The following is a 125,970-nucleotide window of genomic DNA, read 5'->3' on the forward strand; positions in this document are numbered from 1 at the left end:
TGCGCCATGGTTCCGGAATGTTCGGAATTCCGGAATGCGCCATGATTCCGGAATGTTGCAAGGTTCCGGAATGTTCGGAATTCCGGAATGTTGCAAGGTTCCGGAATGCGCCATGGTTCCGGAATGTTGGAAGGTTCCAGAATGTTCGGAATTCCGGAATGCGCCATGGTTCCGGAATGTTGCAAGGTTCCGGAATGTTCAAAATTCCGGATTGCGCCAACGTTCCGGAATGTTGCAAGGTTCCGGAATGTTCAAAATTCCGGAATGCGCCATGGTTCCGGAATGTTCCGGAATGTTGCAAGGTTCCGGAATGTTCAAAATTCCGGAATGCGCCATGGTTCCGGAATGTTCGGAATTCCGGAATGCGCCATGGTTCCGGAATGTTGCAATGTTCCGGAATGTTGCAAGTTTCCGGAATGTTCGGAATTCCGGAATGTTCAAAATTCCGGAATGCGCCATGGTTCCGGAATGTTCGGAATTCCGGAATGCGCCATGGTTCCGGAATGTTGCAAGGTTCCGGAATGTTGCAAGGTTCCGGAATGTTCGGAATTCCGGAATGTTCAAAATTCCGGAATGCGCCATGGTTCCGGAATGTTTAAAATTCCGGAATGCGCCATGGTTCCGGAATGTTCAGAATTCCGGAATGCGCCATGGTTCCGGAATGTTCGGAATTCCGGAATGCGCCAACGTTCCGAAATGTTGCAAGGTTCCGGAATGTTAGGAATTCCGGAATGCGCCATGGTTCCGGAATGTTCAGAATTCCGGAATGCGCCATGGTTCCGGAATGTTCGGAATTCCGGAATGCGCCAACGTTCCGAAATGTTGCAAGGTTCCGGAATGTTAGGAATTCCGGAATACGCCATGGTTCCGGAATGTTCGGATTTCCGGAATGCGCCATGGTTCCGGAATGTTGCAAGGTTCCGGAATGTTCAAAATTCCGGAATGCGCCAACGTTCCGGAATGTTGCAAGGTTCCGGAATGTTCAAAATTCCGGATTGCGCCATGGTTCCGGAACGTTGCAAGGTTCCGGAACCTTGCAACATTCCGGAACCATGGCGCATTCCGGAATTCCGAACATTCCGGAACCATGGCGCATTCCGGAATTTTGAACATTCCGGAATTCCGAACATTCCGGAAACTTGCAACATTCCGGAACCATGGCGCATTCCGGAATTCCGAACATTCCGGAACCATGGCGCATTCCGGAATTTTGAACATTCCGGAACCTTGCAACATTCCGGAACATTCCGGAACCATGGCGCATTCCGGAATTTTGAACATTCCGGAACCTTGCAACATTCCGGAACGTTGGCGCAATCCGGAATTTTGAACATTCCGGAACCTTGCAACATTCCGGAACCATGGCGCATTCCGGAATTCCGAACATTCTGGAACCTTCCAATGTTGCAAGGTTCCGGAATGTTCAAAATTCCGGAATGCGCCATGGTTCCGGAATGTTGCAAGGTTCCGGAATGCGCCATGGTTCCGGAATGTTCGGAATTCCGGAATGCGCCATGGTTCCGGAATGTTGCAAGGTTCCGGAATGTTGCAAGGTTCCGGAATGTTCGGAATTCCGGAATGTTCAAAATTCCGGAATGCGCCATGGTTCCGGAATGTTTAAAATTCCGGAATGCGCCATGGTTCCGGAATGTTCAGAATTCCGGAATGCGCCATGGTTCCGGAATGTTGCAAGGTTCCGGAATGTTCAAAATTCCGGAATGCGCCATGGTTCCGGAACGTTGCAAGGTTCCGGAATGTTGCAAGGTTCCGGAATGTTCGGAATTCCGGAATGCGCCATTGTTCCGGAATGTTCGGAATTCCGGAATGCGCCAACGTTCCGAAATGTTGCAAGGTTCCGGAATGTTAGGAATTCCGGAATACGCCATGGTTCCGGAATGTTCGGATTTCTGGAATGCGCCATGGTTCCGGAATGCGCCATGGTTCCGGAATGTTGCAAGGTTCCGGAATGTTCAAAATTCCGGAATGCGCCATGGTTCCGGAACGTTGCAAGGTTCCGGAATGTTGCAAGGTTCCGGAATGTTCAAAATTCCGGAATGCGCCATGGTTCCGGAATGTTCGGAATTCCGGAATGCGCCATGGTTCCGGAATGTTGCAATGTTCCGGAATGTTGCAAGTTTCCGGAATGTTCGGAATTCCGGAATGTTCAAAATTCCGGAATGCCTCATGGTTCCGGAATGTTCGGAATTCCGGAATGCGCCATGGTTCCGGAATGTTGCAATGTTCCGGAATGTTGCAAGTTTCCGGAATGTTCGGAATTCCGGAATGTTCAAAATTCCGGAATGCGCCATGGTTCCGGAATGTTCGGAATTCCGGAATGCGCCATGGTTCCGGAATGTTGCAAGGTTCCGGAATGTTAGGAATTCCGGAATACGCCATGGTTCCGGAATGTTCGGATTTCTGGAATGCGCCATGGTTCCGGAATGTTGCAAGGTTCCGGAATGTTCAAAATTCCGGAATGCGCCAACGTTCCGGAATGTTGCAAGGTTCCGGAATGTTCAGAATTCCGGAATGCGCCATGGTTCCGGAATGTTCGGAATTCCGGAATTTTGAACATTCCGGAACCTTGCAACATTCCGGAACCATGGCGCATTCCGGAATGTTGGAAGGTTCCAGAATGTTCGGAATTCCGGAATGCGCCATGGTTCCGGAATGTTGCAAGGTTCCGGAATGTTCAAAATTCCGGAATGCGCCATGGTTCCGGAATGTTCCGGAATGTTGCAAGGTTCCGGAATGTTCAAAATTCCGGAATGCGCCATGGTTCCGGAATGTTCAGAATTCCGGAATGCGCCATGGTTCCGGAATGTTCGGAATTCCGGAATGCGCCAACGTTCCGAAATGTTGCAAGGTTCCGGAATGTTAGGAATTCCGGAATACGCCATGGTTCCGGAATGTTCGGATTTCTGGAATGCGCCATGGTTCCGGAATGTTGCAAGGTTCCGGAATGTTCAAAATTCCGGAATGCGCCAACGTTCCGGAATGTTGCAAGGTTCCGGAATGTTCAGAATTCCGGAAAGCGCCATGGTTCCGGAATTTTGAACATTCCGGAATGTTGCAAGGTTCCGGAATGCGCCATGGTTCCGGAATGTTGCAAGGTTCCGGAATGTTCAAAATTCCGGAATGCGCCATGGTTCCGGAATGTTCGGAATTCCGGAATGCGCCATGATTCCGGAATGTTGCAAGGTTCCGGAATGTTCGGAATTCCGGAATGTTGCAAGGTTCCGGAATGTTCGGAATTCCGGAATGTGCCATGGTTCCGGAATGTTGCAAGGTTCCGGAATGTTCAAAATTCCGGAATGCGCCATGGTTCCGGAATGTTCGGAATTCCGGAATGCGCCATGATTCCGGAATGTTGCAAGGTTCCGGAATGTTCGGAATTCCGGAATGTTGCAAGGTTCCGGAATGTTCGGAATTCCGGAATGCGCCATGGTTCCGGAATGTTGCAAGGTTCCGGAATGCGCCATGGTTCCGGAATGTTGGAAGGTTCCAGAATGTTCGGAATTCCGGAATGCGCCATGGTTCCGGAATGTTCGGAATTCCGGAATGCGCCATGATTCCGGAATGTTGCAAGGTTCCGGAACGTTGCAAGGTTCCGGAATGTTGCAAGGTTCCGGAATGTTCGGAATTCCGGAATGTTCAAAATTCCGGAACGCGCCATGGTTCCGGAATGTTCAAAATTCCGGAATGCGCCAACGTTCCGGAATGTTGCAAGGTTCCGGAATGTTCAAAATTCCGGAATGCGAAGAGCTGCACTCACAGGTCAGTAACACTGTGTATAGCTGTCTTTGTTTAAAAAATATATCAGTAAAAGTTTCACCTGTCTGCCTCCCTGTACTACTGCTTGGAGGGTAAGGTGTGAGACAGAGGTCTGGGGGAGTCCAAAATTCCAACTTCTCTCAACCTGCAACTAAGTAAGGCATCATGGCTAATTAATTGGACAAATGATTCTCTGTGCTTCTGGACCCCCTGACTCTCCTCTCCTTCTGTTACAGTGCCCTTGACCTGCCACAGTTTCCCCCATCAAGTTCCCACACCCAGCCTTCACAGTGTCCCCTCACAGTTCATGTTATTTGCCACTTCCCTCTTAGCTCTGAGTCTCCTAGTTCATAGTTCCTGCTCTGTTTTCAGCCTCTCATAGTTCATGCTCTTAGCTCCTGCTCAGCTTTTATTGATAATGACTCTCTTACAGTCCCTCTTCCCCTCCTTCTCCTTTGGTACCACCAGCTGGACCTTTTGGAGGAGGACAAGTGAATCTTCAATTCAGAAGCATCCAGAGGAGGAAGCAGGGGCAGTCATTTCTGGCACATGTATCACTCTTTAGAGAGAAAAAAAAAGCTATCCATGACGCGAAATTTAGAGTAATTTTTTTTGGCTTAGCTCTGCCAATCAGGTGAATGACGTAATTTCCTTGTTACCTGGAAGGAGATGGTGCCAATGCATGCGCACTCAAAATTGGACTGTGAGCTAGCAAACGTGAACAAATTTGCGCCAGGTTATTCAGCTTTCAATGCCTTCTAGCAAATGATGAATGCATAAAAGGTATACAATAACTGTGGTTATGTCGAGTTTCTAGAGACAACCTGTGACACACACATGTAATGGAGCTGTCAATAAATTATGACAGCTATCCTGACTTCAGGTCTTAGATGAACAGTGTGTTGGAATCCAATATGTGGGTCATGGACATTACCTAATGCTGTGATTCATAGACAGTGGCTAAGGAGCCACAAGTGTCTCACAACACATTATATCTGAGTCAAAGGTTTCAGGTGTTTACAGTTTTTCTCAGTCGCTTTGGTGCGTTTCTCAGATCAGAATTGAAATTCTCATAACTATTAGTTCAACCTCCACAACACTCAGTCATTTGTGCACATCATAGTAGCAATTTCTCCCCTCTCTGAACAAACTGCAAATGATCTTGGACATGAATCAGTTGCTTCCATACATTTCCCTGCTGCTTCCTGACATTTCCATTTGCTTATGTCATGTCAGTCAAAAGTAATCATACCTATGGATGCTGAATAGTCGTTCCCAATAAAACTAATAGTCATACATCCATTGCTTGAGTCATCACACACAAAATTGTTGAACTAGTTATCACATGCCAAATATTGGCCATCTGTCAAGCAAATCCTATACCTTTCTGTATCATTTTTCCTGGAAATGGCTCCGAAATTGAACAATTGATCTCAGGTGAATTACAGCTGTCACTCATGAGGAGGCGTGTGAAAGTTCAGTTGTAACCAATGACAAACAACTTGTTCACTGTCAATTATGGATGAATCCTGTGAATCCCCAATTGGCAAGCATATATAAACTGCGCAGGAGCTAGTGTGTACCATTTCTACACTTCTGTGACACAAAATGGAAGGTCAGCACCGTGGAAGAGGGGTGAGGATGCGGGGAGGAAGGGGAAGGGGAAGAGGGAGAAGAGGCAGATATAGGCGGATTCCTAATGAAATAAGGGCTACAATTGTGGACCATGTTGTCAATCACGGCCTCACCATGGAGGAGGCTGGTCGAAGGGTGCAACCCAATATTGGAAGAACTACTGTCAGTTCAATCATTCAAACATTCCGTAGGGAAAACAGGTATGCAAACAGTAATTCACTGTACTGTACTGTGCCATCTCAGACACATCACATGTTACTGTACTGTATTTGCAAATTCACAAAAAGTCCACTCTGCACCACATAGGATTGTCAGACAACCTCGCGGAGGCGGAAGAGGGCCCCTTTTTACCCCACAGCAAGAAGAAGCCATTTGTGCAATGGTCATTGCAAACAATGCAATAAAGCTGAGAGAAATACAAAGCGCTGTCATAGAGAACTACACGGTATTTGGCAATATTGAATCTGTTTCAATTTCAACAATTAACAGAGTACTCAAGAAGAATGAAATCCACATGAAGCAATTGTATAAAGTGCCATTTGAACGAAACAGTGACTGGGTGAAGGAGATCCGTCACCAGTATGTGCAGGTAAAGCTGGTCTTCTATGTTCTGCACTGCAAACTGTTTTACAGTACTTCGTAGTTTCATGCAGTACACTTGCAATTCCACAGCACATACTCTACAATGTGTTTTACCAAATGCATGCATTACTGTTTGTTACTGTACACAGGCATATTGTGACATTGCATTTCTGTCTCTCTCTAAAGCGTGTACTGGAGCTGGAAGCCAGGGAAACACTGCACACATTCATATATGTTGATGAGGCAGGTTTCAATCTGGCCAAAGGCAGAAGGCGTGGAAGAAATCGCATTGGACAGAGGGCAACCACTGAAGTCCCTGGTCAGCGCGGAGGGAATACTACCATGTGTGCAGCCATCTCTGACAACGGCGTCCTCACCCATATCCCCCTTCTTGGTCCATACAATACCCAACATCTGACATTTTTAGACACTCTTTACAGGGACCTAGTCCCTGAGAATGAGAGAGGTGGAGGCCAACTCAGCAAGTATGTTGTTGTCTGGGATAATGTCCGTTTTCACCACTCCCATCAGGTCAGAGAGTGGTTTGCAGCACATGACAGAATTCTGGTTGAATATCTCCCTCCATATTCCCCATTCCTTAATCCAATAGAGGAGTTTTTCTCTGCCTGGAGGTGGAAAGTTTATGACCGGCATCCACATGAGCAAATGGCCCTGCTAGCAGCCATGGATGCAGCATGTGACGACATCACAGCAGGGTCCTGCAGAGGATGGATTCGCCACTCCAGGAGATACTTTCCTCGCTGCATTGCGAGGGATAACATCTGTTGTGATGTAGATGAAAATATGTGGCCAGACAGACAGGAACGTCTGGATGTGCCAGAATGATTTACTGTACTGTTACATGTGCTGTTTATTGTTCACATTAGTGCACAGCTCTACCAAATGGGTGATTTTATGTTTACATGTATTCTACAGTGAACAAGTGACTGTAGCATATTTTTCTTTTGCACAATTCTGTAGGATTACAAACACTTCAACACAATGGAAATGTGAAACGTACGTATTCAGTGTCTCAGTTACTCCCAAGACTCCCATAACATCTACAGTGACTTCACTGCACATTTCAGATGGCTGTACAGGTAGGCCATAGTGCTGTCGTCAGCATTTTCAGGTGTCACCAATTGTTTTTGCAATGGGAAACACTGAAATTATAAACTGTCATAGTGGAAACATGACAATGCCATTTGACTATCTTGTTCATACAGATGGTGTCAAGACTTTTCATTTTGATGGCACTGGCAGTTTCATTGACATGGCTTTTGCGGTATGGATAATCAATTCTGTGCATGTGACGTGCTTTTGCAGGCTATCCACTAGGTTTTGCAGTTTGCACTAATTGTTTTGGGAAATGCACTAACTGCTGTGCAAATGTTGATGGTGTCCTGAGAAACGCACCAAAGCGACTGAGAAAAACTGTAAATAAGTGACTCTAAGGTATTTTTCTTTTGCACAATGTTGTAGAATTACAAACATCCTACACAGTAAAAATGTGAAACATACGTATTCAGTGTCTTGTACTCACTTACTTCCATAACTACAGGAATGTCTAACTTTACTGTAGATTTTACTGTACATGGCTGTGCAAAAAGTGTATAGTGCTGTGTTGAGCATTTTCAGGTAGTGTCACCGAGTTCTGACCTTTTTTTGCATTGGAAGACACTGAGAGAATACTGTACACTGTCATAATGAAAACATGACAAAGCCATTTGATTATCTTGTTCATCAAGATGGTGTCAAGACTTCTCATTTTGATGACACTGGAAATTTCATTGACATGAATACTTGCTTTTGAGGAATGGATTATCGATTTTGAGCAAGTGACCTGCTTTTGCAGGTTATCCACTAGGCTTTGCAGTTTGCACCAATTGTTTTGGGAAATACACTAACTGCTGTGCAAATGTTAATAGTGATGTGAGAAAAGCACCAAAGCGACTGACAAAAACTGTAAAAACTGGGTCCCAAGAAAAAGATATTGGTGAAATATGACTTTAATCCAATTTGGGGTACTTCTTTGTCTTCGTGTGTTTTCTTATTTACAACTAATATTAATATTAGGGGGCCAGGAGTGACAAAATGAATTAAATACACCATTAAATAATTAAATGTGTCAGTTATTTAAAATTGGAATTAGTGAACTAAATAAAGATTTAAATAATTAATTAAATGCCCATTCATTTCAGTTCAAACATTTAATAAATTATTTATTTAAAATTTTATTTGATTAATGACATTAAACCCAGGGGGTTAACACTGTTCCAGTCAAAACCATTGCTTTGGCCTGGTGTACACCAATTTCATTTACTGAGGTTATATCTATTGTGTCTTTATTTCCTGATGTTTTTATGTGTCATACTTGTTTCAGTCACCAATTCTGAATTATAACTAACATTAAAAACATGTTTAAGGAGGAGAGAGAGCAAATAAATCTGATTAACATCTGATCTTTGTGTTTTTTGTTCAATAATCAGCATGACCTGTGTATACATACACAACCTTTATTAAAAGAGATAACATGACGTGTTTCCATCATGTAGTAACTGTTAGGTTTAAATGTACCAGGACAGTTAGACACTATGAAACACATACAGACTTCAAAATGTTCAATTAATATTGTTATTGTGAATATTAATCAAGATTAAAGTTACAGTGTGCAAAATCTCAACACTAGATGTCAGTACATAGCAGACTGCATTCAACAGAGTTCTGTTTTCGTACCCCTCCCAGTTCAAATACACAATCCCAACTAAGGTGGCTTCCATTCATCTGTAGTGAGTGTGTGCTGTCAGTCCGCTGTTTAGCTCAGCAGTAGCAATATGTATCGACATCTATGGAGGAAAATGCAAAACTTTGTGGCTGAGTCCAATATGAGTCGATGAGTCACTGAAGCTCATTTCTGTCTGACAATGATATTGCGGTGTTGTTCAAGATATCCTGAACTTTTCTGTCAATAAGCGCTGCCCTTGTTAGTGACACTTTGAAGTGGAGCTAACTTTGTTAAATTCAGACTCTTAGCGAATAAACTCTCATACAATGTGAGAATGTAATCAAATTGTTTATCAGAGGGAAAATGTGATTTTTAGGACACTTGAGTCTAACATTAGCTAATATAGTATTAGCTTATTGCTGCTGTGTTTTAGCCAGCTCATTGTTAGCTGTCTGTAGGTAGTAGGGTCGCATGTTTAATCTGCTAACAATAAGTAATTGTGATGAAATCAGGAAAAAATGAACATGTTTCTGCACATTTTCGTGTGTTAGAGCTCTGACTTCAGTTCAGTAGATTCAGCTGAGGAGAAAGAGGATGACATTTTATCCAGTTATCGCCTTCCCTCGCATTTTCGCTTCTTTAGTGAAGTCAACCAGATGATAAAACATGGGTATGAACCTTCCTATCTTTTTTTTTTTTTTTTTTACCTTTAATTGTTTATTTTATTTTTACTTGTTGTATGCGGGACAGACTTTACTGGAGGAAAGAAAGGGGAGAAAGAAAGAGGGAAAGAAAAACAGCTGGGAAGAAGGACGGGGAAAAAGGGCAAAAAAACAAAAACCAACAGAATAAGCAGACAAAAAAAAATACATATTGACCACCTGGATCACCTGTTGAGAAAGAAAAAAGAAAACAAGCAGAAGAAAACAAGAGTAATAGAATAAACAGCATCACAATGATATATGGGAATATGGCAGTAAATATTAAATGTTAAACATTGTTGTGTAAGATTGACAGCGCACAGTGTGCTTTGAGGTAGGAGCCAAAAAGGGTGTAGTTTGTGTGTGTGATCACCCGTGTGTACACCTGTGGACATGGACGCGCTTGATTTTTTTTAAAAGGTTCCTTCATGTAATGATCTGCTAGAGGGTGTGGGGGGCCACTGCCCCGTCCTCCAGGGCATGAAGCAGGTGCGGAGGAGATCAAAACTCCAGACATCCAGAGGCCCCCAGAACACAAGAGACCAAGGAAGACCAACAGAGGGGCAGCCGCGCCACTGTCCCAGAAAGAGCTGAGGAGAGTCCCAGATGAGGGGTCACTCAGCAGCCGCGGAGCAGAGGCCAGGGGGGGTTGCAGTGACGTGCCTGTGGGCTCCGCCGGCAGCCGGCTGCGCCAGAGTGACCGAGCCCCGGGCCGAGAGGCCGAGGGCACCCCACCTCCGAAGTGGCCCGAGCGAGCCCCAGGCTCCAGGCCCCGATAAGCAGCCGCCAAGGAGTGAGCCGGTGTGTACCTGGACGCCCACCCCCGGACACAAAGAACCACCAACGCACCGATGTCTGGGGGCGTCCGCCACCGGCAGGGGAAGTGGTGGGGGGGAGATAGGCCTCCAAACCTTGGAGGACCTGAGATGTCCCCAGAGAGGTGGCGTCTGATACCCAACCTGACATATAGACACAGACATACAGGCACACACAGATACAAACATCCACTCCCACCCTCATGCTCTCAATTGCAATTACTCCACACTCAACCAACGTGGAGACAGACATAAAGAGACACTGTACACACAATCACACTCCCCAAGCGTACTCTAAGAACCGGGTCTAGGTACCCTTGCCCCTGGAGGGGGAAACTGCACCCAGACCCAGGTGGTGTTACCCTTTTCCCTGCGGTGGAGAGAAGCAGACCGCCCCGACTCCGCAGCAGCAGGGAGGCCCCACATTTCAGACCCCAGTCGGACGGCCAACTCCTCCTCCTAGCCCCCCCGCTCCAGCAGGCCGCAGAGACCGGGGGTGTGAGAAGACTCCAAACCTCCCTCCGCCCGCTCATATGTAGTGTTGATGTATGTGTGTTCTAAGGTGCATTTAAAGCCCAGGAGGGCATGGAGCTACCTGCCAGAGCAGCAGGTAGGCGCATAGCCCCTCCTGCTAGCCCTCAATGTCTACGTGTATTTAAAATTGAGAGGTGGGCAACGACGCCAGGGGTGAGGTTGTACACCCTGATGGTAATTTGGATTCCGTGTAGCGTGCCCACCCCCAAGATCCTATATGTATGTGTAATGAGAGTGTGAGTAATGTGAATGTCTAAGTCATGGGATAAAATTGAGGCACAGGCAGCCAGAAGGGGACAGAGGAGGGGGATGCCTCCTCTGCACCCTGGTGACACACCCCTACCCCAAGGCCCTGCATGTGTGGGTGATTGTGGTGGAGCGGGAAGAGGGAGGCAGCTGGAGATGGGGAGGGAAGGAAGGGAGGGGCAAGTGACCCCTCATTTGTTCTGACACAAGCTGTTGGGGAATTATATAATATTTTTAACCAGTTGATGAAAGAAGATCCAAAACCAAATTTGTGTAAAGTTGCAAATAGAAATTTTCAGTTAACTCTGTCAAACGCTTTTTCTGCATCTAAAGAAAATATAGTAGTTTCAAGGTTTTTACTGTATGAGTAGTCTATCAAATTAAGTAATCTACGTGTATTTGTTGATGAGTGCCTACCTTTTATGAAACCAGTTTGGTCAGGATGAATTAAGAGGGGGATTATTTTCTCTAGTCTCTTCGAGAGAGCTTTGCAGATTATTTTGAGGTCTACATTTATAAGGGATATTGGACGATAGCTTGAGGGATATACAGGGTCTTTGCCTGGTTTTAGCAGGAGATTAATGTTTGCAGAATTCATATTTGATGGAAGTCTGCCTTCCTATCTTGAGTCTGTAGGTGCAGACACAAATTAAAATTTCGCTAGGCTAAATTATTACTATTTTATTATTTTAAATTTCACTAACTTTCAGGGATTTCTCACTTGAACAAACATGTTTTATAGCTCATAAGATATTTTTTTCAATCTAATTTGCAGGGAATTATTTCTATGTTGTTGGAAACGGCATACAAATACTGAACTGATACAGTTTTTAACCAAACACGTACATTTGGACAGTTGTGGATCCAATGTACCAAGCAAACTACCCACTAGCCAGTAAGCATTCATCTAGCTGCTCTAATCTGTCTCTCTTAATTCCAACCTGAGCCAACAGAATTATTTAGAGAATGAATTGGTGGGTTTAAATACTTGGATAACACGCGGACCAAATAGACCTTTTATTTTTAATTCTTGTACTGAAAATCTTGGAGATCTGGTTTTTAATGGCATTTAACTTTAGTCAGAGACGTACAGCATAATATTACTCAGTGATATACGATTTAAGACAGAACACACATAATACCTTAAAGGAGTGGGAGGTGAGGCCATTCAAGTTCTCTTGGTGAATGACTGTAAAAATCTGTACAGCATATTTTACATTGATATTTCTCTTCCTGCATTGTAAAGCATGGTAATTTTAGTGTTCAATAAACTTTCAGTCCAATGACCGGCTACGTGAGTTTTATTAATAAACTGAGTGACAGATAGCAGTTGGGTTCATCAGAGTTCAAATCTGTCACATTTTACAGTAGAATATCCAGGCGATAGATGGGTCATTTCATATGAAAACCAACCAGCTGCACCAGTTTAATGTTTCTGATGGAGAGGAACAGAAACAACCATTAGTTTGATCTGTTCTCTGATTATTCTGTGGAAAAAAAAACCTTTTGGGTGCAACTTTTAAAGGATTTCATCACCATGTGAGATCAGCCAGAACAAGTTATACCAAATAAGAGGTTTGTTTTTTTAAACTTAGTGTTTGATATTCCCACTATAGCCTTAATTCCTTCTCTGTCAAAAATAATTTTCCAGTAATCTACAATCCTGTTTAATTCTGTGGCCAGGTGGAGACACTGGTTGATTTTACATATCAGTTTCAGTTCCAAACTTTTAGGAGCATTAAACTTTCTGTTGTTTGATTTAATATAATGAATAAATGTAATTTTATTAAGCATGACAGACACAGACGTCTTCAGGGATACAGACAATTTTTATTCTGAGAAGACAAAAGTCTTGATTTGTCTTACAAAGCAGCCCTTTTCCTAAAAAATAAAATAAATATAACAAAGATCATTTTAGTAACGCAAAGTGTCTCACTGAAAGGATCGGCTGTTTTCTCAACAGCCTCATCACTGCATAAAATTAACTGGAAACACAGAAGCATCACATTTCTGCGTGTTTCACCAACACTGACGCGGGATCTGATTTTTTTCTTCCCCCCTCAACTTAGTGCAAGTTCAGTCATCACATTGAACAGTAATTACAAAAAAGCAAAAGCAAAGCACAAACTCTTACAGTTCAGTCAGTTTTAGCTGAAATTCACTTTTAACATGATCAAAGTGAACTGAGGTCAGGTCTGCACAGGACTAACACCAACGACACAGACTCTACAGTGCATGACTCGAAACACTTACATCATATAAATCATGTTCCCGGACACATTACTGTCAAAGTTATCAATTAAAACATTTCTTACACAACACAGACACACATGCATGACCGACCTGGTGGCAAACGTCATTTGTGGGCTTCAGATAATAATAAAACCTCTCCTGGCATCAGCTTTCAAACAGAGACACCCCCTCACATTAAGGCCAGTTCGTTTAGTGCAAACACAGAAATGCAAAGTCAGTCTTAAAATGAATGTAATGAGCTCCATTAGTCGGGGAAATGAGCCAGATTATTAACATCAATCACTAAACCAAGTTGTTTAATGTTAGATTATATTTTCTTTAAGTGGTGAATTTTTTCTTTTTTATTTTGTACCCACGCTACTAACTTAAATTTATGTGCAAGTCACACAGTTTCTTTGCAATTTTAATTTTGCATCTCATTTCAAAACATTTTCAGGGCTTTCATGGTCACTTTGCCACTATTGGAGACATTTAGCATGCTCATGTGCTTATTTTGCATCTCTGTGTGGTGATTTTATATGTTTTTGTTTTCTATGGAAGGTCATTTTTGTGCGTCTTTATTGTTCTTGTCTCCTCACTGAACTGGTAGAATTGTGTCTCAACATCCTTTTTAAGGTAATCGAAAATTTGCTAATAATAAGTTTGTTGATAATTTTATGTCTTTGTTTGCTTTTGCATAAATAAGAGCAAAACATTGCAGATTCATTGGAAAAAAAGGAGCGTATCATTATTTCAGACATTCATTCACTCTCCACCACAAAAAACAAACAAACAGAAACTCGCACTTTTATCCTAAAGCATTGCCATTGTGGCTTCAGAGGCTGTTCTCAATTGGCTCATGCAAAAGAGTTTAAATGAACCACAAATGTAGGAGCCCTTCTCACTCTGGGCCATAAACTGAAAACAATCGCTAATCCAACAAATGTATGAACTGCTGAGAGAAAGAGTGCCCGTCATTACAGAAACAAAGAGCCAAACATTATAATCTGTATTTAAACAGTAAAAGTGTTTCCATAACAGGCTTTATGATATTAAGCACCACTGGATTCCTGCCAGTTCCATCTTAGTTTAGCTCATTGCATCACCACCTAAGCCGGGAACTGTAAACAGGCCATTTGGCTTGTAATTTTTGGCCAATAATTAACAGAAATAAGCAGTCACGTAATTTTAAGACCAATGGAACGAGGACAAATCCAGTCTTGGTTTTGAACTCAGAAGGAAATTTGAGAGCTTTGTGCTTTTGAAATGTCAGTGGACTCATTTGCGGAAACGTTGCTGGGTTTTGGCCCTGCTGAGGACACACAATGAAATGAAACCTGTGGGAAACATTTTTTTTAGATATTACTTCTCAGTAAAGACCTTCCACCATTTAATCTCCAACCTCTCTATTAGCTCTAAATGGCTGCAGCAGCAGCAGGCTTGACAATCTGAGTTAAGATGTTAATCTGAGTTGACTGACTATCAAAAACAAACAAAAAAAAAAAACAGATAATTCATTTGCCTTTTACAACAAATAAATTCCTATACATTTGTGAGTTTGGAAAATAATTCTAGTAAAGTGAATGTATAGCATCGTCATCAGCAAAACTTCTACTTGCAAAAAGCAAAGGCCTTGACTGCAAACGCTTGAGCTCGTCATGTAGAGAGCAACAATCATCAACATTATCAATCTGTACTCCAACAAAGATCCATACCTACATCTGAACAGCTACATATCTTAAATAAGGATAAAATGACTCTTAGAAGAAAATGAGGTAATGAATTTAAGCTCAAGTGACCTGTCAGGAGGTGGCAGGGGAAGTCCTTCCACCATATTCCTGTCCGGTCTCATATTTATATTTACAGAAAGAGTTTTCAGCATAAAAGATCCTGTAAGCTTAAAAAAAACTTTGAACAGTTACCTTCTGCTGCCACCAGAGGTCAGCAAACTGCACAGAGCCTCATGTTGTTTCAGTTAAGAGGAAGAAGTTTGCAGGTAGTTTGCACCATTGTGGTATTGTCGATCGACAGTCAGTTTGTCACAATCTTGAAATTAGTTTGAAGAGATCAGCTAAAAAATACAGACGTCCCGCTTCCATCACTACACTGTAAGAAAATCTGTAAGAATCTGACGAAGTACGATGATCCCAAAGCTGAAGTAAAGTTGTGAAATTTAGGCAGAAACCAGAGTGAATCTATCAGGCTTCCACTGCTCACAGTAAAAAAGAACAAAAAATTGAAAATAAACAAGTGTCCAGAACTAAAATGTGTTTTTTAGGGAGTAATGATGCTGCAGATACTCTACATGCTGAAGTGAATTAACCATTTTCATGCACTTAAGTAACCAAATCACTGCAAGCAACCTGGTTCCAGCAGAAATCAGATAACATATTAAACATATATACAGTAACCTGGTTACTTAAACATTCAATGACGTCCTTAAAAATATCTGTGAATACAATTTAAAGTGTACACAAAACAATATACACTCTTACAACTTTGGATATGTCAGCTCACCATCTGAAAAGCTAGCTGTAGTAACAACTGGTCAATTACTATAAAAGGGCTGACAAATTTTATTTCAAATCACATAAATGATTCATTATAAAATAACTTACTAACTAATCCTTAATCCTAAAATAATCTTAAATCACTGTTCATTAATCAATTAGTATATAAAACATACTGATCAAATGTCTCGTTTTGCACTAAACCCTGTGTGTGACAACATGACAAATAAGCAGATCTTTGAATACAAGATGCTAAAATCTGCAAATATTTGGCATTTTATTCACTATTTTTACATACAAAAACTTATTTCTATCATGCTAGACTTTTGTTTTGAAGAGTTTGTTGTTGTTAATAATAATAATAATAATAATAATAATAATAACAACAATAACAATAGGTGCATTGTAAGTACATATATGTATCATGGTCTTGATAATAAAAAAAAGTGGTATTAGTGCATTCTGAGTATATGTAATGTGAGTAATCCCTGCCCCACTGAAAAGGAAAAATTACACTGCTTATTTTTCATGTTCCATTGCTCTGCCATAAAAATGGTCCCTGTCGATCCAACTTGTTCTTTTTGCCAATAAGTCGTCCACAAATAACAGTATTAGCTGCCACATAGCTGCTTTCCATGTTGATAACTGACAGAGTTTTGGCTGTGTGTGTCAGTCAGATAAATCTTGTTCAAATGAAAGCTGGCTATAACCTGATTACTTAAGTGCATGTAAACCCGGTGACGGACAACTGAATGGACCTTCAGCAAAAGGATACCTGACTGTGCTGAGAGATGCGTGAGGATGCAGTCACAGAACAAAAGGAGAAAATAGGCTGAGGAATGGCAAAGAAAGGAACGGAAGTGGGGAGGAAAGGAAGGAGGAGGTAATGAATAAAACAAAGAGGAAAAACATCTGCAGTCCAAGTCCTCAAGTGACTATGGTATAGAGGACTGCTCAGCTACCTTGGTGTGTTAGGTGTGTGTGTGTGTGTTTTATCAGCTGCAGTGGCAGAGCAGCAGTCCAGCCACTAGAGGAAGCAGGTTGAGCAGCAGGAGCCACAGAGTGGTGGCCAAACCTGGAGAACTGGAGCATGGATCTAAAATAAAGACAGAAAATAACATCTATCAAATCATGTTTGTTTTACATAACAGTATTATATTCTACACACATTGAGTATTTAATTATACACACATCTTAAGTTTTATCTTTCCCTTTCAGTGCTTTCCTCACCAATTTCTTTACTTTGTTCTCATTTATATCTTTTCCCATTTCTTTACTTGTTAAACAACTTCATTCAACCATCAGTTGAAATCAAAAAGGCAGACAGCTTCACCATGGGACGGGAAGAGAAGCATTTAAATCAGCTGGTCCACTGACTGACCAATTGGGTTGCTCCTGGAGGTGTTGATGGGTGGGAGATGGTAGGGTAGGGGGCAGTCATCACAGAAGTCTGTGCAGGCGGGGCAGATGAGGACACCGTTGTAAACCCACTCGTTAACGCGTACGCTGATGCTCAGCAGCTGACCTTTACGGACACAGAGGAAGGAACGATCCTGAACGAACACCGTGAGGCCCTGAGCTGAGCACGACACCTGCAGCACAGAGAGTGTGAGACAGACCCAAAACACACAGCGACATGCACTTTCCTCTCATTTCTCTAAGTTTATTAGGGATTTTTTTCCCCTTTGTATAAAACCTTTTGAGTGCCCACCAAAGCAGTTTGGGACAAAAATATGTGGGATTTAATTTATTTAACCCGAACTATTAATCTGTTTGTCATACATAAATAAAGGTGAAATCTACAGATTTCTATAAGGTAGCAGTCTCAACCTATAGATGTCACCTTCTCCACTGAGGACAGCTATGGAAAAAGCTGTAAAGGGGATCTTAAAAATTCACAGAAACATAAATAAGTATATGTACATGTCAGCACCTTGTAGCATCCGGAGCCCCAGTCAGGGTACGTCATCTTCCGAGTGCACTGCTCCATCACAAAGGCTGATTTCTGGTACAGACACACAGAGTCTGGTCCATACTGCTCTGCTCCATAATTCCTCCACCAGTCTGAACAAACAGACAACACCACAGATAGAAAGCTCACATATTTCATAGAAACAGCATCAACAACAGCAGATAAAAACAGATTTTATACAAGAATTCCTCCAAATGTCTTTACTCAGCGGTCCCCAACCCCCGGGCCGGTCCTGGTCTGTAAGTCGTTTAGTACTGGAGCACGAGACTTGAGGCTCAGGTGTGAAATTTATGGTTTTCAGGGTTTTTATCGTTAATTCGGTTTCCCTGGGTCATTTTCCATGTTATAGTTGTGCATCTTATTTTGAAAGAAATATTTACGCATTACCATAGCGACCAGAGAGCATTAAGTGGCAGAGAGGAGGATGTTACTCTCCATGTTGTTGGCGCATTTCAGGAGGACGCTGCTAACAAAGTAACACAATTACACAGTGAATTTGCGTTTATTATTATATTTACAAAATACCAGAGTTTTTGTGTTGGTCGTATCATTTTATTTTGTTGTAATTATCCGCAACACCTTAAAGGCCGGTCTGTGAAAATATTTTCTGACATTAAACCGGTCCGTGAAGCAAAAAAGGGTGGGGATCGCTGTCTTTACTGATGAGCTCTCAGTCACACCTGTGACAGAATAAGTTCCACGTTCCTGACAATGAAACTGAACAGACATGTGTTCTTATGGATTTATGCTAAACGGTGATGAGCTACTTCTCTGTCAAGCTCTTTTTTGTTTTAACAAATTATTAAAAAATTATTAAAAATTATAATAAAAATAAAATTACTTAAAAATGAGCACCATGCAGAGTCTGTCTAATCTGGCCACTGAAAACAGTGGTCAAAGTTCAAAGTTGAACTTCGGTTTTATGCTTTGTGTAAATTCTATGTCTTTATTATTTGAATTTTAAAAACTCAAAATCTAAATAAATGAGGTCTTTCTCTTTTTTGGGGCCTGATTTGCAGCAGGTGTTATTTTGTCATTTAAATGAAGACTTGTGATGTGTTTTTGTTTTATTTTTTAATCATCATTAGGAAACTATTCTCACCTCCCTCCCTGTACTACAGCTGTTCACAGAGTTTGATTTAAAACAGCACTAGACTAAAGGCAGCAGTAGAAACAGCAGTATAAGCAGTACCTGGCTGGTTCTCAGACACTCTGCAGTAGGAGTTTCTCTGGTATTCTCCACTGAGGTGCCAGCTGAACTCCTGACTAAAGGGACAGTAGTCAGCGATCTCCACAGCACCCCCAAAGAACGACAGCTGATCAGCAGCCACGTCAGGGATCCGCTCGAAATACTGACACAGCACATATAGTTACCCACAGCACACTCACTGACCACAGCAGATCTTACTCTAACATGCACATACAGCACTGTGCGGTAGCTATAAATAACCTTGTCAGGCATTTTCTATAAAAAAATAACACATCCACTAGTTTCAGCAGAACACTCACAAACATATAAATATTGGTAGTGGTGGGGGGCTTGCATACCTGGTACTTAAGTGGCAGTTCTTGTGGGTATTTTTGCAAGTTGCACACAGCCACAGCCAACTGATCCTGTCTGCAGGTGAGCTGCAGAGGAGAGGCACGCACTGTGTCACAGTACGGAGTCACAGCATGTCTTCTGCAACAACAAGTACATGATAAATGCTGCTGGTTAGATATGGCATTACTGTGGGTACCTGGTACAGTACAGAATTTATCTGTAACATATAAATATGCCACTCTTTCAGTGTGTTAAAATTGGTCATTTTTTCAACCACTGGTGCCAGCTTCAAACTAAAAGCATGATCTTTGTGATCATGAGGGAAAAAAAACAGCAAAAAAAAAAAAAAACTTCAACTTTGTTTGACACTGTGTTTCTGTGACCTCTGTCTCTGCTTGTCCATCCAGAATTTGCAACTCTTCATGACAAAGTCACAGCCGAGACCCCGGCCCCAGTCCAGCCTCTGAGCCAGGCTGTAGTTGGCGCGGTACCAGCCGCTGTCCTCCATGATGGCCAGCGTCAGCCGAGAAAACACTCGGTTCTGAGTGTGGGAGCCCGTCATTGCCTCATTCTGGGATGAATGAAAAAAAAAATGGATGAACACAATTGAGAAGCCCAAACTGCTTTCTACCAAAAAGCCACAAGAAAACGTGTGCTGACCTCTAAGAGTCTCTTTTCCCAATGGTTTAGTTCGGTTCCTATCCCTCCTTGGTTCTCCAGCTCCATCCCCTCCAGGATGGGGCAATTAAAATGTCTCCTCGCCTCCTCCTGGAAACAGAAAGGAAGACGCATACTAATTAGTTATTACTTGACATCAACTATAACACCTAAACTGGCCTCCAATAACAATCTCATAGGTTCAATTTTGTCCACTCTTTCTAATCAGACCTTTATATTAAATTCCTTCAACACCTCCCGGTGCTGAATCGTATACAAATCTTTGTAAAACAATCGTTTTTATAAGCACAGTCAAAACTACAGCTAAGAGGTGCAAAATGACAGCATATCATCCTTTTCTAGACTCACATAAACAGAAGAAGAGTTACGAAACTAACCAGTTTTCTTAATATTGAAGCTTCTTACCACAACACGAGGAGTGACAAGGACATGTACTTGGTGTCGGACCATCACGCCTCCTCTGATGTCCCACAGTCTGGTGACTCTTCTGATAACGGCATCGCTCCACTGGTACAGACCCAGACTGATGCACAGGTTTAGGATTAGAAGTTAGAGCTTGAACACTAGAAATCATAGATGACCATTACATAAAGTGTAATCACCTCTCGTTGAATGCGGGCAGGCCGCTTGCGAAGCGAGGAGTTAGAGGTTTGCCCTCATCATCGTGGTAGAAGGCAAACAGACCGGCTGAAAACCCCTAGAGGACGTAAGGAGAAACTCCAGTCAGTGACAGATTTCACACATGCACAAATTACTCAACAAAGAGTCTATTTAGCACCCAATTACAGTATTAGTATTTATAGCAGCACATCTTCTAGGCAAAATCTTGCATTTTTTATTAATATGCTCACGTGAGGTAAAAATAAACCCACATCAATTTTCAGCTTTCAGTTCAGCTTTGGCAAACTGTTGTTGGTCAACAGTAAAGCATCTCCAAATGTATTCAAATGTTAAAAAATCTGCCTACGAAAATATGGTTCAAAAATGTCTTTTGAGCAATCTGTGTGAACCTAATGCTTCACGGGAAGCTCAACAGCAGTGACAAGTGGTACTGACCAGAGCGTGGATGATTTCATGTTTGACTGTGGAGAGCATCCCTTCAAACTCCTGAGGCTGAGAGGAGATCATAGCAGGGCACAGGTTGGCGTAGCCTGCTATAGGTCTAAAAGGAAAAACACCCCGACTAACATTAGTTTATACTGTGATATTCTGACAGTTTGATTTATTTCTGGAACCGAGATGACAGTTCATTGCTTATAAAGCAAAAAAATGAGACTTTATTTAAAGGCTGGATTGTATTTTTAGTTTCTTTATTTTTTTAAATTAACACTAAGTAAGGTTTTTATCCTCCCACCTATCCAGCTCCGCCTCCAGCTGGCAGTAAGCAGCATAGGCCACTATGTTCTCCTGCCCACAGCGTTCTGTGGTGACGCCGCTGACGTACAGCACAAAATCGGACCCTTCGACTCCAGGCCCATCTGGGGACCCTGTAGGGCCACATGACTTTCCAGACTCACTGCACACCTTGCATTGCTAGAAGAGAAACACGACATTGGAGTGAGCAGAGAGCACACTGGACCAGTGAGGACAGACAACAGTGTTCACATAACATAAAAACACTGTGGGTTAAAAGTTGGTCAGAATTTTTTAATATCATGGGGAAAATGGTCAACAGCACTGGCTGGTTATGTGTTACCTGTAGAATTCAACTACAGCAGTAATATTATATACATTTTGGGCAATGCATGCTTGGTCAATACTTTAATGTTAATTAGCAATGAATTAACACTTCATATGTTCCAAATGAAAACAGAAAACAGCTGCTAGCAAGGCTAGAGTCCTTGTCATGTGTGTGATCAGTAATCTATCTATGCACGCTCTGACCTGCAGGTGGTGCTGTGGTACAATGACGGGCCCACATCGTGTGACGTTTGCACAGGCGTCCTGGCAGTAGCGATGAGGGTCATCTCTTTTCCTCATGTACTGGTTGGTTGCACATTGTCTGAGATAACAGAAACAGTTAATGAAATATAACCACAGATGTGGTTCCCTGAAATCCAAGAGAAACAAACATTTAAACAACTTTCTGGCAATTAAATAGTATAACATAACATAAACACACAGCACTTGATTAATTTACTCATCTGGATTTTACTAAGGGGGTGCTTTGATTTATAGGAGTGCTTACACTGGAGCTGGAGCTAATTGACACCTGCTAGGCCTCAGTCAACTGGTCTTGGTGTGTTTGGTGACTCTTCTTCAAATCATCAGACAAATAACACGACTTAATCCATGAAACAGCCCAATTAAAGAGGTTTGTGCTACAGTTTTTGGTGAGTGACCCTGTAGTATTTATTGATCTGTCACTTACCACCAGTTGTCAGCTATCCGTGTTTGCCCATTGCACCCGCACAACTTGTGGATGCAGGTTTCTGACCAAGTGTTTGTTAGCTGACTGCTTAGCACTTTGCACTCTGATCCAAATTTGATCACAGAGCCAAAGAATCAACATGGCAAGCAACAAAATGCTAACGTTATGTCTTCAAACGGCAGAATCCCAAAACCACTAGGTGATGTCATTGTAGTTTCATTCTTTTTAAAAAAAAATAAAAATAAAAATACATATGCACACATACTTTGATATTAATGCTTTTACTTAAATAAAAGACCTTAAAACCTCTTATAGCAGTATGTGGAACATATTTAAAAATCTAAATTACTCTAGACTCTATTGTTTTAGACTTTCTTTTAGATTACTGAACTGAAAATTAGTGCACAGGTGTAGTTCAAATAGCGATGGCAGGGACTACATACCTGCTGAGCAGTACGGGCCCCACTCTGCGCCTGACACTGAAAGCCCTCTGCAGGTAAGCGATGGCCTGAGGAAAGAGCTTATCCTAGAGAGGGACACATGGAGTAACACACTTTCAATCTGTTACACCTCTGATCACAGCCAACAATACTGACAAAGCCCAATCCGACATCACCTCAACTACTGCTAATGTTTTTCACGAGTGCTGCACTTGAGCCTCACAGCTGAGAACCAAAACCAACAGCAGAAGCCACAGCTGAATGTTAAAACCACTGATGATGTCCTCACGTTGCAGTTCTTGTGGATACTGGACTTTGAATGTAAGATTTAACAGAAAACCGTATTTACTGCTTAAAATTAAAAATCGGGAAAACCACAACAAGTTGACTCTTAAGTTCCACTTTTATTTATACCAATTTCTCTGTGGTTGAGATGTGTTATTTTACAAGGTTATAGTTAGACTTTAACTATTACAAAACATTTATTGTATAAAGTGCTCAGGTGTGTCCTCACCTTCACAAGTCTCCTTTTGTCTGCAGTAAGTCTGTGGATGGAGAGCATACTTGTTACACACACAAACCTGGCATATGGATGCTAGAAAAATGGTGACAGTTGTTCTGTTTGGCTTTTTGTTTTGTTTTTTAATCCTTTGAGTTGCTGTAGCACTTACTGGTCAACGCTGCTGTCATAGATGATCTTTATTTTCAGCTGAAGGTCTTCTGGAGAGCTTCTCTTAGTCAAACGCTCAGGCTTCAAGTAAACATGGTGGACAATCTGAAACAGGATAGCAGAAAACGAGAATGAGAATTGCAATTTATAAGAGGAGAACTAAATCAACCAATACTACTAATAATATTTGATGTGTTGAGTTTTTTACAAAACTATTATTGGTATAGTATTGGAACATATGCCAACTATCAAGAGTAGAAATTGCAGTACAAAAATGTGTTTGTGATTACTGAGAAACTGAAATGCTCAAAACAGAGTTCAACTTCCTCTCAATCAGAAGCAAGTATTATATTTGATACTGGTGATCAGAGTCTTTAAGGATTCTGGAAATACCTTCAGAATAGGTAAAGTGCTCCACCTTACAAACGACGTCCAATAAGCTTTTCTGTTTATTTATTTAATGGCTAAAAACTGAAAGTCACAAACTCGCCTTTTAGTTAGTTATTAAAAAAGTAATCTGTCCATTTTACTGTGAATGAGTTTTGTGTACATTTAGTTAAAAATACCTGTCTTCTGTGAATACAATGTTTGGGATACAGAGTGCAGCTGTATTTTGAATTAATAAATTAAGAAATAATTAATCTAGCCAGATGTTATTTTGGCTGTTTAAAGGGGAACAGGCTGAAGCTGAACAGCTGAAACTGATTTATAGGCAGTGGCATGTGATCTGAAAGCTGCTTTCATAGTCTGAATGTGCATGACAGAAGCTGTACAGTGAACACAGTAAAAGCTTTGTATACCACAGTGGCATCACTGTTAGCCTGTAAGCTTGCTATCAAACTGCACATCAAGTCTTAGTGAGGAACCAACTGAACAACATGCTTGCGTTGTATTTATCACAAAAACACGTCCTTCACATCGTGCTGGGGATTGTCAACTATTCATTTTCCACGTGACGAGGCAATAAAGTCTTATTACACTATATAATATTTAATACCATCTTAAATAGCCGACGCAGCTAACGTGCTAGCTTAGCCTCTGCTGTTACAGCTCTAGCTTAGCTAAGCTGTGGCAGAGACAGCCGAGGCTCACCTCGTTGGGAGAAGGGACTCGGTGTTTGCAGGATCCGTGACAGCTCACTAGCACGGCCAGAAAGGAGAAGAAAAGGGCAGGGCTGAGGAGGAACCAGGACACGGACGGCTTGCCATCCCGGCTTAACCTCAGCTCCATCCTCCAACCTGCCCGACAAAAGGGGCTTGGCAGCCCGAAGTCAACAGAACCTTCGCCGGTGTCGGTCCGGTCCCTTCTACTTTCGTTTCGTTCATCGCTTGCACGGTGAATCAAAACATGTTAACATCCCGCAAAAAATAAATGAAAAACAAGCGAACAAATTCAAATAAGTTATATCCGAAGTGAAAAGAGCAGTAAAAGCAGTAACGCCGGCCGGTGAGGGGATAAATATACGCCTGACAGCTGCGGCGGTCCTGGTTTGTAGCTTATGTCAGCTGAGGGTGCACTCCGAAGATCGTCTGTTGTCAAGATGATTCACTCCCCCCAAATGAAGGAAGACAGCGCTCCAAAGATCATATTTTAGTAGGATGAGGTATATTCAACAGATATGGTACATCTTTTTCCTCTCTCAAAGGGGCAAAGGAAATAAATAACAACATTTTATCTTTTTTTAGTGCGGAGTTTAGAAAGCCATTTGCTTTAAAAGCTTGTATAATATTTTTTTATTATATACAATATTTTTCATAAGTTTAATTGTTTACAGCAGCGATACAGATTCACAAATCCATAAAAAGTTAGAATCCGTCTAAAAAATGTACTTGAGACATAAATTTACGGAGCCCCGCAAGGGACATGAAAGAAAAGAAATTAAGAAAAACTTTTGCCACGGTATTATTCTTGTGAATTGTGAAGACATCATGCTTAACCAAAATTTGCAGAAAATGGGTTAGGTTCATTATGGTTCCCTTCACTTCACAGTTAATGCCTGCCTCTTTTCTTAAGGCAGGTCTGTAAAGCTTTTCACTTTTTCCACCATGTGATGCTGTGTTCCCACGCTCTGTGGCACCAAAACATCAGACACATGAGGTAAATGTGATTACATCTGAATGCCCATCATGGCTTACAGTTAGACCATCTCTGATCGCTGTAGCTAATGAGAATCCACCCTGTGTCTGTTTGATTGTATTAGCTCTTGTTTCACTCTGTTAGGAAGGTGGAAAACTCCAGTGTTACATGGTAATGACTTAAAATTTTCATTTTAACGGAACATTTTAAGTCAAACTGTAGCACCAAAAACATGCATATTTGGTACGTTTTTTATGTTCAGTGATCGTTTCTTTCATTGTAATAGGTGTTTATTTCTCATGTGTTATGGTTATTGTATTTTTCAGGCTTTAATGGAAAAATTCTGTTTTGTTTAGCCGGCTTCAAAACCATCTCAGTGCCCAGCCCAACCCATAAAATGCTGCTGTAAAGTTTTTGTGGTTTTCAGCTTCCCTTTCATTTGTTTCTTCTGTGATGTTGGAGATTTGCATTTTCATTATGGTTAAAAAAGAAAAAATAAGAAAACATAAATCTACAGAAGCAACCACTACAAAAGGATTGCTTGGTAAGGATATGATGATTTACACACTGTATATTTTCAATATTTTCTGACAGTTTGTTGATCAATGTCTGTGTTATACCTTTAGTTTATCCCTAACAATGCTGTAACACTTACTCTCCCTTTCCTTTGTGAAAGCAATCTAACCTATTCAATCTTTGTCTCTTGTCTCCCACAACAAACAGAATCAACAGATTTTTATTCTTTTATAAACAAACTAGGATGAAATAGTGTATGAAGCGTTCATTCCTAAATTTGAACAAACATTTATTTAAAAAAAAAAAGGTTCAGAAATGATCAGAAAGTGGAAGAACTTACTTCTGAATCATCACATTTAATTTTTGTTTTTTAGCCAGTAGTAAAATGGATTTTGTCTTTACATTCACAGGTACACAACAACTTCTGCTGGCTAATGGGCATAATTTGTTCAGTGTAAACAAATGTAGGCTAAAACAGAAAATAGATAATCAATAATTATTTTTATTATATATGGTGCATTTCTTGTTGTGGAATATCTTTTGTCAGATAGAAACAAGCTAGAAACATTGTTACTTAGCTTTGTATCCACTATAAAAACTGGTTTTAAAAGTTTTAAAACTTTATTTTTTATAATGAACAACACTATATTGCTTTTTTAACATATAGGTTTTTAGACACTAGATTGTCAGTCAGGAGCTCAGCTGCCATCCATCTCTCCTGAGGAGCCAGTGCACAGCTGGCTACTAAAGAGCAGCTCAGTCAGTGTGTGGACCCGTCTTAGGTAGTGAGCATTAGTGGTGTATTCAGCTTGTCTTAATGAAACTTTGTTTTCTTTGAGCTTCTAATGAGTAGCTAGTATCCACTGGTAGCAGAAGTGAACCTTTAATTTGGTTAACCATCTCCTTTGTCTTTCCTCGGTGTGTTTTAGTTTGTGGATGTCGTTTGTTTAGTTGAAATAGCGGTGTTGCCGACTTTTTGAGTTGACTCTTTATTAATTTAAACTTAGTTTTTCACAATTTGCTCTGTTTGGCTTTTTCTTTTCCCTGTTATATCATTGTTATTCCACGTCCCTTAGCCCTTACTCTCGGGTATATAACATGCTCATTAAGGCAAATATCTAATCTAATCTAAATCTAATCAGCCAATCACACGGCAGGAACTCAATGCCTTCAAGTATGTAGACAAGCATCAGAATGTGATTTTAGGTGACTTTGAATGTGGCATGCTTGGTGGTGCCAGACAGGCTGGTCTGAGTAATTCATAAACTGGTGATCTACTGGGATATTCCCACAGAGCCTCTCCAGGGCTCACAGAGAATGGTCTGAAAAATAAAAAATATCCAGTGTGAGGCAGTTCTTTAAGCCAGCGGTCCCCAACCCCCGGGCCTCGGACCGGTACCGGTCCGTGAGTCGTTTGGTATCGGGCCGCGAGAGTTGAGGCTCAGGTGTGAAATGTATGGTTTTCAGGGTTTTTATCGGTTTTTAGCGTTATTTTGTTATCGTTTTTATCGTTAACTCGGTTTTCCTGGGTCTTTTCACGTGTGTTATGAGTAAATCTTCTTTTTTTCGGTACCGGTACTAGTTTTATTTTGTTGTATTTATCCGCGACACCTTAAAGGCCGGTCCGTGAAAATATTGTCAGGCATAAACTGGTCTGTGGCGCAAAAAAGGTTGGGGACTGCTGCTTTAAGCCAAAAAGCCTTTTAGATGCCCAAGGTCAGAGGAGAATGGCAGACCACTTCAAACTGATAGAAAGTTAACAGTAACTCAAGCAACCGCTTGTTACATCCAAGGTATGCAGAAGAGCATCTCTGAAAGCACAAGGCACCTTGAAGCAGATGGATTCTAACAGCAAAAGACCACACCTCCTGTGGCACCTGGTGTGGAAACTGAGACTGCAATTTGCACAGGCTCACCAAAGTCGAGCACCAGATTAGAAAGAAGTTCCCTGGTCTGACTCTCAATTTCTGCTGGTGTAATTAATGCAAATGCATGGCTCCATCCTCCCTTGTATCAACGGTTTAGGCTTCTGCTGGTGGTGTAATGGTGTGTAGGTTATTTTTAAGCTGTCATGTCAACATGGACCAAAATCTCAGAGAAATGTTTCCAGCACCTCGGAGAATCTTATTTTAAATCCATATGAGGCCACTCAAACAGCAAAAAAGGGGTTCCAACCAGTGATTGCAAGATGTATAGAATTGAGTGGCAGATAAGTTTATATTATTAGCATTTATAGTAATGTCTTTCAGAGAAGTAATTGAAAAGAAGAAAATACACCAAGGGATGAAACTGTGTAGGTGAAAAAAGTCAAATTTATTTTTTAAGATTTTTTTATCAAACAAACATAAAACCAGAAAAAAGATTTTTCTCTCCTGTTTATTCATAAATGTAGGTTATAGTCACATGACCTACAGTAGTAGGTTATAGTATAGCAATCATAAGTCACATGTCACAGCCAGTATAAAAGAATAATACCGTGACAAAATGGAGACCAGCTCCAACAAATCAAATCTTTTTCAAACTGTTCAGCATCTGCATCTCTGCCAGCAGATCTATGACTGATTCAGGTGTCACATTCTCAGCAAAAGTTTGCGAAGAAGTGGGTCTGTCGTTTAAGGCACAGTCAGTCTTTAGTTCATTTCTGTCTCCTCTGGTCTTTTGCTGGAAACATCCAGGAAGCAACAAATAGAAAACACACAGATTCGTAATAAACAAAGTCTCTCTGTTGGGTGACAACGGCTGTGTTCGGACTGCCAGATCAAAGCAAAGGGGTAAAAATGGCACCAAAAGTGGGTGTGCTTGAAATATCTCAGAAAATGTACAGTCTAAAAGACATGAAATTTGGGGCCATTCTTTTCTTTATGATTGTCCCTCTAGAAGTCAATATAAAATGGCACCAGTGCAGTCATGGGGTTGCTGGTATAGATTTTTTGTTTTTCACAAGTTCAAGCCAAATTGCACAACAATGAATTATTCTTTGGTTCATATAAAGGTTTGTCATACTATATGTTGGACCATTTTGTTCTATTTATTTCTATATTCTTGTGGGAAAACTCATTTTCTTCACATTTTATTTGAGAAAGGTAACACTACCTAAAGATTCTCCAGACTATACGACTGTGAGTTTAAAAGTTTGTGTAAAATCACTCTCTATGTTGAGATGTTCCAGTCTGCACCAGTGTGGTCCATTCCCATCTGTTGAGACTGAGCTAAACTTCCATCTGGGCAAACTGGGGCAATGTCTATGAAGTGGTCCACTCTTGCTAATATTGACTTTTTGAATATCCTTATTGTGGCAAATTAGATAATCCTAACTATCAGTCAAAAACTGCTTTAACTGTAACTGTAGTTTAGATTCTTGCCAGTTTTAGTGACTTAACAATTCCTTCTCTATCAGTAAGTGTCTCATTGAAGATTAGCAGAAAAAAACACGGGTTTCTCCGACAATGCAAACACAGCGAACCATGAAGACTCGTTAGGGGGAAAACCAGTGTGAAGCAGTGAACCATCAGGCATGTCCTCCCTTTCAATCTGGAAGAAAAGAGATCTCCTCTCCTCGAGGAGACGGAGCATGAGGCGTCTCCAAGTCCATTTTTCTCTCTGCTTCATTCTCTTGCCAGAGTTTCACCTCGTCTTCTTACTCCTGACTTACTTCTTCCTCGTCTTCCTCTTCCTCTCCCACCCTGTCATCATCTTCCGCCTGCTCCAGGGCGCTGAAGCGCTCGACCACGCAGTGAGCCGTGAGCCTGGCCTCAGGGTCGTGATCCCAGCACTCAGTGATGGTGGAACAGAAGATGTTCATCCCCTAAAGAAAATCAGAGTTAGATCCAAAGGCTTCATTTGAAGACAGTGATGACTATAAGCTTGTAACAAGCAACTCTTACAATCTGATTTGGTCATGATTAGGCACATTTTGAATATCTTTGTAATTGATTTGTGAGTTTTTACACCCTGAAATAAACCACGTAAAAAATGAATTGCCTGGTATATGATCGGCTGAATTGTGAGTGGGCAGTTGACACTGGCCAGAAGCCTAAACTTTCAGTTTGTCTGCGTTTCTACAGAATCATGCTACATGATTTTTACTGCACTTTTACGTTTTTTACTGACCTGGTGCTGCGTCCATGCTAGTGGGATGTCCGGACGTCCTCGGTCTCTCAACACCAGATCTCTCATGCTGTCCACACAGGGCTGCTCACAAACCTTGGAGCCAAATGCTGGCTCATAGCTCTTCACCTCTGCAGCAATACACACACACGCATGCGCGTACACACACACACACACACACACACACACACACATTTATCGTAAACGTTTTTTCTGCAATGGGAGTTGTCTGACCTGTAACTGAACTTGCAGCTGTTGTCACAGGGACTACCTTTAGTTCAGCTGCACCCCTCCCCCCACACTTTGGAGCAAACTTCCAAGATCGAAATTTCAGTCTTCAACAGGAGGTCATGCTTAAATCAAGTTCCGGGGACAGTAGCCATCATTTCACTTTTATGCACACGTCAACACGCCGTGTTTGTGCTAAGCTCTAAAGAACAGTGAAGAGTGCAAAGAGATTTTGGACACATGCAAAAAACTGAGAACATCTGTCCCACGTCACCTCTTTTTTTCTTTTTTTCCCTTTTTTTTGATAAGACAGAGATCTAGTCATTTCCCGTTTGAAAAAAACAGTGGAAAGGAAAGCAGAATTAAGCACTTTTACCCTACAGATTTAGAAAGATTACATGTCATTATATTTGTGTATCACATTACATATGCTAACTATATCAACCACACAAGCTGTAGGCAAGGAAAGCACTTTGAGCCACGCAAGATCAGTTTTAAACAAAGAAAGTGCAGGAAGCAGGCTGAGCATTACAGCCAGGGGGTGCTATGCCGTGAAGCAACTGGAGAAAGTCAGAGACTTTGGTTTTGGTTCACTTCCAGTCAAAGCAAACATACAAACGGGCTCCAAAAAACTAAACTAACTCCACCTCTTCATTCATAAAGGAAGTCTCCATGTGTTGGATATCAGTGAGTCAAAGGTTGCATACTGAATCTGTTTTGTTTTCTTTTACTTTTTTCCCTCCTTTAGTGTGGTAAGCACAGCAGAACACATTTAGTTTACTTCTGTGGTCATAGCCTCCTTTTGGACTCTGATTGATCACCTCCTTCTTTTTTTAACATAGGACTGCACAATGACTGGCATCACATCTTTGTATGGTCTTGGGCCTTAACCTAAACTGTGAAAAACATGGGGTGGCAGGTCCTCTCTATGAAGGATTTGTTCTCTTGATCTACAGAAACACAGAAAAGAACACATACCTCCAATTGCATTGCATCGAGAGGCCATCTCCCACAAGACTAGAGCCATGGAATAAACATCCATCTGTTTAAAGGCCTCGAGATCCTCCAGGTTCACCCTGGACTCAAGGACCTCAGGAGCCATGTAGCGAGCTGTCCCCACCTAGACAGAATGATAAACTCTTTTTTTGGTGGCATGCAAACAGCACATCAGACAGGTAGGCATAATAGTTTGGGCCATGAGTGTATTTAATAAAAATATTCAAACACAAACTGCACAGATGTGCACAGATTACCTGTCCACTGTTGGCATAGTCATCAACTGTAAGGGACAGGTCCAGTCTTAAAGCCAGACCAAAGTCACACAGTGAGCACTCTTTCCTGCTCTTTACCAGGATGTTACTGCTCTTGAGGTCCCGATGGGCCACTGGCACCTACAAAAACAAGCAATGCTCAAAACAACAACTTCAGCAAGGAGCCAAAAACTGTGCCCAAAATCTATCCTACAGATTCATATATATTTATATCAGATAGAGATAAATCTGTTTTGTGAAAATATTGCTGCTGTGCTATCTGTATCGTGGTCCACATCCATACAATGAATCATGAGGCTTTGAGGTTTCAAACAATGCATGATTTCATTCACAATAGCATTGATTTCAAATATACTGGTAGAGTTTTCTTGGCCAGCATTTGTCAATTTAAATGGCTTTGTCCAAATCTATGTGAACCTGGAGAAAACAGTAATTAAATTGCATTATATGCTTAGGCCTTGGTCTGACAAGGGCACCTTTTCATCCTCTGTGAGTTCAGTGAATTATGTGTTGTTAATTTACTGACATAGATACAGCAGTCTACTACCTGGCAATGCAAGAATATACACTTGTGTCCTTAAGTTTGGATATTAGGAAGAAGCTGTAGAGCAAAGATTGAAAAAAAAGAGAAGAAGAAGCTAAAGAGCATAGGCCTTGTGTTTGGCTAACTAAGACAAAGTATACTTTTTACCGTTGTTTATCTGAGTTGTAAACAAATTATTTTAGCCACACTTCCCTTTGGCATAATAACCACTATAATCACCCTGAGTCATATATGTATCCAGTGTGGGTTAAGTGTACTGTGTGGTGGTCAGGACTAAGTTATAAATCTAATCTGGCATTTCATGAATGACTGTAGGTGTGCGTATAGAGCCAAAGATAAAATGCTTCACTTAAGCAAGTCTAGTTTTAACCAGCTTCTTTGTAAATGCAATCTCTCAGCCAGCATTTGTTTCATTAAATCTGCTTTAGAAGTTAGTAAAGGGCATTGAAACCTTTGTAATGTAAAAAGGGGGTAATTCATAAACATGCAAAGCATACAAACATTTCATTGCTGGCGTTCAAATCCTTGAATAACTGCAACTTATTTAATCAAAGCCATGCAACTCAAAATTCATCCATGCAATGTACTAAAATCAAAGTTAATACTTGATGACTAATAATTATTTTGATTATTTTCAGGAGTTATATTTCTTTCTAGAACAATCATGCTCAATAATATCTTAAAGACCTCATAGCAACATATTATCCCAGACTGTGGGCTTACTTGTGGTTCCTATGGGAGATAGGGCCTTCAGCTTCAGTGTTTGATATCACTATTGTAGTTTAATTGTTAGTAATTCATTTAAAATTCTGGCTCATTCCCTTTCCCTTTGAAGCATCTTGAGACTACTGTTGTTATTATTTGGTGCTATACAAATGGAATTGAACTGAATCTAAACTTCATGGTGGATTCCCTTCAGCTCTTCGTTGGGACCATCAATAATAATAAATCTTAGAAGATGATAGGTTAAATTTACCTTTGGTAGCCCACTGGGTGTTGTGTCACTATGAAGGTGAGCTAATCCTTTAGCAATGCTGCCTGCCATGGCAACAAGTTCTTCCCAGCTCAATATGTTAGCTGTGAGGAAGTCCTGCAGATTTCCTAGGCTGTGATAGGCTAAAACCAGCCAGTAGGTGTGTGGGGTGTGGCCCGACAGGCCCCTTTCCTCAGCTGCTAGGAACTGAATCACGTTATCGTGCTGTAGCTCAGGGTCAGCAAAGATGGAGCATTCATTTCTCCATGAGGCGTACTCCACATCTGGAAACACCTTCACCGCCACAGTTTCATAGCTATTAACTCCACCTTTCTCGCCCTGGAGCAGCCATCCCCTCCACACTTCGGCAAAGCGCCCCTTCCCCACCAGCACATCCAGTTTGATAGGCAGCAGTTCAGCTGGCTGGCCCTGCCAATTGGTCATACCGCTGACAGTGTCACTGTTAAGAGGTTGAACCTTGGTGTTCGACTCATCCTGTTCAGCATCAGTCACACCTCCTCCTCCACCTTCTCCCTGAGCACCCAGGCCCCCACATGGTAGATCCAAGGCCTGGTAAAGCTCAGGGGTGCGTTTAGTGGGCCAGTCAGGGCATACCGATGGAGCTGGTTTGTCAGGACGACGTATGCGGTAGAAATAGAAGGCAGCAATGGCAACTATGGCCACCAGAATAGGGGGCACCAAACTAACCACTACCACAGGGATCACATCCTTACTTTGGAGCGGTAAGAATCCTGCAGGAACAGAGGATTTTATCAGTTAACCACTGATTTAGCTACCTGTTCATTGTTTTATCTATTCATCCACCTAGCTGGATTTCATTATATTCACATATTTATCTTTTCATGCATTTATTCTTTCCCACACCTCCCTCCCACACTCCCTCGTTCCTCCTTCTCTTCACCATTTGCTCCCTTGTCGAAGACAAGTTTGTCGTTACATTCATGTTCACCCTGGCATCCACAGACCATCATGGAGTCATTTGCAGCCTGTGGGACCATACGACACTCCCTGGAAGTGAAGGTCTGCAGCAGGTCAGGACTGATACCATCCAGTGGCAGATTTGGGTGGTGACACATTGTGTACACTGTCATTGTGTTGTTTGCCTTCCTCCTGGAAGAGCAGACAAAAAAATAGCAACATTAGAAAGTAACGCATGTGACTGGCTTTACTTAAAGAGGAGTTTACATCCTGCTGATGTGAGAGAGATGAGACATCATCTCTCCAGCCTGACGCTCAGCAGATTTAGACTTCATGCCCACTTGGCTTGTGAACAGCCACCGATTGCGTCACAAAGCTGAAGGTCAACACTGCTCTGTGCTCTGTCATTTATTACATTCATACATTTATCTTTGAATCCATTTATACAGTCATCGAGACAGCACTGACTGAGGACAGTCACGAGACTAGCAAGGAGACTTGCAGACCAGCAACCTGTTGAGGATGTACCCAGTCCCTCTCACTATGGACTAGACAAGCAGAAGAAAGTGGATGGAAGTTCAGCCCTTTATACCACTCCTATTACCCCTGCTGTTAAATATGGTAATGTGTAACTGGCCAAAAAGAAAATGCATCCCATCTTCCTCCACTTATCCAGTTCAGCCAGGCTGGAGCGTTTTCCAGCTGGCAAAAGGTATAGTACACCCAGGATGAGTTGAGAGTTTGTTGCTGGGCTAATTCAGAGAGACAGACAATATTCAAACTAACATCGATGTACAACTTACAATCACCAGTTAACCTAATATACATGTCTTTGGACTGTGAGATTAAGCTGGGAAACTACATGGGCACAGGGAGAACATACAGACTAACTCCTGGAGTATACATTCGAATGCAGGACCCTCTTATTGGGAGGCAACAGTGCTAAACACCAAACCAAAATAAAAGTTAATTGTAGAATCTTAATTTACATCTAAGCTAATTTTATTAAAGCTATTATACTATAACAATTTTTCCTTTTGAAAAACAATCATTTCAGAGAATCGCTGATTTGTTTATTACACCCGATTTGGGCTTGTACAAGACCACAGCTACATGGTGATGTTCTTATGTCTTGTAGTTTTCTATAAACTAACACTTGAAGAGGCCTGAGTCCGGGGTCTTTTTTACAATACAAGAGAATAATAGAATACTGGCTACTGGCTACTGCATTATTAATAATGTTAATAAAAGCAATCTCTAAGCTCATCCCAAAGTCTGCTCACAAACCAGCTGTTCAACAATCTGTAGGGTTGTTTGTTTGTTGTTGCTTTTGACCATTTTTGGTAGTATTTTTTCATCTTCATCCAATAAACACATCAAAGAGTAAAGCAGAAAATAAAAGTACCTCAAACCTTCACTGAGCTACAGTACGTGAGTAAACAGAGTTTTGAATCTTTGCACCACTGATGCAAAGATGACACCAGTGAAGTGGAGCTCACACAAACACCGTGTTCCTGACAGAGAGTCTACAGACTGTGGATATTTGCCGTGAATAAACCAATTTTCTTCTCCTCTTTTCTTCTGTCAGTTCTCTATTGCTGGTTTCCTTCAGAGAGCTGGGAGGGTCAGGCTGGCTCACGTGCACAGGAAATGAGAGGGGGGGGGGGGGGGGGGTGCAGCGAGGGGATCACAGTGTAGGACTGCTATCCAAACAAAACTACCAATCAGCAAAAACTTTCCAGTCATGAAGAAAGCAGCGGCAGTGAGCTGGCGTGAAGTTTTGAAGCTACAGAGATTCTCCCTAATAGAAAAATTAACCAACAGCTATGAAAAAGGCCAAACTGTGGTCACATGTTTTGTTTGCGTTCGTGCGTGTGAGACTGTGTGTGTTTTCATTTAAGTCCAACAGTAGCACGCTGAGAGAAATCACTTCAGGATGTTTCATAATACTGATCGACACCATATTGAACCAGCTTGGCTGTACTGTTCTCTTATCTGCAGACTCATGGGACAGTGCTGAAGAATAACAATGTGGGCATGGTCATTTTATAGCATTTCTGTGGATGTTAGAGGCTTCAGGATGTGCTGTATTAAACAAATAACAAAACAGTCAGCTAGAAAACATCAAACTGAGGAGAAGTAAAAACTACCATGTGTCTATTTTCTCATTGTAGTTACCTATATACAGGTTAAGTCATAGGCTCTATAAGTTTCCCCACAGAAGACAGACAAAACAAATCATAGGAATATAAGTTACTCAAAAAGGGTCTCACCATATGGCCATGCAGATCTCTTCAGTTGTGTTACAGAAAGAGCTCAAGTTGCAGTTGCTGGAGCATATGTTGCCTTCGCACACCGGCGTGGATACCTCACACCACCTGCATAAATTGAAGCTCAGGTGGCTTAAAGACTGGACATCAACTGGAAGACCTTCAGGGTAAGAAACGGATGAATCAGAAATCAACAGGAAAAATAACAACATGAGTCATTTCTCTCTTTCTTGCGCCACGGACCGGTTTAACGTCAGACAATGTTTTCACGGACCGGCCTTTAAGGTGTCGCGGATAAATACAACAAAATAAAATGATATGACCAAGACGAAAACTGTGGTATTTTGTAAATATAATAATAAACGCAAATTCACTGTGTAATTGTGTTACTTTATTAGCAGCGTCCTCCTGAAATGCGCCAACAACACTGAGAGTAACGTCCTCCTCTCTGTCCCTTAATGCTCTCTGGTCGCTATGGCAACGCGTAAACATTTATTTCAAAATAAGACACAACTACAACACGGGAAAAGACCCAGGGAGACCGAGTTAACGAGGAAAAACCTGAAAACTACAAATTTCACACCTGACCCTCAACTCTCGCGGCCCGGTACCAAACGATTGAGGACCGCTGGTATGAAACGTTTTAGGCAGTAGTTAGTGATCTCATCCGGTTTTCACAATTTGAAAAAGGCACAAAAATGCTACTTAGTCACTAAAGTATATCTTAGGATAAAAATTAATACGAGTCTAATCAGGCAGACCATTTTCAAACTGTTTATATGCTGGTGCTCCATGGATCACAAGGTGGATGGTGTCACTCATCTCTGGCCCCATGGATGTGATATTCAAATCAGTCCACGGGCCACAAATGTCATTTGTATGCAATGCATGGCAGAGCTTTAACTTACATTTGTGCGTACACGTTTTGTTTTCACAAGTGTTCCTGAGCGTGTGTCTGATTTTAATGCCGTGCTGAAGCGTCCAGAGATAACAGCCTTTCAGTACTGGTTTCCAGCCTCGTACCCTTCTCACAAGGGGATTTCATTGGATTATCCTTTAACGAGCTTTCCTTTAATCCTTCTAGATTTTATGTATCATACATACAACTATTTGGCTGCACAGTTCCTCACACATTGCTTAACCTCCTCCCACCCTTACTTCTGAAACACTCTTTGATGCTAATGTTACTCACCTGTTGGCAACAATTCCAATTATTTCTGGGATGTACCATCTGTTTTCAAATCAAATCAAATCAAATCAAATCAACATTTCTGCATTTAACATGTTCAGTTAACAATCTGCATCAAATGACTAAGAGATCATTGCATTGTGCTTTTAATTCCTTTTTGCACAGTGTTATGACTTTTATGGAAATGGATCAGTGTGGCGCAGGGTAAAAAGGGTTTTACATGAAACATAAAAAACATCTGTGACTTCTGTGTCAACCCCTGCCTGACTGGTAACCCAAAAATCCTACTTCATTAATAACATTGCGTACATATAGCATGACATTGCTTAGGTCACAGAGGAGATTAGCTTTGAGGCTTGTGATATGTGATAATATAATGACAGCTGAAAGTGTTGAGGGCAACAGGCAGCTGTGTTCTCGGTTTTAGCTGGAGGTTCCAACATAATAAAGTTCAAAACATCCTACTGCATCAGCTCTGCCACGTACAGAATTACATAAAGTGAATGTGACTTAGAGCAGGATATGGGTGTGTCCCTTTGGAGCTGAAAACTGTTAGCAAGCAGCCTCTCAAAGAAATAAGCAGACTTTATTTCTTTGTGTGTGCGGTTTTAGGCTTTGGTATTTGTACTATGTGGTTGTTGTGTATTTGTAGAGTAAGTGAATATCTTTACACTATGCTTGAGCTTGCATATGCGTGTGTTGCTCTGCGACATTGCCATCCCACCCAGATGACACAGATATAATGGCCCAAGCAACAAACATGCTGTACTTATGATATCATGCATTCCCAGAATAGTCAAAGTTTTAATGATGCTTCTGTGTAAAAATGTTCTGCTGAAGGTAAAAGTCATGTAAATGCAAAGTAGCCATTCTGCAGCGCAGTATAATTAACGTTTATTGAGGTTCTGTCTTTATACCATCTACAAAGTAACTAAAGTAACAAAAGCAGTAAAAAATTATTAAGTAAAAAGTAGAGTGGAGTACAGGGTATGATATTTATAATTCAAATGTGTAGTAACAACATAAAGTGGCATAAAATGGAAAGCTAAAATGGGTCCTCTCAATGACACAGGCATACACAAACAGAAATCCCAGTGTTGCATGGATATCTATGTAAACATGTACTCAATTACACACACAAACCCAACCACAATGCATTATAATTAGATATGCTCTACACACACATACAGAGTAGTACACATAAACACACAGCAGTTCATTAACTCTGTAACACACAAATACACATACAAATACACGCACACACACACACACACACAAAGCCGAAGCAGTTCCAGATGTTTCTTCCAAACTGGGCTGAAGACAAAGGAAGAAAGAGTTGGGATGTAAAAAGCTTGAATCAGCATCACAGGCTCTGCGTGTACTCAAATGTTTATCTTTGTAAGGGTCAGTATGAGTTTTAGAGATTGGGTATGTGGACATTTGTGGAAAGTTAGTAACTTTCAACTGGTCCCAATTTAGGGACCCACCTTCAAAGGCTGTCTGCAGTTAATTTACTTTATCAGATACAAAGTCTAACATCATACAAAAACTAAACCTATTACATGATTTTAACTTTAATAACATGTTAATAATACTATCATTGTAATGTAAAATAAAAAACAAACTAATGTTACTAAGTAGGCTAGAGTATAGTTTGCTTTCAGGTCGAGTACTACTACCATTTACTTGCACCATCATTTATTTATACTCATGCAGCTGTGACAGCGTGGATACTTAAAAAGGCCATTTAAAATATCAGTAACCCTACAAAAACAAAGTAGAATAAGCACAACAAATATCAGGCAATATTAAACACACTCCCAAATATTTGAGAGGTAAATATCATGTTATTTAATGGTTAATTACAGTTTGGAGTAAAAATACATCAAAATGTAAATGATGATGTATTATCATGTCATAATGTTACCCAGCAGTATCCAGCAGTTATAGGCAGCATCTGTTATAGCCGCAGTACATAAATATATTAATGCATTTATAGCCATAATGCAAATACCTAATCATGCATGGTAAGTTCTTTTATTTTTTGGTATTTAATTATGTAAAGCTTCGCATGCGTGATTTCACTTGTAACAGGACATTTAAATGATTGAATTACTAAAGCAAAAGTTAAAAAACTTGTCCCACCCTCTGAAGCTATAATATGGTTGAGGTTGAGGTTAGGGTAGGTGGCCTGGACTGCATTAAGACCCTCAAGAGTTAGAAGTACACACATGTGAGTGTGTTTGTGTGTGTGTGTGTGTGTGTGTGTGTGTGTGTGTGTGTGTGTGTGTGTGTGTGTGTGTGTGTGTGTGTGTGTGTGTGTGTGTGTGTGTGCCTCCAGGAATAAATTGAAGCCAGAAGTGAGCTGCATCAAGAGCCAAGTTAGCATCCAACACTCCTCCCTCAAAGGCTCATGGGAAATGTGAGCGCTCCATGCTACTCGGAGGAGGAGGAGGCCCTCCCTATCACAACTCCAAGTTTACTTAAGACACACACACAGATAGACACACACACACAAACAAACAGGAGATTTAAGCTTATACACATATACATGTTGCACTCATGTGCAACACGTGCAAAACAAACTGATTTTTATTTACATTATGTTGACAGAAAGGTCTGACATTTTGGAAAATACCTTCATTTGCATCCATGGTTAAATGTTCCAATTACTGATGCATTCAGCCGGCAGCTTGCTGGCTTATCTTAGTCCTAAGACTATAAATATAGAGACTTCAAGTCTGGCTCTGAGAAACTAGCCAGATAACAGACTGTTGCATTATTATGAAATTTAAAACTATCATTGTTTACAGATTTGCAAAGTATTTATGCTACATAACTTACCATCTAATTTTTCTCTTAATTAATGTGAGTAAACACACAAGCAGGAGTCCCACAGGATTGTGTTGAAGCCAGTAGCCATTAATGTTTGTTTTGAATTTAATGATGAATTTGAGTGAGGCGACATTAAATACTTAGTAGAATATTAGTAGACGAGTAGTTTCCAGAGTTGGGAGTTTCCGGTGTTCTCATCTTCAAAACATTATTTAAGAGAAAAATTACAATGAACGACTACAACAGAGACTCCAATAAACTAATTAAATCATGCACATCAGCTTGTAAGTCAGTATTGTTTTATGCTTGCTTCCAACTGAATTAAAGATCTTCTTTAAGTTGCTCCAACCTGCCTCATATGCCTGGATTTTTTTTTATCGCTATTGTTTGGTCATAATCTTTACCTTTTCCTTTTTGTTATTAATCCCTTCCATGATTGGGGACTAGTACTGCTCATGTTCTTTATTCCTATCATTGAATTAAAATTTAAAGAAACATGCCAACGGGTTCAATACTACATTTCAGCACTTTTCACTTTTCACACAGGCAGTAAATGTGGATGCAAACAAAAGCTCCTCAAATGTGAGTAAAATCATAAAACTTTTTTTTTAAAAAAACAACCTCATGCTGTATGAGAGACTGGAACAATGAAAAGTTGATATTTATGCATGGATGGTGCTCTGAGACGTCTTTGAGATGCTGTATCTGTCACTATGTGCAGTAAATCAGACTGAAGTGACAGGATATTTGTATTTGACACAACAGCCTTTTTTGTTTTTACTCTGATGACTTAGACAACTTTTTGTGGAGCATGTTGTCAGATGCAGTTTAACATTCTGTCTGTATGTGATTTGGATTATTTTGTGCACAAAAGAAACAAAAGTCTGTAAATCCCCACATAAGTGGGTTCTTTTCAGCACTCCCTTTGTACTGTTGTTCATTTGGGAATTTATCTTTTTGAAATATGTATTCTGTTCAATTTCTTCTGTAATTACAAGAAAAGTGTCCAAAAGCATTAACACACTCTTTCTTTTAGTGCCAGTCTGTGTCTTCTCCAATGTCTTAAACAGCGCCAAGATGTGACTGTGTGTGTAGCCATTCATGAGGACTTTCAGATACACTCACTCTTTGTTAGATATGAGATAATAAGCTGCCCTTTAACGGGAACTGCATGCATAATGACCATGGTGGAAAGCACATTTACTCAAGAAGAGAATCCATTTCTGCATTTTGAAGGCAGTTACTGTCTGTTTTGCTGCATGTTCTGCTATAGATTGAACCATGTCTAACAAGAAATACAATATATACAAGACTAAAGCTGAAATGGAATTTGACTGTTGATAGAAAAGATATCTTTTTTGATAACTGCCAAAACAAATGAAATTTAAAAATGCTGACCATTTCATGCTTTTATTTTGAAATATTTTAACAACTTTGTTTTCGCCTTTTTTGAAGTTTGAATTATTGATAATATGACTTTAAAAACCAGGAAGTCAAGCGAACTGATTTGTTGAGAAACTTATTTGAATATGAAATGGTGCAGAGATTATTTAGAATCTCACATGAAATAAATCAAATCCACTCCAACCAGCAAGAGTAAAATAGTGTAAAACACAATGTTCAGGAGTACATAACATCTGTAATATTCACATGGGTCATATCTTTGTATTGAGTACATTTAAATAAATATGTTTAAATTAAGACTATGTTTTAGACTACGCTTTACTTAGGTAACATTTTTCATTCAGGACTTTTAGAGTATCAGAGAGAGATTAAAAGAGCTCAAACAGGAAAATGCTGCTGAGACTTTAATGGCTCAGGATCCATCGTCTGAATCAGAAGACAGTCACATTTAGCATCTTATCTGCTGATGGAGCTGATAATATTTGTGGACTCCTGACACTACACAAAGCTGATAAACTAAACTACATGAATGATATTTGTGTACTTTTCTGTTGACACTGCAACTAAGCTACATGAATCTGATACCTTTGTTGCAACTTTTATTGCTACATGAATCTTCCACTCTCACTTGATAACACATGAGTATTTCTTCATGTGCTGTATAGTCATTTCAACCAAGATAACGGATCTGAGTAGCTTTTCCAAAACAAAACGTCCCTCCTCTCTGTCATGCCCTCCGCTCGGCCCTCCAGCTCCGAGGAAAAGAGAGAAATCAAGCAGCACTCACAGGCAGTCAGGAGGACGAGGATCCCGGTCCAAATCGTCCAGCACTGAGCCATCATCTTCCGGCAAAGTAAGTCGATGAAACTCAGGGGCGCCCGGTCAGTCGGTGTGTTGGTGCTTCGGTCTTCAGCCCCCGGTGTCAGCGGAGAGCCTCTCATGTACGCAGAGAAAGAGAGAGGGAGCCCAGATGTTTTTCATCCAGATGTGGGCTGGCCCCGCCCCCTTCTACTGCCTCTGTTTCTGTGTCTCATTTCTCCACATGTGACACACAGCGGTGGAAACAGTATTCACTGTGTAAAAGTACTCCATTACAGCAGAGTCCTGCTTTCAAAAAAGTCCGCAAACAAAAATCATCGTAAATACTTTTTAAAAACGTATTTTAAGTTATTATAAGTTTTTCTTATTCTGTATTTACCGGGAAAAAACCAAACAATTAAAACAGGTGCCCTTTTTATGACTTTACTTTACTTTGAGAATTTCTTTTCATGTAATTTAAAAAAAAAAAAAACTTTACAAAAAAACATAGTGTCATCGTGTGTTTATTGTCTGTACTCATTTACAGTTATGTCCATGAGCATTTAAACAATGGTAAATGTTTGGTAATTATTTTTAACAATTTAATTTTGAAAACAGGAAATGTTGTTTTTATTGCTCTTTTATTTTATTATTACTACTGTTTTGTTATTACTGCATTAATTATAATTAATTATAATTTAATTTAATATTTCGCATTTATCTTATTGTTACAGAAAGAAAATAAATGGACATATGTTTTTAGGGCATGATAATGATTTGATGTTGTTCATGATATAATTTTACACTTTACATATTTAAAAGCAGGAAAAATCCAAATGTATCAGTCCTGTTTTGACAGCCTCTTAAATGCAGTGATATTACTTACTTAATTCAAATTTTTGGCCAAACAGCACCAAGAATGTTTATGAAACTATTTTTCAGTTCTTTTTTTATAGAGCAAAATCAAACTTTCATTGTAATGCATTTATTATGTTGCATGACTTTTCTTAGTCTCAGAAAATATATTCTAGGTAAGTTCTATATATTATAATGATTTTTATTTATTTACTTTTTATCATTGTTCATCCTTGTCCATTTTTTCCATTTTTTATTATCTCAGTTTAGAGTTTTAAAAGTTTCTTCACAGAATTTTGCATTTCTATTAAACCAATCTGAAGAAGAAACGGTGGGTGAGACTGTGAGCACTAACAGGTTTATTCCAGCTCATTATTCAGGTTATGCTCAAACCACAGTGATGTGAGGGCTCAGTGAGCAAATACATATAAATGCTGACACAACTTTGTATCACTTACTTTCACAAGATTTTTTTTTCTTTTTTCCCCCACCATGTTAGTGTGTTCCTGTTGGCTGGGTCACTGAACAAAGAAAACTTCTGAGCTTGAGATAATGAATTTTGTATGAAAGTACAAATGACCTTTTTTCTGTATTTATATCTAGAAATCACTTTGTACACATGTTTTCAGGAAACAAGATGGAGAGGAAAAAGCAAGGCTAAGGGAACACCTGTTATTCTAAATGGACCCATGGAAGACCAACAAAGTAGTAGTGGAAGAAAAAGTACAGAATACTTATATTCTGATAAACTTGGGGAAATCCAGAAAGGAAATACAAGGCTTTAATTTGACATAACTCAAGAGAAAGGAGAAAAAGAGAATTCTACCCTGAAAGGATTTTACTGGACTGTGAGCAGCCCATGAAGAAGGACTTTTGTTTTGTTAGAACTGAAAGATAGACTTGCAAGAAAAAAGACGCTTTTATTTTGGCAGAATTGAGGAGGAACGAAATGGAGGTACTTTTATTGTGAAAGTACTTGGCTAGAAGCGCTAGTGTTGTTTCCGCTAGTGGTAAAATTGATCAAATATAACTACTCCTTATAAAAAGTATTAGCTGGATCCAGCGTAAGTTTAAAGTAGAAAGGACAGAGCGGCTCTGACAGTAACACGGTGTGCTGCACCGTGAATGCTGCTGTGAGCTTTAAACGGCTCCCAGGTGAACTCTCCTTCCGTGGCGGGATCAGAGTTGATGAGAGCCGGTTTACGGGCTGTCAAAAAACCGCTATCAGCCTAATCACAGCTGAACTGTGACCCCGGACCTCTGGACTCCGCCGCACTGAAACTTGTGTGGGTTTTCTTCTGTTTTTCTATTCGAGCCAAGATGAAGACGAGACTCCTGCTCGTGTCCAACTCCACTTTGCACGGCAGTGGTTACCTGGAGCACTGTCAGCAGCACATCTCCAGCTTCTTTGGAAAGTAAGTTAGCGGCGCGGTTCATATACGTGGGCCAGAAAGTTGACAATGGGGTCAGGAAACAGGAAGTGGGGTCAAAGTCAAGTGACATGCAAAGACGTAAAAGAAAAATGAAAGTTTTTATTTTTTATTTTGTCAGTTTACTGAGCAAACGTGGATTATATATGCATTTGTATTCGATTCTTTGTAAATCCCTCTACGAGCAGGGGCGTTTGCAGAATTTTTCAGGGTGGTGGCAGAGTGGGGTGGGGGGTTGGGATGAGGGGGTTGGAAGGAAAAGGAAATCAGAATAGCTGATCAGAAATAAATATGTTGTAGAAAACCAGAACAGCAAAGAATGGGCACAGTTTTCTGGTTCATATATAAGTCTGCCTACTTATATGTATGAAATTTAAATTATGCTGCACTTTTAATCTGTTCATGAGGTTGTATTTAATGGTAAACACAACTTGTGTTTGAAAACCCATGAAATTAATAAAATGTAATTATATAGAGTACCTAATAAATATTCTTAGCTCTGCTACTCAGCATCAATGTAATACTGTAAAGTTATGGACAGAGGGCAGCGAAAATCCTTAGAATGAAATCTTTTTAAGTTTAGTGTACAGACATTCACGACTGGCCTTGAGGTAGGACTCCTATGATGGCCTGTCTGGTGTTTATCATGAATCTGTTTGTATGTATTTCAGAGACGTGAAGAGGGTGCTGTTTGTTCCTTATGCTCTCCATGACAGAGACGCCTACACTAAGTTAGCCAGGGACAAGTTTAAGACTCTCGGTAGGTTCATGTAACAGATTATTTTTGAGTCTCATACTGTACACCTGCTTGTTAGTTTCATACTTATAAAGCCTTAAGTAATTATATGCCTTTGTGTTCATGTTTAAAAAAATATACCTACATTTATTTAGGAGTTGTGTTCTACATTTTTCTCTTACTTTAATATTTGAGGGTGTGTATATATTCTATATTTTGTTTTGGAAAGCACAGTATTCAGTGTTTCTAGGAATTTTTCTGTATATCCATCTATACATTTTTTGCCACTTATCTGGGGCCGGGTCATTGACAGTAGCAGCAAAAGGACAGAAGTCCAGCAACTGCTTGTAGCTGATGTTGGGGAGCAGCATGGCATTCCTAGGCCAGGCAAGAGATGTAATTAATCCAGTGTATCTGGGTCTAGGACATGCCTGGAACACTTGCCCAGGAGACATTCAGGAGACATCCTAATCAGATGCCCAAATCCGCTTAACTGGCTCCTTTTGGTGTGGAGGAGTGGTTCAGTCATTCTAAATTCTACCTGAATGACTGAACTCGCCACACTATCACTTAGCGAAAGCCCAACCTTTCGAAGGAAACTCATTTCCACTGCTTGTAGCTCCAGTCTCATTCTTTTGGTCACTGCTCAGAGCTTGTGACCACAGGTGAGGGTGTGGATGTGAATCGGTTGGTAAACTGATGGCTCAGAGCAATCTACCAGTACAAAGTCCTCATCACTGGAGATACAGCCCTGTCTGTCAATCTTCCACTTCCCTATCTTGTGAACAAGTCACAGTCATACTTAAACTCGTCCACTTGGGATAGCAACTCGTCTCTAACTCGGAGTGGGAACTCAATCCTTTTCCTTCTCAGAACCCTGGCTTCAGACTTGGACCCACCAATGAAGCCAGCAGGATCACATCAACCGCGGAAAGCAGAGAGCACCAAAGTGGAAGGCTTCTGTCTCTTTGAGCAAAGAAGTAGACGGGTTCAATTTGCCTTTTTGAACTGTGCCTGTCTGGACCACATGGGCTAAGGCCCAGTAATCAGGTGCTCTACCTCCCAGCATGACTTGGAAGTTCCCTTTCAGGTCATGCTGCAGGGTGTGGTCCCAGTAACCCTGTCCAACAAGAGACCCTACCAGGGGCAAGTCCATCTGACATCATAGCCGATGGGATCACTGAGACACACAGACCGCTCCTCCATAGTATAGTAATAATTTATGGGTGATTCACATGTTTAAGGTGTTATGCTATATGGTATTTTGAAACCATTTTCCCCTGTATTTTCTGTGCAGTTTCTTCTATATATTCTAGTGTATTCTGTGTATTTTCCTTATGTTTTCTGTGCATCTTGTTGATGTAAGTCAGTGTATTTGGTCTATTTATGTGCATTTTGGTGTTTTCTCCATTTTTTCTGCATTCTTTCAGTATTTGTTTTTGTTTTCGATTTCAGTGTATATGATAGTTTACAGGACATCCTTTGCTAGATGTAATTCAGTCAAATCCTACATGTCATAAGAGCATTTGTCTTCTGCAGGTTATGAGGTGGACAGCATCCACGAGGCCTCAGACCCTGTAGATGCTGTCCGGAAGGCCGAGGGCATTTTTATAGGTGAGGAACATCCGAGGAAAGCAACAGCTCTTGGAATTTCTTCAGGGATTTCACACTTTTTCTCTTACTCTTATTCTACATTACCGTCTAACCTTTACTTTACCCGATCTGCAGTATGGAGATGCTAAAAGAGGCTTTTGTTTGTAGGTGGAGGCAACACTTTCCGGCTGCTGAAGAGTCTTTATGACAACAAGGTGGTGACGGAGATCAGGAAGAGAGTGATGGAGGTATATTTAATCCAAAAATATTTACTGGAACAAAATAAGACGGCAAACAAACAAAATACTTTATAATTGCAAAATGTAACATTTTTACAAATGGTTATATATATATAGATTGATAGATGGTTTTTTTTTTATTAAAACCATTTCATTTCAATATAATTTTGTGTATGTTTTATAAAAACTTATACTATTGTCTTATGAAGGTTTTAAATAAATTTAATAGATTTGGGGGGATACATGTACACATTTTATATGAATATGTACATAAACAACAGACCAAATCGATTAGATTCTTTAAAAAATAATTGCAGAAAAATTCTGTCTTGATTATTAAAAAGAAATTAAACCACTGAAACCTGCGTGCTCTTACTTAAGTAGTATGACTACTTCTTGTCTCCCTTTTCTTTACTCCCACATTCTTTAAATCCTTGCCCAGGATGGTGTCCCCTACATGGGCTCCAGTGCAGGCACTAATGTGGCCACCATCAGCATCAGTACCACTAACGACATGCCCATTGTTTTCCCTCCGTCCTTCTCTGCCATTGGCCTCGTCCCCTTCAACATCAACCCGCACTACCTGGACGCCGACCCCACCAGCCGCCACATGGGGGTGAGTCACACAGCCTGAGGTTCTGTTTGCTGTGAGGAGGGCGTTGGGGCAGGTTTGTTTAGCCTCTGTCTCTGCAAATAATCATCTAAAGAGTTGCTGATTGTCAGAGCTGGAAATAACTATATATTTTATAACAAGTAGAGCTTTGGATGCTTGTTTTTGAGGATTTCTATTTTCTGTTGCTTTACACTGCTACTAGATGAAGCTGAAATTCTTGCTGCAGGCACTCCAGCCCAGTCCACTGCGAAGCCTTCACTAATATACAGCTAAATGAAACTGATCAGAGATACTGGGAGTATTACAACTACTCAAAATCCTGAACTGCTACGAGCCTGAGGTTAAAAATCATCAGTGAAAAACGATGTAGCAGTCTTTGTTTTGCTAGTTGGTTGACAGATATAAGAAAAATGATTACTGCACTGAGCTGTTGCTTGTATGCCGTATCAGTGTTATAAGTAACACTCTAACATTGCTTTATGGCTGCCCTCTGCTCAAAGATAAGCAGATATGTTTGGAAGCGACAAAGCAACAACATGTTTGCACTGAGTAATATGTAAAAAAAAAAAATTAAGCTGTTGAAACAGCTCCAAACGGTGAAAGTGCCATGGAGGTTTGGAATAAAGAGCTTTTTCACTTGGCTTTAAAAAGATGTCGCCTTACACTGAGTGAATTTGGACCTCAGTAAATCTGCAGTAGTAGATCAACTGCTCGTCCACTTTGAAAGGAGACAATTAAGGTGGTACAGGAATCTGATTAGGATGCCTCCAAGATGATGTATAACAAACATGTCCTACCAGGAAGAGCCAAGGGCAAACACAGGACATACTGGAGAGATTATATCTCTCGACTTACTTAGGAAGACCTCCGTGTCTCCCTGGGACGAGGTGGATGAGGTGGGTGAGTAGAGGGAGCTTTGGGCTTCTCTGCTGAGACCACAGCCCCTCTGACCTGGGCCGTAGAAGATGAATGGATAAATCTGCAGTTTATTACTTAATAACTTCATGCCACAGAATGATAGTTAGGAGAAAGACGATAACACCAGTGGGAATCTTTTTAATAAATGATTATGCACTACCTGCATTTTGTGGTCATATTAAGTATCTCTGCAGAAACGAATGGAGACACAGTAGAAAATAACCAACACTGGATTCTAGCCTAAGCTGGATGCATTCTAGACCTTAAGGGTCTATAAACAATCTGCATGAAGGGACAGATGATTTGCAGAAGGTTTGACTGACACGAGTTTCAGCTAACACGTGATAAAACAGCCTGAGGAAATTATGCAACACTCGGAGCTGTAAAACTGCAACAACTGACAAAAAAGCTGCAGTGTCAACAAAGCGATTTAGGGTAGCTCTGACCAATGTGATGACATGTAATGTTTAGTTTGAGGGTTGTGAAACACTGAATTCATAGAGCCAGGCCATGGGGTAGCAGTTGCACTACCTACAGGGCGTGGCAGCAAGCATCTGGTGTCCAGCTTAAGGGAGAACACGAACTTCTCAGATTTCTGCCAAATTATTTCTGTATATAATTATTCTTAAATGGTTTAAAAACGTTCCTGAGGTGTAAGGGGCATTCATGGAAGGGTGGTTTTCATCATTACTTGTTCAGATGGTAAAAGTGTCAGAAAACAGGAAAAGTTTGCTCATTGCAAGCTGTCAGAGGGTAAGGTGAAGTCTGGAGTATGATTTTTGTTATTGCATACATTTCATACTGAAATGATTCTGATGCTGTAATGATATAGAAGAAGAAGAAAACCAAACCAAAACATAACAAATCCAAATCCTGACACTAGAAAAGAACTGAAGAATAATTGCCTTTTGTGCTGGAAAAATGATTTACATTGAATTCAATTCAATTCAATTTTATTTATATAGCACCAAATCACAACAAAAGTCGCCTCAAGGCGCTTTATATTGACAATCAGTTGTTAGCTTTTGTTAACAAACAGCTGTGAAAGAATCACAAAGGAAAAACAATCACTTCATAAAAACTTTGTCGATAAAGCACAAATTTATTTTCTGAAAGATATACTGCTGTGTCCACCACCCCCTGGTGGTCAATCTTGGTGATTGCAACAATGACAAATCTTAATAAACCTAGATTTGTATCTTTAAATATTTTAGTTTTTATTTATGTTTATAATTTTTTTTTAATATCATCACACATTTGGGAGCAGTATTTAGCTGAACAGACATGAGCAACTGTGGTTTAGGAGGTACACCGGGTCATCTGTTTGGAAGGTCAGTGGTTCAATTCCCAGCTCCTCTAGTCTGCGTCCATGTAAGATACTAAACCCTGAGTTTCCCCTTTGGTTTGGGTTTTCTTCTGTGTCATTGTAATGTGGTATAGCAGCAGGTACTCAGCAAAACAGGAATGCTGTTATTAAAATACACTCGCTGAATTAACTGAGGACAGTTTGTCACCAATAAGCAGTTTTCCTTATCTTTTGTTAAAAAGAAGAGTGAACGACAAGGTTATTTTGAACATTTTGTCGCATCAATAATTATATTTTTAGCTGTGATTTCAGCCTCCACTGTTTCCACTGTGCTTACAATCTTGAATCTTGTTTTCATGTAGGAAACCAGAGAGCAGAGGATCACCCAGTACCACGAAGAACCTGATACTCCGTGTGTCCTGGTGAGTGAGGGGAAGCAGACCTGCATACATGTAATAGTGCTCAAATCTTTCATGCCAAGATGAAGAGGCTTCATTAGAAAATTAACGTCTCTTTTGTTTGTTTTCAGGGTCTGAGGGAGGGCTCCCTGCTGCTAGTGGAGGGAAACAAAGCGACACTGCTGGGAACCACTAAGGCCAGACTGTTCACCAGGTAACACACACTTTAGGTTTTTCATGACTTGAGAGGACATCACACTGACTTATCCAATCTCCTTTCTAATCGACTGTAGCCTTTATTAGTTTAATGTTAACATGTTCTTAACTAAATCTAAACTTACAGCATCCCGGCAATGTGACTGTGTAACCAGGGTGTGTACATCATCAGTAGGACAAACACACAATTTGAGAACACGAAACAAGTTGAGTCATTCCAGTGACCAGCAAATATCAGCAGGATTTTTTAAATGCATTCTTTTTTGTGTGTAATTATGTGTTTCAGGAAAAAGGCCACAGTGGAGTATGAGCCAGGCAGTGACCTTAGCTTCCTGCTAACTGATGCACAATGACCGGTCAAATGGAAGCAAGACGAGGAGCACAAAGTTTTTAATGTTTCTGGTTGGAAAAGAATAAAGATTTTAAGGAAACGTCTAATGTGTCTCTCCAGTAAATGCTGTTTGTTTTAGACATTAGCATTGTAGGTACCTAGCGTAAGCTAATCTAGTATTTTTTTTTTAGCAACTTATGCAAAAACCGGAATAAATGAAAACAAAAAGTGACCATTAAGTCTGTAAAGTACAAACTCCCTCCACTTTACACATGGTGATGTGATTGAAATGCAATATTCATATACACATTTGTAAAAGGTTGCCTGGTTTAAAAAGAAGAGATCACCACAAAATACTGAACAGATGTGAACAAATCAGTTTATTTTAGTTTAAAGGTAAAATCATCTCTTTATGAAATCATTGTTTTATTCTCTATGTGAAAGAATACATACATCAAAAATAGTCAATATTTTCTTAGGGCAGAAAGAAACACGGAGCAATATTAAATACAAATGACTGGCTGCAAATCACTCGTATCTGCCAGGAGGCTTTGTTTTTTTTTTTTATTCCTCCATATTTAACACAAACTCCTCTACTCACCAAAGGCTTTTGTATCATCGCTCAGGACAACAGTGCTGACAATAAGGTCATATCAAAGATGTTAGGACAGAAGTAAATGTTTTAGCGATTTGCAGCTTTTCTGAGTAATTTGAAATGACTGATACTGAAATGAACAGATTTCTGTCCAACTGACTCCTGGCAAAGAGAAACATGCTGTTTTGGTCTAATTTACACACAATCAACCTTAGAAAACCTTTATAGAAAAAATGAACAGTGCAGTGAAGCCGCTCAGTTTGGACTCCCTCGTGAGAGCACTGACCTAAGATCAATCCTCATACCAAAATCACTAATTTGTTAAGAAGTGCTGTCCCACACAAACACACGACTCTTTGCTCAAGTTGGTTCAAAGTATTGGTTAAGATGCCACTGAAAGAAAACAATGATGTATAACGTGCTTATTAAAGTCTTCCTGTTTTTTTATGATGAATGTTACCTGCATTATTATATTTGTAAACCTATAATCAGCCATAAACATTAATTTATAATGCGAACCCAATATGGGTAAATAGCAAAGTATTTTTTTCTTTTTTTCTTAAGTATTAGAGCAGTCATATACTCAAAACACAAAATAGAAACCTGCGTTTGTTTTAACTTGTTCCCAGCAAAGCTGCCAGTCTGAAATCTGAATGTAAATAAGTAGAAATCCAAAAGGCCTCAGTACAGGAAAAACTGTCACAACCAATTCAGTGAAAAGGACTACAAGTCTTTTTAAAAAAGAAGTTTGTGATTTAAAACTACAAAATAAAACTCAATGCTTGCTGCTGTGTGAGCTGAACGGGCCTCAACTAGTGATTACAATGATGTAATGAAGCATTAACCAATCACATGCTTGCAAATACACAATCCAATCCAAGTGATCATGTCAACACTCAAGTCGCAGCTCACTAACACTATAACAGCCCGTACTTTGCCAGGTTAGAATTACTAATAGTCTGTTAAGCTCCACCCCCATAGTTACTATTGCTGTTGCTCTAGCTACTGACTGCAGGTATTTACACATGTTGACAAATCTTAAACATCAAAATGTGTAATGTCTTAAATACTTTAATACTTTCATCAATTGGTCAGGTTAAAAATAAAATAAATCCTAAAAAATTTTTTTCATTCATTTATTCACTTGAAAAATAACTGAAATTGTTCATTTATCAATACTTGTTAGGATCTAGAATGCATTTACTCTATTACTGGAAACTATTTATTCACAAAGCTAGAAATGTATGGCAAATATAAACCAGTTTCCATACAGCCTGAAACATTTTCTCAGCCAGTTACAGCTCTTTTCTTGCAGAGACACGACATAACATCAGCTTCAACATAATGATGCGAGGTACGAGGCTTCTGTGGAATGACCAATCAGAAAGAACTTAAAATGATTTTCAACCATTTTCTGCACAAACAAAATTACATTTGGCCAAACATTTTCTTGATTGTGTTGAAAAAGTTGGACAAACTTCTAAAACTCTAATTAACGTTGTGTACAAAATACAAAGGAAACAACCACCAACATCCCAAAGCAAACTCATACAGGAGAAATTCAGATCAGCTACCCCACACACAAAGCAGGAAGAGAAAAAACAAGCGTACATAAGGGCAAATATATTATTGTGACCTTCCCATCATCCCATGCTACAGCAGATAAACCAGTTTTACCCAAACATCTAAAAAGACCTGAATGCAGCTAACTAGCTGCTTCAGTTACCGTATTGCTTTGTTATTGTTTGTTTTTACATTGCTGGTTGATCACAACTAATCACGTCACTAAAACAAAAAGAAAAAAACATTTACTAAATTACAAGTGGAACCCAACTGATAACAATTCAATATATCGGCCGATATTCTCACATATGAAACAAACATTTGTTTTGCGTAGTAATAATTTGAGTCCATACTAAGATAATATGGCACATCACTGTGACATATGTGTTTTATTTGTTTACGCTCTGCTTGGATCAGTTGGCTATTGTGTTTGTGGTGTTCCACATTTTCAACAGAAAAGTTGCAGAGTGCCCTCTGGTGGACAATCTATGCAACATCAACACTCATAACAAGGCTGAATGGTGTTTCTCTCATTTCTTCTTTACTTTTTACATTTTTAGTTATCAGCCTTTATACACACAGACACACATAAATCGTGGAATAGTTAAAATCGGTTGGGCTCTACACTCAATCTCCACAATCCTCTAGTTCATCACCGCATTTATAATTTTATTATTAAAGTTTTACGCTTCTTGTGTCTCAGCTGGGATAATGTGTTTTTATAGCACACCTTTGCTAATTTAAACTCCACTGATTCAGTCTGTGGTATTCTTTAATATCACTGGCTGTATTAATATTTAACTGCTCTTTAGAAACTCTAAAACAATGACTTGAGTGTAACATAACAACAAGGCCGTTTCTCTCATTGCTGGATTTGTGTTTGGATGGAAAATGTGCAAATTAAGGTGGTTTATGATTCTTATAACTTCTGGAAAACTGTAATTTTGATTTCAACTGCATGCTGGAACAAAACCATTAAGTTTCTCGATTTGTTAAAGGAATAGCTCAACGGTTTTGGACATGTTAGATGTTCAGAATGACAACAGTCTTGTATTTGAATATTAAATATGAAACTGCAGTGGATTAGCTTGGCTAGGGAACAGCTAGCCTGGTTCTGTGAAGAGATAACAAGATCTGCCCGACAGCTTTAATGTTGACTAATATGCTGTAGCTTGTTTAATTTTTAATGCTTGAATTGTAAATATGAAATTCTGCATTTTTCAAATGTTGAATACAATACAAGAGATCGACTTGCTAGCTCTCACAGCTAGTTTGTAAAAGCATTTTAACACATTTTATCAATAATGATTTTAGGGAACAAAATATTTATTAAATGTTTATATAAATACTTAGTGTTGTGATTTTTAATATCATTAATGCAAAAAGATGAGGTGAATTTTCTTTGTTTCCAGTTCCATGCTAAGGTAAGCTAATCAAGCTGTAGCTTTATATTTTTAAAGCAGGCAATCTGATCATGCGACTCTCACAAATTAAACAAATGTATGTGTGAACTCACAAAACATCTGCAGTTCGTAACATCAGCGTCGTTCAGACATCACGCACACACTGTGATGCAGCTTGTCAGGAAAAGTCGAACTGCTGCTTTAACACTAAACTTTGTGGATTTTGTTTGATCGATGTTTTCCAGATTCTCTTTTGGCACAAATACATGTTGACAAGTTTTTTTAAAAAACAAAATAAAAATTAAAAATTAAATTTTAAATCTATATCATTATCTGCCATCCAACAGTCAATACAGTGAAATGCTCTCAGAGGCCTTTTTACCCTGATTTCTTTTCCCCCCCCCCCTACTGATTTGCCATCAGTCCCTCACAGTTTGACATCTAGGCATCAGTGTTTCCGTTCTCCTCTGGCTGCAGCTGCTCCTTTTCAATGCAGTCCTCCTGTGGGGGGCGGACTCTCTTAAAGAAACCCAACTGCACAGGAGGAGAAGAAGAAGAAAAGAGGGCACAAGAGTCGGTTATATTTGGTAGTGAAAGTGCTGTTTCACCCATTAATCTGACACAGAAGAGCAACGTCTGAGCACACGTCTCAGTGTAAAACTACAGAAGCTTAGGAAAAAGGAAAAAAGCAGCACAAGAACAGTGACAATGGACATGTTTATTACCTTGTACATGATGAAGATAAGCAGCGCCAGCAGCAGCAGTCCTGCCAGCACAGCCAGAGCCACCACCCAGCCTGGCACTGGTGGAGGAGGCTCAGCCACCCAAACCACTGATACACTCACCTGAAACGAGACAAAACCAAAAACATACTCACTTCGTCCTGATCAGATTAAAGTCATTAAGGTGTTATAAAAGGACCAATCTAACTCTTTAAAATATGCACTGTCCTTCCATCTGTGTTCCTTTAAGGTTGTTAAAATAAATTCCTCAAGACTGGTATCAACTTGTTCCAACCCTTCATTAAGTCTACAGTCCAGAAGAGTCGGGAGTCTAAATGCCAGCGAGTGCTTCCAAACACGCTGTGGACCTGCACTAACATGTGTTATCAGTGATTTACAGACTGCTGTATGATAGCAAAACACTGAAGAATGTGTTTTCTCTGACTGATTTAAAATCTAATATTAAGGGACTACTACTGTTTATATGATTACATTTTATGTAGTTTATGTGAAAATATGAGCTCATTCAGAAATCAAGATTTTTTCTTGTTCTTCTTGTTTTTTGTTTTTCTGCAGACAGGAACTGGTTTGTGTAACAGCAAGGTGAGAGAGTTTATTTTCCATCTCCCTGCTGATAACGAGTCTACTGTCGTGCGTCTGACTTCCTGCACTGAGAGGTTTTGTATGCTTGTTTAGCTTTCTGTGAAATTCTTTGCACTTCAGAAGAAAACCATAACTTTAAAGTCACTAGTTTGCTACGTATTTCATTCATGAAACCTCCGTATATGTGCACACACATTTTGTGTTGACTTTGTGTCTGTAGATAATTCTGTGTCTTCCATGCATGCTGATCATGTGTGTTTGTGTGTCTTACTGTGGTGCTATTGGATGGTAGCTCCATCTCCAGGTTCTTGTAGGGCATCTCGATCACACTGAAGCTAGCTGTTGATTGTATCACGTAGGAACGATTCTGATTCTCAGGCTGAAAGGAGGGAAAAAAGTCACATGTCTGACAAATGAAGTCCAAAATGCTGAGGATAAATCACGACCTGGAGAATGGATATTACCTAACAACAGACATGTGTTCTTCAGCTATTAGAGAAATTAGGACAGAGGTTTAAAAATGTGACAGTATGGGCAACACTGTGTTCTGGTTATTTGTTTACATTTTGGCAAAAAGTCCAGATTATGAATGTTGGATTAGCTATTAGCAACCACTGCATGTAATGCACCCATAGATGCACAGGCAGCCATCACTGGGTTAGTGCAACAGTGAAACTTTATAAAGACCAGCTTTTGTTTCGAAGACTTTGCACACATGTTCTGTTGTGTGATTAGATTCCATTTATTTGCATAGCACCAAATTGCAACAACAGTTGCCTCGAGGTGCTTTATATTGTAAGGTAAAGACACTACAATAATATGATGGAGACACACAGCAAACCCAAACCAGTGCATGTTGTGTTGTGTTAATCAGGAAAGGAAACAGAAAGAAAAGAGCATGCATATATAATTTAAGAGAACACAGACACAGAGCTGGTTGCTGTGTTCAGTAACATTGCTCTGCCCTAACATAGGTGCTTTTATTTGATTACCCTGAGGAAGTTGTTGACATCCAGTCTGGAGTAGATGAAGAGGATGGCGTTCTTCCTCCTTTCTAGACGACCGACCTGACATTTCAGTGTCAGACACTTAGCTGTGTGGCAGTCCTACACACACACACACACACACACACACACACACACACACACACACACACAGTCACTTTGGTCAGAAAATAATTACAGACAGAAAAAATACACAAATGCTTTTCTTTAGGAACACAATTTGATTCTGAATATTTTAAACAGGAAGATGTCATCTAAAGCTGCTGGGATGCATCAGCTGTTCTTAGCACGATCAGGCATGAGTCAAGGTGTAATTTCATGTCATACAAATGGGTTATTCAAAGCATATGTGCTTGTGTAGATTTACCAGTGTCTGCAGGTCATTCTCTGCATTTCTGGACTCCAGATCTCTCCTCCGGCGGACGCTGTTTTGATTCCGTCCCTCCGACTCTCGTCCTCCAGGCGTAACAGTGCTGGTGTTCTTTGAGGTGCTCAGTGGGTTCTGACAGACACAGACACACACAGAAAGGCTTATTTGTTGGAAACATGTAAGAGAAGGAGCACTGCCACAGTATCACATTATTAATTGGAACAGCAGAAATACTTCTTATAGGTGTTTAAAGCTACTTTGTCTAATTACAAACTGAAGAATTTAACAAAAACTTTCACCACTAGAGGGCAGCTTTTTATCAGCTGGTGCTGACATGTTTTTTGGTCTGCGCTGCTGTTTGACTTTGAACATTTGATTTAGCTACCCCATTTCCTCAAGAGGCTTTGCCTTTTTCTCTCACCACCACTGTAAGCAGGTGTGTCCTGTGATGATGTGGCCGCTTAACTGAAGGTTAAACTGACTCAGCATGTTTTGGTACAAAGTGGTATAAAGTACAGCCTAGCACTAGTTTAATGTCAGCTGATCTCTTTAAGAAAATCCATGGTTGTCATAGTCATATTTTAAGCACAAATTTAGAAGAAGTACCTTTAAGATAACAGGTGACAAAACTGTGGAAAGAAGCTGTATGTTGTGAACTGTTTGGGTATTGGTGTGCATTTGTGTTGTTTCTGTATTTGTGTGCCTTACAGAGACATTGAGTGGGTTTATCTGTATATCAGTGGTACAGTTGATAGGTCCCTCTGTGTCGTAGCTGGTGATGTAGAGCAGAGAGCCGTTTCTAAACTGGTACGGCCACTTGACCTCCAGCGCTGCCTTACTGAACGTACTGGGACCGTTGTTCAGGAGCTGTGAAAGGGGAACGCAAGTTTTAATCTCAGTCCAAAGAAATAAAAATATAGAAGAAATATTTTCAATAACCACTGGCATTAAATCTGTAACTGCGAAGCTCTAATAAATTATTTCAAAAAACAAAAAGCAGTTGAACTATACAATAATACCAAAAGGGGGGGAGACAAGAAATACAGTCTCATATAGCATAATTCATTGTGAAATCATGAGGTCAGCTTGACCTACATTACATTATGCTTGCTGGTAATGATAATAATAATAATAATAATAATAATAATAATAATATCTTGTGCAGTCTTAGTTAAATCAGTGAGATAAAAAAACAGAATCACCCGTCTCTCCCGCATGTTCGTGCATGTGTGTCTGTACCTCGTAGACGTGTACTATTTGTGGTCCGATGTCGTCACCGAATACAGGAGGCTCTCTCGGTTTCCAGTTGGCGATAGGAATAAACACCTGACCAGGAGATGAAGACCTGGAAAAACATTTTAAGGAACAATGTGAAGCTGGAATCATAAAAACTTGTTTTTAAAGCAAGTTTCAAAGTCAGAGATATACCAGTTAAACGAGGGTGTAGTCAACAGTTTTATTTTTATACTTGTACAAATTCTGTAATTTTTAAAGCCTCATCCCTTTTTAAAGATGAGGCAACAAGCTTATCAATTATTATTATTATTTAAATATACTATTGGGAAAATCATATAAATTACAGCCTCTTCTTTTGAAGCTTCTTAAGCAAAAAGTGAAACACCCTCAGGAGCAGCAGTGTGTGTTTCTGTGTGTTTTACCCTCTAATGGAGACTTTAGCGAGTACAGCCAGTTTGATGACGCTGGTGACTTTGGGACTGGTGTTGTCAAACTGGTTAGAGCTGAAAAATCAACAAACAGTCACATTCACATGACCAAAAACAAAAAAATAAATAAATCCCTAACCCCTAAATGTGTTAAAATAAACAACATCACAATACAATGATCTAACCTTATTAAGATAACCTAACCACGCGCACATCTCTGGACTGTGGATGGAAGCCAGAGCCACCTGAGAGAAACCACACACACGGGGAGAACACGCAGAGGCTGGATTCGAACCCAGGACCTTTTTGCTGTGAGGCCATCGTACTAACCACTGTGCCAGGTTTAGTTACATCAGTAATTCTAACTGCGCACAGGTCTGAATGCAGTGAATGGTTGTCTGTCTTTATGATTCAGCCCTGCGACAGACTGACAACTTGTCCAGGGGGAACCGTGCCTCTCGTCCTAGGACAGCTATGATAGGCTCTGCCTGAACCATATCTGATGCGCAGCAACTCAGTCCTGGAGTCTGTTACATTTCTAATGTAAGGATCCTAAATTGGATAAGCTGAAGAAAATGAATGAATGAAATATTACAACTTATTGATTACTCTATTCTTATCTGTAAAGCATCTAAAAGACATTTTAAAGAAGATATACGTCATAAAAAAGGCAAATAAAGATAAAGATAAATAAATAAAAATGAAAGACACTATTGAATAATAAGTCCAGTGAATGATGGTAATAAATAGTAAAAAAAAAAAAGTAAAATCCTGATTAAAAGTTTGAACCTGATGCTAAAGTGCTAAATTCTACATTTGTGCTTATCGTGAAGAAAATGCTGTCAGTGCCAAACTGCAAATCAAAGACATCACAACACTCAACTGCAACTAACTGACTGAAAATCTGTTGCTCCAACCTGACAAATAAATACAGAAATCACCAACAATGTTGCTAATATGTAGAGCTCATGAAAGAAATCAAAAATAAATCAGGAATAAGTCAAATGTAACAGATAATAATAAAGATAACTACCTTAAAAGGTTTAAGAATATGAGAAAAGGTTAAAACATAGTTAATCTGTACATGTCAAAGGTGATGACAAAAAGAGAGAAACGGCCTGCAGAAATCTCCTGACACACATTTAAGGAGCAGTGAAACTGCTGTGCAGTACGAGTGTGTCGATGAGCTGAAGAGGAGGCGAACCAAAGACTGCTGAAAACCCTTCATTAACATACTTCTCTCTCTCTCTCTGCCACAGAAGTACAAAAACACTAACACAGAAGAATGTGAAGACGGAGCTGCTTCCTTCACAGTTTCAGGGCTTTTGTCATTCAGATGAGCAAGACGAGGAAAACAGCTCTGCTTTAATGAATTAAGTGGGCTTAACACTCTGATTGCAGTTAGCTTCTATCACGCTAAACCTTCTGAGGTGTGTTGATGCTACTGTACCTTGCTTTTCTTTTGTGTCCGTGGAATAACAGCAGAGTCCTTATCATTTCACACTGGATACAGGATGTACTGAAATCCTTCATTTTAAACACTTCTTGAGAGTACCATTAATTCCCCATAATGACAAAGTGAAAACTTATTTTTATTTTAGCCTTGATTTTAGTCTTTGTGTAACTTTTGCCTCTCTATACACCAGTGTTTGTGTGCTAATATGAAAAAGAAAACAAAAACTGAAGTGCTGTCAGTAGGTGGCACTATGCGGCACTCATTACAATTACCAAGAATTACCTACTGTTGATATTTCAGGCCTTCAAAGTAGAGCAGGGCGATATGGCCAAAAATATTTATCACGATATATATTTGAAAATTTGCGATAACGATATAACTGACGATATAATTGATGCGAGACAAAATACAACTCCACAACATTACTAGCGCAAAAAGACAACCTTCCATTTATTTTCACTTAAACAAGAAGCTGGTTTTTATGTGCATTAAAGCTATATAAAAATTTAACAGTGTAAATGCAAATTCCTTGCTGAAAGTTTAACCAAAAGGCATTTCCAGTAGAAATGGGCTGACATATCCTGAGCATAACCATGTATAATATCCACTGCAGTTAAAAAGAGCTGCTTTGCAACATTAAACTGCAGTGTGCAGTACGTATTTTTCGGACCATAAGGTGCACGGGATTATAAGGCACATTAAGCGAAACAAAGCAGTCAGATAAATCAAACTTTATTCAACTCATTCTTCTTGCTTCCTCCACTTCTGTACCATTGATTCATTAATGCTGTATTCTATCACAGCTGCTCTATTCCCATGTTGTTGCAGTATATTAATGACTAACCTCATATTGTGGATGGATTATCTCAGTTGTTCTCCTGACTGAAGTTTGGTCCGTTTACAGCATCCTGCCATGCGATTGCATTTGTCTCTAACTATCAGGAACCTTAACGTTAACTTTTATAAGTGGAAAAGTGTTAGTGTTCATCCTCCAGCTTCACTGTTTATGTTAAGCTAACATAGCTGTGTCGCTAGCGATCACGTAGCACATCATAATATACCAGCTAGCCCAACTTCAGTAACCCTACAAACGTCACTGCTGTTTAGTTTCCTGTCTTCATTTATGTTGGACGTGATAGCAGAGCTGTACGTTTGAATTTTTTCAGAAATCTCTCAGTCAGAACATGCTATTTCATGCTTAGGTAACTAGCGAAACTAGCGAGCTAACTTCCGCTAGCTTCCTGCTAACTTCTAACTCGGTTAAATGTAATAAATTCTGTTTTCATGTATGCCTGGAAGTTAAACTTCATAGTTACACCTGGTAAAGCAGCAACGCAGATCGTTTTATTAAAGATGAAAGAATTTAGACAGTTTTTAACTCTCAGTGATGCTGCAGTGTTCGTTTGACCTGAAGCATACGGAGTTTAGGACCCAGATTACTCCCAGATTTAAGAGCATCTTAGTCCGACAAATACGGCAATAACGACGGCCCGCTTGCATGTTCTGCAAAAAAATGTGCTTTGTCGTGTATCTGACGGACAAACTCCAAACCAGTTCCACATCACTGAAGTTGCACCATTTTTACAAACCAATTCTGGTTCATCTGTTTCACTCAACAATCGGCCATGTGCGTATGAAAACAAAGGCACTGCGCATGCGCGTTTTACTCATATTCTATCGCGATATTTCATTTTCCTATCGTTGCCTAACATTATACCGGTATTACCGTGAACGGTATAATATGGCCCAGCCCTACTTCAAAGTAAGTTCGACTCAATTTTGACCCAGGCCAGAGAGTCCCTCATAGTGATTGTGTACAACAATTTTTAAACAACAGATCTGTTTAGAATGTATAAACAGCCCATTTGACTAATAACCAATGTTCCCTCTAAGCTGCGCGCGTGCGCATTTGTGCACTGCTGGCACGGTCTCTGCGCACAGAAAATCTGTGCTGCGCACAGAAAAAAAATCTAACCTGAATTGAAATTACGGTATAATAAATACATTAACAATTCTGTTTTGCAGTGTTAGTCAGTAAGTGACTGACTGCTCCCGTATGGGATTAGAACGATGCCACCTTATCCCATAGTCCAGCCAATAATGCGATTCACATTCGTATATACGCAGCTAATCAACGTCGTTGACAGGCTATGACAGCGTCCTTATGTGCCGACACCGGTGTTTTAGCAAAGCGGCGTGGCTGATGTGGAGTGAAGCCACGTTAATGACAACGTGTACAACCTTTGGAGATGTGAGCAGGACAGACGGAACAATTGACGGAAAAAGTGTGGACTTTATACCAGTTTTTAAATTGTGTTGATAGGCCATGTAAAACCAGAGTTATGATAAAAATATCTGCAATGTTTGGTTTTCTTCCTGAATACTATCTTTGTTTATATTTACTGCGGGAAGAAACGGTAAAAACGGCATTTTATAAGGAAAACGCTCGAAAGCACTCTCCGCCTGTGAGCAAAAACAGCCCCCCTCCCAACCCCCCCCAGCCTTCCTATTGGTGGAAAAATGTACCATGTGGACCAATCAAAAAATGATATGGCAACATGGCATTTAGTTGTTTAGGAAAGGGGAAGTTTTAGGAGTGACGGCAGTGTTTTGAGATGTGAGAGATTTGCGACGTTTAGCACAAATCTTGTGTAGTTAGTGTGTAGTGTAGTCAATAGTTTTGTTGTGTGTGTCAGAACAATGAGGCGACTGCTGAATGTTACAGGTGTTACAGGAGTGATACATCTCCTGTTGTCAGGCCTGCAGGTATCAGGCTGTTGTTCTCCTTTATGTGGACAGAAATTATTTTTTGGAGTGGCACAAATAATTTGTGTGGCATCAAATTTGATGCAGAACAGCTGATTGTTCTCTAAATAGTTTGAAATGTTTGTTTTAAAAAACTGCCTTGGCTGCATTTTAGGTAAACAGCTGCAAAAAACTTTGTTGTTTGCAAAACTCAGTAACTATATAATTAATTGCCCAACATTGGTCATTATATACTGTATTTTGCAGACAGAGTTACAGGACTCTCTCCCAGACCACAGACTCATAATACAAGTCAGAGCTTTATTTAAAAAAAAAAAAATTAAAAAAAAGAAAAGAAAGAAAGTTGTGTTTTCAAAATTGGAGTTCAAGTTATTTTTACTTCCAATAGTGTTAACATACTACACAGGTCATGAACAAGATTCTTTAAAATTTTCATTGTAAGTGGGCTAAAGCAGTTATTTAAAAGTATTCTAACATAAATGTAAATGCTGTAATTTGATTATTTTAATAAACCATGTAACTTGGATGGATTCGATGCTGGCGTGACCACAGTGCACACGTCTGCTTTTGCTCAGAGTGGTCCCTTGGACCACTCAGGGAGTTTGTGTGTTCGCTCAGACACATGAAAAATTAGAGGGAACATTGCTAATAACCAAACTAAACTGATGATTAATCCTAATGAAATGTTTGTAATGCATTTTTCTACTAGTCACACATTGACTGTACATTCATATAGCACTTTGTCTACCTCCATGGCCAATTTAGAATCAACAATTAACCTAACACGCGCATTTTTGCTGGAGTACCCACAGCAGGCAAAGGGGGAACATGCAAGCCCCACACAGAAAGGCCCCAGCTGGGATTTGAACCAGGAACCTTCTTGCCCTGTTTCCTAACCACCCCACCACCCTCTTACAGCTCTTGTTTCTGTGTGAAGGCACTGTCTGACCTCGTTATGACCTTTGTTCTTATGTGTACCTCATATGATCGCTCCTACACAGTTTTACTGTTCCCCAAGATTTAAAATCCACCTGATCTGAACCGATTCAGGTCGAATTTGTCCCGGAGCAGTCTCGGTGTACAAACATTTATAGCACCTATACAAACGCGTAGCATTCAGGGTATTTTTGCTTCTATCAAATATCAAAATGGGTTAAATTTGATGAGTTAAAGCAGGGTCAGAACAAAGAGACCAAACACTGTTCCGTACCTGACTATCTGCAGGTCAAAGCGGACAGATGTGTCGTCCTCTGATAGCTGGTGCACGCTGAACCCCAACTCAGCCACCATCTGACCAATGAGAGCACAGGGACAGGGCCAATTAGTGAGCAGGAGGATGCAAGAAAATCCAGCAGACACCACTAGACTTGATTTGTCTCCAAAAGTTGATTCTGTTCATCTGGAAGTAGCGTTTTGTGGGAGAAACGTTTCATTACTCATCCAAGTGACTTCTTCAGTCTCAGCTGACTGCAGGTTTCCCCAAATCTTATAAACAATTTTCCCAATTTCACCCACCGTGGCCAATTTGTACATGGAAGAAGTGGAAAAGAGGGCTTTGCTATCCTACCCTGGAACACCACCAAGCCATTGGTTCAGATATGTGGATGACACCTGGGTGAAAATCAAATCTCAGCACGTACTACATTTCACGGATCACATTAACTCGGTGGACCGACACATCAAATTCACCAGGGAGAATATGAAAAGTGGAAGGTTAGCCTTCTTAGACTGTGAGGTTTCCATCAGTAATGGGGGACATCTAAAAGCTGACGTGTACCGTAAACCTACACATACGGATCAGTATCTAAGGTTTGACTCTCATCATCCACTGGAGCACAAACTGGGTGTCATCAGGACGCTACAACACAGAGCGAACACCATCCCCACTGACACAGCGGCCAGGGAGGCAGAAGAACAGCACATCAAGAAGGCCCTGAGTAAATGTGGTTATCCCAGCTGGACTTTTGTCAAAGCTGGAAAGGCACCTAAAGAAAGCTCCAGCCGATCCAGGAGAGAAGGACAACTGCTGCCTAAGCAAAAACCTGTAGTGATCCCATATGTGTCAGGAGTGTCGGAGCAGTTGAGACGCATTTTTTCTAAACACCGGGTCTCTGTGGCTTTTAAACCCTAAAACACGCTGCGCCAAAAATTGGTCCACACCAAGGATCGGGTCCCCCGACACAAACAGAGTAACATAGTGTACGCTGTTAAGTGCCAGGAGGATTGCCAGGATTTATACATCGGGGAAACCAAACAACCTCTGGCGAAGCGGATGGCACAACACAGAAGAGCTACCTCGTCAGGCCAGGACTCTGCAGTCTATTTACACCTACAGGCCAGTGGACACTCTTTCAATGATGAGGATGTACACATCCTGGACAGGGAAGAACGCTGGTTTGAGCGCGGAGTCAAGGAGGCCATTTACGTGAAAAGGGAAAGACCATCTCTGAATCGAGGAGGGGGCCTAAGGGTACATCGATCGCCATCTTACAATGCTGTGATTGCAGCCATTCCCAAACTCTCTGTGAATGGTACTCATGGCCATTGATCAGTGGGCTTTGATCAGTGGGTTTTGGTCAGTGGTTGTTGATCAATGGTCATGGGAATTTGCATAATTATGATTAAGGAACTGACCTCCCAGCCCATTGTTCCTTCAGTGGGCTGGTTTCAGTCATTATGCAAATGTACTTTTTATAAGATTTGGGGAAACCTGCAGTCAGCTGAGACTGAAGAAGTCACTTGGATGAGTAACGAAACGTTTCTCCCACAAAACGCTACGTCCAGATGAACAGAATCAACTTTTGGAGATTTACTTTCCTGGATGATTGAGAATGCATCAAGACGTAGACTTGATTTGGTGAACAAAGGTCACTCAAAATAATCGAAACTTCATTACTGATGTAATCTGATTTTAAAGCTGCAGTTCAACATATTTGATTCAAATATTTATTCGGGCAAATCAAATGTGCTTTAAACTTTTCTTTCCCTTCTGATCAACTTCCAGTTGGACCAACTCCTATAACACACTTACTGATTTACATGCACCGATCACTGACCTTAGTTCCTCCCTTCATGGGGTTTCCAAGGTCACACACCACCATTTTAGTCTGGTTCTCTTTCTTGTATGCGCAGGACAGCCTAGACAGGGTCTAAGAAAAATAAGACATCACTGATTATTACAAGAATTATTACCAGCTCAATGATGAACTGGATTGTGCAGTAATACTTTATGAACAAACATTCCAATGCAAGAACTTTTCAGCTTTATTTCTCAAAGTACAGCAGCAGGAAAATGTATCTCCTCACTTCAAAGTGAACATTAAACTGATTTTGGCTGAATCTGGGCAAAGTGGAGTGGCGTCTGTATTACCTGACTGCGATCGACGCCGCTGAAGTCAGCCTGCTGCGGAGGGTAGATGTGGAGTTCGGCCTCGTAGGCTCCCTCGCCTTGATTCTCAGCGGTGATCTCCAGGGTCAGAGCGTTATCATCGCCAATGTAAATCTGGTCACGGTCACTGAAGGGAGGCAAAGAACACTAAACTGAGGGTTTCAACCTAAATTTCCGTCCTGATTTCATTGGCAAAACCTTTTTGGTTTAACTTAGGTTGAGTTTGTTTTCTCACCTTTTAACCGACAGCTTGAGGTCAGGTTTGCAGATGTTGTCAGGCCCACAGTCCAACAGGATATGAACCTGATAGAGAGAAGAGCAAAGATGAAGATGCTCAGTATCAAAGAACGATAAATAAAAGGAGTCATTCAGTATTGTTTGGTCCAACCTACTATAAAGTCTTCATTATCAAAAAACTAAATTGTGAACTATCATTCACATGACTACCAAAGGCCCTAAAAGTCACAGATCGCTGTTCATTCATTGAATAAGCTGCACATACTTACCTGCTTGTTGATTTCAGATGGAGATGACATGTCAACAATAGGCTGCAATCCCGTTTTGTCTGCAGCCTGCTGGTAGTTCATACTGTACTCCATCGACACTGAGATGGGAGTGATCTTATCCCGGAACTCTCGATCATCCTGACAGAGCAGGAGGAAACATAAAGAGTCATGTTTGTAAATTCATTCCTGGGAAGCATTTTCCTTTTATCCTTCAAACTTTGAATTCCTCTGTGGCCACAAATCCAGGTAACATGTATCTCTAAAAGCAGCTTTCATCTGTTAGTCCTGTGATTCTAAACCGTGTGACTCGCTCACCCTCAAGTAGACCTGCTGCTCCTCGCAGGCCGGCCCTTTGCCGTTGGACACGGTCATGTCTTTGGAGTACTGAAAGGTGCGACTGTACAGGAAGAGGACACGCTTAGTCGCCTCCTTCTGCTTCAAGCGGTCCAACATGAGGTCCACTCGGAAAGCTGGGAGAGTAATTAGACAAAATCTGAATGTTGCACCGCCACAACTAATGCAACTCTTCTTGTTGTGCGGAGGGAAAATGGGATGTAGCTTCTGCAGATTTACTTACTGAGCAGGTCTGGAGCCCTATGGCCGCTGACCTTCAGACAGTACTTCACCTTAAAACTGAAAAACAACCCATGAGTCCCCCCTAATGATGTTTAACATAGATGTTTCAATCAGTTATTGACAAAAATGCACAGCAAAGGATGACTGTAGGTGTTTATGTGTGCAGGCGAACCGAACGTATTGACAAGAAAAAGAAAAAAAAAAACCTGTCAGAAAAGACTACAAGTGCACGTTTTAGGAGAAATGTGACTCCTCACCATGATACAGGTGTGTTGGTACCAGACAGTGTGCAGTTCTTTTCCTCAGGGTTGATGATCAGGGGTGTGATGTCCAACGTGGCATTTACACTGATCACTGGACGGGCTCTGTACATGCACAACACACAGAGGTTAGGTCAGTGACAATACAAGCGACAAAATAGTTGCTTATTAAGTTTTTGATGAAAGACTAATCGACTGTTACAGCTCTAATCAAGCATTTAGCATTTTACAAATGATTTATAAAAATATATTTTAAAAAATTGCCTTGTAAGGTGCTCAAGGCAGAACACATTAAGACAGACAAAAGTATTTAGAAAACCACACAGCATCATGTCACATGGCTGTGATGGCTGCTGGGACAAAGCTGTTTTTAAACCTTGTTGTTCGTCCTGCATTTGGTTTGTTTTGGAAAATTAAGTATGAAAAACGAGCTTTTAGTAATTCCAGTGAATATGTGGACACTTTTACTTAATGTTCTAGGCCTTAAACCTGCATTCTTCTTAATGTCCAGCAGGGGGTCAACAGCTTGTTGCAACAAGTCTCTGGAAAACTCTCCTTTAACTTGATCTCAGTACATGCCTCCATAATGACCGCGTGATCTACGTCACTGATTCTACTGTACGTTTTAGAAAGCAGTTATTACAATTGACAGCTGAGCGCACAGTGCCCCAGTCTGAAACCCTTCCCCTCACTCATCACATCTGGTTTCAAGACCTCAACAATGGAAACACTCCATGCACATCTGGTTGTTCTAAGCGGTTATGAATGAGTATGACTGTATGAAAAGGGTTCACATTAAACATTTAGGATATATATGTACATAAATATTAACAAACAAAAACAAATGAGCATGGAGATGCAGGTTGAACGTGTCCTAATAGCATCTATAAAGCCAGTAGGAGCTGAATGAAAACAGCAGCTCTTTGATATCAGAGGTGGCCTTGCTCATTAAACTCATCAGCTTCTATCAGAAGCATTACAGACACACACACAGTCACAGCAGGCGAGCACACTCACACACGCAGTGTAGATTAAGGATTTGATTACCTGTATAAAACGGCTTTGTCTGCTCCAAACACTCCAACTATTAAATCTGTGGGACAGAAACACACATCAGCTCTTTTTCACAGCACAGCTACTGACATTCATTTGCCTCCTGCTGTGCTTCTCTACATGTACACGTTTCTGTGTGTGTCTGTGTGTGTGTGTCTTTACCTGGATATCCATTCTGGTCTATGTCAGTATTTCCAGACATGGAGTACCCAAAGCTAGGGGGCATGTAACTGGATGCCCATTTGCCCTCCAGGCGCTGAGAGATGAGGCAAACATTTCAAATTAAAAGTTTATCTTTGGGCTCTTGTTGCTATAGTAGTAAACTTCCTTTCAGTTAAAATGGAAGGGGCAGGTGTGGCATTTACCTGGGATGGTGATGCTTTGGGCCCCTGAGGGCTGCCATTATGGATGTAAACCAAGCCATTATGGTCGGGGCCTCCGTAAGGAGCAGAGATGGCCACATCTGGAGAAGAGTGGAGGGAGATGTGGAGTGGGTAAAGAACTACTGTGTAGCAGTCAAGGTGAAAAGCAGGTGATGCATTTACTAAATCATGTATACTTCAGCAAGGACCTGTGTCTGTGTTTGTGTATCACATATGTATCTGTGGACAGATTTCAGTTTTAAACCGCTGTTTCAACTGGTCTTCATCATCAAAGGGATGTGTGGGGGCTTGAATTGGTTAATGGTTCACTTTATCCTCACAAAGACAGAAAGAGCTAAAACACTGGAGGGGGAGAGGGTGGTGTGTTGTGGTGCTCTCTGTTACCGTTGTAGCCATCCATGTTCAGGTCTCCTAGCGCTGCAATGGCAGAGCCATATCTGGCGTAAACTTCGGACCCAGTGAGCAACTGAGGTGGTTGAAAGGAAAATCCACCCCGACCAAGATAGACAGACACCTGAAGAACGAACACACACACACACACACACACACACACACACACACGGTTTTAACAAACTGAAGCCTAACAAAAAACTCCACATCCTTTATATTTTGCTCATATTTTAGAAAGATTTACCCTTTGCCTTAAATTTGTGTTACAGTATTAATATTTTAAAATTAGTGCTGTCAGCGTTAATCTCGTTAGAATGACGTTAACGCCATAACCGCATTAACGCGGCAAATCTCCGTTAGTAAGTTAGCACGGATCGCCCCGTGCGTGGGGCTGCACGCTTTGATGCCGTGCAGCCCTACGCCTTAGCTAACTCTCGTTAACTTCATTTTAACAAGATTAAAACTGACAGCACTATTTTAAATAGCTTCATACTTCGGCACAGAGTTGTTAATTTTCTAATTATTTCTTACAAAGCTGATGAGTTTCCAGCTAAATATATTTGCTTTCTTTAATAAAAAACAAAGAAAGCACAATTCACCTAATCTGTCAAACACTTTTACAGTATGAGTATGTATGTATGCACATATGCAACGGATGCTCTGTGTGTGCCTACCTGTCCCACCTCCCTCAGTTTTCCATCTAAGCCTCTGTCCATGAAGAGAGGAGCTCCAATGAACACATCCATATTACTGACAGACAGATGAAACACAAATTCATTCATCTGCATTTTATATTTATAACTAAAACACAGTGTATCCATATTATTCTAAGGGCAAAGCGTCTGTCATCCTTTACATCCCTTTGTGATCTGTTTGACACTAAGAAGAGGGCTTACAGAGAGGACAGAGATGGCACAAGAACGGGTGAAAAGGCTGTTTAAACAAACTGATACCGAGTCATCGAATTGCTCAGTATGGTGTGATTTTATCTCAACTGCTTTTTTACTTTAGAAGGTGCCGGGCAGCATTGCTCCATCAACAACAGCGGAAAGACTTAAATGTCACTCAGAAGACATCAGAGCTGTGTCGACTGATACACAACAGCAACTCTAGTATCACATTTCCACGTTGTTACCCACATTTCACCCACTCTCATTCTTTGCCAGATAAATAGATTTTAATAGATTTGCTGACACTCATTGTTTCCTCTTTCTTGAACGCACCAATAGAGACCAACCAGCTGTTTATCATCATCAACCAGTTAACACGATACTCTCACAACAGGAGCAGATGGGAACAAGCAGTCAGCATTTGTTAGCATGCTGAACAGAAACACTGATAAGATGGTCAAACACCCTCTGAGAGGTTTGGTGGTTGTGTTTGATCATTTTCACCACTTCCTTAAAGCGATGGCATTAGCACCCAGCTTGTCTCACACCACTTATTTTAGCTGGCACACAACTAAACACGTAAACAAGTGTATGAACCACTGCAAACTGTGCAAACGTGTAAAGTCTCAAAACACAAATTTAGCCGCGTTCTGGTTTCACTTAAAAGAGGCCATCAAAGCTCAAGCTGACAGCAAAGTGAATAGTGTTGAAGTTTGAGTGTTTCGAGAGGATAAAAGCAGTTGTAAAAGTCTTCAATGTGCTTTTAAATGACCCGGGAGCTCTCGCAAGAGAAAATAACAGAGCTCACTTCACTATCGAGGGTACAAGTACACCAAAGTCTACTTTAGAGACACATTAATATAAAAATATCTGCCATTCATATTTCCCCCAAACACTACCCAAGCTGGACAAACATTAGCTCTTCTAAGTGTCAGCTCTTGTCATTTTAATGGTGATTGGAAGTAGGATTCAGATATTTAAAGAAAAATGGATTTCGGTTTAATATGTAGCTTCAACACAGCAGAAAACACTGATACACACTCACACATACACACAGAACCACACCAAATAGCAGCAAAACACAGCAAATAATACCCCCAACTGCCACCAACTGCAAAGAGAGACAGTTCAGTGGAAATATGTTGTCATCCTATTGTTGCACTGTGGTGACAAAAATTGTTCTGCCATAAATTCCATGGATGGTGCTGTACGGATATCTACGTACAGAAGAATATATCTATTCTTTTGTTGGAGGACTTGTCTTAAACCACAGATGGGGAAATTGTATGAGCACACACAAACACGTACTCACCCGTCATTGTTGACATCAAAAGCTGCAACAGAATGTCCAAAGTATGCGGCCATCTACAAGATGACAGCGAAGGAGAGTAGAGGAGATGGAATCGTGAGTTTACACAAGAAAGCACGCAGTCACAAACATTTTGGTCAGATTGGAAATCTTTAGATTGAACTTTTTATTTAAGCATATTATATTAGCATTACAAAATCAAAAGCATTTATTGCCTGTCAGACTACTGTGGCCTTTTGAATTTAATACTCTTTAGGAACTCAATGTTATATCTCTGTAAATAGTTGTGATGTAATGGCTGCATCTCTGATACAAGCTAGAATGATGTTTCTCCTCGTAAAGAAACACAGTCCATCAGCAGCTTCTGAGTGAAATAAGAGGCCGTTCTCAAACCACAACCCAGCGACTAGCACAATGATATCAGAGGTGAGATCGCATAAACAGAAGAAATTCAGAGAAAACAAAAGGAGGAGTGAGAGGCTTGACGTCAGGGAGAGGCGTCTGTCTCTTTAAAGAGAAAGCAGGCAGCAGGAAACTGATAAAAGTGAGGTTACAAGGTTCAGAGGGGGAGCTATGGTGGACAGACAGGAAAACGAAGAGGAACTAATTAACTCGAGCGATGACAGTCTGTTTTCCTCCCCACCCTCCTCCCCCTCTGCTATATCTGCATCTGGAGCAGTTTACATCTTGATTTAAGATCAGTGTTCACAGGATTTTCTACACCTAAAAAGATCCAAAGCCTGGTTTCTTCAACCCTTCAGAACTACCAAAATAATAATACAGTGGATACAGGAGCAGCTCTCTTCTTCTTGTCATCTGACACTGACCATTACTAAAAAGGCATCCAGCACGTTTCTTTGTGGTAGCAGGAAGAACTGCTCTGTTCTTCTGACATTTAGGTGTTTTACAGCAAACTGAAAATACATTTGCAGCTCACTGAGATGCTTAATGTGCAGCTGAATATAACCCCTCTGTGGAGACATGATCGATCATTTTGCTCAATGTAATAAGTGAATATCATCTGGATTACAGCTTCTTGAAAAGTAACTGTTGGTGAACAGCTGATTAATAAACCACAATCAGACCGTATTTCAAAGCAGGTTCAAAACGGTATAGTACAAGCTGTTACATTAAAATGCACGCTGATGCTCGTCTCCTCCAGGCAACCAAACACACGTGTCAACTTCCGATATTTCTAACTGGCCTCGTGCAATCTGTAAACTGATCTAGAACGCGGGCTGATTTTTTGTTTTTCTCCACCCCTGGTTGTTTTACTGATTATATCCTCAGGGGCAAAGCCACTTTGAAACAAGCAGCTGTGGCTTTCTGTGCCACAGAGTATGGCTGTCCCACAACTCACCTGTGACCCTGTGAAGTTGATCATGGACTCCATGACTGCGCCGTTAAAGATGTTCACCTAAAACATCGAAAACACAGCACAGATCAGCAGCTAAATCCCCATTAACACTTTTAGAACTCAGCAGTGCTGCTGTGCATCTCACAAAAATAAAGCATCTTCTGCTTCTGTTATTGACATAACACATTTACAGTAATAACACAGAATCATCAAATGTCAGCAGCACTGTTGAAGCCAGCTTTGTGCACTGGTTCCTAATCTAAGGGTCAGGCCCCTCTAAAAGTTTACCAGACGTTATGAAAGGAAAAAAAAAATCTGTTTCTGTTATACAACTTTCCCTGATCTTTGCCACTTCTTCACTTATGCAGTAATAAGCCAGTGCAAGCAGTTTCACTGGTTTATAATAGCCCACATCAGCTGCATTATACCCTTGGCTCCAACAATTACTTAAAAATTAATCAACAAATCTCAATATTTATATCCTAGACGTGACTCTGAACTGCAAAATTAAACCCGAGAGAGATTTGTACTTCGTTATGTCTTCTTTTCTTACTCTTTTCTATACACATGGTGCTGTAGACAGTGCTGTTTTTTTAGCTTATTTTCCTCTGTGTTTTATTTGCAATGCAATCTGAAGCCACAATGATTAATATTTAACAGCGAGCTTATGTTTCCTAATGAAAAGATCTAAGTCTTTAAAGTGTGGGTTTATTACTCTAACCATATGTAATGAACATAAGGAGAATTGAAGTTAGTCTTTGTAACTGAAACTCTGAACTCTCAATAACGGTTTGCTTTAAATTGTTATACAACTAGATGAAGAGAAACCACCAATCATCCAAAAACAGCTTGAGCTTGAGAAGACTGACAGTGAATATCTGAAGCAGAGCACTAGCTGATAATTGTTGGTTAGATGCTATGAAGCACTCTGCCTAAAGCCCTGAGGTAGGCACACTCACTGACCACAGACTGACTGGATAATATGCATGTCCTGCACTATGGAAGCTCTAGGACAACAGCCGTAACTTGGCATAGTTCAAACATTGAGAAGTGTGTGTGAGCTTGTAACACTTACATAACCCAGCGCCTTCTCCCCCCTCGGTACTCCAGTCACAAAATCTGTGGAAGCATAAAAAGTTGAACAGACACTAACAGACTGGTTATCATCTAACTACAGATGTGACTTTTTTGCTATTGCTTCAAATATTGTTGTTATAATTATGCCATTGACTTGGTTTATATGAAAATCAAAAAACCCAACACTGTTACATTTACTGTGGCTTTAAAAGGGAAGCTGGGCGTCCTCGGGACACTGCCTTTAAAAACAGAGCATTTAATTCAACCCACTCTGAGCCTTTTCTTTATAAGTGTGTGAAAACTGTGTGAACATTTCACACTGGTGTATTTGCAGTACACTTGCATTATATAAATCCCCTTTATTATCCCTCTTACCGTCCTTTCCATCGCCATTGAAGTCTGCAACTGTCACAGAGTATCCTGTGAACACAATCACAGAGTCTCTCGGTCAGACTGTTCAAATTTTCTGGGGTTTGATCGTTTCAAAAAATGTTTAAAGATGCACAAGGACCTCTAAATAAGAATTTGTGTATATAATTTGAATATATTGTAATTCACAGGCACATTCTCAATAGCTAGACACACTAGAAAAGTTCATCCTCTGTGTTTGGATCGTTCTCAAAGCTTGCAGCTGCAACGTTGTAATTTGTGTGAATGCTTTACTGTTAAACTTTGCATTCATAGTTTTATATTTGACAGTTATTTAATTTTGCACATAAAAAAAACTCAAGCAGCAGGGTTTTTTTTTTATCTCTTTATACCAGGTCCTGCTTGTAGACTAGCACTAATATGATGATCACAGACTACATGCAAAAGATGGATTCCACCCACTGGTTAACAAAGACCTGTGAGACATAAACATAGAAGTTATGAAAATCTAACTGAAGGTGTGTACGTGATTGTGTAGTTACCAAGATAACTGTCGTCATACTGGGCATTGGCTGACTTGGTGGAGAGCGTGTTTCCATAACGGGTGATGTACTGATTATTGAAGCGGGTAAAAATCTCTGAGACGTCATCAGAGATCAGCTGACCTGAAGAGAGAGGAGGAGAGAGAAGAAGAAAAGAGAGGAGACGGCATGGAGGAGAACAAGAAGAGCAAAGCAAGACAGAACACAAGGAAAGAGCGAGGATAGAGAGCAAGAGAGAAAAAAAGATGGAAAAGAAAAATGTTAGCGCACAGGAGACAATAAAAGCGAAAAAACACCAGCAATTTAGGGGAACAGAAAAAAAGTGAAGGAGGTAAATGGCAGAAAGAAAAAGTTCTTTCACATGTATGTTTACACGCTGATGCACTTTTGGTGTCGAGAAAAAAACAAAAAACATACAACTTGTAATTAAAGGAGCCACAGAGATGCAGCATTAACAGCTATCTAATCAGAAACAACAGTGTGGAGTGTGTGGTTGGGTGTGTAATTGTGAGTGCTGACTCAACAGGAAACAATCATTAGGCTAACACAGGAAGGCGCAGGAAGACCATGACCATAAAGGGGGGAAAAAAATTGTGTGACTGACTCAGCGTTCAGGGTATAATCCCTGTCACACCCTCTAATATCAGATGGCCAGACAAACATTACAAAATGCTGCTCAGATATAGAAAGACAGACACACACACACCTCATAGCTTTACCTGCTCATTAAAATCTTAAGCGTGCGATGATGCATGCTATGGTCCAGTGTGAGATGGTGCAGTGAGTAATGCTGTGAACTACAAGTTGAGATCAGTGTTTTTTTCCTATAGCTGTTAACATTCTGATCAACTGTACCTGTGAAAACTACGCTACAGACAACATCATAATAACACAGCTTTTGTTCATTATTTTTTAATCCGAGTTACTTTTTGTCAACGTAGGAAAAAAAAAAAAAACTCTGGGTGCTTCAATTCCAACCACACATGCTGATCAAATTTGCAACAGTTAAAATGAATTTTATATGCAGCTCACAAGCAAAACAGTTTTTAGGACCAAATTTGAACTTGAATACAAAGTCCACTTCAGTTAAGAGTTATAAAACAATAGTTATTTCTCTGTATTCCAGTGGATAGACTCAGAAAAACGACCTTACTTTAACCCTTTCATGTTTATGCTCTGTCCTTATCTTCAACATCATGCTGCTCTGTTGTATGTTAATTGCCCCTGGGGGATAAATAAAGTCTTTCTGATTCTGATGAATTATTATTATTATTATTATTTTCCTAAGTATTTTTATTCATCTTTAGGCATGAAAAAACAGATTTTTGAACAGGATTTTTTAAACATGTACTTTTCAAATAGTTTTTTACAAGTCCACTTAGGTGGACAACATCACCTTTGGAGTGGGTGGCAGGGTATGGAGTGACACATCAATGTCCAATGTAGTGGTTTATGTGCAAGTATACCATCAACACTGACACAAATACAAGAAAACAGCCTTTGAATAGCTGTCCACTGTAGTGACCACTATGCGTGAAAGGGGTAAAGTACCTAGCGTAAAACTGTATTTAAATACAGTTACAGTAAATGTTTTCTTGCCCCCAGACCCCACAGTGACACAGCACACACTGCTCATGCTGATCCAGCAGCTTTTAAAACCACTGACAGCTGAGCTGAAAGCCTCATCGAGCAGCAGACCATGTTATCAACGATGTGGAAGAATATACAAACACCTTTTTGACACAGTGTTCGGCCTGAATGCTCTGTCATAGCCTTATTTGTTACTACTTGTCATTCATAAAAAGGTGTCGGTCTCTGTCTGTTCACCCTGAACTAAAAAACAGAGAGAGGGGCCGTGAAAACAGGGCTGGCTGGATGACCTGGAAATGAACTGTCTCTTTTCATGTGTGAGTCACTACACTTGCGTTAAGGTGGCAGCAGAAAACACACACACACAAACGCCTACACGTAGTCAGTGTTACACTCACCCTGCCAGTAGAAGCTGCCAGGTCCTCCCACCACCACCCTTTTGTCGTTCTGAAGACATAAAAAAAAGGAGAGGGGAAAGGAAAATCCAGATTTTGTCTTGCACTCCTTACTCAGTCTCATAGTAAAAAACACATTCTTTTCCAAAGGGTTAACAGTTCAACTTACTGAACTAGTGATTCAGTACAGATGCTCCCCTGAATGGGATCATATTCTCGCCCCAAATCTTTCATTTCTACCATTATTAATTTTGCATTATGTTGTAACAAATAGACAGGCAGTGAATTCTAGCTGAATGTGACACTACTGTACTAAACTAAAAACCTCAAATTGATGGTTGATGATGGTTGATGAAAGGACAATCTGCTGCAGCTGAAGACTTATTGCATTTTTATCTCCTGATTCAGAATTGCTTAACTGTGCAGTGTATACAACATTCCTCAGCCTGCACTGTTTTCTCTGACTCTCATTTGGTCGTGCCTTTATGTATGGGAATGTCATCCCACAGACACTGTATAGACTGAAGTGTTAAGATGCTCTGAAATTCTCCAAAGCATACATCTTAAGTATTACAGTGATCCTATAACTTAAACTCGTTTTTGAATTCATGAACTTGTCTTACATGAAAAAATGCTGTGAGAAATTTCTTTTATGAGCAAATTCTGTTATGCAGAACCATTTATGGAAGCGCCAGCAGTGTGAGGCTCGACTTGTTTAAAATCACCGTCCAGCAGCAAGTTGTTGAGTTTTGTTGATTAAACAAATATTAATCAGCAAAACTCAATATTTAATTTCCTGGATGCGGCTCTGAATTGCAAAACTATATCCAAGACAGATTTCTCTCTCTCTTCATGCCTCTTCCTGTCTATATAAACAAGGTGCACTCGGTAAACCAAGATACACTCATTTAAAAGTACAATTTCTTCCACCTGTTTACTGTCCACAAAGACAAACTAAAGGGATAATAAAAAAAAATAAAATAACACTCTCAGACACTAATCTAAACATTACTTTTGGATTAGGTACTCATTTGTTCATTTGTACTGACACCTAACTTCACACAGCAGCAGCGCTGCAGACAGGTCGGCACACAGCCTCACTAACTCCTGACGTAGTTGACAATGAGTGGTTTGAGCCAATTTACATAACAAGTTATTTGGGGACAGCTTGTGTGAATCCTACCTTAAGGAAATCGACACTGAAGCCAGCCTGGCAGAAGCCCTGCCCTTCTGGTGAGTTTTTATCTGGAGAAGAAATAAAATAGCATAATTTATTATAAAGCACCAAATACAAGGATATGATGATATATGACGACAAGATTTTCAGAAAGCGTGACCTCTCATCCTGACCTTGAAGACGAGGTCACTGAGATTCAAACTCATTCAAGACTTTTTAGCAGACGCACCTATGGTCTGAATTTCAAATTCCTATGTCGCCTCGTCCTGGAGTTATCGCACTCACAAAAACTTGGGTGTCCATGCCACCCAGCTGTAAAGTGGGGTAAAAACTAACAAACTAACTGCTTAAATATCAATTAAATACAAAAAACTAAAAACGTCCTTTTTTGAGGTTATTTAATATTTTATTACGTGTCTCCTCCTCTGCTGCTGTCTCCTTCCTCATTTCCACCTCATCCTTTTCCTCCTTACTGAAGATCTTAGTTCAGTCTGAACTGAACATAGGTCAGAGCCCTAACATGAAAATGTGCATGAAAACGCTCATTTATTCCTGACATAGTTGAAACTGCTTATATACAGCAAATTAAAAATGCGACCCTCCAGTCTCTGGACATCTGAAAATGAGCCAGCTAAACAATAACAGCTGGTTATAAGCTAATATTAGGCTGGAGTGTGCTAAAAATCACACTTTACCTCTGACATGAAGTTTGATTACATTCTCACATTGTATGAGAGTTTATTCAAAAGTACCCAAAGTTCAATAATGTTACATTCACTTCCAGCAGCAAAAACCACCAGCACTCACTGACAGAAAAATTCAGCACCTCCTCAAAAGCTCACCTCAGTATCACCGTCACTGACTCGTCGTCTTGTATCATACTGACAGCTGAGGTAAACAGCAGACTGACAGCCTACACTTATCACAGATGAACAGCGAGCAGAGTTTTTGAGGTAACTCCACGGTAAAAATGTAAAATACCGCACAATATGTCTCACGTATTATTTTCTTATTCCTAATGTATTGCTAAGTGTCAATATTACTCAAATATATTAAAATATAGTATGCACATGTAGTGTTGAAACATGTCCAGCTGCGGGCTGTTATGGAAAACATACTAAATGTTTTCTGAAATATGTTTGTCCTACAGAGGCCACCGTAGCTGAGATTTTGCACTTGAATTGGGAGGGGTAAGAACAGAATTCCACTGCAGATACTACGACAGGAAGAAACAAACATACCTGTTCTGCAGGGCGAGTATTCAACCACCTGGTTTCCTTTCTTCAGGTAACAAGTTCCCACAGGCTCACGCTCAGAGACACCAAAGGTCGACCACTGGTAAAGGGGAGCACACGCCTACAGAGCATACACACATAGACAAAACAAACAAATCCAGCGACATATTAATTCAGTGTAAAAATGGTTGGTGTCGATTTTTGGTAAAACTGTGCTTCATCCTCTAAGTCACATTAACTGTGGGGACTCTGGGAAGGTGATGCAGTGGATCCTTTCAGCCTTTCTGTTTCAGTTGTGGTGGAGAACTACTGGCACTAACTGATGCAAAAACTTTATGACATATCCGACCACGATGAAACAAGAACAGTGGACGAAAACAAAATGAGCTGCTGTGTTATTTTCATAGCTTATATGCACTGTACTGTCCTTCACCTTTACACAAAGGTTTGGCTCAAAGGTTTCAGGATTTTTAGAACAACTGAAGCTCCTACACTGCTCCTGTGGTCAAATCAGATATATAAAAGTGTGGACTGACCATGGAAATGATTTATTTAATCATCTGCATACTACAACCAGGAATTGTAGGATTTTGAAAATGCTAGATCAGTACATTTGACCAATCCAAAAGTTCAGAGGTCTTCACTTCAGCAGGAAGAAAAAAACGGCAGTGAGACAAAACATTCTGGGTACTTTGGACAGAAAGCCCATGAGGCAAGGCATGAAGTTAGTGCTGTTCCTCAGACATTTTACATGCCGTGTTTCTTACCAGAATGTGTTCTCCATCAGATCGCACTGACGCTCCAAACCATTGTTTGGATTTAAACTCCATCTTAGCCCCATTATTCGTCCTTTCGTCTGCAAAAAGAAAAAGATCATTGTTAAACAATTTAAATTAGAGAACAACGATGGTAAAAAAAAGAATAAATAAAATAAAGCAGCAGAAAAATATATTTAAACACACAAATACAAATTTTGAACTAATACTCAAGATGTCCGTTTTCCCCTTTTTAAATCTGCAGCAGCACAAAACTGTCCAGGTTTTTCAAATTAGCAATAACTAGAGGAAATAAATGGTCGACTGTCTGGACTCCATCATAATCAGGGAAGACTCCTGATTGGTAAATTGTAATGTGACATGGGACAGTCTTTGTTAAAAGTTTAGTGCAGCAGTTTTCCAATGGAAAAGCTCTGACCTATGTTTAATAATGTTTGGGCAGCATATGTTTTTTTTCCTGCCACCAAGTACCATTCAAACATGGATAAACTTAGAATTCTGATAGACTTATGACACATACACAGCTGTGGCTATAAATGACTGCAGTGCTGTGAAAATCTCCAGTGTCCTAAAAGAAGGACAGACAGGATGAATATTTCAGGAAGAAAAACAGGAGACAATCAGACAGATCGCAGCATGACTACAACTGCAAACATACACCATTAATTACATCTTAAGCACAGTTCTTCCTAATAAACACTGAATGATGAACACCACACTGAAATTTAATGTTTTTGTGTTTTTTTAAATTTAATTCAAGACTGGCGTAGCCACCCTCTCCATTACACATAAGCACATCCCACGTGCTATGACACACGTTTTAAAAGGCTGCAAAATTCCCCCAGTCTCTCTATAAAGGTCATCTTTTCATTGACCTGTGGACCGCTGTATGATTTCAATTATGACCACTCACATTCTGCATCAGAGATCTAATTACAGACCTCACACTTTAGCAAACACACGTTTTGTTTCAAAATGACCAACTGAGCTACAGAGATTTCACCAATGCTGATGAGAAGTAGGTCTCACTATGACTGAGAGACCAAACAGCACTTCTGCTCTTGAGTCCAGATATCCTGACCTTCTTTAGCACAGTACTGCATATGGACAGTTGCTGTTTATTATTATAAGCAACAGGATTTGAACTACAACATCTGGAATTACGTAATGCCATGTAATAGAAAGTATGCTTCATTTTTCCTTACAGTGGCATTTGCACACTGATGACAGTCTTATACACCACTGACAGTATGTGCCATCACAGCATTTCATGCCTTTTTCGACTGCTCTTTAATAAAGTTCTTGAAAATCTCAAAATTATCTGACTATATCTTCACATAATAACCAATGTTTAATAAATTATTGAAAAACATTCAACAAAACAACCCAATGGAGGTGCTTCAAACATCTTAAATTGTGTATTTTGCGCCCACTTTTTACTTTTCTATTTAATGACATTCTTGTGTGTGTACATACTGTAGCTATACATACTTTGTACAGCACTTGGGTCACTAAAAGCTCTGTTTTAAATGTGAATCATGAAAAAAATGTTACTTACACTGATAATAGCTTTGTACATATACAATGTAAATAGCAGTTACTCTGAGGAATATAACACACAAATCCACATGCCTGTGATTCCACAGGTTTCACTGACTGACACTGTGTGTATAATAGGAATGCTGTCAGGAGACAACAGCTGGCATTTGACTGCTCCCAGCTGGAGTGAAAAAACAAACAATAAAAAAAACAAAAACATAATAACAAACTGAGCTCTGAATTAGTGAAACAAAAGGACGACTTCCATAGAAATCAGATAAATATTTACAAGCAATAAGCAGGTAAATATTTAAGCCTGGGCAGATATTACACACGGACAGTTTGGGATTTTCCCACCAGGACGGGAAACTCCAGCCTCGGCAGTTCCAGCTAAATTCAAATTCTCTGACTCTCAGAGCTATGTTTGGTTGATAAAAGAGCGCTCTAGTGCCCAGTGGACACGAGGGATGAAGTACAAAAGGATTAGTTTCCCAGTTTGGCAATAACTTGCATCAGTCTTACCTAATCTGTAATTATGGTGGTGAATCAAGGAGCCATGATGCCAACTGTTTCCTGCCAGCTAGTTACCATCTTAAAAGGACTGTCACCATGACAACAAACTCAGACACTGTTTGTTGTTTGCTAACCAAAAAATTTGTTATTATCGACATTCACGTTGTGAGAACAACAAACCTCCACCAAGGCAGCTCACTCACTTGCTATCAGCTCACTTTTAGGGGAACAGTTTTTTCTTTGTTCTTTTTAAAAAGTTTCGTACTTCGTACTTTTAAAAAGTTTGTAGTGCAGTAAAAACAACCGCAAAGTTTATCCTGTTGAAACACATTGTACTGTACCTGGGATCATTTTCAGTACATTTTTCTTTTTATTTACATGGATAAAGTGTGAGTAGCATTCATTTCATTGTTCAGTAAATGGTTTAGTATTCATTTAAATCTTTAGTGATAAATATCAAGTGAAAAGTTTGTTTTGAATACAAAATAAGCTCGTAATCACAAACAGAAATATTGCACATTTACTCAATGTGTTATTCATTTAAACGATTATAACCAGTTACTGTGTATAACGTCATATGTTGTAATAAAATCAGTTATACACATAAACCATCCTATGACGACATGTTCCTGTCATTCTGAAAACCTATTGTCATTTTTTGTAGCTCTATCGAGCATTATGAATAGCATTACTATGACCTCTGACCTAAGGAGAGGCCAGAGGTCATATGTAACATCATATTTTAAATCTTTATACAGTATTTCCTATATGTTGGCGGTTCATACCACACTTGTGAGAATCATAGTTTCAAAGTTATGAGGCTTCTTTTCCATTTAAGACCATTAAAGCATCGAGATGACCTTTTAACGATCACATTTTAATGGATTGTTAACATGACTCCACTCTGCACACCTACAAAGTTTAATCAGAATTCTTTTAAAACTTTTCCAGCTATCATGTTTATAGACAGAATGACACCAATAACATAAGCTCCTTGTCAGAGTTAACAACACTGAGAGTCTTCAGCTATTATACCAGCTCTGTGACACTTAACTAACGCTCACATCTGCACGCTAGTATCGCTCATGATGTTAGAGTGCTAAAATTTGCTAATGAGCACTAAACAAGTCCAGAGAAAGCTGATGGAGACGCCATTAGCACGTCCTGCTATGTGCTGCACATAAAAGCAAATATATAAAAACTATTATATATTTGCTGTACACAATATTCTCGAAGACAGAATAAAACAACCAAAAAAAAAAAACTGAGTCAGGACAGATTAATGCTGAGTCTGGGTCACTGTGAGACAGACACACACAATCACACACACACCCACACACAGTCAAATTCCAGTTAATTCTGTTCTCTGGTCCAGTAAAGCTTTTGGCCAGTAATTACTCAGGTCATCAACAAAGGCCTCTATTGTGAGGAAAAGCACACACATGGGCTCACACACACTCACACGTGCGCGCACACAAACAGCATTATAACTAGGCCACTGACTAACTACATTACGACCAAAAGAGAAGAGTGTCACCGAACATGTTTGGTTTCTGTCCGAGCCTGCAGGCTCTCAGTGCTGACCGTGTCCTGCTCTAAGGCAGATGGGAAGGCATTTGCTGATCAATTTGACTGTAACATCAGGAGATGAAGTTGAACAAGTTGAAAAGTAAACATCCTGCACTAGGCAGCCTGCTTTACAAGACTTACTGAGGCTATGTAAGACAAATTTACCTTTTATGGACATAAGAGGCCTGTAACAGCAGGCTGCATGAAGCCAACTGTTCAGCAGGTATTCCAGTGCTGTAGAGCTACAGGCCAAAATCAGTTGATTAAAGACAGATATACGTACAGTACACAGCACTGAATACTTCTGCCAAAAAGCCAAATTATAATAGAGCTGAAGGTATTTTGAAAAAGTCTGCAGGTTTCCAACTAAATCCTGCACTATTCTATAATAGTTTTATGAAAGCAAAATAAAAGCAGCAAAAGCAATACTGTTGATCAACACAATATTTATTCCGTAGCAATTGTGGCTTTTAAAAGAAATTTAGAGAGCTAAATTGTAGGTTTTAACTTTGAATGTCTAACATTATTTTACTGGAAAATGAAAGCAGTTTCATTAACTGTGGCGGTAAAGATTTCAGTTTTTATTCACGTGCCACTCAAAGTGTATGTGTCAAATGTCAGTGTCAGATTTTTCAAAGGAGGAGGGAGAATATTCTCTGTTGGTTTAAATGGTGAAAGAAACATGAACATGAATGAAAGAAGCATGAACTCTGCTTTAACACGATACTGCATGTATTCTTTGTCTGCAAAGAGCTTGTGCACGGGCAATATTGACGCCATGCTGTTTGTGTTGCGTCTCTGGAGGGGGCGGGACATCACTGTTTTGGAGTGTTGTGTGGTTTGTTTTTTTTAACTTCCTATTTTCATGGCTGAGGTCTCCCACAGAATACCAACCAAGCTCAACTACACAGCCTCGCTCAAAGAAACACATACTGCCCTGTCTCCGGCTATTTACACTTCCCTCATTCCGCTTTGTCTTCCATGTCCTCTTTTAATGGAACTGGCAGAAAGTGTGGTTCCAGTTTAGGGTAAAATATGTATGGTATGTATACCCTGGAGATTTCTTGGCAAATGTAAGCATAGAAAAACAAATTAATTTCCCTAATTACCAAATGCAAATCTCCCATCCCACCGATTTAATTCACTATTGCTATGTCAATCTTAACGACTATGTCAAAAAAAAAAAAAACTAGCTGGTTGGTTACCCCAACACCACAGCAGAAAAAGAGGTAACTGAAAGAGTGCCAGATAAAAGTGTAGAAAAGACAACGGAAATGACGTTTCTGTTTTTTCATGTGATGTTTTTGCACATCTTTAGTGGAGCTAGAGCTTCAGTGGAACTTGAGGTCACATGCTTCATATACGTCATCATTTGTTTCCACTGCACTTTGTCACACTTTGCTTTTATAGATTAAGAGGGGTGGTTTTTTTAGACTTTAAAAGACTTGTACATTTCAGCTTAGGTATATCTTAAACTCAAATTAAGAATGTGCATAAAAACATAGCTTAAAACACAAAGCACCCAAAAAGAAGTTTATTCATCGCTTTGGGGCAAGTCAGTGCTTTGCCATCATTATTAGAGTATGTGTCAGTGGTTGCTACATGAACTCAATTGCCCCAAGGATACTGTTCAGGTAACATCAACACCTGGCTTGTCTTTGCTCTCCTGTGCCTGCCATTTTTCTCCCTTGGATCTTTAGGTGTGTTTTTGTATTTCACTCCAGTGTGTAGAAGACATTAAACCTACACTCTAAAAGATGACAGTCACTCATTTAACACCTACTCTTCAAAAATGAAAGCTAGCATGAAAAGTTAATCATATAGCCCCAGTCACCCAGCCCCATTATGAAATCTATAAGTCATATCTGTCAATGCGTGCAGTCACCAGCAATTTGGAAACACTGCGGCTGCACTGTTTCACCAGAGGATAAGGTCTGTTTTAAAAGACTACCTCTTATAGACATCTTTTAAATCTTTATATGACACAATACTGTTGACACTCAAAGAGACCTTGGTAACACCAGCAATAAACCAGCTACACACTCAGTTTACATTTAAAGCAATTTAAACCACTAGTGTTGTGCTGGGTGTCGCAGCATTCAGAGGTGTGATTCTTCCGGCTTTAAAGTCAGTGGTGAGCACACCACAGCTTGTCCTTCTTAAGCTGTCAAAAGTAACAAGGCTTCTGAATGTAATACTTTTAACAACAAAACACTTCTAGGTTCTCACAGCCAACTGACCACCTCCCAGTCTGAATCAGTAAGGAGGACATCCAGACAGAACAGCAGGCAGAAGTCAAATGATTAAATTAAATTAAATGTGTCAGGCAGGAAGAAGGTGTGTTCACATATGACCACATCGTCTCCCAAGAAGAAGCTTGGAAATGGCACAACTTTTGCAAAACATCAGGCACTAACATGGATGGAGGGAAAAACAAAACAAAAACGGATACGATTTCTTATAAATTATACTTTTCCTTTTTTACCTTTCAAATGTCACATAGGCTAGCTTTAAGTCTAGAGAGGAGACTTTAAAAATGTACACTTCATGTATGCAAAGCTGACAGCAACATAAACGTCTGCTGCACAGTTCCCTTTTTTACATTTAAATACTCAAGAACACCCATCTGAACTTCTGGTTTCATAAGGGAAGGAAATGGTTTTAGACATTTTTATTATGGTTTTGACAGACGGGCTTATGAAAATAGATGCAATCCCATTTGTTGAGTCGCAAGAATGACACAGAAACAAGTCCCACTTTGCCATTCTGAGTTCTGGCACGACACGAGAAATCAGCTGAAAATTTTCTTAGGAATTTTCATTCGACCACAAAAATCAATTGCTTTTTTATACATGCTTGTTTCTGCTTGAAAGGAAGCGGAAAAGAAACCATGAAGTGAGTTTGTTCTGTCACTAACCTCTAACTGACCAATCACCATGCAGAATGGTAGCATTTCATGCGCAAGATCAGCCTCCTTTAAGTAAAACTATAGGACATAAGCATTGTTTTGCAAACATATTATCAGTTCTGCGTTTTCAAAAACATTTTCTATAGAAACAGGTAGATTTCATTATTTTAGCCATTTAGCTTCATTAGCTCCTATTCATTGACAATAAGACTATCAGTGTACTGAACAGAAAGTGGGAGGGCCCTACATTTGCTTTCTTATCAGGTAAAATCCTGACAAGTCTTAGCTCAATATGACTCTCTTTAAGCTCCTGAGAGAAATTATGGCTCTTGAGTGGGTCAATGGTTCACCAACTACTCTCAGTTTCAGTTTATCCGCTATTTTTGATATCAGTGTACAGCAGTTTTTAGCCAAAAATATAGATTAATTAGTACTCAAGAACATTTAAAGCTCTGGATCACATGTGGGGTAGTCAGAAAAGTGTGTGAAACACAGATTTACTCATTTATAGATCCAAAATGCCACATATTCTCTGAAAGTGAGTAACTTTGGCTTGCCCTGATAAAAACAACAGATATGACCAAAAACATTTTCTTGACAACTTCTGCTGTTCTTCATAATCAGTTCATTCAATATAAAGGAAATAATCACCATTTGCACCTAAGAAAAGGACATTTTATTGTGTGAAGCTTCCAGGATTCCTGGAACGTGTGGGTGCTGCTGCCTCACAGAAAAATTACTGAAATTCTACGAAGACAATAAAGGGATTAATACCCACATCACAGAACATAACCAAATTATAACTGTTTATCACTGTGTAAATATTTACAGTGAAGACAGTGCTCTGCTTATCTGTCCTTTCACAATCAAAGAGAACCAGTAAATTACTAAATTATGATCAATGCTGGAGAGAGATGATTGCAACATGGATAAACAGGAGGCAGCAGTTTGTCAGTCACTCACAGTACATGGACGAGTCCACACACATTCTGCTTCAACGCACATTCCTGAATGTGTCTTAGCATGAAAACAACAGAAACAGGCTGAGTTGAACCCTCAGTATCCAATCAGTAATACGATTACTGAAAACTGTTTATGTTATCTATCATGGTCTGAAATTAAATGTAAATTCTAAGTGGTTTTCATTAAAGGAGGGAGAGATATTGAAGGTTAAACCCACCCTAAGGTGATGGGGGAGAGGTTTTAACCAAACTAAGGGGTCTTCTGGTACCTTTGTTGTCAAACACCAGCTGCTGACAGGCGCTGGATCCGCCCCAGGGGCAGCTGTACACTGCTCCTCTCTCCACAATGCTGTCCGCAGACATGTTAGCTCGAGGAGCTCCAATCAGAACGTCTGACCTGAGGAGAGGACAGGACGTTATTCCGTAACACAAACAGCCACCAACTCATACAGAAAAAGCCACAAGTGCAGTAATTAAGATGACCAAGAGAGGCTAAACTGTGTCTGATTCAGCTTAGGAAACAAAGCTTAATCTTTCAGTCATCTGTTACCACCTCAGTCTAAAAACCTGTGCATACATGAGTCAGCTGGTGTTTCAAAATATGGCAGCTTTACTTTTTTCTGTGAATGAACTCGGCCTACATGATATGAGGAAAGTCTGTGAAAGAACTCATCAAATACTTCATATGGATATGCAATGTGCATATTAGCTATACTAATATGTATACTTCTTGATAGATAAATAGACAGGGTTAATATATTGGTTAATTCTGGCTATTTGCTGATATATCCACAATGATATTTATAACAGCCAATAAATACAGTTTTTAAAAAAAAAAAAAAAAAAAGAAGTGCTTGGAGAAATACCCTTCAAACGAGTGCTGATGTTGCTTAGTTTATACAGAGTGCACTCTGCCACACAAATGCCACAAACATGACAACAAGCTAATCCAAGCAGAGTCAGGAAGAGTGTAAACAAGCGGTCCACGACTTGTTGTGACAATAAAACAGTATTATTATAAACTGCAGTGTCATATTTAACTGCTCATAACAAATGTTAACGTAATCTTTTTAGGTTTCTTGCGTCTGAAAGAGAAAAAAAAATTGACAGATAAATCAGATTTTTAAATCATTGCTGTACACGTAAAATGAACATCAACATTGCCATATATCTGCATTGTTTTTGTTTTGTCTTTATTCCTGCTATAGAGTTCAATGACAGTCTTGGGTGGTTATTAAAATTAATTATAGCTCAGACTGAGGCGCAGTGATGAGGTGGTGGGATTTTTCCCCATCTTCTCATAGTCAGGGCGTCGTCACTGTCCAACTTTGTGGTGTAGGTAATACCAATAACAGCATTTTTTTTCACCACATCTCAGGCAGGCTTTTATATTTAGCACAGAGATTGATATTGTTAGCATAAGGATATGGATTAATGCATAAAAAGGCCAAGAGTTCAGCCGTGTGTTCAATTTACTGAAGCACAGTGAACTAATAAACACACTTTATCTAGCACCAAAGCAGGGACTTTCTGGGGATCTAACCATCTCACAGAACTTTAAACTCTGGTTCATCCAGTTAAATCTTAAGTAGAGGAGTTCCTCAAAAGACTGATACTCCCCAGGAAGTCTGTGGTGAAAGCAGAACTTTAGTCTCTAATACGGTTCAAACTAAATTTAAAAAGAAAAGAAAGAAAACACTGGATGCTGCTTTTATTTTCAACCTGCTCATTTCTTCCAGTGTTGATGTCCTTACTCTGCATAAATCACACAGGACTACAAATCTACAGGAGAAACACCCAGAGCACCAGAAGATGATATTATCAGTACTACTGACCGAGACTGGTACAATGACCTTCATGTGTAGTATTGGTGTCCCTTTAAAGAGGTCTACAGAGCCACAGTGCTGCAACAGTGAGTGTTTGTCCAAAAGTATCATTGCCTGGAACATCCCCTACTGACTAGTTCTTAATCTAATAAACATATGAAACACAGATCATCTCCCATCTGTAGATGCTGCAGTAACATGACAAATTTCCTCAGCAATATAAAACATGATTTGGCTGCTTGTAGCGATGCTGCAAGAGACAACCAACAGTTTTCATGTGAACAGTAGGTCTTTATTAGGTTTCCCTGCAGTGTGACACAGGATTTGTTTATAAAGAGCCATTCAGTGGACATTTTTTTCCTTTTCAACTGTTTTCACTACCTAAGGTATTGACCACTTATAAAACGAATGAAAACTTTTAATCCGTTAAACACTGCCGTGCTAAAAGGCCGCTGGTTCAGTGAGACCGAAGTGGTTGTACTGATTAATGTGGTTACTTTAAAAGCTGACAGGAACCACAGTCAGTAGAATAAAATTAAAACAACAACAGGAAAACAGCTACAAATCAAGTGATCTCTCAATACGTGTAATTACTGCAGGCCACACATTGTTACGCTGGGGGTTTTTTTTAGCTTCCAGCCACTACTGCTGCCTCAAACTAGCTAATAAAATTGAATGATAGCCTGAACTTAGCGTAGCTTATTGTTTGTAACATTTGGCTGACATAGCTTTGTGAGATTTATAAAATGAATGAAAACTTTTGACCTTTTTTATTTAACACAATATATAGCTCTAAATGTGAGACAGTGCCCATAGATGCATTAAAAGGCCTGTTTACAGCCTGGCGCAAAAACTGTTTTTGGCCTCCGTGGAGAGTGTCCACCTTCATAACAATTCTAGTATGAGGGGATTTGTATTTATTCTCATAACTCATCCATCTAAATGCTGACAACATGTTTAGCTGTAGCTGATTGGTACCCGCTGGGTTTCAGCTTCACTAACTGGAGTCACCATGTTTAAACAACTGTTGACGACATGGGTGTGGTACGGAGCATCTAAGAAGTTTGTAATTCAGTTTTGGTGAGTGAAATTGTAGTGTCTGTCTGTTATTTAGCACTATTTAGTAGGCATCTGTAACTGTGCATTCAACCCATATGGTTTATAGATGACGTTTCCTAGCGACAACTTATCATTCCACCCTATCATCTAACCACAGTCACTTCTGGGTTCAGCAAACCAAAATGGCAGCAGTCAAACACTAATGGGTGATGGGTGGCGTCACAGTAGCTACGACCATGCTTTATACAGCTTATGATTGATATGCATTAGGCCCCTTTGAGGAAAAAAAAGATCTATAGGTTCCTTTTTAATAACTAGAACCAAACGAGTCTCCACAGTGACCGTGTTCTGTATGAGGAAATATTTACATTATTAAGCCATGTTCAGCCAGCTTCGGTCCTGATATCATATTATACAAATCCACTCTGACCATGGCAATAACTGTAATATGGGCAGTGAATTTCAGTGCTGATCTAATTAGTGTTACTAAAAGGATTCAATGTTTTTCAGGCTACTGTAGATGAAAGTCTAACGTTCTGTCCACTCTGTCAGTCTATTGTCACATGAGACTGCAACATTTCTCTGATATTTTCTCAAATATGGAGAAATGGCAGGCAATCGATGTTTATCTGCACAGCATAGTGGTTTTAGATAGGAAGTTAAAACACAAAGTTACAGAATCTGAGTATGTTCCTGTACCAAGGTCAACAGGGCTCTGCTATGAGGGAGTTATCTGCAATAAACTGACATTTTCCTGGGTACCTACTGATATATGTTTAGTTGAACAAGGAATGAAATCCACAAGAACTGATTTAACACAAAAAAATGAACAACTGGGGTATGGGTTATAGGATGATGTTTTAAAGATGTCTGGAAAAAAAAACACCTGTTTTCTTAATATACATAGAAAGTAGCACGGTGTAAGTTTGTTAATGTGCATCTACAAAACTGCTGCAGAAACTCTGTGCAGGGAGAGAGGATGACAGGCAGCTTTTTGCTATCATTTCACACAGACACTCTAAAGATACAGCAAGAAACAAGACCAGGAAGCATAAAGACAGATGATAAGACTGTTATTAGTATGTCTCACACACTTCAGGGAATATTTTTTAAAAACATTTTTCAGGAACCTTTATGACACTTGGCAATATGGGAAACACAATTTAAATGCACCTCAGGTTAAACCTCCTCTATGACTGAGGGCATCTGCACTATTTTGGGACTGCATTTAGTCTGTTAATGATGCAAATTAACAAAACAAATAGAGTCTGAAAACAACTAGATCAGTAGTGTTCTTTTGAGAGAACTACTTTCACTTCAGTAAAACTGGATAACCATGGATATCCACTGCTTCAGTGGACGAGAGTTTAGACAGCAACAAGCCTACATGGCCTCTGGGCACTGTTCCTGTTTGTCTGTGTTCATTTTAAATAAAGTTACAGCTGGTGTAGCTGTGAAGGGAGAAAACCCTTTTCTTAAAAGATATAAATTCAAATTGCCTGTAAAATTCAGCCCTTACGATTTAGTTAATAAAGTACTCAAGTAAAAGTTAATGGACTGCTGTTAATGGACTGTCTTCTAATTTGTTGTCATGTTAAATCTTAAAAACATATTACTAGCTGAGAACTTGTCACTAAAAAGAAAAGGGCCCAAGTGTAAAACTTTAGTAAAGTACTTTAACAGAAGCATATATAATGTAAAGTAAAGCAAACCAAAGGTTACATTGAACAGGCGCTTCTCCATCACCATCATCACCATAACCATCTACTCTGCTACAAATCTTACTGTAGGTTGTTTGAAGGCTTAAAGAAGTCCACCGAAAAGCCGAAGTAGCTCCCCTCGGGTCCGGAGTATACGTAGGGATTATCCACATCCAGGTTGAAAGAGCCGGAGCGATGGAAGTGTAAACACACCAGGACCAGCAGAGCAGCTGTCCGTGTCCCTGCCATGGCTGCTGCTGGAGACCTCCGCGGCTTCACCGAAACAAACACAGACGCCCAAGATGTTGTCTGTCACTTATCAAGGTACTCAGTTAGCTAGAGGTGTTGTGGCCTGTATGCACCCACGGTGCAACTTTAAAATGCCTAAAATCTCAGCCCTGCTAACAAGCGTCCCCCCCGCAACCGTACGGAGAACAAGTCGTCATGTAATTGTTAAATAAAATACATTCCCAGCTTGTACCGGAGCTAACCAGCGTTACACACAGCGCAGGACGGGGGCAGAGTCTGTCTTTCACCGGCGATTCGTTAGTTTGTCTAACCGATGAAAGCGGCGTAATCTCGGAACAAGCTCGGGGAGAGGCCGCAACACTGTGTGTGTGTATGGTGTGGGTAAGTGTGTCAAGCATAGGCTCGCTCCGACTAGCTAAAGTCAAGTTAAACATTCAACCATAGCAAACAACTTCCGTCTAATTCACTTCAAAACAAAAGCATGGTTTTCGGCTGTACCGGGAGTTGGAAATTTAAATCAAATTTACAATTTCAAATGTAGGAAGGGATTCAGGACAGTTGAGTTTCTTTCAAGCTAGGTAGATATATAAATAAATATAAATAATAGATAGTTAAAATTATTTTCAATCATTGCTCAGATAAATTAAACACACACAGTGCGCAATGGCATCATTGGTAGTTACTGTTGTTGTGACAATACTTCATAAATGCTCAGACGTTCCATCAAGTCCATATACACCCAGGTTCTCTTCCTGCCAAAAGCTAGCCACTAAGCACTGCTGTTTCCAAATAAACACTCCCATTAATAGAGAACAAATACATAAAAGAGAAATAAACTGGATCCAGCCCATCAGGAGACACACATAAAAAAAAGTCCTGGAAATGTTTGTGCCACTACAATTCATTACAGTTGTGAGAAACACTATATATGATGCTCTGCTGAAAAAGCAGTAAAAGTCCATCAAGTACTGTCTTCTTAGGAATTTTTATTAAAATGTTTAGCATATTTTGCTGTTGGGTTTGAGTTTTTTTTAAGTTACAGTTTGTAAAATCTCACCACTTGATGGCAGCAGATTGCATAATTGCAGTCAGTGTTGGGAAGGTTACTTTAAAAATGTATTCCACTACAGATTACAGAATACATGCCCCAAATTGTATTTTGTAACGTATTCCGTTACGTTACTCAATGAGAGTAACGTATTCTGAATACTTTGGATTACTTAATATATTATCATGCTTTTTACAACTACATGAATGTACTATTGCTGTGTGATTTATTACTATTACTGAAGGTCCGCGGCTCCGAACCATAGTAAAGGGACCTCTGGCTAATACGTCGGACTCCGTGTCGGGCTCGTAGCCGAAAAATAGCTTTACTTTGTTGTCTGGGTCAAGTTTGAGACAGAGAGAGGCGTTGAAAGGCTGCTCCAACGGAACTTATTGTTTCGGAGGAAAACACGAACACAGTGTACAGTCGAGTCTTAATAGCGTACTTACAACTGGGCTCGTCAGGCACTCTTCTTGGCTGCAGTGGTTATTATTATATTTACATGCTTCCAGCTTCCGTTTCTGCTCGATGACAGCTCGTACTTTTCCACTCTCCTTTTTCTCCCTCCTCGCGCTCACAGACACATAACGGGTATGGTAGTCCATTCTCCCTGCAGCACGGACTACACTGCCCATGAGGCTACATTCTTTAGGGCTATGCCTGTAGCATTCTGCCTATTAGCTTAGCACAACAACAACAACAAAAAGGCGCTCTCTCACCCAGGAAACACACAGTCGCAGAGAGGGCGCGGCACTCTGTAACCATGGCAACCGTAACGCTGCCGCCTGGAACAACAGAACATAGCTGTCAAACAAAACCAAACAATCCTGACCCGCCACAATATGAAACAGGAAAGTACCACAGTGTAATCCGTTTATTTCAACAAAGTAACTGTATTCTATATACCACCGTTTTAAATGGTAACTGTAACGGAATACAGTTACTCATATTTTGTATTTTAAATACGTAAAGGCGATACATGTATTCCGTTACTCCCCAACACTGTTGTAGTCAACTCTTCTCAGTGCTATGGTGGCTGCTATAGGACAAACATGTTGTAGTCAGCCAAAAGAGATCAAAACATTAAATTCAGACTGTACCACATAACCAACTTTTTTTTTCTGTTACTGTTTTTATATTTTAATATATTTGAGGAATACATATACTTAACAATAGGTGTAAGAGTTAAAAAATAAATAAATAAAAGGTTATGTGTCAAATATTTTGCAGTATTTTATGTTTTTACCCTTGAGTCACTTTTTGGGCCCATCGGCCCACCAGGAAAATGCCTGGTATCCCCAGATTAACCAGCCCTATATTGAGGCGAGTTGTTGCAAACATCCTGAAGTTTTCTGCCAATAACACTTGTTTGCAACTGTTAGCCTCTGTTTGCCTGTGCTAGTGAGACTTTTCTTGAAGTTAAAATAACCCTGTTTTACTCAAACACTTACAAAATAAACTCTCACTCAATCATATGAGAATTGACATATGAGAATTGACACCAGACGGAAAGAGAGATTTTTAAGACACTCAATCCTAAACTAGCTTATAACCAGTTGTTGTCGTACAGCTGGTTGTCAGCTATTCACAGGGTCGCATGTGTAATCTGCTGGCAATAAGTAACTGCAACAAAATCTGAAAAAATTGATATGCACATTTTTGTATGTTAGTGCCCTGACCTCAGTTCAGGAGATGAGGGGTGAATTGAGGAGGAAGAGGAAAGCATTTTATCCAGAATCCAGTCGTGCTGTCTCTTTTCTTCACATTTCGGTTCTTTGGTGAAAGAGACCTGTTATCAGACAATAAAACACCTTCCCATTTTGAATCTGAAGGTGCGGACACAAATTAAAACTTGCCTCCACAACACACAAATGCTCATGAATTCTCTTGTCCTCCACCGTTGGCGTACTATGTATTTGGTCAATCTCTAATCACATACATAAGACACAGTTAGGCAGGAAAGGGATGTCCCTTTCACTATCTTGGACACTGTATTCAAGTTGGAGAGGCAACACTGTGACTTCCACAAACTGACCCAAGTCCTATATATTTTAATGGATTAATTCAGGCAAGTTTATGAGAACATATTCATTTGCTTTGGAAATCATTATTACACACTAATCTTTGTATATTTATTAAACCAATGTTTGTTTGTTTGTTTGTGACCTTATATAACACATTATTAATATAATGCTCTATTTATAGACTATTAGCAAATTATTTAGCCTCCATAGCTTTGAGATTGTTAAAATGCCTTTAATCATGTTAACTAGACTGCACATACCAAGCTTTTATTCTGAAGGTCAGGTCCTTTCCCTTTCTTGGTGTCCTTGGTTAGTCTGAACAGGAAGTCCATTCCCCTGCATCAGACAGCGTGAACACACACACAGACACACACACACACACACACACACTTTTCCGAGACAGGCAGGCGTAGCCTATAAGGAGGAATTTTGACTGTCATGTAGCTGTTTCCTGTTCTGTTTTGCTTCATTCTGGGTCATCAACTTATTATCATCAGTCATGTGTAAAAGATCACTGAGGCACTAATCATCACAAATACATTTGGATTATGACTCAGGTGTAATAGTCAATAGTTTACTTTTATAAATAAAAGTTTAAAAGGACCTTCCTATTTGTGAGAACATTACACATTTTACACCTCTAAAAGAACGTTGCCACTGTCAGCATATAATATGAAGGATTGGTTTGTCTCGTTAGCTGAAACTTTGTTACTAGATAATGGAAATTTTAAACGACAGAATTAATTCATTTGTTCAACCTCTTATGTTTAGGCAGTTTGAAGTGGACACTGAAAAGGGTTTTGCTCCTTAAACAGACCAAAGAAAGCAATTTCTTGATGAATTATATTTGAAGTAACAGAAGAATTCACAATTTTCCCCCCTTTTCCTTAATTAGCTGTAGTGCAGAGATAGTAATAAAAGAGGTGATTTTAATTTATATATTGGGAAACATTGCCTAGATTTGACAAAGCTAAACTGCTCAAGCCTCATATTTGCTTCAGATCAACTTTGCCATGTAAATTTACAGAGTAATGACTGTGGATTTCGTCCCTCTGCAGCAGAAGTGGTTCGGGAACAGACTTCTCTGGGACAAACTGGAAAAGAACAATGATTACAGCAAGCAAAGCTAGTTTTATTGTTGGGCCCTCACTGTTATAAGACAGATTCATGATTTGACTCTTATAGTAAAATATTCCAATCTTCCAGATCCAAATGATTAAAGTTTCGAATATAAAACTCTGAAATATAATGGATAATAATGGAACAGAACAGACTTACATTTCAACTCTTATCAGCCACTTAATGCACTTTACACCTGAAGTTGTATTCCTCTATTTTTATTCATCTAACACCTCATTTTATGCATTTTTATGCTCTTCGGTGTGTTATGTAATTTGCTTCCCATCTAAGGTTGATTAAGAATTATCCAAGAGGAGGTGAAAACCCATGCGAGCACAATGAGCACATGCCTGTCCACACATAATAGCCCCAAAGAAACCAACACAGTAATAGGTGACTTTTGTAAGTCTTTAACAACATTACACATTTTCTACACATTTGTAACATATTTGCAAAAGGAAGTATCCATCTGCCTGCTTTAAAAATGGCTATGATTAAAGCTTCTCTGAGAAGGGGACAACTTTATTGTTTACTAGTCACTAGCATGAACCCCTTTTCAGGGATAAATAGGTCCCACTTTTGTTCTTTTCTGTTCTTGAAAGTCACGTTACAACTTTTGTAAATTTAGCTCTAGAAAAGGCGACCGGGTAAAAGAATGAAGAAAAAGCAAGAACTAAGTCTGATAACAAAAAGTTTCAAAAAATAAAGTCCTGAGCCCAACATGTAATCAAAAGAGCTGAGTAACAATCTCCTGCTTTCTCAGTTTGGGACTTTTCAGGATAATCACATACAGCAAAACAGGCCAGTTTAGAACAGGGAAGCCTAAAAAAATCAAGACAATGGAGTCAAAGTTCATTGCAGTTTGGCACATGTCTGGAATTTTTGAAGGCCAAATGGCACAGCTCAAGTAAAAACAGATCTGTCAAGTCTAAACAGACCAGTTCAGGGCTACTCTGCACTTGTTCTATGCTAACACCCCCTTTTTTCGTTTTTCTCTCTTTTTTGCTGTACACATAATAGTGGTTTAAAAATCAAATTTCAGAGTTCATTTCCTCAACTCGCTGATCACAAATAGCATTCAGCTTTAACAAAATTGCAGCCCAAAGTTTTTCTGTCTTTGTGTATGAATGCACAAGTGGCCAAGTCCATGTAGCTACAGCAGCAGCTCATATGCGGACAAAGTAGGCAAGCTGAGGGGGTTTCGTCTTATTTGGCTATGAGCTGCTCTGAATCATTGCTCCAATGAAGTGTACACTCAAGAATGTGTGGCAGGACTCCCTTGAGATTCACAGGAAGGGGGAGGTTATATGTTTGTGTTTGGAAGGGAAACAGCATTGGTGTAATACATAGCATGAATCATATGTTGATGGCATAAGGCATCAAGATAAACACTTAAGCCTGGTTTTGGTGACATGGTTACATTTGTATGAATGTAAAGGAGCGAAATCAGAGTGAGCAGGAGAGAGAGACAGGCAGAGAGAGAGAGAGAGAGAGAGAGAGAGAATCTACTTGTGAAAGAGAGAGAGATGTTGTAATGGACATTGTGTAAGGCATAACTATGCAGATTACGTACCATGTAGAGCACAGATGCACATTAGCCTGGTTTTAATGTTTAAATCCAAGTATCCTCTTGAACCTCTGTCTTTATGAGGGCCAATTAAAGTTGCAGAGGGAGGAGTGAGGAAATTTTTGCAAAGTGAGGACATTTTGGCTGGCCCTCTGCTTGGACTGTGTCTGTCTCCTTAAAAGCTATCTGATGATTCGGTCTTGCTTTTTTATGGTTTGAGGTTAAACTTGTTGATATTATGATAAGGCCTAAAAGAGTTGGTGGCGACAGATGAAAATTAGCACACTAGTATAACACCCCATTTTAAGTCAGTGATACTTCTTAGCGTACAGTTAAAACATCTAGTGCTTACAGAGGAAAATGACGACTTTTGGTGTTTGTCTCCACCTAACAAACTCAAAGAGGATTTTTTAATGCTTATATCCTTAATTTTAATCTTGGACCTTTCTAGAGTAGCTTTATATGAGTCACAGTGCACAGGTCCTTATTTGTATTTGTCTGTCTCTCAGTGTGGATCCTCATTTTCCACTTTGACGCCTGACCTTTAAGTTTGTAGGGATTGTGTTTAGATACACTAAACCTCAGTGTTTTAAACTTTTTTAAATATGGTATAAAAGCATACCTGGTGTTGTAGAAATCTAGGATAAATTGAGTTAAAGTGAATTTTATTTACCTTTGCTAAGGGGTCAAACACTAGTACAGACAAGGAATTATTTTTTTAACTACATAGACTGCGAGCCCAAAGACTGTCTTAGAACACAGTGTGCAAAAGATAACTCGAAAATCTGCATGCAGTATATTGGAAAGACTGGGCAAGCCTTCTTGTAAGTAGTAGTCTTCAAGAATAGAGACAACATAGTGCGTTTAATCCAACAAGGTCAACTTCACACAGAAAAGTTGCAGATTCTTAAACTCTTCCATTGCTATAGTTAGAAAAACACACAATGTAATGCCTAGCCTCCACATTAATAAAGCAGTGTGGGATCGTATTGACAGGACTGACAGAATAAGACAGCCAGCATCCAAAGAAGAGATTTAAGTGTCCTTCGAGAAGCCTGGAGAACTATTCCTGAACACTGCTTAAAGAAATAGCAAGAAAGCTTGCCTAAGTTCAAGGACCGAAGAATAAAAGTAAATATTGTTAGAACTGCACAAACATCTTATATGCTATGGAATCCATATATGTTTCAAATCAATATACCAATTTCCCATTTTCCTAGCAATATACAATGTAACCATGTGTGCCTCAAGATTTTCATACAGGACAAAGTAGCAATTGCTGCACATTTATGGAAAAATTTGTGTAATTTCATTGTGTATAAAGACATTTGTATTGATGTTTATTTTACATATTTGTAATGTCACATGGAAAAGAAACGTTTTTTGTGTGTTTTATAGTAATATTGCATATAGTATGTGTGGCGCATCTCATAACAATTATGTCTTATAGTTGTTGCAAAAGGTTAATGCAGGGTGATCAAATGTATATTCATGAACTGTAAACAGCTCCATTGTGTGAAAGTAAACTTCATCTGAAAAATCCAATGACAATTTGGCCCTAGCATTAAACGATGAGCTATCAGCAGTTCTGTATCATCTTATAGCACAAGAGAAAGTGTGAGTCCACTGATGTCATGCATCAATCAGTTGAAAGCACAGACTTCTCTATAAAATAGGAGGTGCTTGAAGCCACTTCTCTCCAAGAAAAACATCAAGGAAAGACTGAAATGCTGCATAGACTACAAGGACTGGACAGTAGAAGAAGAAGTGGAAGGGTGTTTTCGCTGATGATGCCCATTTCTGACTGTTAAGGAATTCTAAAAAATTGATAGTCCTAAAGAGGAAAGGTAAATGCTACCATGATTTGTGCCAATGGTGAAGCATCCTGAGGTTATCTAGGTATGTGGTTTCTTCTCATCCATGGGATTGTGCACATTCACAATTCTGCCCCAAAACACTGTCATGAACTAAGAATGGTGCAAAAGGTCTTTCAACAATCCAGAAGGAATTTAGTGGCGATCTGTCTATTTTCCAGTATGATGGAGCAACATGTCACAAGGCAGAAGTTATAACTAATTAATCAAATTAACATTTAGAGCCAGGAAACTCCCCAAATCTTAATCTAGTCAGTCAGTCCTTAAGAAGCAAGTGAACAGCCTGTGATCGGCTTGGAGCACTGATAAGACAGGAATGGATGACCACCAGAGAGCTACAGAGAATTTTATGAAGAAGTTATGAAGAAGAATCATCACTGTACATACTGACTGCATAAATTTGATTTCTTTCCCAGTTAAATTCTTTAATCTCATGAAGTGCTTGTGATTGTTCTTCATTATACTGAAGCAGAAATCAAGTGAACATCATGGTGTATAAGAAAAATTCAGAAGGAACCAATTAAATAAGTAAATCATAAGACTTACTAAAATAACAGCAGCAGAAACTAATTTTAATAGTTTTGCTGCCTCCTAGAGGTAAAGTAGGGGATTACAGTCCAGCAGATTTTCTTTCGTCCATGAAAAAACCTTTACTGTGACCGTAATTCCCCATCAGACAAACTGTCATTTTACAAACAAGAAGATTTTGGTCCATAGAAAACACAATGCTAAATATAGCATTTTTTAGTAGCAGAAAAAGAATACTGAAGTTTCATATTCAATTTCATATTGAAATGTTTCCTTCCCTTTCCCATCTTTCTTTAACATACCGCATAGAGTGAGGCTTCCTTGTAAAATTTACCAATCACACCCTTAACTAGCGTGTTTTCATAAGCCTAAAGGATAAAACTTCATGACAATAGATCTGGGCTTTTCGCACCCATTTGGTTTCGTCGTCAAAGTGCGATGTGCTCTTTCAATTCCAAGTGATTGGCCACTGGAAAAGCCCAGTGAGTTTTTCAATAAATTGTACAAAAATTTAATCATGTCGGACCCTTCTTCATCTTCACATATTCCATATATCCGAAGGTTGTCTCTGCGTACTCGGCCTTCCTGCTCGAGCAGGTCTAGTTTGACGCTCTGTTAGCCTCTTGATTAATGATGACGCCACCTGTAGCACCTTCTCAGTCTCTTTGATTCACCCCTCTGCCTCTTCCACTCTAGCAACTCTTCTCAAGTCACGTTTAATATCCGCATATTATTCGTTGTTATCTTTTCTAAAGTCACAAAGTTCTTTCAGGATATTCATGTTGGGTGGGTTCACCTGTATCCATGCCCCATGTGACTAACCTTAGCTCAGGAGAGTAGCTCCTACCCACATGGCTTTTCTCTGTTTCCTTTTCTGTTAGAGTTGTGACTCTCATACTTTGCATTTTCATAAGCAATCTACACTATTATCAAAAAGATTACCAAAGGGGTTGTTCACACCAAATAGGAAAGAGACTGTTGGGGACTCGCAGTTTAGACTGTCATTCTCTTCAAATCAAATCAAATCAAAATTTATTTCTATAGTACATAATAATACAACAAAGTTGACCAAAGTGCTTCACAGTCGGTCAGAGCAATAGCATAAGACAGAAAAAAAAGAAACAGTTAAAAGGAGGGCAGGAAACAATATGACAATTGTTTGAAACAAAAACTAGCCACGAAATAACATACTAATTTGAATCAAAAGCCAGACTAAAATAATAAGTTTTAAGATGCAATTTAAAAGACTTGATGGACTCGGAGGAACAAATATAAGGAGGGAGGTTATTCCAGAGTCTGGGAGCTACGACAGCAAAGGCCCGATCACCTCTGGACTTCAGACGAGACCTCGGTTGCATCAGGAGCATTTGATTTGAAGATCTAAGTACCTTATTAGGGATATACAAATGAAGGAGTTCGCATAGATAGCTGGGAGCCAAATTATTTAAAATTTTAAAGGTAAGCAAAAGAATTTTGAAATTAACCCCATAATCAACAGGGAGCCAATGCAGGTTGGCTAAAACTGGTGTGATGTGGGCATAATTTCTAGTAAAAGTAAAGAGACGCGCAGCTGCGTTTTGATCTAACTGGAGCCGGTGAATAGAGGAAGATGGGAGGCCCGAGTAGAGAGAATTACAGTATTCTAATGTGGAAGTGATAAGAGTGTGAATGAGCTTTTCAGGATCCTTCAAAGGGAGGTATGGCTTTGCTTTAGATATCTGACGCAGCTGGTAGAAACTGTTTTTCGCCACAGCTGAGATCCATTTCTCGAGTTTAAAAGAGCTGTCCGGGAAAACACCAAGGTTTTCTAAAATTTGTCTTGCAGGTGGAACCAGAAGTGCCTGTCTCCAAAATGTATTCTAAGCTTTTGCAGATATAACAGCTGAACATATCCGTTGCATTCTTTCTACATTAGAAATCAAATATTCTTCAGGAAGTTCTTCCCATTCTTCTGTCCATTTCATCCCAAACCAGCTCAATGAGATTTAAGTCTGGAGACTGCTCTGGCCACTCCATGTTTTCAAGCTTACTATCTTGTTCTTTTTTTTCTGAGGTAGTTCCGACACAGCTTGTACTTATGTTTTTGGTCGTTATCTTGCAGCAGAATGAACCCCTGACCAACTAAGCGCAACTCAGAGGGTATTGCATGGTGCTGCAGAATGCTGTAGTAGGGTGCCTCTCCCTCTGTACAAGTCACCAACCCTGGATCCAAGCGAAACAGCCCCAGACCATCACGCTTCCTCCTCCATGTTTGACAGTTGATGCCGCACACTGTGGAACCATCCTTTCACCTACTTAACGTGCTTCGTTACATTTAGCCGTTACACCAGGTGCGTACCATGACTGAGTTCATCTGAATCACTTCTACTGTAGCTGAATATAGTACAGTATACAGCAAGGACAGAAAAAATGAACTTTTTTAGTGAAAACTGCTCTGCTCAGGCATGGCACAGATCACCTAATGTAGGTTTCTTATATAAGAGCCACTACTGACAGCCTGGTTAGCTGTGGAGGATGAGGGATGCCAGGGAGAATGCCAGATTTTGCTACTCAATTAAAAATAAAAGAATGCAATGATTGAGGCCTGCAGCTAGAAGGAGCCTAATGCCAGTATAAGGACATCCATTTATAGGCTTTTCAGGATATATATTAAGGATATAAATTTAATACATATCCTAATCAAGTTAAATACGAATCTGACTTCAGCCCAAAGCCCAGCATTGTAGGTTGACAGTGTATAAAAACATAAAATATTATAACTCCTGTGAGAGTGCTGGATTGACCGTCTTGAGGTATACTTTTCCACAGCTCTATACAATTCTGAACTGATTCTCCTAAGTGTATAATAAAAGACTTTATTCATTTTGATCCTATTCTGGGTGTCGTATTTAAGTTCACTAGTTACTGGCCTATAAGGCCTATGACCCAAACAGGAGCAATTCTTAAACAGACTAAACCTCTATTCTGATTTATTAGATGTTTAGAGATTTCCTGGGGAAATCCAAGGCTCAAACTTCACACTAGGAATGAAGACCTGTTATGGGCATTTCCTATCCCCAGTTGAGCAATTTCATCTCAGGCTAAAAGAAATTTTAAAAAGTGTATCGAAGACATATTGATACAAAACAAATGTGTGCTTTACATCTTTAGTAGAAATGATCTGTTTATTTATTCAATTGAATACAATTCTTTGAAACTCTGTTCAATGGTTTTATTCATGAAAGATTTATAGTGCTGGATGACAAAAGAACATTTTAACTTGGGCCACCCACAGAACTTCCATTGTCAAACAAATCTGCACTGTATTACAGTGAATACTTGGACATAGGCACCCTCCAGGAAAAGATTTCATCGCCAGCATTGACCTCTGAAGGCTGAACTTTTTTCCAATTATGAATGTTGCAGTGGGTCTAAAACTATACTTGGGCTATTAGAAATGGCAAAACATTTTGTGAAGAACTCCAAATCAGATGCATAAGGTGCCCGTTACAGGGATTTTTCTCTGCTCATATTGTTCTTTAATACATGGACAAAAAATAATAACATCCTCAAAATGATTTGAGTATTTCTTGAAATTCTAGGTTTCATTACAAGAGCGGAAGCAAGCCATCAGTGCACATTTACACTTGATAAATATTCCTACTTATCATGCCAGCGCTCAAAACAGTTTTTTTTTGACGTGAGGCACAGGGGGACATTGCAAGCCCTACAATAAATAGGTGTTTTCACCCTTGGGATGCCAGCATCCAGGCACCTCCTGCAGTACCTCCTGGATTGTGTAGCATCGCTGCCGTAATAACACGGCATGCAGGTGAGTGTGGGCGATGGTGCTGCTGGTGCTGAGCCTACAGCAAAACACAGCATTTCCACAGCAAGGTGCTCCCAGAACTTTTTCTGAGTTACTGGCTCCCGACCCTGGCTCCTGCATATCTCCTTGTGCAAAATAAAACTGTTCACAATGGCAATGTCCACGAAGTGATAAAAAAAAGTCTTATACCACTTCTTTGTTTTTTGTTGAACACTGTAAGAACCAATGAGAGCATCAGATAAATCAACACCAAGCATGTTCTTATTATAATCCAGCACTGCATCAGGAACAGGTATTTGCTTTGCCGACCACACCCCAGCCTCCTTCACTCTACGCTGCACAGTCTTTCCACTGAAGGCCCTGTGCACTGTGGAGCACATCGTTATCTCCTGAGTCTCAATCCACTTGACAAAGAGCACTTCATCTTTTCTAATCCAGCGCATATCTCCCCTCTCAGCTCTTTTAGGAAAGTCATTTTTTTCTGTGCGGGGAAAGTCACTCTGGGTTTTTTTAATGGTTCCACAGTAGCCAAAGCAATTCTTATGCAGATGTTGGAACAGTGCAGGGCTGGTATAAAAATGATCCAAATATAAAGTGTAGCCCTGACCAAGCAAAGAAAATGGCAGAAGATCTAAAACTGCTGAGCAGCTCAGACCATGGCTTATGCTGCTTTCACTCTTCCCTGTGTAGACAGAAAGGTTCCATGTGTAACCCGATGCTGAATCAGCCAGAACAAACAGCTTGTATCCCCGCTTTGTGGGCTTCGCCTTCATATACTGCTTGACGCTAATTCTAGCCTTAGATGCCACCATCCTCTCATCTATGCAGATGTTTTCGTAAGGCTGGAAATTTTCTTTGCAGGCATTCACGATTTGGTCATAGAGCGGCTTGATTTTGAAAAGCCGATCGTACTGCGGGGTGTTTCTTTTTTTTTGGTTTTCCTCGTCGTCTTTCAGGTTGGAGAGGTGCAATGACCACACGATGGCCTCAAAACGGTTCCTGGACATATATTCTTGGGGGAAGTGAAAATTGTATGGCCATTCTCTTTTCCAGTAGTCAGCTCTGTGGTGGACACTTACAAGGCCTGTGAAAACAATAATAGCCAAGAAGACGTAAAAGTCTTTCACTGTCAGATCAGTCCATTGAAACTTTATGCCAGCTGCCTTCCTTCTCGCAGCATTGGCATTGGTATTTTGAATGATTGTCTGTACAACAGGTACACTAAAGAAAAGCTGGAAGAGCGAAAGTGGAGACCATGATGCCGTCTTGTTAAATGTAGGACCAGGTACCCTGGAGGGCATAAATTTGAAGGGTTCAGGATTTCTGTCCTCCTCCTTTTTGTTATGCCACATTTCTTCCTGTTCAGGAGGCCCACTCTTCCGAGCCTTAGACCTAGCAGGCTTCGATTTAGCTTTTCTTTTGGCCGGGCTTTGCAGAGGTTGTTCATAGTCATCATTGTTGCTGCTGTGGTAAATAAAGAATACTTATTCAAAATCTATGAAAAACTTAACTTTATAAGAAGTAGTAAAATTGAGATTACATACCTTTCAGGCAACTGGGGGACAGCAGGAGCTGAGGTAGATTGTGTGGCTTGGCAATGATATGGCTCTGATGGCTGTGCAGGGGATGAGGGACTTAGGGGCTCATAGTCTTCATCATCACTAATGAAACAAACATAAAGGTCAAAAAGTTGATTAGATTCTTCTAGACGTGGAGTTTTCAGTGGGAGAAAGGTTCACTACTCATCTAAAAGACTTCTTCAGTCTCAGCTGAATTTCTCCACCTTATCAACAATACAACATAGATAATGACCAGCACTCGCACCACTGCCCAACAACGGGCCGTGAAGTCAGTTTCATGATCAGTAATGCAAATTGTCACGACCATTGATCAGTGGATAATGGCGGCTTCTGGCGCCAATAACGGTGTTGTGCCAAAAATGGATTTCCGGTATTTGCCAAAAAATGATTGCGGGAATTTTAACTATTATAAATGAATTGTTGACCTATTATCGGCCAACAGCAGGTCAAACATATCTCTCATGAATGCTATCAAGTCATTTGGATGAGAAAGAAGATTTGTATCACAAACAAGAAGGTACAAACAATATTTGCTCAAGTGACTTTTATATACCTTTTAATTATTTGGTTGTCACAGACATAGAAAATATGTTGCCAAGAGAGATCTTGCCAAGAGGGGAGCAGAAATTGTAAGAAATATGACAACACAGTTCCATACAATAGTTTAATTGACCAAAAGTGACTAGATTGATTATAACGTGGGTGCAATTAGCCTCTTTCATTTTCCGTGTTTGCAGCCTTTCCCCCGTTCTCTGTGAATGATACTCATGATCACTGATTAATGGTCCTGACAATTTGCATAAATATGATCAAGAAACTGACCTCACAAGTAAGTAAGGTAAGTCGGTGGTGCTAGTTTCAGCCATTATCAAAATGTACTGTTGATAAGATTGGGGAAATTCAATTCAAGTCACTTGAATGAGTAATGAAACTTTTCTCCCGGTAAAAAAGGCGACGTCCAAATGAGCAGAATCCAGTTTCTAGGATTTCCTTACTGGATGATTGAGCATGCACCGAGCCAAAAAGATAAAAAGTATTCACCAATAAACCTGAGATTGCATACCTTTGGGGCAGCAGTATTTCGTATCCCGAATCGCTGCTATTTTCTTTGTCTACCTGGATGAGATCCTCGTCATCTGATGAAGAATCTTCAACAAACAACTCTACTTCACTGTCTTTCGAAACAATCTCCAGCACGTCCTCTGTCTTGCACGATTTATTTTCGGAGGCCATTTCTGCAAGTAAAACGTGCAACACGACAACAGCGCACACAACGGAGGACTGGCGTGTAATGCGTATCGAGTGTAAACATTAGTAGTCTTCCTGCAACTTTAAATTAGTCGGGATAGTAACTCCGGCTTCTATTGGTCGATGTGCAGTGGCGGGAGTCCTGTGCCGAGCGCGCGTCGCGTTTAAAATCCAGCTACCTTCTCCACGCGCACGTGACGTCACTGGTTACGTCTGACGCCTCGCTGGCAGCAGAAGGAAGTAATTGAAGTGTGGGCGTGTTTTATGAGCCGAAAGCGTGTTCGTGTTGGATTTTCATGTGTTTTCATGGAGCCCATTCAAAGGACAAGGCTTTCGCCTGTATGGCGATACTCTGAGCTGATCGCTCCCTATAAAGTGTTATCCACAATATGCCTGTAAATAATGAAATGTGTTATTCTGTGTTGGTAAAATTACTTGAAAATAATTAGTTACTAATTAGTGATTACATCTCCAAGAAAGTAACACAGTTACTCTATTTTACTGATTACTTATTTTCAAAAGTAATTAGTTACTTTATTACTTAGCTATTTTTTAAAAACATGATACACAACTTGAATATGTTATAAAGTAATATAAAATGATATCATATAAAATGTAATCAAATGAATAAGTCTATTTTTAAAACATGTTTTATTAGTTTTAATCTTTTAACTTCATGCACATTGCATCAAGCGAAAATTAAATTATATGCTCTGACCTGAAGAAATTTGTTTAATATTTAAACCTATTTTCTGCATATTACAGCATATAAAATAAAATAAAATAATTTTTGTGTTTACCCTCACTCTTTCAAGGAAAACAGCAATAAATAAATAAAATCGAAGATTCAGCGGCACCAAGTCCTGTCATTCTTAAGTCTGTTTTCACCTGTTTAGCAGGAATGGGGCCGGTGGAGGCTTGCCTGGTGCTGCAGTGGTCACGTCATTGGGGGGATCCAGGGGTTTCTCTGAGAATTTCACATTCCTGTGGCAGCGTAATTTTTTATTGTCACTTTTTATGGAATCAAACTCAAAGTAATGCCCGTACTTCCATGCTTTAAACGCTGCATGGTCGTACTCTCTCTGCACTCCATATTATCGATTGTTGATCTAAACACATTTGGTGCTGTCAGGGATGTTGCACACTCGTACGTCATTGTCATGAGACAGTCTCACAAACAAAATCACAGTTTAGTAATGCAGTAATGCAGCGTGCTTATGGGAAAGTAACAGTAATCTAATTTCTTTTTTGCAATCGTAATTTACTTGTTACTTGAAAAAAGCAATCGGATTACAGCAACATGTTACTTTTAACACGTTACTACTCATCTATATTTAATTCAGGTTAATTTATGTTACTGTCAAAGTCAGCTTAAACACACTGATAATTTTTCAAGTTGTAAAGGGTCACCAGTGGGCATTTTGCATTGAGATGTGAAGATCTGAGTTAAGATGAAGTTGAAGTGACTTTAAAGTTCTGAAACTGAACGTAATATATCTTGAAGTCACTTTCTTTTTTTTTCTTTTTTCTTTTTCTTTTTTTTTTTTTTCTCTTTGAAGTCACTTTCTTAGAAGCACTCCTCAGATAATTAAATGTTACCTATATAAATACAACAACAGTCACCACAAGGCACTTTCTACAGTAAGGGAAAGACCCTACAATAATGAAGAGGAAACATTCCTCACGCATCATGCATAATGGGAAGCCCCCAAAAGATTATTATTTTCTACATTTTTGTCCATGCTCAGATCGGCCTTGGTATCAGAGGCTGCCTTTAAATCCTCTTTGTCCTTGCCTTCTTGTTTCACCCTAGATATTTTTTTGGAGGGTAGAGGTGCTTGACAGCTGTGGAAGGGGCTCTGGGGAAGAACTGTTGTCCATTATTTGAGGACTTTCCGGTGTGCTCTGTGGAGTAACAGTCAGTTTCCTTTTTACTTTGCAGAGCACAAAAAACAGTTAATGCCCAGTGTTACTGTCGCAAAACACATATTTTGACAGTGAGCCTGCTGATAATGAGCATACACAGGTAATTACTAAAAGACCAGCATTACTGGAAGGGCTGCAGGCTAAAGAGTTTGCAGATGACACCACCGTCACTGGCCTCATTCAGGATGGTGATGAGTCTGCATACCGGCAGGAAGTTGAGTGGCTGGTAGTCTGGTGCAGTCAGCACAACCTGGAGCTGAACAGGCTTAAGACTTAGAGATGACAGTGGACCTCAGGAGATATCCATCAACACTGTCCCCCCTCACCACATCAGACAGCCCAGTATCTACTGTGGAGTTTTTCAAGTTCCTTGGTATGGAGGACCACAAGAGCCATGCGCATCGAAATAAAGTATTCTGTGCTTAAATAATGAATTGTAGAATAAATTCTGCATTTGTAAATTAATTTTTGAATTCCACATTAAAAAAGAGATTTTCAAAATGTTTTTTTAAAATACAATTTAATATGACGAGCCCCCTCCTCATTTTAAAATCCAGTTCTCTTTCCTGTTTTCTCACAGATTAGCTCACGGATTAACTATTGGCTTAGCAACTTCATTTTAATAATCCTGCTGCAATGCAAATTAGCCACACCGTGGGATGTAAGGAGCTCTCTGATTAGCTGGACAGACACAGGTTGGCTGCCTGGATTTTTCTGTGCTGCTGTTTGTGCTCATAGCTTTGCCCTGCAAAGCTAAGAAGCGTGTGCGCTTGTACAAAGGCCGTGCAGCCTCAGGATTTACACTCTGCCCGACACGGATATGTGAAGAATGAAGGGACCCTGCAGTGAAACAGAGAGCTGAACCTCTGGGTGTGCGTCTGTTTTCCCAGTCTGACCACCTGTTGAAGATGTGCTAACATGGCTAATGCTAGCATCACCACACGTAGCCCTGTTATTTTAAGAGCATCTTAGCTCATGAAAATTTTACATCGTAGCTGTACAAGCTAGCTATGTGTTTTGTAAGCTGCTGTGCTCTTCACTGAGAAGGTGGTTCGGTCAGTCTGTGTGTTTGGAGGCCGAATAATTGAGTCTTTGATGTCGAAGGCATCTATGAGCTCCTGAGAAGGACAAACCAAACTATACAATCAATATGACCGGCACAAAACAAAATCTTGATTGTAGCTACTGCGTTTTTTTTTATTAATTTGCACTTCAGACCCCAAACCTTCCATATCTCTGGGCTGACAGAGAGGACACTCTCTCAGACTGAACTAAAGACACACACCCCGACACGCACGCACACACGCACACTGATACTGATATGCAATCACCACACTTCCCTCCCCGCATCCAACGCCTCCTTCCATGCTTACCTCCCCCGATGGAGACAGCGGCTCAGCTGGAGGTGCGAGGAATTGCAGCATCTGTGACCACTGTGTACATCGGCGTACCCCCGCCCTTATGTTGCTTGTCTGTGTTTCATGTCTTATAGTGTGATGATATCTGTGCTTCTTTATGTGCTATGGAGTTTTTTTGTTTTCTCCTCATGATGACTCCCTGTTGGAAGTCATCATGGGCAGAAACCCTTTTTTTTTTCTCCTGAACTTTGCCCCTATATGTTACATATCTCACTGTCTATCCCTTTTTTGCTGCCTAGCCTGACCTGTCTCCCCAATGTAAGTTTGTATATTGTGTGTATTGTTTGTATGGTTGACTAGGTCTGTCATTTCAGCTGCAGGCAACTGCCAAATAAAGCTTATCCTATCCTATACACGTTTTACGTGTGGTGGAACTTCCAGCTTCCACCTCCCCTCCTCTACAGGAGCTGAGACATGAAAACATATTTTAATTTTATTTTATACCTCAAGGCATTTTCTATGTCATCCCCAGTCAGAATAGTACAAGTGCCACATCATCTCACCTATACATGGCAATTTGTCTTCATCCAGATACATCTGTGCCAAGTGTAGCGCACACGTGAGCAGTCGAGGCCTTTGCTTTTTGCAAGTAGAAGTTTTGCTGATGACGATGCTATACATTCACTTTACTAGAATTATTTTCCAACCTCATAAATGTATAGGAATTTATTTGTTGTAAAAGTCAACTGAATTATGTGGGGGTTTTTTGATAGTCAGTCAACTCAGATTAACATCTTAACAAGTCAGATTGTCAAGCCTGCTGCTGCTGCAGCCACTTAAAGGCTAATAGGTTGGAGATTAAATGGTGGAAGGTCTTTACTGAGAAGTAATATCTAAAAAATGTTTCCCACAGGTTTCATTTCATTGTGTGTCCTCAGCAGGGCCAAAACCCAGCAACGTTTCCGCAAATGAGTCCACTGACATTTCAAAAGCCAATAGCTCTCAAATTTCCTTCTGAGTTCAAAACCAAGACTGGATTTGTCCTCATTCCATTGGTCTTAAAATTATGTGACTGCTTATTTCTGTTAATTATTGGCCAAAAATTACAAGCCAAATGGCCTGTTTACAGTTCCCGGCTTAGGTGGTGATGCAATGAGCTAAACTAAGATGGAACTGGCAGGAATCCAGTGGTGCTTAATATCATAAAGCCTGTTATGGAAACACTTTTACTGTTTAAATACAGATTATAATGTTTAGCTCTTTGTTTCTGTAATGACGGGCACTCTTTCTCTCAGCAGTTCATACATTTGTTGGATTAGCGATTGTTTTCAGTTTATGGCCCAGAGTGAGAAGGGCTCCTACATTTGTGGTTCATTTAAACTCTTTTGCATGAGCCAATTGAGAACAGCCTCTGAAGCCACAATGGCAATGCTTTAGGATAAAAGTGCGAGTTTCTGTTTGTTTGTCTTTTGTGGTGGAGAGTGAATGAATGTCTGAAATAATGATACGCTCCTTTTTTTCCAATGAATCTGCAATGTTTTGCTCTTATTTATGCAAAAGCAAACAAAGACACAAAATTATCAACAAACTTATTATTAGCAAATTTTCGATTACCTTAAAAAGGATGTTGAGACACAATTCTACCAGTTCAGTGAGGAGACAAGAACAATAAAGACGCACAAAAATGACCTTCCATAGAAAACAAAAACATATAAAATCACCACACAGAGATGCAAAATAAGCACATGAGCATGCTAAATGTCTCCAATAGTGGCAAAGTGACCATGAAAGCCCTGAAAATGTTTTGAAATGAGATGCAAAATTAAAATTGCAAAGAAACTGTGTGACTTGCACATAAATTTAAGTTAGTAGCGTGGGTACAAAATAAAAAAGAAAAAATTCACCACTTAAAGAAAATATAATCTAACATTAAACAACTTGGTTTAGTGATTGATGTTAATAATCTGGCTCATTTCCCCGACTAATGGAGCTCATTACATTCATTTTAAGACTGACTTTGCATTTCTGTGTTTGCACTAAACGAACTGGCCTTAATGTGAGGGGGTGTCTCTGTTTGAAAGCTGATGCCAGGAGAGGTTTTATTATTATCTGAAGCCCAGAAATGACGTTTGCCACCAGGTCGGTCATGCATGTGTGTCTGTGTTGTGTAAGAAATGTTTTAATTGATAACTTTGACAGTAATGTGTCCGGGAACATGATTTATATGATGTAAGTGTTTCGAGTCATGCACTGTAGCGTTTGTGTCGTTGGTGTTAGTCCTGTGCAGACCTGACCTCAGTTCACTTTGATCATGTTAAAAGTGAATTTCAGCTAAAACTGACTGAACTGTAAGAGTTTGTGCTTTGCTTTTGCTTTTTTGTAATTACTGTTCAATGTGATGACTGAACTTGCACTAAGTTGAGGGGGGAAGAAAAAAATCAGATCCCGCGTCAGTGTTGGTGAAACACGCAGAAATGTGATGCTTCTGTGTTTCCAGTTAATTTTATGCAGTGATGAGGCTGTTGAGAAAACAGCCGATCCTTTCAGTGAGACACTTTGCGTTACTAAAATGATCTTTGTTATATTTATTTTATTTTTTAGGAAAAGGGCTGCTTTGTAAGACAAATCAAGACTTTTGTCTTCTCAGAATAAAAATTGTCTGTATCCCTGAAGACGTCTGTGTCTGTCATGCTTAATAAAATTACATTTATTCATTATATTAAATCAAACAACAGAAAGTTTAATGCTCCTAAAAGTTTGGAACTGAAACTGATATGTAAAATCAACCAGTGTCTCCACCTGGCCACAGAATTAAACAGGATTGTAGATTACTGGAAAATTATTTTTGACAGAGAAGGAATTAAAGCTATAGTGGGAATATCAAACACTAGGTTTAAAAAACAAACCTCTTATTTGGTATAACTTGTTCTGGCTGATCTCACATGGTGATGAAATCCTTTAAAAGTTGGACCCAAAAGTGTTTTTTCCACAGAATAATCAGAGAACAGATCAAACTAATGGTTGTTTCTGTTCCTCTCCATCAGAAACATTAAACTGGTGCAGCTGGTTGGTTTTCATATGAAATGACCCATCTATCGCCTGGATATTCTACTGTAAAATGTGACAGATTTGAACTCTGATGAACCCAACTGCTATCTGTCATTCAGTTTATTAATAAAACTCACGTAGCCGGTCATTGGACTGAAAGTTTATTGAACACTAAAATTACCATGCTTTACAATGCAGGAAGAGAAATATCAATGTAAAATATGCTGTACAGATTTTTACAGTCATTCACCAAGAGAATTTGAATGGCCTCACCTCCCACTCCTTTAAGGTATTATGTGTGTTCTGTCTTAAATCGTATATCACTGAGTAATATTATGCTGTACGTCTCTGACTAAAGTTAAATGCCATTAAAAACCAGATCTCCAAGATTTTCAGTACAAGAATTAAAAATAAAAGCTCTATTTGGTCCGCGTGTTATCCAAGTATTTAAACCCACCAATTCATTCTCTAAATAATTCTGTTGGCTCAGGTTGGAATTAAGAGAGACAGATTAGAGCAGCTAGATGAATGCTTACTGGCTAGTGGGTAGTTTGCTTGGTACATTGGACCCACAATACAGGTAAACTATCCAAATATACATGTTTGGACAAACTGTATCAGTCCAGTATTTCTATGCTGTTTCCAACAACATAGAAATAATTCCCTGCAGAGTTAGATTCACCCCCAAAAATCTTATGAGCTATAAAACATGTTCGTTCAAGTGAGAAATCCCTGAAAGTTAGTGAAATTTAAAAAAAATAAAATAGTAATAATTTAGCTTAGTGAAATATTAATTTGTGTCTGCACCTACAGACTCAAGATATGAAGGTTCATACCCATGTTTTATCATCTGAGAAGTGGTTGTTTTCATTAAAGAAGCGAAAATGCGAGGGAAGGTGATACCTGGATAAAGTGTCATCCTCTTTCTCCTCAGCTGAATCTACTGAGCTGAAGTCAGAGCTCTAACACACGAAAATGTGCGTAAACATGTTCATTTCTTCCTGATATCATTATAATTACTTATTGTTACCAGATTAGACGTGCGACCCTACGGCCTCCAGACAGCTAACAACAAGCTGGCGAAAACACAGCAGCAATAAGCTAATGCTATATTAGCTAATGTTAGACTCGAGTGTCCTAAAAATCACATTTTCCCTCCCTGATAAACAATTTGATTACATTCTCACATCGTATGAGAGTTTAATCGCTAAGACTCTGAATCCAACAAAGTTAGCTCCACTTCAAAGAAAGTGTCACTAAAGGGCAGTGTTTATTGACAAAAAGTTCAGGATATCCTCAACAACACTGCAGTATCGTTGTCAGACAGAAATGAGCTTCACTGACTCATCGACTCATGACATCTAGTATTGAGATTTTGCACATTGTAACTTTAATCCTCTAGTTTATTTGAAGATTAGAATCTGTGGGACATGCAAAATTATCCTTAAAGCTGTAAATATCAAACAGTAAATTAGCAAACAATTGGGATTTAGCTATTTTCTGTCTGCTGCTTTTCACATTTTTTATACCACGTAATTTTACCAAAAAAGCACATTGACTTTGTGGAGCTTTAGCTAACAACAAAATGAGGTAAGTGTGCTAAACACTCATTCATTCATTCATTTGTTTGATCCACAGGAAGCCCACCTGTGTGCCAAAGTTAAGCCCATCTCTGACATGGGAGAAGTAGTTTTCAGGGTGACATGAGGTGCAGGGCGTCACGCAGGACCAGTGCGTCATCGTGTTGTCATGGATGTGCTCAGGCAGGACGCCACCTTTCTGGAGGAGAACTCTGGGATGGGAAATTAGACATTTGGTTTGGTTCACAGCTGAGCGAAAAGCAACTCCCATATATGAATTCAATATTAAAGACCTTAAAGCTTCAGTGTACTATTTCCAACACATACTCAAATAGTAATGGCTGAAAATTTAAACAAGGACCTCCTTTCTCTCCTCTTACCTCCTCTCCAGACAACCCAGAATGGTTAAATGCACGAAGACCCTTAATCTTAAACTGAAGCTCTTACTTGATCTTATACAAAAATAGATTAACTCCATAATAAATATAACACACTCTAACACTAGTGACAGAATGAAAGTGAACTTGGAGAATTCACTCAGCTATGATTTCCTCTGAGATGTATTTAAGTTCAAGTCTGAGTCATTGCTGAGTGGCTGCCACACAGTTACCTTTTACGTCTTCAAAGAACGAGATTAGTATCTCTTAAAAATAGAATCCGGGTAGTCAGTGCATCCACTAGTCTGTTTAGTCTGTTTAAATACACTTTGAATTTGCATATAAAACATCTTGAACATTTTCTGAAATTCAGGTCAAATTTGAGCCAGACTCAAATGAAAAGGGCATCTTCAGAATGCTTTTATGACCTTAGCAAGGAAAATATAAATTTTATGTGAATGCCGATCAACATCCACAATAAATCCTAAGTTTGTTTCTTGCTCTGCTACGACCAGTTTTCCCTCATTGATTAATCTTAGAGGTGGGAAGTAACAAAGTAGAAATACTTCATTACTGTACTTAAGTAGAATTTCCAGTTATCTGTTCTTTACGCGAGTAGTTTTTTTTAAAGTGGCAGGTAATTTCAAATGCAGCGTTTCTATCAGCGAAACACACACAATGTGTTTGTGTGCAGTTTGTCACACAGTGTGTGTTAAAGGTCCAGCTGCTGTATTTTACAGAGAGCGAAAAGAAAGAGGGCTAACTTCACTCACAGATGGAGAAAGATAAGAAATACAGGACAGGAGAGGAAGGAGAGAGCTTAGATTTAAAGGTAAGGATTGCTCAGTGGTGATAAACTGGAAATTTAAGAAAATCTACTGAAGCTCTTAAGAGAAATTATTTTGAGTTGTGATTCTTTTCTCCACACTGAGACCTTGCAATTGATTTTAGGGATCCCCACCTGCTGAATCCCACTTTAACCTCTTCCCTATTCATTCTCTTATTACAGCCAAGACTCCCTCTACAATGTAGGCAACAGAATATAGAGCTATTTTCTTTTTCTTTTCCTTGTTCACAGACATTCTGTACTTTTGTCACCTCTAGTTAATCTATTGTGCTAATGTTCTCGTTTCGTGAGCCGTACCTGTTGGCGAGACGGATGTCGACGTGCGGTCTGGCTGACTCTGGATCAGGGACACAGTCTGGATGGATTCTCATGAAGTCCAACGCCTGGTCTCTTTCCATGGTATAGCAGCAGGGTCCCACTGATGGTCCCACAGCCACCACAATGTTGCTAACTTGGCAAGCAAATTCTGTCACCATGGCATTCACAGTGGCCATGGCAACCCCCATTATGGTTCCTCTCCAACCTGTAAATGTAGCCATTTCATCGTCAGAGTTCATATTGTAAAGTTGTACCACTGTAGGCTCTTTTGCACGCTCTCTTCAACTGTTTGGTTTTAGCTTGAATAAATAAATCCTCTAGGGGGCACCAAAGGCTAAAAGAATTTATATAAAGAGTCTATAGCATAATTAACACTGAAAGAATTTACTTTGATTCCAAAGAATGTTGAAGTGTGTGCTTTCTGCAAAGTCTTCTTAAGTTCCTCTTCTCAAGTTTCTCTTTCACACACATAGACATATTACAAACACTAACTAATAGTTCTCATGTGCATTTTTTTTCTTGATTGGCCCCCAGTGATATGATGGTTCCCTAAATTAGCAGTCAGTGGTCAAAACTTTGAGAAGCAGTGAGGGCTGACCTGCATGTGCGACTCCGATAACTTTTGCGACCGGATCAGCAAAGAGGAGCGGCATGCAGTCGGCCCCTGGAGCTGCTAAGACGAGCCCAGTCTGATTGGTCACCATTGCATCGTAACTCTCGGGCTCAGCTTTCCCCAAGACCCAGACATCGTTAGCGTGGTTCACCTTCAGAAAACAAGCCGACAGTCCTGAACGCCTTTAACAAAACACTGATCTCACATCACTGACCCTCAGCGCTGAGGTTAGAACAAAACTGGCCCAAAGTTGGAAACCAAAAAAACAAAAACAACTAAAACAAAAAAATGAGTGTTAATCTGTTAATTATTTGTTACTGTTGCATATTCATTTTCTTTGACTGTGAATGCTCGTTTGCTTTAGTTTGTTAACATGTGAAATACGTTGGTGAATATTAAAACAAAAGGCTATATCAAACAAATGTGCATCCAGAATTAAATATGTAAAACTGCACCTTAATATATGGAAGATGATATATTTTTATACAGGCTACTCGTACTTTAAGGTGCGGCTCAGCCGATATTTTAAGTCTGATATTTGGTGATTTAAAAATCCGATATTCCAATGTAATATTTTTTTTCTTTCAGACACACAGAATCCAAACAGGTTTCTCTATGGCTATTTATTGCTCATTTGTCTGTCTGACAGCTTGGATCAGCTGGTTGTTTGTTGTGTTTGGAATGTGGACGTTGCAGGATGCAAAGTCATGTAACATCAACATTCATAAAATGATTGAACATGGTTGTTTCTCCCATCTCTTCTTTACTTTTTCATTTTTCATACAGTTAATATCAGCTGATAATTGCAGGCTGCCAATTGGTCAGACTCTAGCTTTAATTACTACAAATATGTTCCAACGCCCTTTTTAATTTACAGATAATACATTAAAGAGGAAAATTCTAATGAAGAGTGTTGAGTACCTTGACTAAATGCATGGGCTGAGGATGGAAACCAGCATGGAGGGCTAATCGGCGCCTGTTCTCCATTACCACAGCCACCGGGTCCCTCCTCCTGCAGCTGCTGAACAGATTCAAGGAGGATAAGGTCGGGATGTAGGACACACCACCTGTACGGGTGCTGAAGCCATGACCAAAACAATCTGAGACAAAGAGGGAGAGAAGAGGGAGAGAAAAAAAGGTAAACTGCTTTTCTAAAATAACACATTGAAATAAATACATTCAATAGCATTTAAATGCTAAGCTACTTCTAGATCGGTTTGTATTTATGTTTGGCGCCAGTGTCCGGCAGCCTCGCCTCTGTCAGTGCGCCCCAGGGCAGCTGTGGCTACAATGTAGCTTGCCATCACCAGTGTGTGAATGTGTGTGTGAATGGGTGAATGACTGAATGTAGTGTGAAGCGCTTTGGGGTCCGTAGGGACTAAGTAAAGCGCTATACAAATGCAGGCCATTTACCATTATTTACCAACATCTTGTCAACAGATTATACTTTAATAGAAAATTAAACACAGTGCACTAAATGATAAGAAAATTCATTAAATGTCAGGATTAAATGATAACATGAGCTGATCTCATGCACAGTTGTGTGAAAAAGTGTTTCCTCCCTTCCTGATTAACTATTTTTTGCATGTTTTTTACACTTAAATGTTTCAGATAATCAAATAAATTTAAATTCTAGACAAAGATAACACAAGTAAAAATTTCTAAATGAAGGTGTTTATTATTAAGGTGGAAAGAATTAAACATACATGGCCCAGAGTGAAAAATTTTTTCACACCACTGTATGTCTCCTGTTATCAGTACACTAGGACATATTTGCATGGACATAGGAGTCCAACGGTATATGGTGTTGAGTATTGGTACATTCTCAGTTTCCTCTTTATCTAATAGATATATCACTATAGTTTAAGTGGTTATCAAATGATTAGACTTTATTATAAAATTAAACAGTCAAGTAGCAGTGAATCACTGTTTTTCCTCCATATATTAAAGACTCTGGACTTTACTATTGTGCAATATATAGTATCAATATATAGTATATGTATGACATATTAAGTTTTGATAGACAAACTCATTCTAGCTTCCTTTCAAATATACACCCATTTACAGAAAATGGAAAACACGCTGTTCCCAAACAGTCAGTGTGGGACGGGGAAGTCAAACTTTTTATTTCACATATCGTGCATTAATGTTAACAGGAACCTTAATTGTTTTTTTATTACCGTACTTTGCTATTGTATGTGTTGGGTCTGAGCTTCCACAGGCCCCGCTGGTTTAGAAACGTATTCCCGTTAACAACAAGGAAGCAAGACGAACATCTTTAACCGTTTTTTACTTGCTAGCAAGGGAGGCCCGCTCAGTGTCTCAGGAAAGTACTCTGAATCCAACCACAGACGACCTGACTCCGGCCTCCGCTTGCCGCCTTTTATTGAAAACAGTTACAGTACACACAAGCACCACCCATTGTAAAACCCCACTATGGTCACAAAAGATAAGGCACCATGTGTGTATGTGTGTGCACGTGTGAGCACGTGTCAACAGGAGAAGCTGTAAAATATATAAAAATACACCTAAAAATTTAAAATCTATGCACTCGTTCACATTTTTAAAAAAGAATTCAATGGCCCAAATTGGAGTCTTTGTACGACCGATTCTGGCCCTCGAGACTTATGTTTGACACCCTTGATGTAGGAGGAGAAATCCAAACTCCATTCAAACTCCATAATTTAATAACTCCACAAAACTCATAAGTATGTTTTGCTTAAGCCGACCTGGAATCAGCGCAGACTTCAGAACTGTGAGTTCTCCCTTCAGCGCAGGAAGCTGCTGCATAAACGTCGACACTTCTTCGCACACTTCTTCGCCAGGTGAGACCGAATCTGTGGAGGCTCTGCAACTAGGACAGGTCTCGTCCACCGGTCTCTGCTTGAACTGGAAGTCGTATAGGGCCGTAAAAAGGAGGTTCTGGTAATGAGCCAGCACCTCTTTGCCCTGTGCGGTGGTAAGGACCGTGATCGAGCTCAGGTCCAGCTGGTCCAAAGTCTGCTTGAAACGGTACAAACTCTCCACTGTGGAGCTCGAGTCCAGGATGTGCACACTTTTGCAGGAGCTCAGGAACGTGTCTACGAAGCCGTTTTTCTCCCAGTAAGTGTTCCCGCACAGCACGAAGACCTGCGAGTCTGAAACCGAGTCCTCCAGCAGAGAAGCGCCCGTGCATGATGCACAGCAGCGGTGAAGCAGATCCACCAGCACGGCTCGACTCATCGCGGAGAAGCTGATGTATCTGCCGCTCACCACACAGAGAAAACTCGCAGACAAACGCAGACTCCCTGCCCTTTATGCGGGACCGCAAGGAACGTGTTTGACAACCAACATACCTCAAAAACTACAGAAACTACAGCTGACTCAGTACTTCCTGCACTGCACAGTCGCTCCGCCCACTCTGGAAAGTCCTAACGCTCGGTGGAAATTCTTCTGAGCGGTTTCCTCAGCATCTGCTGACTGCTGCATACAGTAAAGGTCGAGTGAAGTCCAAGTGTGCACAATACAGACTTTTCTGCAAAACATTAGGAGCACAGCAATGCTGGCCACAAACTGCACCAGCGTGTCCCTGAGAAATACTGCAAGTATTAACCTATTAGCACACAGTGTAGGCTAAACCGCTACAGCATGTCTGTAGACACTCTCATGTTGTCAAACTGATATAGATCAGATAGAACGGGTTGTTCTAATATTATTAAAGCAACATTTTAACCTTTTTAATGGTTTAACATAATGTTATCATGCTGAGGTTATAAATGCATGAATAGGTTTAATTTAATGCCGTGAATAAATCAGAGTATACACCAAATGGAGCTCCTATTTTCTTTCAACTGGTAAATACTTGATTGGAGTTTGGTATGGGTCATTTTCATGCTGTCATTCAAACAGTATACAGTACTGTGTAATAGAGTCACCACCCCCCCCCCCCCCCCCCCCCCCCCCCCCCATTTCTTTATATATTTGCTAGGAAAATGGGAAATAGGTGCAGCAGTTTGTTGAAACGTGTACAGGCCTACATGGAACTACATGGTGGATGAAAATGCAACTCTATTTTTGATTGTAACAAGACATCAAACACCACTGGCTGAAATGCAAACCCAAACTATTACACAGCCTCCACCATGTCTTACAGATAGCTGTAGACACTCACTGTTGTATCTCTTTCCTGACTCCCTCCATGCATACTGACCGTGCATAAATGTAAATTATAACTTGATTGTAATTTGTTGTTTATGAAAGAATTACAGAGTGACAGGATTAACTATATTTTAGTGTTTGAATGATACTAGCATAATGTAAAAAAATAAATAAATAAAAAAGCTGAAAAGAAAGCAGATAAATGGGATAAAGAAGGTTAAAGTTCAAATGGAATTAAAATCAGGGTATTTTGTAACCTTAACTGATATGAGTGGAGTAACATAAGTAGTAGCACCACATTATTAATCATATTTTGTCATGATGGAAATTATGGTAATTGCCAGAGCATATGATCCCTGTATGTACAGTCCATGTGGTCAAACTCAGACTTCCTCTATTTAGCATTTGTAAGCATCAAAAAACCAAGTAGTGACTAGTTTATTATTTACTACAATGAAGTTGGAATAAACTAAGACCAGCTATTTAAGGAACTGATTAAAGCACAGTATTTGTCAGAAATATTTTATATCATTACAGCTGTCTCGAGCTCTAAGTAAAGTCATTAATGCATTCTTTGTTTCCTATTTACACCAGCTTTACAACATATTATAACCCATTTATTATACTCATATACTGTCTAATATAAACAAAAGCAAGCGTCAGTGTGATTACAGTGTACGGGATTTGCCCCTGAAATCTGTACAGTACACAGGACAGTTTGTCAGCTGCTTTGCTTCCACAGCACAGACCGCTGCTAGACGCAAGGAATGAGGAACAGCTGGGCTGCGAATGTCAGCTCTGTCTCTTTCTATGTGGAAACCTGACTCACCTGATGAGCAGGAGGATGTTGGATTTTCCCATGGGTTGTTTGTGAGCCACAGTGTCAGCAACGTAATTAACATCGGGTGCAACAGCACAACAAAGTAAAGAGAGAGAAAAACAAAAAAGAAAAAAATGTGCTGATGGTGCTGCTGGGAGAGGTCAGTGAAGGAACTCGAAGGCATGCAGGAAGGGTTTTACTGCGTGATGGGGTAAAGTGTGCTTCTGTGGCTCGTAAACTCTTTTATGCTTTATGATACAAAAGTAATAATTTAAAAAAAAAAACAGCCAGAAGTACCCAATACCAAATAGCTGGGAGGATTCATGTCAACATTTCAAAACATTCAATTGTTTTCTTTTGTATATTTCTGCACTTTTTCTTTTTAATCATTCTAATTTTTATCATTATTATTTATTAATATATGAGTTTTTCATGATATACTATATTGTGTCATATTATATGTTATTTATTTTATTGTCAGTAGCCAAATGCAAAAGTGTTGAAACTATATACCTCTCTCTCTCTCTCTCTCTCTCTCTCTCTCTATATATATATATATATATATATATATATATATATATATATATATATATATATGACTTTATTTTGTTCAGTTTTCATTATTGCTTTGTTTTAGCTGACTAACATGTTCACAGTTGCATGTAATACACTTTAAATTGATTGATTCCATGTGCCCTGAGCCACCACCAGGGGACGCCAGATATCCAGCTCAGATACCACCTGCTTCCTCATCGTCAGCCTGTATGTTTGATAACACATTTCAAACTTCTCAGCAACTTACCAACCAAACAGAGGAAGCTTCACACATACAGATGTGTTTTACCTCACTGTGTGTTACCAGGCTACATGCTTTAAGCTCCATCTCAGGCCTCGCAGGCCTCCTTGCGTCGTGTATATGAAATATGATGCTTGTCCCCAGTGGATGTCTCTGCTGCAGCTTTCTATTTTCCCACTCTGGCTGCCCACTGGGACTGAAGCTCCCTGTCAACTCTCCTGCCAAGGTTACAGCCTGCTCCTACTGCTGCTGAGGAATTTATTATCAGCATATATTTATATTTCTCCACTGGGATTGGTGCCTATTTCCATCTATATCTGTGTGGGGTTTTTTGGCATTGGCATAAAGTGTTACAAAAATAAAGAAGGCCATACGACTCATTCATCTGCCTAATGTGTCTATCTGACTGCAACTATATTTAATTTAATGATAATGTACTGTATTGATCCTGCTTGTCAGGAACAGGCATGTATTTTCTGCTTTTACTAAGTGGAAAGATTGTATGTGATGGCTTAATTCGTTATAGATTAGATAATCATTTACTAATGCTTATTAAAACAGTCGTAGTGTTTGAAGAAATTTCATTTTTTTTGACCACTTATTGCAGCTGGCTGCTGCATGGGTTGCCATATTTAATCTAAAGATGCCAGTGTAACAGCAGTAAAAGGGTCCTTACTTCTGAGACTGGGCACTTACGTTTTCTGTCAAGTATTTCTGCATGTTTTTTGTGCCTCACCACAGTTAGTGGGAAATGATTAAATCAAGCTGTGAATAAAGTTCAGTGAATTTCTCAAAATAATGCACTATGCAGTTACAATGGAGAGCGATTTGGTTCATGGACAAAGGTGGCCTGTTTTCTCAAGATTTCATGACAAATTTAAGAAGATTAAAGGTGTGGGGTGTGTTCCAAGTGTTGCATTTGCATTTGGCTGCAGTTTACGGGAATCTTAAACGTGGTAGTCGAAACGGATGCTGGCCCAAAGGAAGGAGGACATCATTAAGCTTTGAAAAAAGAAAAACTCTAGTTACTGTGGTCAGTCAACACTCTGGTGCAATATGCACTGATGAACTCAGCAACACCAAAAGCCTTGAGACTACTGAGGGATCACAGATGACAGACAAATGTAATTATGAATAAAAAATTCTTCAGAACATCACCGCCAAGCCAAGAAAGAATAGAAAAAAACAGCATCGGGCCATGTCCACGGGTGCCAACCCTGACAGGACTGTGAGTCATTATTAGGAGGGTTACAAAGGTTACATTTTTGCAGGTTAATGATGTCCTCCATTTTTTTCTCTCTCTCTCAATGACTGTCTCGTTAATACAAACACAAAGCACATCCAATATAAAAGTCTTGTATAATCATGGAAGTACAGTGAGGCTGCCGCAACAAACTAGTGTCATTATTGCTGCATAGATCTGTGTAAGTAAGAAAAGAGTTTTATGAGTGGACATTTCACTGCACTGGGAATGTAGATGCTTATAATATGTAAACACATTAAAAGCTGTGTAAATGTGCATCAAAAGAAATGTATTCCTAACTTAATTATTCAGAGTTCCTAACATTTTAGTCCCTTTTAGTTGTTTAAACCTTATTATTTTTGATTGACTTCAAGCGTTTTGTTGGATAAATGAACCCCAGTTAAAAGCCCAAATTTACTGTACTTGTTTTCATTGTTTTATAAGAGTGTGTGCCTGGTGGAGGAAAAAAGCAAAGCGTCAATGTGACTCCTGAGTGAAGTGAGTTAGCAGGTTTAGGAACACTGCAGAGTGAGATTCTGCTCAGTGGTAAAATATTGATCTCTGTATTAAACCTAAAGCTGGCTCCACTGAGGTTTTTCGAGGCAGAAGTAGTAAAGCACACCCTGTTACATGGTGACGTGTCACTGAAGAAACAAATAACTGATCAGATGTTCAGATTTAAGCTGTTGAAAATGACCTGTTGGCCTATAATCTGTGAAACATACGTCAAAAATATCTCTCATTAATTATAGGGTTAACCCATTAATCTCTGGCTCTCTTCCACAGTGTGTCTTTGTTGTCTTACTCCCCTCATCCACAGCCGGTCACAGTAGATGGGTGCCCCTCCCTGAGCCTGGTTCTGCTGCAGAAATGTCATACTGCTAAAAGGGAGTTTTTCCTTCCCACTGTGTGCTTATGCATCGGATTTTTGGGGTTTTCTCTGTTTTATTGTGCAATATAAACCAGCACGAGGGAACAGCTGTTGTGATTTGGCGCTAAACTACTTAAGAATTTAACTGAATTTCTATCACAAGGCAGAAACTGCAGCTTTTGACAAAGTGACTTTTATATATCTTTTGTTTATCCAGCTAAAAAGGCTCACTTTTGTTTTAACTGATCTGGCAGCAGAAACAAACCCTTCATAAATCCTGTCG

The 125,970-nt window shown here is 39.8% G+C and overlaps 5 protein-coding genes across 5 annotated transcripts; 1 reads left to right on the top strand and 4 right to left on the bottom strand.

Annotated features, from left to right (window-relative positions):
• Nucleotides 1-12,842: 12,842 nt before the first annotated feature.
• lmln (leishmanolysin-like (metallopeptidase M8 family)) lies at nt 12,843-24,932 on the bottom strand. Its single transcript, XM_063498343.1, has 16 exons — nt 24,521-24,932; nt 23,430-23,533; nt 23,273-23,303; nt 22,762-22,844; nt 21,832-21,949; nt 21,302-21,480; nt 21,004-21,109; nt 20,550-20,644; nt 20,353-20,470; nt 19,930-20,037; nt 19,653-19,840; nt 19,275-19,407; nt 18,919-19,078; nt 17,688-17,818; nt 17,136-17,346; nt 12,843-16,850 (listed from the first exon to the last, which is right to left on the bottom strand). Exons 1-16 carry the CDS (start codon nt 24,656-24,658, stop codon nt 16,750-16,752), a joined length of 2,004 nt encoding a protein of 667 aa, XP_063354413.1. The 5' UTR covers nt 24,659-24,932; the 3' UTR covers nt 12,843-16,749.
• A 3,463-nt stretch (nt 24,933-28,395) lies between these two features.
• LOC134646186 (TGF-beta receptor type-2) lies at nt 28,396-42,711 on the bottom strand. The gene is made up of 9 exons (XM_063499962.1): nt 42,568-42,711; nt 36,356-36,512; nt 34,066-34,274; nt 33,147-33,895; nt 31,609-31,746; nt 31,334-31,475; nt 30,131-30,258; nt 29,673-29,825; nt 28,396-29,575 (listed from the first exon to the last, which is right to left on the bottom strand). Exons 1-9 carry the CDS (start codon nt 42,620-42,622, stop codon nt 29,426-29,428), a joined length of 1,881 nt encoding a protein of 626 aa, XP_063356032.1. The 5' UTR covers nt 42,623-42,711; the 3' UTR covers nt 28,396-29,425.
• A 1,732-nt stretch (nt 42,712-44,443) lies between these two features.
• si:dkey-69o16.5 (Alpha-aspartyl dipeptidase-like) lies at nt 44,444-51,300 on the top strand. Its single transcript, XM_063499104.1, has 8 exons — nt 44,444-44,848; nt 45,535-45,623; nt 47,139-47,213; nt 47,361-47,440; nt 47,874-48,047; nt 50,631-50,690; nt 50,798-50,880; nt 51,169-51,300. Exons 1-8 carry the CDS (start codon nt 44,754-44,756, stop codon nt 51,233-51,235), a joined length of 723 nt encoding a protein of 240 aa, XP_063355174.1. The 5' UTR covers nt 44,444-44,753; the 3' UTR covers nt 51,236-51,300.
• A 280-nt stretch (nt 51,301-51,580) lies between these two features.
• itgav (integrin, alpha V) lies at nt 51,581-93,363 on the bottom strand. Its single transcript, XM_063497024.1, has 32 exons — nt 92,794-93,363; nt 88,393-88,520; nt 80,624-80,712; nt 79,863-79,977; nt 78,628-78,689; nt 77,448-77,496; nt 75,460-75,582; nt 74,924-74,968; nt 74,547-74,590; nt 73,475-73,531; nt 72,118-72,170; nt 70,590-70,665; nt 69,910-70,039; nt 69,508-69,605; nt 69,305-69,398; nt 69,137-69,182; nt 68,087-68,194; nt 67,831-67,886; nt 67,569-67,723; nt 67,254-67,391; nt 66,983-67,050; nt 66,730-66,874; nt 66,416-66,508; nt 64,570-64,649; nt 59,132-59,212; nt 58,713-58,818; nt 58,182-58,340; nt 57,471-57,605; nt 57,092-57,205; nt 56,371-56,478; nt 55,500-55,619; nt 51,581-55,308 (listed from the first exon to the last, which is right to left on the bottom strand). Exons 1-32 carry the CDS (start codon nt 92,955-92,957, stop codon nt 55,216-55,218), a joined length of 3,132 nt encoding a protein of 1,043 aa, XP_063353094.1. The 5' UTR covers nt 92,958-93,363; the 3' UTR covers nt 51,581-55,215.
• Nucleotides 93,364-114,244: 20,881 nt separating this feature from the next.
• Nucleotides 114,245-121,315, bottom strand: lacc1 (laccase (multicopper oxidoreductase) domain containing 1). Its single transcript, XM_063498881.1, has 5 exons — nt 120,550-121,315; nt 118,742-118,920; nt 117,806-117,971; nt 117,187-117,412; nt 114,245-115,877 (listed from the first exon to the last, which is right to left on the bottom strand). The coding sequence occupies exons 1-5, from the start codon at nt 121,040-121,042 to the stop codon at nt 115,697-115,699; spliced, it is 1,245 nt and encodes a 414-aa protein (XP_063354951.1). The 5' UTR covers nt 121,043-121,315; the 3' UTR covers nt 114,245-115,696.
• Between the last annotated feature and the right edge of the window lie 4,655 nt (nt 121,316-125,970).

The sequence above is a fragment of the Pelmatolapia mariae genome, linkage group LG16_19, assembly GCF_036321145.2.
Source record: "Pelmatolapia mariae isolate MD_Pm_ZW linkage group LG16_19, Pm_UMD_F_2, whole genome shotgun sequence".
Lineage (NCBI taxonomy): Eukaryota > Metazoa > Chordata > Actinopteri > Cichliformes > Cichlidae > Pelmatolapia > Pelmatolapia mariae.

Coding starts and splice junctions, on each gene's coding strand:
- lacc1 (XM_063498881.1), bottom strand. CDS start 121,042: ATGAGTCGAGCCGTGCTGGTGGATCTGCTTCACCGCTGCTGTGCATCA. Junction 118,921..120,549: donor GAAGTCTGCGCTGATTCCAG/GTCGGCTTAAGC, acceptor TCTTTGTCTCAG/ATTGTTTTGGTCATGGCTTC. Junction 115,878..117,186: donor GACATCCGTCTCGCCAACAG/GTACGGCTCACG, acceptor TTCCCATCCCAG/AGTTCTCCTCCAGAAAGGTG.
- itgav (XM_063497024.1), bottom strand. CDS start 92,957: ATGGCAGGGACACGGACAGCTGCTCTGCTGGTCCTGGTGTGTTTACAC. Junction 68,195..69,136: donor GACAAAGCCGTTTTATACAG/GTAATCAAATCC, acceptor GTGCATGTACAG/AGCCCGTCCAGTGATCAGTG. Junction 67,392..67,568: donor AGCAGCAGGTCTACTTGAGG/GTGAGCGAGTCA, acceptor CTGCTCTGTCAG/GATGATCGAGAGTTCCGGGA.
- LOC134646186 (XM_063499962.1), bottom strand. CDS start 42,622: ATGATGGCTCAGTGCTGGACGATTTGGACCGGGATCCTCGTCCTCCTG. Junction 33,896..34,065: donor CTTCGACAAGGGAGCAAATG/GTGAAGAGAAGG, acceptor CTGTTCCTGCAG/GATTCTTACCGCTCCAAAGT. Junction 31,476..31,608: donor ACTATGCCAACAGTGGACAG/GTAATCTGTGCA, acceptor CATTCTGTCTAG/GTGGGGACAGCTCGCTACAT.
- lmln (XM_063498343.1), bottom strand. CDS start 24,658: ATGGAGCTGAGGTTAAGCCGGGATGGCAAGCCGTCCGTGTCCTGGTTC. Junction 23,534..24,520: donor GAGTCCCTTCTCCCAACGAG/GTGAGCCTCGGC, acceptor ATCCTGTTTCAG/ATTGTCCACCATGTTTACTT. Junction 21,481..21,831: donor TACCACAGCACCACCTGCAG/GTCAGAGCGTGC, acceptor TTTCTCTTCTAG/CAATGCAAGGTGTGCAGTGA.
- si:dkey-69o16.5 (XM_063499104.1), top strand. CDS start 44,754: ATGAAGACGAGACTCCTGCTCGTGTCCAACTCCACTTTGCACGGCAGT. Junction 45,624..47,138: donor GGACAAGTTTAAGACTCTCG/GTAGGTTCATGT, acceptor TGTCTTCTGCAG/GTTATGAGGTGGACAGCATC. Junction 47,441..47,873: donor TCAGGAAGAGAGTGATGGAG/GTATATTTAATC, acceptor ATCCTTGCCCAG/GATGGTGTCCCCTACATGGG.